This window comes from Coenobita brevimanus, chromosome 76, assembly GCF_032717465.1.
Source record: "Coenobita brevimanus isolate Jiangsu-jjx chromosome 76, ASM3271746v2, whole genome shotgun sequence".
NCBI lineage: Eukaryota > Metazoa > Arthropoda > Malacostraca > Decapoda > Coenobitidae > Coenobita > Coenobita brevimanus.
Window position 1 is genome coordinate 29,214,956 of NC_137029.1, and position 144,179 is coordinate 29,359,134.

General features: G+C 41.4%; 3 protein-coding genes across 4 annotated transcripts in view; all 3 read right to left on the bottom strand.

Moving 5' to 3' along the window:
• Positions 1-13,601: 13,601 nt before the first annotated feature.
• On the bottom strand, positions 13,602-46,501 carry Acyp2 (Acylphosphatase 2). Of its 2 annotated transcripts, none has more exons than XM_080279013.1 (4): positions 46,429-46,501; positions 41,615-41,631; positions 34,384-34,493; positions 13,602-15,684 (listed from the first exon to the last, which is right to left on the bottom strand). In XM_080279013.1, exons 1-4 carry the CDS (start codon positions 46,481-46,483, stop codon positions 15,570-15,572), a joined length of 297 nt encoding a protein of 98 aa, XP_080135139.1. In that variant the 5' UTR covers positions 46,484-46,501; the 3' UTR covers positions 13,602-15,569. The 2 variants fall into 2 exon arrangements, with proteins under 2 accessions (XP_080135139.1, XP_080135138.1); XM_080279012.1 differs by lacking the exon at positions 34,384-34,493 and adding an exon at positions 28,988-29,097 and having other exon boundaries at positions 46,429-46,490.
• A 33,073-nt stretch (positions 46,502-79,574) lies between these two features.
• Positions 79,575-121,572, bottom strand: Adss (adenylosuccinate synthetase). The gene is made up of 11 exons (XM_080279002.1): positions 121,408-121,572; positions 102,134-102,236; positions 99,249-99,379; positions 97,652-97,856; positions 96,764-96,928; positions 95,677-95,831; positions 94,176-94,341; positions 91,137-91,225; positions 83,201-83,321; positions 82,615-82,688; positions 79,575-79,942 (listed from the first exon to the last, which is right to left on the bottom strand). Exons 1-10 carry the CDS (start codon positions 121,570-121,572, stop codon positions 82,636-82,638), a joined length of 1,353 nt encoding a protein of 450 aa, XP_080135128.1. The 3' UTR covers positions 79,575-79,942; positions 82,615-82,635.
• Positions 121,573-125,496: 3,924 nt separating this feature from the next.
• Positions 125,497-144,179, bottom strand: part of LOC145408206 (uncharacterized) — a 25,224-nt gene continuing 6,541 nt past the window's right edge. The window contains exons 3-7 of the mRNA XM_080278962.1: positions 143,428-143,518; positions 137,224-137,359; positions 133,854-133,993; positions 131,851-132,315; positions 125,497-125,562 (exon numbers count right to left, since the gene is read on the bottom strand). Coding sequence (XP_080135088.1) covers positions 125,497-125,562; positions 131,851-132,315; positions 133,854-133,993; positions 137,224-137,359; positions 143,428-143,518 — 898 coding nt within the window. The remainder of the gene's footprint in view (positions 125,563-131,850; positions 132,316-133,853; positions 133,994-137,223; positions 137,360-143,427; positions 143,519-144,179) is intronic.

Sequence of the window (144,179 nt, forward strand, 5' to 3'; positions counted from 1 at the left end):
GCAGTGAACGTCATGACAGTGCCTCACCACCATGAACAGTGTAATAGTGCCTTTGCCCTCTTGAACCAGACTTACGCCCGTAGTCTTGAAACTGAGGGCAGGGGTTACCTTTCCCAAACCCTGCTCGAGGTGGAAGCTCACACCTTCAACGTAAGAGGTGATCTTGAAAGCAGGAGAGCGCACACCTTCGTATGGGTAGGCGCGGCAAAGAGTTGGTAACACTGATTAGTTTTAAAATTCAAAATCTTAAAATGAAAACAATACATATGACAGTTTCTAAGTTTCAATCACAGTACAATCTATTGATGTTTGCAATCCTTACCTCTTCTGTTATTAAAGACCGGCAATTGTTCTCAAATACTCTGGATAAGAGTATGCATACAGGATTTTGAGGAACTGTACTGCAGGATCATTCAGTGTCAGACATAGCTTCAAAAAGGTTCATGCGGTCAGTAATAACCCTATGAATACACCTTTGCTGGTAATGCCAATTTAGACTACATTTCTGCCCCAAATGCTTGTTTTTGCCATTCTTTCCACCCAGAACCCTGAAATCCCACCCCTAAGAAAGGAGGGGGGGGGAGTACTAATTTGAAAACCAATCACGAACACCGAAAAAATAAAAGCCAAATTCGTTCAGATCACACCAAAATATACCAGAAAAATATATAGCCAAGCCAAAACAAAATAATGCAGACTTGCAAAAGCTCACTGAACGCAAACATGAGACTTCGTAATTCAGACTAACTGACTGTACACCACTCGTCTGTTTGGGTAGTACTGCGCCATTCTTTACTGTAGGAATTAGTTCACATACTAATCAGACTAATTTTAAAAGTATCATGCACCATATCTGGTAAACAGCTTAGTAGAAATACTGAGAAATAAAATGGAAGTGGATACAGTATCTCATCTTTGTTTTCGTCTCGTCGTAAATTAACCATATCCAGAGAATCAGTGAAGTCTTTTAAAATGATAAAAATATTGAACATTTATTTTTTTCTTAACACGATGTTTTTATCCATCCATCCATCCATTGCCAGACGCCACGTATCCCAAATGGGGTGGTCAAGGGCTTAGAGTTAATTGTTTTACAGGGAGGGGCACTAATCCTCCACCAACCCCACTTGACACGTAGGGATGCCAACAGCATCTGGTGTTCCCAGGCGGTCACCCATCCGAGTACTAACCAGACCCAACGATGTTTTTATCACTAAATTAAAATTCCCATCACACGCACCATAGCGTCCTTCAAATTCTACATAGTTTTCTTTGCACAAGGCTGCTCTAATGTTACAAAGGGGCATGCGAAGGAGTGCTATAAAACTCCCCGCAGATTCCAGTACTACGCTGTGGTAATCCTCTCCCGTTCACCGGAGAATGCTCTTCCTTTCGTGCGTTAAGACTACCAAAAGATACGAATAGGGCAAAGTGAACGCCTGCCCACAGTTTAAGACTACGGCCGTTAGACTCCTGTGTATACAGTATCCTGTGCGATACTAGACCCATTAATGCCAGCCTGTGTATCAGTTGTTGTCTATCAAACTGTATCAGATTGTCTACTCGTTCCACATCAGTTGAATTTGTCAATATACGTGTAAGGTTGTTGTCCTGTGTTTTTATGCCCTGGCCCTCTCTTGTCTGTCGAAGCTCCGGTCTAGAAAGAGAACCCAACTGCACTCTACGCGTTCTAGGGACAGGAAGCCGCCCCGTAAACACCTAGCATAACACTTTTTCTCTATACTTTTCACACGTGATTGTTTAATTATGTAATTTTATCTTAGTTTGTATGCTAAATAATTTAGAGTGTTATGCAAAGTAAGAAAACTCTGGTATATACTGGATGTCTCTGAGTTGGTAACTGTTGTATCTGTTGCTCCCTCAACAATGCACTAGAACTTAGTAGAAGTAGGAGATCACTCTAGAATATGGGAACCTTATATAAGGATAAGGAGGGGACTAAAGCAGTTTCAGTCAGTATTCAGTTCAGTCTGAGTTTAGTTCAGGATCAGTGCAGTTAGTGAAGTTGTATATCTTCAGTACTTGTGAAAATAGTGAATTGTTGTTGGCAAGCATTAAGTGTAATTGCAGCTAGTGAAGTTTGTATATCTATGGTACTTGTGACAACAGTGAAGTGTTGTTGGCAAGCATTAAGTGATATTATCTGGAAAATAAACAGTGAACTTAAGCCATGGAGTGTTTATTTATGACACCTGAGCTGATCTTGTGTACTGTACACCGAAAGGCTGACCAGAGAAAGAACAACTCACTTGACAATGTCCTTCCCATACTGAACTACTGCTGTTGGAGCCTGTGGCAGTGTGAGATGGGGATGTAACAAGTGGTGTCAGGAGTGTGGAGCATTAGAAAGTGCTGTAGTGAGTCAAACCTTCGGCATGGAGGCAGAAGGTGTACAGACAAGAGGCCAAGCTAGACAAGAAGAGGCATCACTGGCTGCAATTATGAAGCTATTACAAGCACAGAATGAAGGACAGAAAGAAAGAACAAATGCAGGCACAAAGTGTACAACTACATACACAGAATGAAGGACAGAAAGAACTCAAAAAACAATTACAAAATTAAGAAATCAAAGAACACAGCTGGAGGTACAAAGTGAAGAACAGAAAGAATTATACAAACAGCTTCAAGAGGCATTACAGGAGCAACAGAGGGAATTATGACTGAGGATGCAAGGACAGCTAGATGCTTTCATGGGGGAAGTGAAGGAAGAGCAGAAGCAGTTGGAAGAGGAAGTATACACAGAGTTACAGCAACAGAAGTATGAGGTAAGCAATAATGTGACGGAGTGCAAATAGCATGTAGACGACCAGTTGAAGACAATTAGTGAAGGAATTGTGATGGAGTGCAGACAGCATGTAGATAACCAGTTGAAGCATGTAGTCGACCCTGTGAAGATAAAGAGAAAACTGAGGCTGTAAAGAAATATTGCACTGCTGAGCCTCAGGCTAGTGAATGATGCATACCCCTTGCCAAGAATTTGATAACACCCTGGATGCTCTGTCTGCTGCCAAGTGGTTCTCCACTCTAAACATGATGGCAGGATATCATCAGGTAAAGGTTGCAGAGAAGGACAAGGAGAAAACGGCCTTTCATACGGGTGGGGTTTATGGCAGTTTAAAGTGATGCCATTTGACACTGCAATGCCCCAGCTGCTTTGAAGCATCTTATGGATCGTGTACTGGAGGGCCTGCACTGGCAGACGTGTTCACTTCCTGGTACTTTTTAGCCTTTATTAATGGTTTGCTTGTGCTGCATTTGGATGCAATAACACTGATGGACCTTCTATGCGACTTTTTCGACTCACTTGTGATCCACCAAGAAGGATATTACAAGATATTAAGGTGAAGAGAGCATGCTGGTCTGCGAGTGAGTGTCATTGGCTTTGCTAGGCAAGTTTCCCATACAGTATTTGGCCCACATCCGCACAAGGAGGTAAGCCGATATAATATCTCGATGGAAACCAGTTTACCACAATTGTAGATATCAAGAAGAATGAGTGTTTAAATTCAACCAAAATTCCATCAAACTTAAAAACCCTGGGTCAAATAAGTAAACAATGCTGGAGTTAATCATTCTAGCATCGTCTGGCAACGTGTCCCAGATATTAACATGCTTCAAACTTGCCTACCTGAAACAAAGAGGAAAATCTAATTTTCATACAGCTTTACTTAGCCCGCCGCGTCCTGGCAGATTTTTCACCAATGACTTCCTCCAATCCCAACAGATTTTTTTTTTTTTTTTTTTTTTTTTTTTTTTTTTTTTGCTAAAACCTCTACTTTTTATGCGAAACATCAAAAATTCAGAGAGAAAGTGCTCACCTGAGCTTAGAAATGCCAGTACAGGTGACTCTACCCTCACCTGGTGCCATGTTCTCTCAAGCCAGGCTCCAGAGAAGATGTTTTCTATGGGAGAGGTAACGATTCCAAACTGCTCAGAATAGGTAGATATTTATTTATTTGGTACGAATTTATGTGTAGTACAAGGGTATGTTGGTTTTCACACAGTAATATAGGCTATATAAGCACTGTTTCACCCACCAGACACATCAACATACCGCACCCTCTGAGGTGACATTACTTCCTCATCACTTCTGCACGTTTCTTCCTCTAACGCCACGTAAACTTTGTCCTCCACATTGTCATCGATTGGGAAATCACTCTTGCCTAAAATTTCATACCGTGGCATGACATGTCTTTACTGGCCAGGTCACTGGTAACAGGTGAGTTGCTGAGACAGTGGTGTGTGTTGGGGGGGAGGTCACGCGGGGTAAGGCATTGTCCCCACCTGCCCTCTGTAAAGGAAGGTGTCCCACGTATATGTACCAAAACTCACGCACGAAATTTGAAAAATGTACAAACCACGGACCTTGCAATTGCAGCATGTTTATAAACGTCAACGAGAGTCACAGCAACAAAATGTTCGGGCGCATACGTACGTCAACGGGATGCGGCAGGTTAATAAAAAAACACCATTTGTGCCAAAACAGCATAACAGTTGTTCAAAACCGAATCGGAAAACCTTCACTTTTGAGGCTGCAATCATGAATTTCGTATAATTTCCACGAATGACTGATACCACAAACTGTTCCATGATGTTGCCAAGTATTATAAATTCACTGTTTAGAAATGTGCGATTTAGGAGATTTCAAGGAACATATGTAGATATATATATATATATATATATATATATATATATACAGTATATATATATATATATATATATATATATATATATATATACAGTATATATATATATATATATATATATATATATATATGAGGCCTTGCGTGCAAAAGTATACCCATGCGCCACTTTGTTGAAAATTGAGATAATGCTATCCCACAGTCCCTCAGAGTATGTACTTTCATGTGGACTTGGTGGATGTGATGTATGACCCAAGACATAAGGGCTGGGTTTATATCGCCAACCTTTATCAAATACTTTTCGCCACTATGTTGGAGCAAGACTATACCCATGTGCCATCCTCACGGAGAATGGCTTCTCAGCGCACCATTTTATGCGTGCAGTAGTGTTAACAATCACCAAGGTGATGAGGATAGTCTCATCCCAAGCCTTTTTGCTGTGCTGTAGTAATACTAACGTTCTCGTCCCAAACTTTTTCTGGCTGACCAAGCAGTGTGCACGCTCTGTTGTGTGTCATAACCTACGTAATTTTGGTGGTTATAACACCACAGCAGGACACAGTGTGAGTTTTGACTTTGTTTTTTCAGTAAAAAGAAATAATAACCTTTCATAACTTCCCATGGCTTTGTGTTCATTAACTCTTTCAGTGAGGTTAGTTCTTTTATTGAACCATTGTATTTTTTACTGCAGCAGCCACTGTATTCATTAATAAGATTATTTATGTAAAACATCATTATTCCTAGTATAATTGGGGTTATTTTGTTTGTTATTGCATTTCATTAATGTAAAGTGTCTATTGTTCACATAAAAACACAGAACAACAAGGACCATGTGAAAAAGAAAATGCTGCATATTGATAATTTTTTGAAAAACTTATAACTTACTTTTTATAACAATAACCAGGCATATTCATAACCAACCATTCTACAGACATTCAACTTCATCTTTCAACATAAAGGAACTCACTAGCTATTGTCCTGCAGTACTAGTTTATGCATAAAAGTAGCAGCATTGTATGCTAATATGTTGATTTTTTTTTTCGGGTAAAAACAATAGTACCTTTACTAAAAAGTTTTGGGATAAGTAGAGACAATCAGTTTTAAGATAATGTAAACGCTATTATCCTAGGTATAATAGTTTTTGCGGTATCATTCTTCAAAGTTGTAAAAACTTTAAACACGATTTCTGCAACTTTTAAAAAATGAAGCATGGGTATACTCTTGCACGTGGGGCCTCATATATATATATATATATATGTACATAAACTGTATATGGCGTATATATATATATATATATATATATAAACTGTATCTGGCGTATATATATATATATATATATATATATTTACATAAACTCTATCGTGCTTATATATATATATATATATATATATATATATATATATATATATATATATATATATATGTACATAAACTGTATATGGCGTATATATATATATATATATATATATATATATATATATATATGTACAAAAACAGTATATGGCGTATATATATATATATATATATATATATATATATATATATATAAACTGTATATGGAGTATATATATATATATATATATATATATATATATATATATATATAATTATAATACAGTAGAACCTCTCTCATTCGGACTATATGGGGGGAAGGGTTGTCCGAATTAGCAGATTGTCCGGACCATCAGGGTAATCTCCAGTTCATACCAAACTCTATCTACATATGGTATGTTTGTTAATTATTAACATATGTGGCATATGTCAACCCTATGTAACTGCAAAAGATGAAAGGATACTAAAATAACAAAACTAATCATGTACGACAGTTTTGTATTGCATAATTTACAGGTAAGGCCATGACAAGAAACTAGCCTACATTTTAAATTGTAATAAGTGACTAAGGCCCATGTAAGCAAAAAAATAAATTAATTAATTAACTGTAATATTTGGAATAAAAATAAAACTTATGTAGGCAAAAAATACATTGTCATCTTTGGCATATTGATAACACCCATATGGGCAAGAAGCTAATGTTTGATGTACAAGTAAAGCACATTTAAGTACAAAAAATAACCTACAGTAATCACTAAACACTGCAGAATATTCTGACCCATTTTTGTGTAAGCAAACTCCTCCTTTTAACACCTTTATTCATTACAGAAGCTACACTTGCATTAAGGGGCATTGTAAGGAGGATTAACTTTTGAAATACAGAATAAAAATATAAATGGTTGGTGAACTAGTTGATGGAACGAATGCTAGCGTGTGTTTAAACAGGCACCCATGCTGCGACCTAGCGTGATCCGAGACTAAACGAATGACGATTGCTTTCCGCGCCGATACTGAAAATGACTTTAGAATTACTTTCAACATATTTTTGGAGCTTATTATTTTTAAATTTTGTCCGGATTAACAGAAATCCAGATTAAAGGGGTCCGGACCAAAGAGGTTCTACTGTATATATATATATATATATATATATATATATATATATATATATATATATATATATATAATAAATAGTTATAATATATATATATATATTGTGGTACGTGGTGGCACTCACCATTCACTCACTCGACGTAGTGCTGCTCTCAGGTGACTGCCCTTTCCTCTCTTCCTTCTTTTTTCCGTCAACTTCTTTCTTTCCTCTTCCTTATGCCTACAGGTGACTCTACACTCCCTCTTCTGTCTTTTCATTCTTTCCTCTTCCACCTGCCTATGGGTGACTCCACTCTGGTTGACAAGCCAAATGGTTTCCTGTACACTAGGAAACCATTTACAACACTGGGTGGCAACCATATAACCGATTATGGCACCTGGTGGTTTACTGGGTAATTAAGGGGCTCCAATCGGATTAAGCCTGTGCAGGTTTATATCCAAGGGATGGTTGAGGTTTGATGCTCACATGACACCACTAAGGGATGAGTGAGGCTGGTCACTCTCATCCTGAATGTCAGGACCAACTTGCCTAACCCTGGGTTTCTACACTCCTTATGAGGTGACATATGACTGGATGATGGATGGATGGATATATACAGTGCTCGTCAGACGTATCGAGCGCCTATGGCAGGGCGCGCAATACTTATGGCCAAAAAAGAATCACCCATTTTTGGTATTAAAAATTGAGCCACAAAATTGCGGCGCTAGCATGACGTCACGGTACCCTGAGGCCTTCCTACGTGCTGGTTGGTTCCTGCCTCAGTTGCCTCCGGGCTGCCTGAGAGAGATGAACTCCGCCGCGTCTCCCTCTCTTTTTGCGCCTTTTTTTACCGAGTGTCCTGCAGTGTTTTGGCTTTCGCCACTTTGTTATGGCACCTACCCGTGAACTATTGAGTGAAATCATATCCCAGATCATTGCTCTAAAGGAGGCAGGCCACCAAACGAAGGAAATTAGTGAACTGGTTGGCGTGGCTCGATCGACAGTGCATAGGTGGTGCGCGTGTTTTCGAGTGGAAAACAATGGTGACGTTCCCACAAAGAAACCGAGGTCTGGTAGGCCTAAGAAAACTTCCCCAAGGTCTGTTAATGTTTTAAAATGTGCAGTGGAGTCCAATCCTCGTGTGAGTGCAAGGAAAATAAAGGAGAGCAACCCTGAAGTGTTTGGTGAGGTTTCTGTGCGCACAGTGTCTCGAAAGGTCCATGAACTTGGTTACACAAGTCACAGGCCTGTGAGAAAGTCTCTTCTCTCTAGCAACCAGTGACTTCGTAGGCTTGCCTTTGCTAACAAATACCTTAATTGGGGTGAGGAGCAATGGTTGTCAGTGTTGTGGTCTGATGAGGCAACGTTTAGTGTAACCTGTAACAGAAGAGCACGTGTGTACCGGCGCAAAGGTAGTGACCCACTTGACCCACGGTATGTTGAAAGCACAGTTAAACATCCTGATTCACTCATGGTATGGGGTTGTTTTTCTGGTAAAGGTTTGGGGAAGCTTGTTGTGCTTCCCATGAATTGCAGAGTGAATCAGGATGTTTATCTGGAGCTTCTGTGTGATCATTTACCTGAGTCATTCGAGCTAACAAGTGCACGAGTGTCTCAGCAGGACGGTGCACCTGCTCATAAGGCCAAATCGGTCACCAATTAGCTTTGTGACTGCGAGGTATCATTCATGAAAGACTGGCCAGGAAATAGCCCAGACCTCAACCCGACTGAAAACATCTGGTACCTCGTAAAGAAGAATCTCCAAGGGAAGGACGTGAGCTCTGCCTAAGCTGGAAGCCGCCATTCGTGACTCCTGGGACAAAATACCCCTCCAGCACCTCAGCAACCTCGTCCTTTCACTTCCAAGACGTCTCAGGTCCGTGAAGATGCGTAAAGAATACCCTACGAAGCATTAAAGGTAAATAAAATGCATTATTTATGTTTTTTCAATGTTGAAAGGTTTGTTTTGTAGGAGGGACGCAGGGCGCTCGATATTTCTGACAAGCACTATACATATATATATATATATATATATATATATATATATACTATATCATCATCATCAGCCGTTAAGGTCCACTGTAGGACCGCCCTATCCCTACCGAAGCAGGGACGATACAGCCAATGTATCTCTACCCAGTGGCTTAGGCTGTCTGGTAGAGACTGTATGTAGGGTGAGAAGTGCTTGTGAGTGTAACTGCAGTGTTGTAGTGGCTTTGAATGTGTGTGTAGTCTGTGAACCAAGTGTAATCGGCCCACCTTAAGCTGACTGGGTGCAAGCATACTAGTACGCGACACTGGTTCAACCACAGCACCCCTGATGTCCGCCAAAGTGGTCAGTGGCTCAGTAAACGCTTCCTAAAGTTTTTACAACTCTGGCGGGAGGCAAACCCGTGTCCACCAGTATGCGAAACGCACACTCTACCACAGAGGCTCCATATGCTATATATATATATATATATATATATATATATACATACATACAGTATATATATATATCACCACCACCATCAGCCGTTTGAGTATCCACCGCAGGACCGGCCTATCCCGACCGAAGTAGGGACGATACAGCCAATGTATCTCTACCAAGTGGCTTGGGCTGTCTGGTAGAGATTGTATGTAGGGTGAGAAGTGCTTGTAAGTGTAATTTAGTGTTGTAGTGGCTTTGGATGTGTGTGTAGACTGTGAACCATGTGTAATCGGCCCGTGCATGCCGACTGGGTGCAAGCATACTTTATAGTAAGCGACACTAGTTCAACCACAGCACCCCTTGTGTCCGCCAATGCAGTACGTGGCCGGGTGAACACTCCCAAAGTTTATTACCCTGGCGGAGCGCGAACCCTGGTTCACCCGTGTATGAAACGCACACTCTACCACGGTACCACAGAGGCTCCATATATATATATATATATATATATATATATATATATATATATATATATATATGTTGCCAGACGCCTTAATCCCGTAAGGGGTGGCCACAAACAAATTGCCTCCACGTCGCCATGTCCCCCGATATTTCACTACCCTGCTTCCAGATCACACCTCCCTTTTATATACCTCTCTACTCCATCCCTCCATCTTATCCTTGGCCTCCTCCTCCCCCCCCCGCTCCACCTCACTCACATTACACTCTCTTCATCAGCCTCTTGCTCTCCATCCACTCCACGTGGCCAAACCACCTCAATATGTTTCTCCTAATGTTTCCTATCACATCCACACCACAATGCTCCTTCACTTCCTTATGTGCCAGTCTGTCTTTCCATGTGACTCTACATGCTTCTGTCAAATAACTCATTTCCACAGCTCTCATTCTTTTCTTGTGCCCCTCCAACAACGTCCAAGCTTCACTTCCATACATCAGAGTTGGTATCACAATACTGTCATGCAGTTACTTTTTCACTTCCATGCTCACTTCCCTGTTTTTTATCACTGCTTTCAAAGACCCAGCAACCTTTCTTCCTTGCTGTACTCTTTCAAGCACTTCACTCTCTAAACTTCCATTCTTATTCATCACACTACCCAAGTACTTAAATGCGCACACATTTTCCATTTCCTCCTCATCCAACCTCACTGTACATTCAGTGACTTTATTTCTCTCGAAGACCATAACTTTACTCTCCCCTACATTCACCTTTAGATTCCATTTCTTACACACTATCCCAAACTCATCCACCAAGCCTTGCAGCGCCCCTTCGTCTTCACTTAACACAGTGTCATCTGCAAACAACAGTACAGGGAGAGTCCAAACACTGCCCTCTCTCATTAGGGCTGCTCCAACATCCACTGCTCTACCATGTATCTCTTTTATAACCCCATCCATACACAGATTGAACAACCATGGAGACATGACATCCCTGTTTCAATCCTATCTTGAAATAGAAAAATTCACTCCGTTCACTGTCCACACGCACTGCAGCCTTAGCCCTCATACATACTTTACACAGCATTCAGCAACTTCCCATCTACTCCATATATTCATAATATTTTCCACAACCCTTGTCTATCCACCCTATCATATGCTTTCTCCAAATCCATGAAGGCCGCATACTACTACTTTCCCATCTCTAGAAACTTTTCCACTAAAGACCTAAGAAAGAATATCTGATCTACACAACCTCTTCCCTTCCTAAAACCTCCCTGTTCTTCTCCAACTAATTCCTCTGTTATTTCCCTAACTCTGTCAGTAAGTATCCTACCACATACTTTTCTTATTATACTAAGAAGACAAATGCCCCTACGATTACCACACACTTCTTTTTCCCCTTTCCCATTGTACAAGGGAATAATTAAACCTGACTTCCAATCCTCCAGAGCTCTACCTTCCTCCCAGGTCAATCTGCACATCTGCCACATCTTACTATCTCTCCACCAAGCTTCAGCATTTCACCACACACTCCATCAATTCCTGGGGCTTTCCCCATTTTGAGTTTCTTCATTGCTTCCACAATTTCCTCCCTTTCCTTGGGGGAAGCAGCCTAGGTATATAGATAGATAGATTCTCACATCCTTCCTTCTCCCAGCCATTCCCCAGCCACTTATACTCGCATTACTTTCATTCTCTGTGTTCAACAATTCTGTAAAGTGTTCTCTCCATCTGCTCACTTTTTCTCCCTTCTCAACTAATAATCTACTATTTTTATCTTTCACTCCCTAACTAGCTTCTTTATCAACCTGTCTAACTCTCTTTACCTCTTTCCAAATCATTTTCTTACATTCCCTCCACTTTACATTCAAATTCCTTCTATCTCCTCATCCACTTTCTTCTAACTCTGCCTTACTAATCTTTTCACCTCTCTCTTCCTCTCTACATATAACTCTCTCTTCTGTCTCTCAACTTCCTCCACACCCCTGTTTCTCATCCACTCAGTATATGCTTTCTTCTTTTGTGCCACAGCCTCTCTCACCTCTTCATTCCACCGTGGTGTTCGTTGCACCCCCTTCCGTCTTCTCTTCACCCCACACACCACCTCACATGCTGCACAGATTTCTTTTGTGAATATCTTGCACACATCTTCCATGTCCCCCATCTGCTCTAAATCATATTTACCCAATCACTCCTCTGCTCCTCTTTTATATTCTGTCTTTTTTCCATCCCCTTGTAACCTTTTCTGCTCCTTGTAAAAACTACTTCCTCCTGTCCTTCCCTTCTTCAATTCCTCCATTTCATATCAACCTTGACTTTCACCACCAATTGGTCCACTTCCCAAACCTCTATATGCTCTTGCATCCATTACACACCTGTATATGCTCTTGCATCCACACACACATAATGTCACTGCCTTCTGTTCATTTAGTTCACCACCCACCCTTCTCATCACTCGCCATGTACATCTGTGGATCATATTGTCTCTGAAGAGGGTATTAGCTATCACCAACCCCCTCCTGACACAAATGTCCACTAGAGCACTGCCATTCTCATCCACTTCTGCAGGCATGCCATTCTCATCCACTTCTGCAGGCATGCCATTCTCATCCACTTCTGCAGGCATACCTCACTCACCCACTACTGCATCCACCTTCACATTCCCTACTTTTCCATTCATATCTCCAATCAAAAACTCTCTCTCATTCCTTTCAAACTTTTCTATGCATGCTTTCACATTTGTCCGGAACTCTTCTTTCACTCTGCTTGCACGATCTTGCGTTGATGCATATGCACACAATCTCCCACATTTGTAGTCCAACTTTTAATCTTACCCACACAGTTCTTGAGCCAACTGATCCATACTCTCTTGTATTCTCCTTTCCATCTCTTGCATACAACACTACACACTCCTTTTGCCCTGTCATTCTCGCCCACTTCCATCCATATACCTCATCCATACTCTCATTCTCTCACACTCTCACCACTCCATTTAGTTTCAGTTAATCCACATATAACCACTTTTGCACCTTCAAGCACCTGGACAATCTCTCTCTTTCACTATTATTTGCATCCCTTACATTCTATGTCACAATCCATACCATGTCCTTTGTTCAGTCCTTAGTTGTCACCTGTTGGTCAGTCCTGGTCTGAGGCTTCTTGTTCAATTTTCAGTTAGTTGTTTTCTGGTGAGGGGCACTAACCCTCCACCAACCCACTTGTTGTCACATAGGAAACACATGTTAGTTAGTTATAAGGTTACCACCCAGCGTTGTAAATGATTTCCTAGTTTACAGGAAATCATTTGGCTTGCCCTCCAGTGTAAAGCTACCCTAAAAACAGAATACCGCTACACTAGGCGGGTGGATATACTGTATATAAAATATATATATATATATATATATATATATATATATATATATATATATATGTAAATGTATGTACAGTATATATATATATATATATATATATATATATATATATATATATATATATATATAAATGTATGTACAGTATATATATATATATATATATGTACTGTACTGTACATAATTATAGAAAGGATAATGCTGGATCCAATGGGTTACAGTGTTGTCGTTACCTCCATTACCTCTTGAATTCAAGATCAGAGGTTATGGAAAAATCAGTCTTAAGTGTTATTGTAACTGATATTTGATGCATTCATAACTTATAAATCACTGGCATCATCAATGATAGAATACATATAAACCATATATTTCAAGATCACATAAATCAAAAAATAATCTTCAAATTGAACAAGTATTGACCAGATTTCCTAAACTGACACTACATTCTTTTTTGTTATCATAGTAGGAAAACTGAGAAAAAGAAGTTTAGGTACAATTACAATGTTAATTTTAGGTATCCTAAAACTCCTTTGTGATCAGGAAAGAATCATCATCATCATCTTGACCCTTTATGTATGCTAAAATATTGGTATCAATAATATGAATGATCGATCAATGATGCAAGTTAACCCCTAAAGACCGCATTTTTCTGAGGTTGTTCCACTCGTCGCAATTCGGGGTTGAGTTTCCAACTTTTATCGAGGTAAAATTTTTTTTTTACATATTTGAAGGATTTGCATTTACACACCTGAAAATGCCAATCTCAGTCACCTAGGCCTGATGGTTACCGCAAAACTGCCTGTCAAAGATGACAAAAGTCCCCCCTCACAGTAAGAGAGGAAACCAGAAAAAATTGACGGAAACCTAATTTTCGCTAGAGAACCTTTCAATGCAAAATATGTTCCTATTGATGGAACTAGGTGTAACAGTCAGCATGGTTAAAAAAAAAGAAATCTAAACTTGAAAAACTCAGCAAAAAACAAATTTTTACTTAAGAACCTTACCAAATTCATTGAAATCAACGTAAAATATGTTTCTATTGATGAAACTAGGTGCAGGAATCAGCATGAGGGCAAATAACCTTACAAAAATTACCTTACTAAAAACTTAAAATAAACCTTTCTAGACATCAATCAAAGCCATCTGGTAAGGACTGGAAGTGGATCACACAAAGGAAATTACCATGTCATATTCTGGACACAGACTAGCGAGGGAGTGAGGTGAAGGTGGGGTGGGGGGTCTCACACGGGGAATGAGACATACCCCCACTGCGGGGGAGAGGTGGTGTGAGGGTAATTTTGGTGAAAGTAGACAGACACAGGCTGATCATGGCAGAGAAATTACCGCATCATATTCAAGACAAGAGGATAGGGAGGGAGGGAGATGGAGGTAGGGTGGGAGGACTGAGGCGGGGGTCGGACATACCCCCAGTGCGGGGACAGGTGATGCCACGGGTTATTTTGGTGAGAGTAGAGACACAAGCAGCTCATGGCAGGGAAATTACTGTGCCATATTCAGAACAAAAGATAGGGAGGGAAGAAAATGGAGGTGGGGTGGAGACCCTCGTGTGGGGGTGCAGGGGGATAAGACACCCCCCCAATGCAAGGGAGGTGGTGTGGGGGGTATTATGGTGGGAGGAAACACACACAAAGCATCACAGCGGGGAAATATCCATGTCATTCGATATAAAGGGAGGGGAGAGGGGAGGGAGGTGGAGGTGAGGAGGGTTCAGGGTGGAAGGAGGGGGGCACGAGACACCCCCCTATACGATATTGTGGTACTGGTAGGTAGTTTGGGCAGGAGGGGACAGAGCGGGCTGTATCCAATCAGCCAGAGGGAGGTGGATAAGTGGCTATGGGGGGTCCCCCCACATACCTGGAGAGGGGATGAGATCTTCATTCCCACCAACTCATCCCCTAGTTCTGATTGGGAAGGAACCATTTATGTCATAAAAGGGGCTGGCTTAGTGCTTGGCAGTTTTTGACGGACCTTCTATGATCGTCAGCCATAGGACTCTACGTGGCAAATTTGCAAACTGACGATCGTCAGTCATAGTACTTTAGGGGCTAACTATACTGTGCAACAAGAGGAATAAATATGTATTACATATACAGTATTAAATAAATTTTGATACTGTACATAAACATGATCTCTGGATAACAGATATGTACTGTATGCAAGACTATACAGTACTAATACAACACAGATGACTTCACATTACATATACAATTAATCACAGATCTGCTATTCTAGTGTTTAATTGAAAAAGATTTGAATGTGTATTCTTTAATTTCCTTTTCATTCTTGAATTCCGCCTTATCAATACGTGAACTTGGGCTTCCAGTAGTTCGCAGCCAATCTTTCCTGAAAAAAATACACCTATTAATTTGATGGAACATACCTGTACATCAAAATATTATGCACACACAAAGTACCAACCACTTATTTATTCCAGCAAAGTATCAGACTACTATTACAGGTATACCTCGATATACGGTACCCCTAGATGCAATACCCTGGCTTAACGATGGGGACAGAAATACCATCATACCCCACCTTACGATGGCCAAACCCCAGTTTAATGATGAGTTTTTATTCTTTTCTTTTTTTACTGATTTTGATATTTTAGACTAAAATTCTGTGTTTAGGCTGATTTATGAACTGTTTTTAGACTTAGATTAATGTGTTTTAGCCATAGGTGGGGGTGAACTTTGTCATTTTGGGGTACAGTTTACTAAGCTTGATTTTTTCCAGACTTATATTTGATGATTTTCAGATTTTATTTGTTGGTTTTGGTGAGTTATTTACAGGTGTTAGGCTTAGGTTAGTTTTTTTTTTACAGCTGTTAGGCCATTTAGAATGGCTTTAAACTTGTTTTTGGACTCATTTGTGTGCATTTAGGACTTGGTTGGGGGGGGGAACTCAAGGCTCAAAAATGCATCGCTATATTTTACATGTTAAATCTACCCCAATATACAATACCCCACCTAACGATGGGTTTTTACTTAACCAATTACATCATTAAACCGGGGTATACCTGTACTCAGAGCTGGATAACTACTTCCATTAACTGCGATGGTCGAAACATTACCTGGTCAGTATAGTGTACTACCTATCATCATCAGCAGAAGCGGCATCATGAATACAGTCACTGTGGTCTAAAGGGTCACAGCCAGCACACGCCATCAACTTAAGTGTTGAGCATTCACTGCCATCTAAGATCCATTGGTTGATGTCAGGAATGGCAAATGATCACAAATTCTTCTAAATAGGGCTCAAAGAATTGAATGCAAACCAAAGAACTGCATTACTATCATCATATCATCATGAGCAGCTCATGATGACCTCACTGCTGAATATCTCCACTAGGGAAGGGTCATCAGTACACATATTTCGCCAGACTAGCTTAGGACAGTATGGCAAGAACATTGGTGGTGTCTGGACACCAACTCTTTAATGCAGTTACCCCACAGCAACTCAATGCAGACCTTACCATCTTGACAATGTACAGTATAAAGCAAATGCTTGACAAACTGAGCTGCCACAGAGCAAATAATGCTCAAAGTCTGTTATGGCATCAACACAACTCTGCACCCAGTACAGTACTGAACTGTACTGCATGCGGTGTTACAGAAGCTGTTAACCTGTGGGTTGCGAGCCACAGCTCATGCTGGGATGCACTGCATTGCGAGCCACAGCCCAGGCTGTGCTAACCTTCCAGTGGCCGTGCATCACTGCTCACTACTCCACCCCTACACTTACACATGGCGCTACACAAAGACAGAGAGAGAGATTTTTTTTTTTTTTTTTTCACCAGATGATGCCTGGATGTTTATCTTCAAGTTTAAAATAAAAACTATTTTATTTATTTATTTATTTTTTTCATTTTTTCACTACTCCACCCCTATGCAAACTTACACATGGTGCTATGCAATGACAGACATAGAGAAATTTCTTTTCACCAGATGATGCCCTTGATGTTTTTCTTCAAGTTTAAACTTTTTTTTCATTTTTTTTTTCATTTTTTGCACACCACGGAGTGGTATAAAAAAAGGTAACTGTACAATCCATCGGTTAATTGGTATATGGAGTACTAACTTCCACTTGATGCAGATCTTGATTGAAATACAGAATACATTTTTTCATACACTGTACATATATACTCTTTCAAATTCACTTACTGTAAGATCCACAGACATCCCAAAATTCATATACAAAACCAATGTAACAGAAAAATCAGTACTAGTAAAAACAATACCTTTGCTTAGCTGAGTTAGCATGGTCAAGGTATGATAAATAAAGCTCTGTGGCTAGAGTGAGGAGTGGTTGGAAGAGGTTCAGGGAGCTGTTGGCTCTCCTGACACTGAGAGGGCTCTCTCTACATGCTGAGGGATCTTTGCATGCATAATGTGTTAGAAGTGTAATGCTGTATGGTAGTAAGACCTGGGCAGTAAAGGAAGAGGATATTCACAGGCTCAAAAGTACAGAAATGACAATGATTAGGTGGATGTGCAGCGTGTCCCATATGCAAGGCCTGGGGGGCACTAGTTTAAAATGGAAGAGCTAAGAGGTAGGATGGGACAGGAATGTATTACTGTTGTGATGAAGAGAGATAGATTAAGATGGTCTGGGCATGTGGAAAAGATGGGGGGATGATAATTGAGTGCAGAAAGTGAAAAGTGTTAATGTTAGGGGTTGGGTTGCGGGGTATCTGGACAACTGCCCCCTGGACAAGTGCGCCCCGGACAACTGCCTCCTGGACAATCGCCCCTGTAGGACAACCGCCCCCCCGAAACAACTGCCCCACCGGGCAATTACCTCCCATTAAAGATTAGGTTAGGTTAGACACTTGCGACCATTTGTACAGTGAATCGAGTGATATTTTGCGGAGACAATTGTCCGGGGGGCGGTTGTCCTATGGGGGCGATTGTCCAAGCGGCAGTTGTCTGGGGGCAGTTGTCTGGGGGCAGTTGTCTGGGGGGCAATTGTCCAGGGGGCAGTTGTCCTAGAACCGGTTGCGAGAGGTAGACCGAAAAAAAGACCTGGGACGAGGTCACTGAATGTGACCTAAGGGTTAAGAGGCTGAATGGAGAAGCTGCCAGAGATTGAGAAACATGGACAGACACCATTAAGTGACAAAGGCCAACACATGCCAGCATGTTGGAGCCTTCAAAAATGAAACTAAACAAACGACTGGCATATTGTTTTTTTGAACACATACATACTTTAGCTATTTCCTTCACAGTACTCCCCTCCTGCATTCATATACTTCTTCCAAAGCTTGTGCCATCAGCTGATGCATTATTGGAACTCTTCATTCCTGATGAGGGGCATAGGAACCCTGGACTAGGAAAGCTGATCTTGACATTTAAGGTGAGAGTAACCAGCCTCATTCATCCCTGAGTGGCGTTACTTTAGCAATAAACCTCGACCATCCCTTGGAAATAAACCTTCACCAGCTCAATCTGACTGGAGTGCCATAATTACCCACTAAACAATCGGGCACCATAATTTGGTTATATGGATACCACCCAGCATAGTAAATGGTTTCCTGGTGTACAGGAAACCATTTGGTCTGTCACTTGGTGTAGAGTCACCCACAGGCAAAAGGAAGAGGAAAGAATGAAGGAAAGAAAGACTGAAGAGGATGGAAGGAAAGATGGAGAAGAGGAAAGGGCAGACACCAGAGAGCAGCACTACATCAAGTGAGTGGATGGTGAGTGCCACCACCTACCACAATGAATGAATGAATGATTTCCTGATCATCTTCAAGATGCTAGTAATTCAAACTAAATGTCTTCAATCAAGTTAAAACAGCGTCCTTTCAACATGAGCTTCAGTGTGGAAAACAACCACATATTGATTGTGCTGAGTCTGGTAAATAAAGGTACCATGAAAATTTCTTGCTTGGCCAAGAACTGCTGGGTAATAAGTATTATGTAGGCAAGCATATTGCAATGGTGAAGCAACCACCTGCCATTCCACTTCTCATATAGTTTGCATTTTACAGCTTCACATAAACACTTGGTACTGGAAGGGATGTCATCATGTGGTGGCACTCATATAACTGGACAGCTCAAATGCCTAGTTATCCAAATGTCCCTCAATTCCCTCTCCATTCCCAAGTGGAGGATGGTGGACTGCAGCAGAAGGGCAATTTATACCTGCAGTCCACTGAGTTCACACTTCAGATGAACCTGGAGCCACAACTACTACTTTCACAGAAATATATCAAAACTTCCAGAAAGAAACCTGTATTAATAGCTGCATACTGTATCTGAGGAGAAATTCTGTGATAACAATTCCTTCCATGTCAAAAATCTGAGCAGCATGACCTTCACTTGTCTGAAATTATGAGCTTTTTTAAGCCTTAGTGCTACTGATGGCTTACAGGCAGCTCTGTAGTTTGGTCTCTGTGTTATAACCATAAACTCAGATTTCCTTCCCCGTTATGACCTTGGATACAAATGTTGGATAAGATGCACAATCATCAATCAGGCTGGTCGTGTGAGGATGTGTGGAACAAACTTAAGTGACAAGGCATATAGTTTGCAAATCATATATGCTAATATGGCTTGATCTGAATCAAATAGATTGGCTCCTTCTTCCATTTCATGGGCTGTCACATGGGTCTACAGTGATGAGAGCCTTGATTTGAAAAATGCTATCATTTTTTTTTTCTTTTTAATGCTGACTTTTAATGGATGACTACTCCATGCCTCATACATCAGCAATTCATTGTCCTTCCAAAACCAATCAAATTACAGTATTCAAAAACAGTAATCTTGCTCACTGCTTCATCTCCAAACATTCTTAAAATCAAAAGTTTGGACTGTCGACATGCCAAACTCAAAAGGAAGGTTTTATGTTTGCATATTGTTCCAACTGTAACACCTTCCCATGTGCTATGAAAAATTGACTGTGGGTAGGCCAAATAACCCAACTCCCACCCTTGCTGTGGTACAGTCGCACATGGTACTGACTTCTGCAATATGGCAATTATGTAAGGGGGCAGCCCTGCAGGAGTGGCTGCTTGCCTGCAGTTGATGGGCCTGTCCAGCCAGACAGATTGGGGTTGATCAGCAACAATGGTGGCTGATTTATGACAAGCAATTCTAATTTATCCTCTTTAAGGATAAACTGGTTATGCTACCACAGTCTGGCTATCTAATGGCAGATGACCTGCTTACTTCTTCATCTATCTACCTATTTATTGCCAGACGCCTCAATCCCGTTCAGGGTGGCCACAAACAAATCGCCTCCACGTTGCCCTGTTCCCCACCATTTCACTGCCCTGCTCCCAACTCACACCCCCCTCTCTCATATGATAGCATTAAAAAAAAAAAAAAAAAAAAATGTACACCGTGAAGCCATTTACCACGCTGGGTGGTAACCACATAACCAAATACTGTAATGGTGCATGGCAGTTTAGTGGGTAATTAGGGCGCTACAATTGCACTGACCCTGTGTAGGTTTATATCCAAGGGATGGTTGGGGCTATTGCTCATGTAATGCCACTCTGTGATGAGTGAAGCTGGTCACTCTCATCTTAAATGTCAGGACCAACTTGCCTAGCCCTGGGCTTCTATGCTCCTCACAGAGCAACACAATTAGGTTATGTATATATAGATGTGCAGTATGTAAAAAAAAAAAAAAAAAAAAAAAAAAAAAAATGAGGACCACAACTATACTAGGCCATCACTCTAACTGGGGTATTCTAACAACTGGCTTGAAAAGGATAAAGAAATAACTACTGTAGATGGTTTCCTCACTATAAACTATGGTGTGGCTCATGTATTTATGTGGATGCCTAATGGATTGACAGAAAAAAAAAATGCAAGTGATGGAAAACTAAGGTCCCAATGAACACTAACTGAATAATTAAACATAAAAAAAAAAAAAAAAGGCTAAAAAGCTAAAACACAAATCCAGTCAGGCACACTCTCACACTTCTCTACAGATTACACACATCTTTATAAAGATTAATCATCATCATCACCTTGACCTCTAAATCCCACCTAAGGATGCACTTCACATTAACTGCCAAGGAGTCAATCTGTTAACTATCAAGCAAAAAAAAAAAAAGAGGGGAGGGGGAACTAGACCCATGTCACATACTCCTCCATACAATATTCATACAACCAATCAGTCCTCTGTCAGTTCCCTTGCCTTATCAACTTCATAATCTCACTTTCTTGCACATTCACTGACCAGATCCATCCACCTTCTTTTTGACCTAATATGCTTCTTTCCACCTTCAAAGTAACTCACATATACCTTTTACACTATTTTATCTACATCCATTCTCTCCATATGACTGAACCATCCAAGCACTCTCTTCAACCCAATCACAACACGGTATTAGGATGCTACACTCCACAAACACTCTTCTTACAGACCTTACACAGAGAGTTTTTGATGGTATCAATTTAGTTAGGCCACCACACAGAACACTCCTAGTCACACTGGACATTAGTAAAGCTTTTGATGCCATCCCCCCCCCCCCACAACCTCACAAACAAAATATTCAACACAAACATGCACAATAAGGCAAAAAGATGGCTTGCAAACTATTTAGCAGGCAGATGTGCACATGTAACATTTGCCGGTCGGTCATCGAACATCAGGAAGTTTACAAATGGCGTCCCTCAAGGACCTGTTTTGTTCCCTACATTCATTAACCTATAAACACATGACATACCCACACCCCACAAATACACATAGCTTCCTATGCAGATGACATAGCACAAACATGTACACACCAAAATGCAAACACAGTTGCACACATCCTCCAACCTTACCTCAACACACTACATGAATGTTTCACCACAAACAGACTCAAAATAGCCCCAGCCAAATCTATAGTGACCCTTCTCACATACTAGACAGCAGAACATAGTCACACTCCACACCTTACCATAAACAACACCTCCCTACCACACACACACACACAAAATCCATCTTGTCTATCTTTTGCCAGACGCCTTAATCCCATAAGGGGTGGCCACAAACAAAACGCCTCCATGTCATACTGTTCCCCGCCATTTCATTGCCCTGCTCCTAGGTCATATCCCACTCTCTCATATGCCTCTCCACTCCATCCCTCCATCTCATCCTTGGTCCCCCCCCCCTCCCTTTCCCCCTATCCACTTCACTCACATTCTTTTTGTCAGTCTCTAACTCTCCATCCTCTCCACATGGCCAAACCACCTCAATGTGTTTCTCTTAAAGCTTCCTATCACATCTACATCCACACCACAATGCTCCTTCACTTCCTCATTTGTCAGTCTGTTTCTCCATGTGACTCCACATGCTCCTCTCAAATAACTCATTTCCACTGCTCTCACTCTTGACTTCTGTCCCTCCAACAAGGTCCAAGCTTCACTTCCATACGTTAAGAGTTAGTATCACAATAATGTCATGTAGTAGCTTTTTCACTTCCATGCTCTCTTCCCTGTTTCTTATCACTGCTTTCAAGGAACCAGCAACTTTTCTTCCTTGTTGTATCCTTTCAAGCACTTCACCCTCTAAACTTCTATCCTTACTTATCACGCTATCCAAGTACTTAAATGCACTCACATTTTCCAAATCCCCCTCATCCAACCTCACTGTACATTCCCTGACTTCAGTTCTCTCGAAGACCACGACTTTACTCTTCCTTACATTCACCTTTAGATTCCATTTCTTACACACTGTCCCAAACTCATCCATCAAGCCTTGCAGCTCCCCTTCGTCTTCACTTAACAACACAGTATCATCTGCAAACAACAGGACAAGGAGTTTCCAAACACTGCCCTCTCTCACTAAGGCTGCTCCAACATCCACTGCCCTACCTTGTTTCTCTTTTATTATCCCATCCATATACAGACTGAAAAACCATGGAGACATGACACATCCTTGTTTCAATCCAACCTTCAAATAGAAAAATTCACTCAGTTCACTGTCCACACGCATTGCAGCCTTAGCACCCTCATATATACTCTTCATGGCCTTCAACAATTTCCCATCTACTCCACATATTCTTTATACTTTCCACAATCCTTGTCTATCCACCCTGTAATATGCTTTCTCCAAATCCATGAAGGCCATATATGACTTCTTTCCCTTCTCTGGAAACTTTTCCACGAAAGACCTAAGAATGAATATCTGACCTACACAAACTCTTCCCTTCCTAAAACCTCCCTGCTCTCCTCCAACTAATTCCTCTTTTATTTCCCTAACTCTGTCAATAAGTATCCTACCGTAAACTTATCCTATTACACTAAGAAGACAAATGCCCCTGTGATTACCACACACTTCTTTTTCCCCTTTTCCTTTGTACAGGGGAATAATTATACATGAATTCCAATCCTTTGGGACTTTACCTTCCTCCCAGGCCAATCTGCACATCTTCCACATCCATTTTACTACTCTCCCCCAAGCTTCAGCATTTTGCCACACACTCCATCAATTCCTGGGGCCTTCCCCATTTTGACTTTCTTCATTGCTTCCACAACTTCCATCCTACTGATTTCTTCCTCTCTTCTCACATCCCTCCTTCTCCCAGCCACTTATACTTGCATTACTTTCATTCTCTATGTTCATCAATTCCTTAAAGTGTTCTCTCCATCTGCTCACTTTTCCTCCCTTTTCCATTAGTAATCTACCATTTTTATCTTCACTCCCCAGCTAACTTCTTTGGCACCCTGTCTACCTCTCTGTACCTCTTTCCAACACATTTTCTTACATTCCCTCCACTTCACAGTCAAGTTCCTTCCAAATTCCTCATCCACTCTCTTCTTACTCTCACTTACTAATCTTTTCACCTCTCTCTTCCTCTCTACACATAACTCTTTCGTCTCTCAACTTCTTCCATGCCCCTGTTTCTCATCCACTCACTATATGCTTTCTTCTTTTATGCCACAGCCTCTTTCACCTCTTCATGCCACCAAGCTGTTTCCTGCACCCCATTTCTTCTTCTCTTCACCAGACATGGGGTAATCGTAATCGATTGTAATCGATTACAGACTTTTGTGTAATCATAATCGATTACTGTACTTAGGCATTTTTTCAAAGTAATCGCAATCGTAATCAATTACTCTCATGTTGTAATCATTATCATGGCCACTTTTATGATTACAAGGGCCCAGATAAGTTATCCTTCCATAAATACTCGTCAAGAATAAAATACTGTAGTTCAGTGTCAGTCAAATATACACCATAAAAGTCCATAAGTAATATGAAAACAACAGTGAATTGTAGGTTATCACTTAGGAGCTTCCATATAATATCCTAAGCTAGAGTAATATCACCTGGAGAGATCTCTGTTTGTAGAAAAGTTAATAGAATGAAAGGGCCAAGGACAAAGTAAAGAAAAGTCTCGGTGCTTGAATTATTATAATACATTTGTAATGCAAATTGGCAAAAAAATAAAGGAACAACTTACTGGACATAGCACTGTACAGTATATTTTTATCCAGACTAACAGTCGCCATTGGTTCTGCAGAGCTTAACCCTATGTTTTTCCTTACGCAGGAAATTCTTATTAAAATTATTTGCATATAAGATATATATCCCCAGGAAATATCAGTTTTATATTACTGGACGATGTTTTTGCTTTTAAAAACTACAGTAACTTGAGCTATTAGCTTAATCAATGTCAGGTATAAAAGAAACGTGCTCATCATTATGTAGTGCATGACAGTACGTGTAATCATGATTGTAATCATGATTACTTCTTATGTAATTGTAATCGATTACTCTTACTTTTACTGTAATCATAATCGTAATCTGAAGTTTGCAAAGTAACTGTAATCGTAATCAATTACAATACCCCTGTAATCGCCACACGCCTGCTCTTCACCCCACACACCACCTCACATGCAGCACAAATTTCTTCTGTGAATATTTTGCACACAACTTCCACATCCCCCATCTGCTTCAATCCATATTTACCCAATTGCTCTTCCACTTCCCTCTCATATTCTGCTTTTTCTTCCATCCTATTGTAACCTTTCCACCCTCCTTGTATGCACTACTTCCTCCTGTTGTAACATACAATAAATCAATGTCATTTAAACAACACATCACAAATATTATAAATAAACACCAAGACTCAATGCCCAAAGGTCACATGCCCATACAACACTCGGACACAACAAAGAAAAACACTACCACAGTATTCAAACAATATATACGTTCAGTGATGAACTATGCAAGCCCTATTTGGGCTTCTAACCTCACTGAAACATGCTACAACACCCTACAGACCTTACAGAACATGGCCCTAAAAATTATCACAGGCTGCACAGCTACTACACCTACAGAGCACCTACACCAAGAAACCAAAGTCCTCAAACTCAAGGATCATCTAGACATGAGAGAGACAAAAATTCTTGCTGCAGCCTCCACAAACCCACACCATCCACTACACTACATGGCACCACATCCACACATACCAAAGAACATCAAAACAACACCCAGCACACAATATCATACACAAATACTGACATCTCTCCCCCCTCGCCTGCCTCAAACCAGCCTCCAAAACCATATCCATGCTCAAATCAGCCACTGCTCCATTCAGTCACTCAAAGACAACACACAGCTACATGCATGGCCGCCTGATATCCACCCTTCTGAATTCTCCCTCCCTCGTGAGGACAGGGTCCAACTGGCCAGGATGAGATATGGACATCATCTAGCCCTCTTGAGTTATCAGAAGAGGCTGGATGACTCTGTTGCTGATGCCTGTACAGGATGCAACACAGCACCCCATTCTATTAAGCACATTATGGAAGACTACATTCCACACAATCACCTGCGCCAACAACACAATATACACTCCTTGAGAGCTCTGTGGGAAAGCTCGGTCTCGGCCGTCGCCTTCCTTAGGGACTTGGGGCTGTTTGGCCAGACTGTCTAGGGAACAACTACTACTACTACTACTACCCAATTATCAACAAATTTCCTTACTCTACTTCTTTAACAAAAGACATTATTTCTTATTCTATTCAGTCTGCACTCCATACACATTCTTCATCAATCCTAGTTTCACCATTCTTCCTCTTGACTTTTTGCTCTTATGCATAACAAAGTCCCACACCCATACATTAATGTGAGAACTTTCATGCAATCTTAATGCAACTTCAACACTCACACTTCTGTTTAGTTTGGCCTTCATAGCACTAGCCACTTTCCTTCCTTGTGTCACTCTTCTGTCCACTTCCTTTGTACATTTACATCTCTTCTGTATTACAGTACTGCACTAAGCTACTTCAACTCCCTTATCAATTCTAGTCTCTCCATTCACCAGCACATTACATTCATACTTAGCTTCTCTCTCAAGAGCCATCACCATACTCTTTATTACATCAACTTTCAATACACAATGCTTGACCATGTGGAGAGGATGGAGAGTGAGAGACTGACAAGCAGAGTGTATGTGTGTGAGGTAGAGGGGGGGGGGGAGTGAGGGGGAGGCCAAGGATGAGATGGAGGGATGGAGTGGAGAGGTTTATGAGAGAGGGGGGTGTGAGTTGGCAGCAGGGCAGTGAAAAGGCAGGGGACAGGGGGACATGGAGGCAATTTGTTTGTGGCCACTCCTTACGGGATGAGGGTGTCTGGCAATGAATAGATAGACACAACACTGACAGACACAAGATTCTGCAACACTCAGCAAAGCTCATTCACAATTGGCAAGCAACACAACATCAGCCTAAGATTTGAGGTACTCCACCCTTCATCATTCGTAAGCATCGTCATCCCTCTCTCCAGAACTTGAGTTTTAACCTCTCTCAAAACTCCATCTATGATAACAGTCCATATGCTAAACAGCAATGGGAACATCACAAACTCTTAGTCTCAACCACTTGTTCACAGTCAGCTACCAACACAGTAACATCTGCATACATCAGTGTTTAAATACTTAACCTGTTACCACTCATTACCATCCTCACCCCTTCTCCACCTGAGTGTTAACTTTCATTGTAACCTAAATATACTGAATTGCCATGAGGATATCACATACCCCTGTCTCACTCCAGCACTGATACAGAACCACTCACTCAGACATCCATCTAATCATACAAATGTTAAACTAACATCAAAACTTAAGAAAAATGAGTAATAACTAAGGGTCCATTATACTCCTGTGCTTGAATACTTAAATGTTGACATAACAAGCACGGAATATCTAATAAGCAAACCAAATCAAATACAAACCCATCCTTGTTTTCTACAGCTTAAATATACTGTAGTAAACAGTACATTAAAAGCCTAAGTACAGTATCTCAACCTAATCACTCTGGGTTAATGCTTCTGATTAAAGACAGAAGGAACAAATAATGCAGTAAAGAGAACAAGCAACACCGAAAATAGAGAAGGTTATCATTAGAGAACTCAGGCTTGAATAACTCAGGTTATGGCATATGGAGATGTGGACGATGGTGACAATGTCCACAATAATTTTTCATTTACCAATATACAAAAATACCAACTAGTTTTAAAGGGAGACTACTCCAATCTTTTTTCTTTCTTTCTTTCCTTTTTTTTTTTCCCGTTATTTGCTGGTTCTTACATATCTTTCAATACTCTTTTCAGTGCCCACAGATGGGTGGCTACAATCAACCCTGCGAGGTACTACCATGAATGATATGTGGTTTCAGGCTTGGTAACTGGCCACACAATCATCACTCTTCGGCAGGAAATATTCCGCCAAAAGTACAGTCACATATAGTCAAGTCCAAGCTGAGACACACTGTTTCAACTCTTTATTCCATATCTCAAATTTCTTTTTTCCCAACACCTACCAGCAACTGTTAGGAAGTACTGTAATTAGCTGGCTTTGGCACTTGGTTTTGCTTCCAGTACATAAAAAAAACGTAAGCTGTACCATGGCCGACCCCTAAATAGGGACTACTTAAGAGGAAATATGGCATCATGTTTAGATTAGATTAGATAGATTTTTCAGTGCATTGTCACTTGTTCTGACAAAGCCAGTACTAAGGACAATGCCAAAACCTCACCAATGCCATTCATGAGTCAACAGAGAAAAGTGAGTCATGCTATGAAGGTGCTGTAGTGGGCATTTGGAAGTTAAATTAGAACTCTGATAACAATTATGAATACTTCTGCACACAGATCACATGCTTAGTATAACACCTTTACTCATCAAACTCCTTATTAAAAATTTGTCAAAAGTCTTTCTGTTGTGAGTTAACTGCAACCATTCTGCATGTAAGTGCACACTGAATTAATGGTATCAGATCATTCAGGGTTACAAAGTGTCCACCTTAACTTGACAGAGATTTCACTCTTTTGCAGCTTATTCCCTAAAGCTCAATAGCACAGACAATACTACACCTCTCCATCCAATCTATAAGTTTTTCACAACCAGCACTGTATTTTATTATCCATTTTTTGCTACATGTTAGCATTCACAACAGAGAGATGCCAATTATAGGCAAAGTTAAAGTGGACAGAATATTGTGCCTTAACATTTTTAATCCTATGACATAGCTTTTATTTTATTGTTGCCATCTCCAGATAATTTCTATTCAGTTCTACAGTGACTTCAATAACCCATTCACCATGAGGGTGTCTCCAAAGTTGAACAAAACTGTCTGGTGGCAGCAAGAATAAAACAAAAAATACATCACCGGGGTGAAGGCCTTAACTCTTGCCGTACATTTGCTGAACTTTGTGGGAAGGACCCTCTATTTGCCCAGCCACAGTGCCATGGTAAGTATTCCGACACCAACCCACTACACCTAGCTTCAACCCTTGATCCTGGGTGTACTGTTGGGGTAGGAAATTATAACTGTGAGGGTAAGAAATAATAAATACTGGGAAGGAAACTGATATTTGATGGAGTAAGGAATAACAAGATTACTGACTTACTAGGCTTGGCAAAAAACCAATATCAGTTTGACATGCAATTACTCACAGATATAATATAAAGGAGGATTTGGCCGGCTTTTATTTTCATTACAATACATAAAAATGAGAAAATAATATGGTCAAGCAATTACTGATAATCATCTTCTTGCACATTTGTTGGATCCCTATTTCCAAGAGGACTTGGAAAGCATTACGGAAGAGGAATAAGGTACAGCAATGTCCCTAGCAGAAGAGGAATATCCAGCTGTACTGTCCACTACACTTAAGATGAAAGCTAAAGCATATCGCCTTCAATAAAACCTACTTGTTTGAACCATCCGCCATTTCTCATCTTACACCCTGTTCCTGGTGGAGTGCATTAAAAGGAATGGTTGATGGCAATGCAATAGTGGATATTTGTGGGTTGCATTCTGCAGCTGCTTGAAGTGTAAGAGAGAGAATATTTTCCTCATTTGGACTGGTACACTCAAAACTTAGACTGGCAGTGGAGAAGGCTGGAAAACTGGTATTTCTTCACAAAATTTTGAACAAAGATTATAAGTTGGATGAATCAGTTGACCAAAAGGTTTTCTGTAGGCCTATTAGTTTGTTGAAAGATTTTTTTTTTTAAATTTTTCATTTTCTAAAATACAGTATTAAGATATCTCTCAGTGATTGTTCTCAGTATACTGTAAATTTGCTCTCTTAATTATGTGTTGCATTCCATTATAATGTATACCAGTACTTTTTTCTGTTAACATGGCTACAAAGAATTTCTTTAGGAACAAATTAACTATAGTGAAATTTGTCCACTTATGTACCCTGCTGTACCATAAACATGTTTTTGATTGGAACATTTATTTAAAATTTTCAGTTCACCTTACTATTTTTAATCATGGTATTAGGAATACAGCTGTACATATTAAAAAAAGTAATTAATAAAAAATAGCAAAATATATGTACACAACAGGAAGAAATGGTCTATCTGTCTATATACTGCCAGACGCCTTAATCCCAAAAGGGGTGGCCACAAACTCCATATATTCTTAATACCTTCCACATACTTTGCCTATCTATTCTGTCATAAGCTTTCTCCAAGTCCACGAAGGCAGCATACACTTTCCTTCTCTTCTCTAGATACTTCTCCACTAAACATCTTAGAACAAATATCTGATCTACACACCCTTTTCCCTTCCTAAATCCCACTTGTTCTTCTCCAACTAGCTCCTCTGTCATATGCCTAACCCTATCAATGAGTATTCTACCATATATTTTACCAGTCACACTAAGTAGGCAAATACCCCTATGGTTACCACATACTTCTCTCTCTCCTTTTCCTTTGTATTAAGGAACAATTATACCTGATTTCCAGTCCTCTAGAACCCTTCCCTCTTCCCAAGCCAATCTACACAACTTCCATATCCACTCCACAACAATCTCACCCCCATACCTAAGCATTTCACCACACACTCCATCAATTCCTGGGGCCTTTCCCAACTTAATAGTCTTCATTGCTTCCACTACTTCCGCCCTACTGATCTCTTCCTCCCTCCTCTCATCTCTTCTTCTCCCAGCCATTCCCCAACCACTTATACTCGCACTGCTCTCACTCTCCACATTCAACAAATCCTCAAAGTGCTCCTTCCATCTCCTCAGTTTCTCTCTCTTCTCCACCAACAATCTATTATTCCTATCTTTCACTCCCCTACTATTTCCCCTTTCACACTGCCTTACTTTCTTTACCTCCTTCCAAAACAATTTCTTACTCTCCCTCCATTTCACACTCAGATTCCTCCCAAACTCCTCATCCACTTTCTTTTTACTCTCCTTCATCAGTCTCTTAACCTCCCTTCTCCTGCTCACATATACCTCTCTCTTCTCTCTCTCATCTTCTCCCCTACCTCTACTCGTTAACCATTCACTATATGCCTTCTTCTTTTGTTCCACAGCTCGTTTTACCTCATCATTCCACCATGCTGTCCCTTGTACACCCTTGCATCTCCTCCTCACTCCACAAACCGCCTCATACGCTGCGCCTATCTCTTCCGTGAATATCTTACATACGTCTTCCACCCCTTCCATCTGCTCTAGCTTATACCTTCCCAGTCTTTCTTCCACTATGCTCTTATACTCTGTCATTTTCTCACTATCTTGCAATTTCTCCACTCTTCTTACAGGAGTTGCTTCCTCCTGTCTTCCCCTTCGTCTCCTCAACCACTTTCTTTGCAGCTCTACCTTGGCCATCACTAAGTGATGGTCCGAGACTCCATTCCCCCACCCTCTCCACACTCTTGCATCCAACACTTGTCTTCTCATTCGCTCATCCACACACACGTAGTCTATCATTGCCTTTCGTTCAACAAGTTCACCATCCAACCTCCTCATTACTCTCCATGTATACCGGTGGATCATCTTATGCCGAAAGTAGGTGTTGGCTATTGCCAACCCCTTACAAGCACAGATGTCCACCAAAGCACTTCCATTCCCATCTACGTCAGCTGGCACACCCCACTGACCAACCACTCCATCCACTCGTACATTCCCAACTTTTGCCATTCATGTCTCCAATCAACAGCACTCTCTCGCTCCTCTCAAACTTGTCCATACACGCTTCTACACTCGCCCAAAACTCATCTTTCACTCTTGCCACTCGATCCTCTGTCGGGGCATACACACATACAATCGCCCACGCTTGTATACCTACTTTCATCCTCACCCATACAATCCTTGCACCCACTGTTCCATACTCTCTTATATTCTCCTTCCACTTCTTGCTTTTCATCAGACATACTCCCTCTCTTGCCCTCTCATTTTCATTGACTCCCGCACATATACCTAAACCATAATTCCCATTCTCTCACCCTTTCACCCTCCATTTAGTTTCAGTCAATCCACATATATCCACTTTTGCATCCTCAAGCACCTGAACAATCTCTCTCTCTTTCACTTCATCATTCACTCCTCTCACATTCCACATTTCTATTTTATTTACACTGTGTTATGCACTGTCACTTGAAGTAACTTATAAAACTATTTTCCACTGTTCACTTATATTTACATTCATTGCTTCACTTGCTGTTTACACATTATTTACAATTCCACTTGCACTGTTTTACTCAACAGAAAGATCATAGTCACTCTCTTTCAATTGTCAGCCCTTTACCTCTTTCCACACGAGGTTTAGTAGGGGGTAAAAGTCACAGGGCCCTTTGCATGGGGCCAAAAAGCAGCCGAAGTTAGCAGAAGCGAACTGACATACCTTCACCTTGGAAGATGACAGTGAACTGATAGGGGTGGGCCGGGGTGGCCTACCTAGGGAAATGCATTACTGCAAACGTCAGTCTCTTGAAGGCTGCTAATATATAGCAGTGAAATGATTGGCAGGAAATCTAGACAGTACATTATAAATTAGGTAGTTCCTGGGGAACGTAAATATCACTTAGGCTTCTCCCTTCCCTCCTTATATATATTATTAGTACGAGATTAGATTATACGGCATATTTCAAGGGGAAATAAACAGCGAAAATTAGCGAACGAGTGCACATGAGGTGTTCTCAGGTGATAATTAGCCAATTCCAGGCGTATGGCACTCTCACTTACCTTATTTCTTTTTGGTATAAATTATTTGGTATAAGAATAGGGCATAGGGCTTATTTCAATGGATGAAATCAGTGGAAAATTCCAGGGAAGATTTACTTAGCATAGCACGGCCGGGCAGGCGAGAGGAGGGGGTAATGGAGGGAAGGTAGGGAGGGGAGTCAAGAAGGGGAAGAAATGGCTAAATTGTCAACAATGGATGGGAGTATTGATGAGATTAGGAGTGCTGACTAGTGTTGGACATTGGCAGTACTGACAGATGATACAAGCTACCACTTGAAAACCCGGGCGAATTCAAAATAACACAGAATCACAAAAGTGACGCCCCGTGGTATGATCCCTTGCTCCCAAGCGTCACAAAAGTGGCGCCCCGCGGTTAAGGGGTTAACACTCTTAGTCCCACTACTGATACAAACATAAAACACTAGGATACGTTAAACGTAAATATTATAACTATCAACACGCTACAGCAAGAAATTAATGCATTATGACGTTGACAGTAAAACAAAAATGTTAACAACAGCCACCTCAGGCCTCGTGTGTTGGGTGCACTGCTTTGCACACACACACACACACACACACACACACACACACACACACACACACACACACACACACACACACACAAGCACCCGACGCATAAGGCCTTGGAAGGCCATTGTTAACGTTTTTGTTTTACTGTCAATGTTATAGTGCATTAATTACTTGCTGCAGCGTGTTCATAGTTATATTAGATACTTTTTACATATCTTAGTGTTTAATGTTTGTGTATTAGTAATGTGACTATGAATGTAAAGTACGAGGTTAGCTTGATATGTAATTGCCAGTTAAGAATGACGAGTGGGTGGGTGTAAGGGTATGGGGGAGGGTTGGAAGCTCAGGAAGAGGCGGGTGGAGCTCATTTCATCCCCCCCTCCCATCTTTCCTGGGTATATAGGAGTACGAAGGGGGCACCCCTGAGCAGAAATTAGTGATCGTGTGTATATGATCATTAAATAAACACTTAAATGATACGGGTTATTGTTTTACTCACTGGAAATGCATAGAGGTGTAGATGAATAGTTGCATGCAGGTACATCCAAGTCCAAGAGCAAGTGCAAGCCAGATAAATCCATATATAAAGGCCAGAAAAAATAAAAAAATTTCGCCATGAATAATTTGGAGTACTGGTATTTTTTAATTATTGGTGGCCGGATTTGAGGACTTTTACTGTATGTATTTAGTGGATCTAAATGGTTGTAAATGGGAAATTTAGGTTTACAAGTGGGGTGCCCAATACAAATTAAGATATATCACACTGGTTCTGTACTTTGTTAAGCAATTTCGTTTCCATGCACTCATTGTGGTACCAAGTATGTGGGATAACCAAGGGATCATTGTATATGTATATAAAATACTACCTGTAGACATATGGGTAAAATATATAAAAGTGCAATAAACTACTGTATTGTATACAGTATATCTACTGATCAGTGATTGTGTTACCTAGAAGCCTGAAAAGTCTGCCAGCACTTCTCTTAATATTTCTAAAAATCCTACAGCCTAAACAAGTACAGTACTGTAAAATACAGTACAGAACTCCTGAACATAGAGAACAAGTGATCCTACATGATGGCTATTTTATCAGCTGTGCCCTCCAGCTGGCCGACGACAGTCCCGTCTTCTGTGTTCTTACACCAGCCTCGCACTGACTCCTCTTTGGCCTTCCTCTGAGTGTACTTTGGTGGGGAGAGAAAACTTGGTTGGTATCTAATAGCACAAAGGTGTACACAATGCCTTGTCAGATATTATAAAGCAATCTGGATATTAATTACTACCTTCCTAAAATTCTATTAAGTACAGTTGCCATTTTCAGTATATGGACTCATCAATATCGAACACTGCACAGCAAGCCTTCCTTATTCCCACTTTCTAATGCAATTATACCTTAAAACTTACAGTTTCAGTCATCTACTGTTTTTTTTGTGGTAGCCAAATTTTTTCACTTTAGTGCCTTGAGAGAGGATTGGTGTACCAACCCACCCAGAGTGACCTACAATTTTTAACAAAAAATTCACACTTAAACCAATTCATTTTTAATTAAGAATATGCATTAACACTATGAAGCCACAATAATGTAACTACAGCACTCAGTACTACACAGTAGTAATCAATACATTTTGTCTCAAGTTGGTAAGAAAAATGGCATATTACCAATACATTCTCTAAATCAACTTGAAATGCCAAAGAAAATTATACCTTTCTCTCAGTGTATTTCCTACAATAAGAACAGTGTGCATTGCACTGATATATAATACTGTATATGCTGTTAGTAAATCAATTACTGTACATATATCTGTCAGATTTAAATTGTTTTATGTGCATTATCTGCAGGAATTTGGTAAGGAAGATTGCTGGTCACCATACGTATCCTTCACTATATGACAAAGGAATTACTGAAAACCAGATCATAAAAGAGATCACAACATTGTTCATTATATAGAGAGGAGTTTACAGTGGATTTCATGAGTGGATAAATTTATGTCACAAAGTCTGGCCTAACTTTTCCATTTAACCAATGGAGTGTGTCATAGCTCCAGCTGTGTAAGGGGGAGTGACTGACACAACTCAGGCAGTGCCAAACAACCTGAACTTCAAATATGAACACTGGGAAAGCTCCTATAGCAGGTAACTGTGCACTCCATGGGTTAATATAAACACAAATACTGTAAGCTCAATCAGAGCTGAAATGTAACACCACTGTAATGCAATACTGACAGATCAATGCAAGGAAGAAGAAAAAAAAAAGGGTGGGGGGGGAGGGGATTTCATAGACAGCACAAGAATAAGAAATCCTCTTGCCTGTTCTTTCATTGCAAGAGAAAATGAGTCAAAATACACTAATCACTGACAATCACAGCTTTGAAGAATGCCACTGTATACAGTAGTAGGGTGTTTCATATTTGGAAATATTCTACAATTTGTTCATATCTCTTGTGGCTGTGATCCACTGTCCCCATAAATGATTCCTGCAAAATCTCTCAGAATTGAAGCAAATTTTGAGATTACACTCATTTGCCACATTTTTATGATGGAATATATCGACAATGTTCTCTGCGACCCTCATCCACGTGAGGACTATCAAGAGGTCCTAAGGCCGTCTGTACCTTGGGGGAGAGATACAGGAGTGAGTGAGTGTTAGATTTCGAGTCACAGGTGCATACAATCAAGATGGATGATCAAAGCTATCTATAATCTCAAGATTATGCTCTTCACAGGCCAGATTTATTTGAAGGCCACAGAATGATGAGAGTTGATAGGAGTGGTGAAATTTGCCTGCTTTATCTACATCAAATATTGGCATGATGCTATTATACCAGGCAGGGTCCCCAAGAACAATCTGGACTTTCTCAAGGCCCTCCTCAACTAATTGGACCAAGAGGTGGCATCAGTTGCGGAGAAGGCCCTTCAATGTCACCTCTGGTATCTCAGCAAGAAGGCCGTCTCCCTGGGCTTCTTCGACGAGAGATTTGAACTGAATACCAGGCAAAGGATGCTGGAAAATGTTCACCAGCCAGCCAGGAAATGTCTGAAAAGGCTGGAGGGAAAAAGATCTCAGCATTTCTATCAGACACCCTGGGCGGATATGTGACCAGCTGAACGAAGGAAAGGCTAGGGTGGCTGGCTGGTAAGGCTGGAGTTCAGCAAGAGGTCCGTCAGGGCATCTATGCCCCCAACCTTAATGACCTTATAAAAAATTTGAAAGTTGTAAATGATGCTGCAGAACAAAGAACCGCAATGCTCCAGAGGCTCAATGCACAATGCTAGGATGAAGAGCAGAAACAGTTCCTTTCAAAACTCGTGCAAAATGACAGAAAAACGGTTTGGAGAACAAAGGCGGAGTAGCTCAAAAGTCTACCTAACTCCACTGGAGTCCATGTTGAGACTGTCATTTCTGCATAAACTTCACTAATAAAGTTTCACTTTTTGTCACTGTTTCTCTGTTCCTGTAAAAGTGTGCCAACAAGCGCGACCCTTAAATAAACAACCATTGCTAAAAACAAATTAGGAAGCTTTTTCTTTTCAAATGGAATAAGGAACCAATCAATGAGGCACTACCACGCTTTTCATATCCGTGCTATATATTTATGACACAACACCCTTCTGTATAACAAACAGACAGTGCTTCAAAAGAAGCAACTGTATCTCTAAAAGACTGCAAAATAAACTGATCAACTGGTTTGGGATACCTGTACACCCAAACTCTCTCACCACCTTGTCTTTCTCCATTCACCAGCAAAGCACACCAGGTCACCTCCCCTCTCAACAACCATCACCTCAAACCTCTCAAAGCACAACACTATGATACCAATGAAACTCTGCATCAATCTGTAAAGCTCTTGTTCATTATTAAGAAGCAACACAGCATCATCTGCACACACCAGATTAACCACCCTTCACCACTCATCACCAATCCCATCCTACTCTCCACATACCAAGTTTCTACCTCTCTCATAATCCCCATCCGAATATATAAATAAAAGAGAAATTTCGTCTGTCTGACCTCTATGGAAATGAAGGGGGATGCATATAGAACTCTCTAAACAGCTTTAACAGATGTAACTTTTTCGGATGATTTTAGATGTGTACATTACAGTTGCTTAGGTGGTGCCTCTGATGGCCAAGATCAGAATTTATGTAAGTGGGGGGGGGAAGAAGGAGGGGGAGGCCAAGGATAAGATGGAGGGATGGAGTGGAGAGGTATATGAGAGAAAGGGGTGTGAGCTGGAAGCAGGGCACTGAAATTGCAGGGGACAGGGCAACATGGAGGCAATTTGTTACTGGCTACCCCTTACAGGATTAAGGCATCTGGCAATAAACAGACAGATACTGTAGATAGAAATAATTGTCAAGCCAATTACCGGTACCGTACAATTTCCTACTTATATGACCTTACCATTATTAACCCACAGCGTGCCATTGCAGTTTTAAAAAGGTCTGACATAATTCCACGGCCAGTGCCAGTGCTGTTTTTAAACGGTTTAAAATAAAAAAACTTCATTGTGACCACGTTTTTCAAGATTCGAGGGTAAAAATTGGCAGGCATGTAACATAACCATTCCTCTACCATCCCCCAGGCTGTCAAGGCCATACACTCACTTGCTCCCCCCCTCACACTCGCTCTGCCCCACTCTGCCTGTGTGCCTCACCCAGTGTTGTACATAGTGAAGGCATTTTGTAAATATTTTCATGTAAGTTATAAATATTTTCTTGTACGTGTAAGGACTATATAGTGAAGTCAAGTTGTAAATACCTTCTTGTAAGTGCCAGGACTGTTCGTAATGAAGTCAGGTTGTACCTATCTTCAAGTAAGAGCAAGATAATGCATTCACAGTGAGAAAGACACGCAAACTGATTCGTGCTGAAGTACAGTAATAAGTAATCAGAAAGTATGCTGAACATTGCCATACCTTCCCAGCATAAATACCTGAGTATACCATACATAGAAAATGGCTTTCTCTCACATACGTGGTGAGTGTGAGAGAGCGGCTATACCCATACACGAGTATGCAGGACTCAGTAAAACTGATTTCCAAACCTCAGTGAGCATTTTAATGACGAAATTTGTTGTTTTCACATCAAAATGTATCATTTTAGCAAAAAAAAAAAAAAAAAAAAAAAAAAAAAAAAAAAGGGCATGCACTGGGGTGGCCCATAGGGCTAAAAATAGCCGGCATGCGTCGGGTTAACTACAACTGGTCGGAAGGGTAGATGAATTGGTGGGGTGGGAATGGTTGGAGGGTGGAAGGATTGTGGGAAAATAGGTCCATGGAGAATATGTCCCAGGGGAAACAGGCCCAAGGCGGAGCAATAGTTTAAATTGGGGCACCAAGAGTCTTTTCCCATAGGGGTAGTGCCCGTCTAGGGTCCCAGGCAATGTCTGGTTCTCCTGCTAGTCCTTACTGCCGTATACGAGTATATACTGTATAATGAACAGCCTTGAAGGTATGTCCCTATTATACCATGAGTTTAGAAAAAAGAAAACCTATCAAAGTTACTGCTGGTGAGTAGTGAACGCTGATTACTTAAAAATTAATGTCAATTTTATTTTTCCTTCTATTTTTTTGTTTTTTTCTTATTTCTCACTCTACAGTATACTCCCTCTTTGGTGGTACCCTGAGAAAAATGCTTTCAGCTATCTTATGATACCACTGAGGCATTCAAAACAGTGATGGTAGAAACAATCCCACACATGTCTATCTATTTATAGCCAGATGCCACAATCCCACGAGGGTTGGCTGTTTGTCTTTTAAATGTTTTATAGGAAAGGACACCAACCCTCCACACACCCACCTGTTGACATATAGAGAACACATATGGGCTGGTTATACTGTTATCACCCAGCACTACAAATGGTTTCCTGGCTTACAGGAAACCATTACATATGTCATTCAATATAAAGCCACCTGAAATGGAAAGGAGAGCAATAAGAAGTAACAGGAAAGATGAGAGCAATAGTAAGAGAGGAGGGCAGGCATAGAAAAAAAAAAATAAAGGTGAAAGAAGTAGTACGCAGTACTACATCAAATGAGTGAACGATGGTCGCCACCACCTACCACATAAAAAACTGCTTCTTATCTCCAGTCAAAATACTCCACAAGATATTGCAATCTTTCCCATGTCTGGTTCCACTCCAGTACAGTACAATAATTCTGATACATGGCATTCCAATACACCTGGTTGAGTCCCACTACTAGTGCATCCAGCATGTGGCACTGAAGGTGGACGCAAGCAACCACAATCAATGAAGACTTCAAGAACAACTTCAAGCTCACAATGGCTCACTGTGTGATACTGCCACAAAAATTTACAATTCTGCCATCATGGGAAGACTGAACAACTCCTTTGTTGCTTCTCAGTGTCAACAGATTTGCTTTGTATAGTATTCGGGAGGCACCTTCTGGTAGGGCACAAGGCACTTCCCACAACCTTCTGCAGTGGGACAACCAGAAAAATCGCCTAGTTCATCACCCTGATGCCTTGGACAAAACATGACACCACTGTGACCCTCCTGTGTTTCATGTAAAATGATCCTAACCTGTCTCTTTGATGGAAGGAACAGGGCATGAGGAACATATCACCATCCTCCTGCATCCAGACACACAGTGATTGCTTTACCCTTCATTGCAGAAAGTTAGGCAGGACCTGAATCATCGAAGTCAGACCCACCCCTATTCTGGGTATATATTAAACAACCCCTTCATTGAGACCCAGCAGTTCTCATGCATGCTACATACATTCACATCACCCCTTAAGCACGTAATAAACACTGTCCATACTGAATAAATGGGCCATCTCATCCAAAGCTGGTGTAATTGTTTTAACATGTACCTGTATGTTTTTAGATCAGTAAACTCTGTTTTGGAAACAGTAAGAACAATTAAATCATCAAAACATACTCAGCCCTAGTCTGGGATTGAACTTGAATTTGTTCAAACAGCAAAACACCTTTTTTCTAGCTACCTGACTTGCCGTATGTGCTACCTTCACAGCCCGGACAGGCATGGAGCACCCCAGCGCTACTCTACTACATGAGAATGTGTAGAGCATGTAGTTTCAGCCAATAAATAAAGAGGTAACCTTGTATAAAGTTGTGAGTGTTTGTCAGTTTGTATATACAGCACTTGCAATAAGCCATGCATGTGTTCCTAAACACTGTGCCAGTAATACAACTTTTTTCATATGACTGATACTGTAGACTTGTGAGAAAATGGTAACTTGGCTTCAAAAGTAGCTCTCTAATGATTAATTTTTCTGTATTGTACTGTGGACTACAAAGAAAAAATTATAAAACTGACTCATAGTGACAACTTACTATATGAATGTATTTCTGAACTATAGTATTCATAATAAAACCTATATTACACTGTCAACTTATGTTGGCAGTCTGCCCCACTGCATAGTACTATACTGTAATTTTCATAAGAAGAGTGGAGCAACGTTGGCTCTGGTTAGTACTTGGATGGGTGACCACCTGGGAACACCAGATGCTGTTGGCATAATGTTCTCCCTACGTGTCAAGTGGGGTTGGTGGAGGATTAGTGCCCCTCCCTGTAAAACAATTAACTCTAAGCCCTTGGCCACCCCGTTTGGGATACATGGTGTCTGGCAATGAATGATGAATGATGAAGAGTGGAGCACCTCTCATACTGACTAATGTGAGATGGTTCCCTCACCCCACAGTTCCATATGGTACCTTGTGGAAGTTTTAATGAAACAATCTTCCTAGGTTTCATTAACCCTTGAAAGACAGGTGTCCTCATATGCAGTCCAGAAGTACTAGTGGAAAGGGGACGAGTGTCCACATATGCAATACTGCCATTTTTCAGAGTATAGCAGGCATTGAGGCACACTCCCATGATCTACTGAGGAGTAGGACCCTCCCCAACACCCCCCCCCCACAATATCGCACCTGCAAAACCAGCAACACACTCAGTCTTTGTCCAGCATTGTGACCGAGAATACCAGTATGTCGCACTCTACACCCATCTTTAGGGAGTTAAAGTCAAATAAAAGATTGAAAAACTGAATGAAGAAGCCAAGCAGCTGTAAGTGAGCTGGGAGAACATTATTAGTTGGATTCAGTTTTCTTTTAACTTAGCTTACAGAAGCATAACACATGCCAGTACATATGCACAGCACTGAACATCATACAGTACAGGACTAGTTATACTTTTATACTTGAGTGTAACCAGATGAAACATACACTACCCTACTTCATTAGCCTGTTATAATATACATACCATTTACAGGTATAAGCAAGACCTCAGACTACAGTACAGTACAATAAATATCTTACCTTCCGAAAGAAAACACCTGCAAGAAAGAGTACAATAAAGCATTAGTTCTTTATTCTAAATAATAGGAAGCTAACTTAAAAAGTCACATCATGAACGAAAGGATATAGTCAGACAGTATTGTGGCTGTTGTGCACAATACCATACAAGGTAAATAAAATATCCCAATTCAGGAGCCACTTTGTAATTTAGAAAGAGAATACATTTAAGGACATTATTCAGCCAATACTATGCTAGGAAGGAGATACGGTACTGAAGCTTTTATACTGTCACATCTTTGTACAGGTAGGTACAATTCTAATATGGAGGACAGCACTTGCATTCAGAGGGGAAATGTGCAGTTAAACCTGGTGCAAAATATAACCTAAAATGACACTGTAAATAACAGCATAATTTCAAATTACTTACCAATAAGTTAGGTCTGTTTAATTTTGGATGATAAATGCTTGGGGGAGAAGAGAGGAGTGAGAAGATGAGATGGGTTGGGATGGGACTGGGTAGGTTAGGTTAGGGCTGGCCAGGATGTTAGCTTGGGACAGATTAGATTAGGTTTATTAAGTTAGGACTATGGTTTGGATCTGTTCTGATAGGTATTTGGAGGTTTTCAATGTTAAGTGGCAATCCTAGGTGGTTAAAATCACAGGGGGTAATGCCCCCCTATTAGGTTAAGCTAAATTACATTACCCTGGAGGAGGGGAGAGGGAGGGGGAGTCTGAGGATGAGATGGAGTAGAGAAGTCTATGAGAGAGGGGGGTCTGAACTGGGGGGAGGTCAGTGAAGTGGCGGTGGGCAGGGTGACATGGAGGCAATTTGTTTGTGGCCACCCCTTACAGGATTAAGGTGTCTGGCAATAGACAGATAGACAGATAGGACTGTTAGGTTTCCTACAGTGTTGAATATTCAATGCACTGAAGCATCCCACTAGCAAGATCATCAAGGATTATCAGGTCTCCTAGAGTTCTGAATGTACAATGCACTGAAACCTCCCACTGGCAAGATCATCAGTAAACAATAACAAGTTCACTCTGGGAGATGGTTGGTAGACACTCTGTCGCAGGTGAACTGGCAGCTTCCTTAAATACTGTAGTCACAATCTGGCATACAATCATCTGATACATAATTGATCGCTGTAACAACTGATATACCCAGTTATGGGTTAACAATAGTGAAAACCTCTTATGATATATGATTATTGCTCAAGAAATCATTTGAAAAGCTGTTTTGGCATTACCGGTAAATCAACCTAAAGCCACATTACCAAACCTTAACCTAACCATACTGCCATTTCCCCCCCCCCCCCAAAGGAACAGGGGACAATGAACGCCTACAAGTACGATGGTGCAATATCCTGCATAAACAAACCCAAATATTCTGAAATAATTTTCCCTGGAGTACATTTAAACAAGAAAAGTTGCATAGAATTGCAGTATACAGTACGATTCAGCTGAAGTTAGTGATTTTTCCCAGCTTAAGGCTGGTATTAAGGTGATAAATGAAAAAAATTAAAATCCTAACTACAAGACAAGGACATTCAAAATACCAGAACTTTCTCTCACAGGTGGCAAATTTGGGGAAATGGCAAATCAGCTGTGGTGGTGGCAATGTAAAATCTATCTATCCATCTATTACCAGATGCCATAATCCCGTAAGGGGTGGCCATTTGACTCTGAGTTATTTGTTTTACAAGGAGGGGCACTAACCCTCCACCAACCCACTTGTTGACATGTAGGGAGCACATATGGTTTGGTTATATGGTTACCACCCAACATTGTAAATGGTTTCTTGGCTTACAGGAAACCATTTGGCTTGTCACTCAATGTAAAGCCACCTGTAATGGAAAGAAAAGCAATAAGAAGTGACAAGAAAGATGGGAGAAATAGGAAGAGAGGAGGGCAGGCACAGAAAAAGAATGATAAAGGCTAAGGAAGAAGTAGGCAGCACTACATCAAGTGAGTGGATCAATGAGCATTTATTAATTCTATACCAAACAGGCATGGCCCTTCCATATTTTCTATTGAAATGAGTCATTCATGGGCTACTTGTTATTTTTCTTGGATTACCACAGTGACTGGAGATTTTAATAAACTTACCTCTGAAAGTTATAAATAAGGATTTAGAATGTGTAAATATTCCGCTGGTGTCTACAAGCAGCTGGCCATATTTTATATTCCTAACAAGCATATATATATATTTTTTTGAAAGATGGCTGCCTAATGCAAGTTAGGTTAGGTTGGATTAGGTTTGGTTAAATCACTAAGTTCCCCATAGTTTTGACACAGGACACACTGACATGTCCAGTTGGGGCAGTGGTTGGTAAACAATGTGGGAGAGATCATCAACAAACATTGCCGCAGGTGACCTGCCTGCTTCCGTCAATGCCCAAAAATATGTATATTTGGTTTTCCCAGATACAGTAGAAGTCCGATTTTTTGGCATCTATGGGACCAGGCAAGTGCCGAAATATCAAAATTGCCGAATTAACAAAAACCCTACCCACACAGTACCTTATATGTTTCGGTGAACACTATCATCACTACTCATATCATTACAAATGTATTTGGAGAGAGTACTGTATACTGTTTGATACTGTACAATACTGTAATGAATACACTACTATACATGAATATGAAAAATAAAGAAATTAGTGAACATACTGTATATAAATGTAATGATACAGTAGGCCTACAAGTTCATATGCACTTACCTAAACTTATAGTAGGTTCCTTATTTACATATGTACAATAGAAGGGGTTGATTGGAGTCTGTTACTGCTGGAAGAAGTCCCCAGCAGTAGAGGGGACGAAAAAAATCAGAAAATCTGCCGAACGATCAGAGATTTTCGTAAATGGGACTATTTCTCAAAACTGCCGAAATGTCAGATTTGCCGGGGAATTGGATGCCGAAGAATTGGACTTTTACTGTAGTTCTTGTAGTCAGAATTCAACAGTTAACTGTCCTGCATATGTACTAAAATTACTTACCTTGAGATTGTGTGTTTGTTATAATACAGGTGAAATTGCTGTGCCTGTTTGGTAAAGAAATACAGAGCATTTTTTCTGTGCTTCTGTCAAAATTATGTGAAAGATGCAACAAGGTCTTAATGCATTCTCCTTACCCTTCTTCACAATGTTCCCTCAATGTAGCAGTCAGTCTAGTAAAGTTTTGGGATTGCCTTTGCTACAGCTCCCTTGCGTTGTCGTCATTTCCTTAGTCTTCTTTTTCTTTATTTCACTTCTTTTCTTCCATAATTGAACCATAAACCTTTTCTTTTCTTCTATATCTTGATTTTTTGCTGTTAATAATAGTAGTTCTGCCATTTTCTCTTGTTCATGTCGATATGTCCTTTGCACGAAAGTGTATTTTCTTCTGATGGTTTCGTATGCGGGACATTTAGGTTAAGTATAAAGTGTTCTTGCATTCCTTCTAGTTCTCCACATGCTGGGCATGTTGTGTCCTCGTCCTGGTGTCCCTTCCTCCAGTTTAGTTTTAATGTGTTTGTTCTGGCTCTTACTAAGAGACTTGATCCTTCAGTATTATTGAATCATGTTACTTCTTTTATGTTGTGTTTATATTGTCTGTAGAGGGTTAGGGTAGATTTAGTGTTTATTTCCTTTTCCATTTTAGGGTATCCCAGTCTCTGACCTTCTTTTTTAGTTCATTTGCTGTCTTATCTTTAATTTCAGTTCGGCTAATGTTTACAGTTTTTAGGTAGGTCTTTAGTTGTTTTATCCACTTAGTTTTTCCATCTTCATATTGTTTGATAAATATTTCTTTTAAGAGTTTGTTTCCTTCATTTTCTATTATATGTTTTGTGAAGAGTATTTTTGATGTTATGACTCTTGTTGTGCAGGATGAGGCTCCTATTTCTCCTCTGATGGTGCTAGTTGCTGCAAATGATGGTGCTTGTAGTATTCCCCTATATACCTGTACTTGATATTCTATTTTTTGTAAAGTATATACTGTCTATCTATCTATCTATTGCCAGACGCCTCAGTCCCGTTTGGGGTGGCCACTGTATTTCTTCTTTAATGAAGCATACTACTTCTGTTGCATAGAGAATTGAGGGTATTGCCAGCCCTTTCCAAATGATATTTCCAATCATCATCCTGTTACAACATCTTGCAGTGACAGAATAGGTGGTGTTGGACAGTTTTCTTGCCTTCTCAATGCACTTACTTTTGTGCTTATCGAAACAACTTCTTCTGTTATTGATGATAACTCCTAAATATTTTATTTCTTCTATTATTTTAATTCCTTCTATCTCTTGCGGTGGATAGAAGGAATTGTAGATTATGATGTTGCTTTTTTCGCGGTTTAGTTTCAGTCCGCATTCTTTTGCTGCTACTTCTAAGTTTTTTATTGCAATTTCTGCTTCTTCATGTGACTAGGCAAATACAAGGCCGTCGTCTGCATAAAATAGTCCATATATATAAAAGCTGTCATCTTTGTATCCTATTTTTCCATCTTCCAGTTTTTTAATAATATAGTAGGTAACCAAAAGAAAAAGCAGAGCCATTGCATCCAGGTTGTGGCCCTGCCCAACAGGGCCAATTTATTTCACAGAAAAATCTCAAATAAATATGAATTACAAAGGCTCATCCTATACTAACTAACTACATTAGTACTCAGGCTTTTACCGTCCACGCTCGTATGCAGAAATTATTGTAGAACTAAAGAGCAATGTGATTCTCCAATTATAGGACTCCAATAACCTGGTTATGTTACAAAGCCTTTTAACACAGATGTCCTTTAAGGCACTGGCAATTACATGACTGCTTGTTGCAACTCACACCAAAAAATGACATCACTAACTTACCTTGAACAATGCCAAAAACTTCGAAGTCGACTGAAATAAGCTTGGATTCAGCCATTGTTGCTGGTGCGTTCGGCTTTAGTTACTATCGGTTCAAAAAAAAAAAAAATCGGAATGGCTAACTTTTCCCTTATTACGCATAAGAAAGTACCTGAGTGTTAAACGAAACAAGACAACTACATTCAACTTCAATTCGTACTTTATACCAATACATTTCATTCTATTCCGAATTTTTATAGACCGGAGGCCCACTTGACATGACGTAATGCATGAACATGCGAAGAACGTTTATACGGAAACACACAAACGAACTTAAATCTACATGAAATGCAAGAATCGTGTTAGGTTCGCCCAAGGAAGATACACAGGAAAAACTGGAAAGACATGACATGTACAGCCAGGGTCAAAAGTTCGCCTACTATTCCATAGCATAATTTCACAAATAGGACATACTCAACTCCTTGATGTACCATGTAAAGGAAAAGGATCCATGGGCAGAGGAACACTCTGGGTTTTTCCCAGCCTAGGAATAACAGCCATCAGAGGAATGGAAGACTCATGAAAGGGGAAATATTACTCCAGCTTTTGTTCCCGACTGTACATATGATTAATCTATATATATCTATCTATAGCCCGACGCCCTAATCCCGCAAAGGGTGGCCGCAGACAAAACGCCTCCAAGTCGCTGTCACCCACCATTTGACTACCCTCCCCCCAACCCATCCCCCCCTCCCTCATATACCTCTCAACTCCATCCCTCCACCTCATCCTCGGTCTACCCCTCCCTCTCCCTCCCTCCACCTCACCTACATTCACCCTCTTAGTCAGTTTTTCATTCTCCATTCTCTCCACATGTCCAAACCACCTCAGTGTATTTCTCCTAATCTCAACCAAGTCCACATCCACCCCACAACGTTCCTTCACTTCTTCATTCGTCAACCTGTCCCTCCACGTCACTCCACATGCTCCTCTCAAGTAACTCATTTCCACTGCTCTCACTCTTGACTTGTTCCCCTCTTGCAAGGTCCACGCCTCGCTTCCATACGTCAGGGTAGGGATCACAATACTATCATGCAGTGACTTCTTAACTTCCATACTCACCTCCCTATTTCTCATCACTGCTTTCAGTGAACCAACAACCTTCCTTCCCTGCTGTACCCTTTCACGCACTTCATCCCCCAAAGTTCCATCCTTACTCATCACACTACCCAAGTACTTGAATGCACTCACACTCTCCATATCCTCACCATCCAACCTCACTGTACATTCTATGACTTCATTCCTCTCAAACACCATAACTTTACTTTTGTTCACAGTAACTTTCAGCTTCTTCCTCCTACACACTGTCCCAAATTCATTCACCAAACCTTGCAACTCCCATTCATCTTCACTCAACAATAGCCTACTGTATCATCAGCAAACAGCAACACCGGAATCTTCCAAATCTCGCCCTCATTCATTAGAGCCACCCCCACATCCACTGCCCTACCTTGCACCTCCTTTACAACCCCGTCCATGTATATATTAAACAGCCATGGAGACATCACATAACCCTGTTTCAGTCCCACAGCATTGAGATCAAAGAACTCAGCTCACCATCCACTCGCACCGTAGCCCTAGCCCCGTACATACTCTTCACAGCATTCAACAATTTCCCCTCCACTCCATATATTCTTAATACCTTCCACATACCTTGCCTATCTATTCTGTCATAAGCTTTCTCCAAGTCTATGAAGGCAGCATACACTTTCTTTCCCTTCTCTAGATACTTCTCCACTAAACATCTTAGGACAAATATCTGATCTGCACACCCTTTTCCCTTCCTAAATCCCCCTTGTTCTTCTCCAACTAGCTCCTCTGTCATATGCCTAACCCTATCAATGAGTATTCTACCATATATTTTACCAGTCACACTAAGAAGGCAAATACCCCTATGGTTACAACATACTTCTCTCTCCCCTTTTCCTTTATATAAAGTGTAATGCTGAGTAGAATTTGGCTCGACTTCTCGTCCCAAATCAACTCAACACTGAGCGGGGTCCTCTTTCGAGACCGGAGCTAGTGCAATGAAGAGAGGCAGGACATAAAAACTTTCGGCAACACCATACACGTGTATTATTTCAGTTAGACACAAGACATTTCAGTAGACATTACATCACAATATAGAGCAATACAAAACCTTATCTAAAATATTGTGTATCTCGCAGGATACTAGCCTCCTAGATATTAATGACAATACAACAAATCTTAGTACTTAAGAGTACAGTAAATACCCGTGCGCGCGGAGCGCGTGAGGGGAGAGGGGGGGGGTTTGTGATCTACCAGGAAGGGGGGAGAGGTAGGGAGACACGGAGAATGACTTAGAACGGGGAGGGGGAAGTTATGGTAATATTTAATGAGGCCCGATATTAACAAGGGAGTTTAGGTGTTTTCTGTTGGTAAGAATTCTTTGACAATTAACTCTGGTTCTTACTTGGACTTTAAGAGCGGGGGTGAGGAGTGGAGAGAGTTTTTAGGGATAGCGTACGGAACAGGGGAATATAGTTATTACTCGCTGTCCTCGTTGTTTTGGTGACACTAGATTTCTGTCGGCACAACTTATATATTACACATCTCCCCAGTAAGTTATATAGACTTGCACTTCCCAACGCGTAACAAAGTCGGAACCCTCGTAAATTCTATTCCACTATATTACTCAGAGCTTAGCCAATAGCACTCCAATAATGTGTTATTCTTTCTTTGGGCTCTAGAGAGAAGTCCTTAGTAAACTCGGGATGGCACTCGCACGTATCTTCACTTGAGGTCTCTACCCATATTCTCGCCCGTTAATGTGGCATTATGTCCTGGGTTACCCCAATGGAAATTACATGAAATCACTGCACTAGTCTTATTCTAAGAGAAAAGGAGTCACACTTAACCTACTTCACAATTACAGGATCACTCGTATCTCTCGTGGAGAGAAACACGGTTACCTCAGTGATGATCCGGTCGGACTGAGGGCGTCGTCAGGGTAGGGCGAGCCGGGAGGGCACGGGGCGACTCACTAGGGCGTCCTCTCACGTCCGGGGGTTTCCAGACTGGGCTCCGGACTGGGGCCGAAGAGGGCTAGGAACCTCTGGGTCAGGTCCCGGCGTCGCGGGGGCGTGGTGAGGTCTCGCCCGGGTGTCCTGGGGCGGGCCGGAAGAGGCGACGGACTGCGGTCTCCTATGGGCAGGGGCGCCGGCAGGGAAGGACTGCGGCAGCGGCTGTCACGGGGGCCCGACAGGTGGGTCTTCTCAAGGGCCTCGCGCAGGAAACAGAGGCCGGGGGAGACAGGGAGGTCTTTCCTTCTCACTATACCCTGGGAGCGACCATCGATCGTCTCCACCGGGGTGCTGAGGGAGCGACCGTGGATCGTCTCTACCTGAGCTTTCAGGGAGCGACCATTGATCGTCTCTTCCTGATTTTTATGTGAGCGACCATAGATCGTCTCTATCTTTTTTTTATGGGAGCGACCATTGATCGTCTCTACCGGTGTGCTGAGGGAGCGACCGTTGATCGTCTCTACCTGAGCTTTCAGGGAGCGACCATTGATCGTCTCTTCCTGATTTTTATGTGAGCGACCATAGATCGTCTCTATCTTTTTTTTTTATGGGAGCGACCATTGATCGTCTCTACCAGTGTGCTGAGGGAGCGACCGTTGATCGTCTCTACCTGAGCTTTCAGGGAGCGACCATTGATCGTCTCTTCCTGATTTTTATGTGAGCGACCATAGATCGTCTCTATCTTTTTTTTATGGGAGCGACCATTGATCGTCTCTACCAGTGTGCTGAGGGAGCGACCGTTGATCGTCTCTACCTGAGCTTTCAGGGAGCGACCATTGATCGTCTCTTCCTGATTTTTATGTGAGCGACCATAGATCGTCTCTATCTTTTTTTTATGGGAGCGACCATTGATCGTCTCTACCTGGTTTTGAAGGGAGCGACCGTTGATCGTCTCTACCTTGTCACTATTAGAGCGACCATAGATCGTCTCTACCTTAGGGGCGCTGTCTGGAGTACAGTTTCTGACTCCACCCCTAGCTAACTCAGTGATTCTGCCACACGAAGGTAGTGTCTTTCGCCTACGGTGGCGGCGGCGTGGTGGTTGAGTGTCACAAGGGAGCACAGCCCGGGCTGACGTACGCCGCTGTTGCCCGGAGTGGTAGTGGCTGGCGGCGGCTACCCCGGGGGGTCCGAGTGGGGGTGTCGGCATTCTTGAGGGCAGACTCCACTGCTCCTGGTCCGCCTCGATGCCGGGGATACTGCGGTATTCTCCGGAATATTCCGGAGAATCGTATCGGTCAAAGCCACGCATTTCATAAAGGAACAATTATTCCCGATTTCCAGTCCTCTGGAACCCTTCCCTCTTCCCAAGCCAATCTACACAACTTCCATATCCACTCCACAACAATCTCACCCCCACACCTCAGCATTCCACCACACACTCCATCAATTCCTGGGGCCTTTCCCAACTTGATCTTCTCCATTGCTTCCACTACTTCCGTCCTACTGATCTCTTCCTCCCTCCTCTCATCTCTTCTTCTCCCAGCCATTCCCCAACCACTTATACTCGCACTGCTCTCACTCTGCACATTCAACAAATCCTCAAAGTGCTCCTTCCATCTCCTCAATTTCTCTCTCTTCTCCACCAACAATCTATTATTCCTATCTTTCACTCCCCTACTATTTCCCCTTTCACACTGCCTTACTTTCTTTATCTCCTTCCAAAACAATTTCTTACTCTCCCTCCATTTCACACTCAGATTCCTCCCAAACTCTTCATCCACTTTCTTCTTACTCTCCTTCACCAGTTCTTCACCTCCTTTCTCTTACTCACATATACCCCTCTCTTCTCTCTCTCTGATCTTCTCCCCTACCTCTACTCGCTAACCATTCACTATATGCCTTCTTTTGTTCCACAGCTCGTTTCACCTCATCATTCCACCATGCTGTCCCTTGCATCTCCTCCTCACTCCACAAACCACCTCATACGCTGCGCCTATCTCTTCCGTAAATATCTTACATAAGTCTACCACCCCTTCCATCTGCTCTAGCTCATACCTTCCCAATCTTTCTTCCACTATGCTTATACTCTGCCATTTTCTCACTATCTTGCAACTGCACTCTTCTCACAGGAGCTGTTTCCTCCTGTATTCCCCTTCGTCTCCTCAAACATTTTCTTTGCAGCTTTACCATGGCCATCACTAAGTGATGGTCCGAGACTCCATTCCCCCACCCTCTCCACACTCTTGCATCCAACACTTGTCTTCTCATTCGCTCATCCACACACACGTAGTCTATCATTGCTTTTCGTTTAATAAGTTCACCATCCATCCTCCTCATTATTCTCCATGTATAGCCTACCGGTGGATCATCTTATGTCGAAAGTAGGTGTTGGCTACTGCCAACCCCTTACCAACACAGATATCCACCAAAGCACTACCATTCCCATCTACGTCAGCTGGCACACCCCATTGACCAACCACTCCATCCACTCGTACATTCCCAACTTTCCCATTCATGTCTCCAATCAAAAGAACTCTCTCGCTCCTCTCAAATTTGTCCATACATGTTTCTACTCTCGCCCAAAACTCATCTTTCACTCTTGCCACTCGGTCCTCTGTCGGAGCATACACACATACAATCGCCCACGCTTGTATACCTACTTTCATCCTCACCCATACAATCCTTGCATCCACTGTTCCATACTCTCTTATATTCTCCTTCCACTTCTTGCTTATCATCAGACATACTCCCTCTCTTGCCCTCTCATTCTCATTAACTCCCGCACATATACCTAAACCATATTCCCATTCTCTCACCCTTTCACCTTTCCATTTAGTTTCAGTCAATCCACATATATCCACTCTTGCATCCTCAAGCAAAATAATTACAAAATCTGCAAGGTTTCAGAAATATGGGTGAAATATCAAATGTGGCGAGGGAGCACCAACGGCACAGAGGAACACCCCCCTCCCAGGAGGTGACCACGGAGGGGTTCCAAGGGCACGCGTGAGGTCAAGGCTATACAGCCGTATGTCCCCAACTACCTTGCGCCCCTATTCTCTGGAACAGACCCAGCGGGAGTGCCGCAGTCCGCACGCACTACCCTTCGACCAGACTAGCCCTCGACAGGTTCGTGGTGGGGCTGAAAGCACAGTCCCCAGCAGCACCTGTGACAGCCTCCAGCCGCACAAACCAAGAGATGGCCTCTAGCCGCTCCCATAAAAGTGACGGCCTCAACCGCACACCAAACGTGGTGTCCTCCAGCCGCACACCAAAACATGACGACCTCAGCCGGACAACCATAGAAACGGCCTACAGCCACTCAGGTGCTGCTCGACCCCCCCCCCCTCTCCTGCAGAAACCAGCGACAGCCTCCAGCCGCGTCTGAGGAGAAACAGGCATGCCCCCTCTCCTCCTGCAGCTGCCTGTGGGAGTATGACACAGGTGATGGCCTCCAGGCACAAGCAGGCAGGTGACAGCCTCCACCCACACCTCGACTGCACATTACTTCCCCTGCAGGACACAGGTGATGGCCTCCACTGCACCCGTGGACAGGTTACGGCCTCTGCCTGCACCTCACCCACGGTCCTGCTCAGAAGTCGGACCTCAGTGATGGACTCAGCCGCACCAGCAGGGAAGAGACAGCATCTAGCTTCCCTCCCCATTGCCTACAGGACCTCAGCAACGGCCTCCAGGGAGAGGCATCACCACCAAAGCCTCTCACCCCCTGTGACTTCCCCAACGAAGGACTGCCCTTGCTCGGCTCGCCCCTCCTGTAGCCGAGCAGGACATTCCTCCGCCCCTCCCCACCAACATAGCCCCCAGGAGGAACCTCCCTGCCTGGAGGAAGTGTGGCGAGGTCCTTCCCCGAGAGTGTGTGCCATACAGCTGGCGCCCGTAGGAGACAACCACCTGACGGACTCCTGCTGGAGGCAACGCTTCAGTTTGAACCTGATGGCGGCCCGACGGAAGGGAGACCGCAGACACTGGACTCCCCGAGGCACCCCTACAACCGCAGGGCGCGCCCTCTCTAGCCCCAGGCAACGGCAACCTTCTCCCCAGAACAGGTGCAGACAAGCGTGCCTGCTTGCACTGTTTGGTCCAAGCCCTAAGGACCAGACCACTTCGCCAGGCCCTACAAGTAGAGGGCCCCCCACCACGTCTGACCACAGCTCCCAGCAGACGACATCACCCTTGAGGGTCGTCCCATGGCCTTTGAAAGAAAGGACACCAGATGAGATCCCTCCAACACCTGGCCAGCACCTGGAGATCACCCGGCCCCTGCAGCCTAGCCGGAGTTCCTCAGCCTGCCCAGTGTAATAGTGACTGCCCCAAACCTGTAGTGACTGTAGTGCTTGTGATACCTATATGTACAGTGCCGAACTAGTGCCCTAGTGACTAGGTAGTGTGCCTACGTGCCTATGTATGCATACTGTGTTATACTTGTGCTTTACCACTGTGTGATTATATGGTCAGACATTTATGTTCAGATTGATGTCAGAGCCCAAGTAACAAACTCTGTGAGGATTAATATCCTTCATTGTGCTGTGTCCAACCAGCGTCCTCTGACTGGCTAGCATCCTGCGTGATACCCGCCAACCAGTCGGGACCCTCTAGTTTATCCAGCAAAGTTGATAGTAAATAATGTGTCGCGTGTGACTCACATCCATATTGTACGAAGGTTGTAATTTGGATAATATACATGTAAGGTTGTTGCCTAGAGTTTTTATGTCCTGTTCTTCTCATTGTGTAATCTAGCTGGGTCTTGAAAGAGGACCCCGGCTATAATGCAGATGTTTCTAGGATGAGAAGCCACCCTTGAAACACCTAGCATAACATTGGGAAAAACATGGCACAGATCATAATGAAGGAAATAAGCAAAGCTGTCATGGAAGAAGTTGCAGAGATGTTAGAAATTGAAAAAAGTTACCTTGCCATCCACAGCCTTCCATAACCAAACCAAACTTTGCCAGCTGAGGTGATACAGAAAAGCGACATTCTGACTAAAATGGGTCGCAGAAAAGACTCTAGGAATTAAGAATGTACAGATCAGTCAGGCAATCACTCAAACAAATTTTAAAGGCGCCTTTGGTGTGCCTTTCCGCGGAAGGCAACTTTCCCTCAGAGGGCGCCTTTTGATACAGTAGCTTTAGGAAAGTACACTTAGGAAGTGTTTGCCAATCACAAAACAGCATTTCCTATCAGATGACAGAGATAAACAAAACATGAGCTGAGGCCGCAACACAGCAGTCATGACATAATTCCGTTTTCGTAGTGATATTTTGTGGGAATGGGGAATAAACATAAGCTGGGATTCAGTCCCACTATCTTCAAAGCTATATGCCAGACCCATAACTCACTGCACAAAATAAAAATACGGTCTCTTCATGCATCCCTTCAGCAACACCTTCCTTAAATATTTTAGTACGCACGCAAACACACATTTTATATATACAGTATATATATATACACATATACAAGACTTTGTGGAGGGCCCCTCGCATTTGCTCCTGCACAGGGCTCTCACATTTATGTGCTGTTCTAGTGTAATGTTGTCACTTAGATTTTTTGCAGCTAACCAATTGATCGTGTTATTTGCAGCTTCGGGAATGGAACCCAAGTTGTCCAAACGCAAGTCTGAAATACTTTTGTTGTACCTGTGGACAAAAAATTCTACGGAGATCCTATGCCGGGCGCCAGGAGTGGTGTTTTTTGGTCAAAATGTGATCGCTCATTAAATATACTAAAAGTTTTTCAATCGTGATGGGACCAAGTTTTTTCACATCAATGAATTTTTTGCAATTTCTGTGACAATTTTGGCGTGATTTGAATGTGTAGTTTCAGCTGCCCAAAATACACCCACACACACAGACACATGGCTACTGCTAGAGTATATTAGATATATATACGTATGTGTGTGTATATACAGTATATATATATATATATATATATATATATATATATATACAGTAGTCCCTCCAATATCCGATGTAATAGAACCAAAGGCATGTCCGGATAGTGGTCCTGTCCGGATATTGGGCCCCAGCCTCCTGGACTTGTACTTATGGACCCTAACTCAGAAAAACTCCTATACAACTCCCTCTGGACATGCACTGCACCTATTTAAGACCCAAATCACACCAATAAGGGACATAAAAGACTGAAATAAATGCAAAAGAACCATAAAATGAGGTTTTAGAGGTGAGTTTATACAATATTAAACATTCTGGGTACTTACAACAAGTCCCTGGCTCTGGGACTGGTTTGAACTGCCAGTTTGCAGTAATCCTTTGCACTCAAAATTCTAATATCTTTACACTGCACAACACTGTAAATTCCCGTGTGTTCTAGTGGCGAGGTATTGCAGTTAATTCACAGTTTATTCACAAAAAACGAGCATGTGTGGCTTGCACTGCTATAAGCATCTGCTCTCGATCGGAGTTAGGCTGTGACTGTTGATGATGGCGGGGTAACAGAGTTGCCAGATCGCAATGGCCACAATACCAAACTCCTCAATTTTCATTACCATTTTTAACTTTCATTACCAAATTCGTAAAGCTAGCATCTATTCTTCACTAATTATATACACAAGTGGAAATACATGTAATCACTCTTCTTATGATTAACAGAATGTTGATTATTATCACGCTATATAGGCTACCAAATTAGTCAGAGAGAGCAAACAATCCACCATCTCCATCCTGTGTATCCTCATACATGTGAAAAATCCGTTTGGTATTGTATTATTCTGATTCATTACCACACGAATTTTTCATTACCAAATTGGCCCACATTTGGTAATGAAAAATACCAAATGGCAACCCTGACAGGGGAGGGGGGAGGGGGGAGGGGGGAGGAAGGAAGGGGTGAAGGGACCATGGCGTAACAGCTATTCGGCGCCATGCGGCAATTTCAAATTACTGGTGGGAAAAAAGTCGGATTTTTTTCTAATTTTTTGCGGTTTTTGGTCCATTTTGGGAATATTGGATCCCGGGACGAAAATGTCCGGTTATTGGGGATGTCTGGAAATTGGGTGTCCGGATATTACAGGGATTACTGTATATATATATATATATATATATACAGTATATATATATATATATATATATATATCTATATATATATGTGGTAGGTGGTGGCGACCATCATCCACTCACTGGATGTAGTACTGCCTACTTCTTCCTTAGCCTTTATCATTCTTTTTCTGTGCCTCCCCTCCCCTCTTCCTATTTCTCCCATCTTTCCTGTCACTTCTTATTGCTTTTCCTTCCTTTACAGGTGGCTTTACACTGAGTGACAAGCCAAATGGTTTCCTGTAAGCCAAGAAACCATTTACAATGCTGGGTGGTAACCATATAACCAAACCATACGTGCTCCCTACGTGTCAACAAGTGGGTTGGCGGAGGGTTAGTGCCCCTCCCTGTAAAACAAATAACTCAAAGTCAAATGGCCACCCCTTGCGGAATTATGGCGTTTGGCAATAGATAGACAGATATATATATATATATATATATATATATATATATATATATATATACACACAGTACCCTCGTGTCCAACACAGTGCAAATAATTAGTAAGATTTAATACGATATAAGTACTATAACGGGTGCGATAGCATAACACAAACGGAGCTCCGAGACGTGGGCGAAATCCACGGAGTTTGCCTCTAGCACGATGACCCCCGGTCCAACACGGTCATACTGGACGTTCCCGTGACGTTGACAGCCAATCAAAACTTCCGATCAAGTGGCCTCCCCTGCCCGCTATCGTGACGTGATCATGATGTCGCCCAATTAAAAACGCTTCTGCTCTCACGTGATGTTTTGTTTAAATTTCTCCCGCCACAGAGCCACTCAGTCGCATAATTCGCATTGGAAGGTGCTTTTTTCTCGCTGCATTTTCTGCCCTTGCTACTGCATTTTACCCTGCTCACGATGCCTACGAAGCCTTTTGAGAACCCGAAGAAGCGGCGGCACCTCCCTCAGGCCACCAAGCTAGAATTCATCAAGAGGAAGAAGAAAGGGTAGAGGAATTTCAAAGGATTTATGAGGGAGGTTGAGGAGGAGCAGCAGCCATTATCCGCTAGTGACACCAGCAGCCATCCTCCAAGGACCCAGTAGGACTACCTACAGCCTCGGATATTATCTTCCACTCCCAGCAAGCCCACCAACACACTTCTAAAAGGTTAGTTATCATTCATAGTACAGTACCATTTATTATAATGTCTCCATGGCTGTTTAATATATATATGGATGGGGTTGTAAAGGAGGTACAAGGTAGGGCAGTAGATGTGGGGGTGGCCCTAATGAATGAGGGTGAGATGTGGAAGCTTCCGGTGTTGCTGTTTGCTGATGATACAGTATTGTTGAGTGAAGATGAATGGGAGTTGCAAGGTTTGGTGAATGAATCTGGGACAGTGTGTAGGAGGAGGAAGCTGAAAGTTAATGTAAACAAAAGTAAAGTTATGGTGTTTGAGAGGAATGAAGTCACAGAGTGTGCAGTGAGGTTGGATGGTGAGGATATGGAGAATGTGAGTGCATTCAAGTACTTGGGTAGTGTGATGAGTAAGGATGGAACTTTGGGGGATGAAGTACGTGAAAGGGCACAGCAGGGAAGGAAGGTTGTTGGCACACTGAAAGCAGTGATGAGAAATAGGGAGGTAAGTATGGAAGTTAAGAAGTCACTGCATGATGGTATTGTGATCCCTACCCTGACGTATGGAAGCGAGGCGTGGACCTTGCAAGAGGGGAACAAGTCAAGAGTGAGAGCAGTGGAAATGAGTTACTTGAGAGGAGCATGTGGAGTGACGTGGAGGGACAGGTTGACGAATGAAGAAGTGAAGGAACGTTGTGGGGTAGATGTGGATGTGGTTGAAAAGATTAGGAGAAATACACTGAGGTGGTTAGGACATGTGGAGCGGATGGAGAATGAAAGACTGACTAAGAGGGTGTATGTAGGTGAGGTGGAGGGAGGGAGAGGGAGGGGTAGACCGAGGATGAGGTGGAGGGATGGAGTTGAGAGGTATATGAGGGAGGGGGGGGTGAGCTGGGGGGAGGGGAGTCAAATGGTGGGTGACAGAGTGACTTGGAGGCGTTTTGTCTGCGGCCACCCTTTGCGGGATTAGGGCGTCGGGCTATAGATAGATAGATAGACCAATATATGTATAGGTATATGGTAGGTTTTTAGGGTGACTTCTCCTAGGGTTGCTGACATAATTCATTTTTCCCCATAAGCTCTGGTGTTTGTCCAACACGTTTTTGGTCCAACACGGGACCCATGCATGACGGTATTACCGTGTTGGATGCAAGAGTATTGAGTATATATATATATATATATATATATATATATATTTATATATGTATATATATATATATTCCGTAAAACAAATAACTCAAAGTCAATGGCCACCCCTTACGGGATTGTGGCATCTGGCACTATATCTATCTATCTATCTATATATATATGGAGTCTAGCGGAAGAGTGACGTATGTGCCAAAAATGGCCGATGGCGAGTTATTCCTGCCAATACGTAGGTGGAGCCTTCCAGATCCTCCCTGTATAATGCTACACACAAAAAGGACCATTATGGCTGGCTGGCAGATGGGCAAGCGTCGCGTGTTTTAGGCCTTGAAAACCCATAGAGGAAGTCTGGTCCCACATGGCAGAAGGATGTGCACGCCACGAGTGGCTAGCCATTGAGAGGCCGTGTCTCAGTACTGGCCCCCAGCCTCAGCCAGTCCCCTACCTGCAGTGTTACCATATCTAGCATTATTTTATTCTCTTGGCATAATTTTGATCAAATTTTCAAGTCTGGAATATTTTTTAGCATATTAGAAGTTTTAGCATAATTCTAGCATAATTTACACTGGAATAGAATGATTTTGGAATAATTTTATAAAAGCTATAAATCAGAGAGAGAGAGAGTTGGGCAGGTAGCTGATTGGCGAATGAATGAGTGTTGCCATACTGATACTTTAAGAACGGTATTGAGTACTTCCTCGATGAGTAACCTCCATCCCCCCCACATAATATCAACATGTACAACACATCAGAAATGGATTGGTGAATACTGAAATTATAATATTAAGCACTCAGAATCACTCTATAGATAACTCTTGCAATAATCCAGAAAAATAGATTTAATTAAAAATTTACAATAAAAAAATAAAAAAATTGCATTATTAATATAAAACTTTCACAATTTATTAATTTTTGTTAATTTTTATTAGGATCACATAATTATAACCCATGTTAATATTTTGTGTATGACCCCCAATGGGGGGGGTGCATTTCTGTTTAGTTTTGGTTTTTGTTTATTATTTTTTCTAAACAATTGATTAGTTAAATTGCATTTTTTGAGAGCATTACATTGATATAAAACAACATTAGTTTTTTCTTTATAACTTTTATTTACACATTCTTCAAATTTAAGCTTTACTTACTCAAAGGTAACCCCCTGGTGCATACGTCACTCTGCCACTAGATGCCTCATATATACACACACACATATGAGGTGCTGTCTAAAAGTTCCAATAATTTGAACAGAAGGAGCCAACTGTTTACAGTTTTGCCTTTTGCCACTAGGAGTCAGCAGCACCCCGTGTGCATCAGTGTGGCCCCGGCCATCTAAGAGCAGACGTGTTGTTAAGCTACGTTTACTATTGTAACGTGGTGTGCAGGTTTCTTTTTTTTGCAATGGCAGACCAATGGTGCAGCAATGTCAAGTTGATGTTGATTGTTTTCTTCGATATCCAAGGGATTGTTCACAGGAATTCGTCCCACCCAGTCAATCTGTCAGTGGGAAGTTGTACTGTGAAATTTTGCAGCATCTGAGGGAGAACATCTGCCACAACGTCCAGAACAGTGGAAGAGCAAGGACTGGGTCCTGCATCATGACAATGCCCCTGCCCACACATCAACTGTTGTCCGGCAGTTCCTGGCTTCCACTAACATGGTAGTCACTCCCCACCCACTCCATTCACCTGACCTTGCCCCCTGCAAGCATTTCCTGTTTCCCAAGTTGAAATTACGACTGAAAGGGCGTCGATTTGACTCAACTGAGGAGATCCATAAAGAATTGCAGGAGGTGCTGAAGACCATCACGCCTGAAGCCTTCCAGGGATGCATGGACTCATGGAAAAAATGGTGAAACCACTGTATACATGCCCAAGAGGACTACTTCGAAGGTGACAGAGAGAACTAGGAGGTAAGGTATTTTCCTACAATATTCAAATTACTGGAACTTTTGGGAGAGGATGGAGGGTGAAAGACTGACGAAGAGAGTGTATGTGAGTGAGGTGGAGGGGGGAAGAGGGAGGGGGAGGCCGAGGATGAGATGGAAGGATGGGGTGGAGAGGTATATGAGAGAGGGGGGTGTGAGTTGGGAGCAGGGCAGTGAAATGGCGGGGGACAGGGCGACTTGGAGGCGATTTGTTTGTGGCCACCCCAAACGGGATTGAGGCGTCTGGCAATAGATAGATAGATAGATATATATATATATATATATATATATATCTATCTATCTATCTATCGATCTATTGCCAGACGCCATAATCCCGTATGGGGTGGCCATTTGACTCTGAGTTATTTGTTTTACAGGGAGGGGCACTAACCCTCCACCAACCCACTTGACACGTAGGGAGCACGTATGGTTTGGTTATATGGTTACCACCCAGCGTTGTAAATGGTTTCTTGGTTTACAGGAAACCATTTAGCTTGTCACTCAATGTAAAGCCACCTGTAACGGAAAGAAAAGCAATAAGTAGTGACAGGAAAGATGGGAGAAATAGGAGGAGAGGAGGGCAGGCACAGAAAAAGAATGATAAAGGCTAAGGAACAAGTAGGCAGCACTACATCAAGTGAGTGGATGATGGTCGCCACCACCTACAACTATAGATATATATATATGTGTGTGTGTGTGTGTGTGTGTGTGTGTGTGTGTGTGTGTGTGTGTGTTATGCTCTGCGCTCAGAGCTCAACTTCTCGCTCCCTGAGTACGAGCGACTGAACTGGGGTTCTCTTCAAGACCGGGTCTAGAGCATGCAGCTAGAGGAACAGGGCTCAAAAACACAGGTCAACCAACCTTACACATATATTGACACAAAGATATACAGTGCTGGACACAATACAGCATAACAAATTAATTACACTAGAATGGATACAGAGGACCTGAGTTGGGCTACAGGTGACTGGGTAGCTTCACGTGTCGTCCAGGTGTGGGAGGGGTCCCGTCAGGTGTGTGCTCTCTCAGGCAGCATGGGACCACTGTCGGGGGACAGGTCGTCTGGTGTGGGCTGCTGCCTGGTGTAGAGGGAGGCCTTTCCCTGGTGGGGCCTCGGTGGGTGCGTCAGCCCTCAAGACTGGGGCCGAACAGGGCAAGCAGGTGCGCTTCTTTGCGCCTGCTCTTGGAGAAGGACTGCTTGTCGGCTGGGCTAGGAAGGTCTCGGCCGGGAGCCCTGGGGGCGCCCCTGGATGGCTGGGGGCTGTGGCCTTGCCCTGGTCAAGATGCCGTCAGGGGCTGCCTGCAGCATCTCTTCCTCTGTGAGTCCGGCAGTGAGGGACGACATAGGGGTGCTGGCTGCAGTGAGCGTATCCCCAGGCTGACTATGGGGCCACTACAGATCCTCTCCAGCTGCAACTCCACTGGGGGGCTAGCTCTGTGGGGAGTGAGAGAGACGTCCCATTCAGCCTCTGAAGGGGTGAGGCAAGCGAGGGGCATTGTAGGGGTAGTGGATGAAGGAAGGACAGTGACCGTTCCCTCCCTGACAGGCACAGTGGGCGCCGCCCCGGTTCCGATGGAACCTGGGATTGCAGGCGAGAGGAGGACAGTGGCCGTCCTCTCCCGGTGAGCACAGTGGGTGTCACCGCGGTCCTGCTCCCAGTGGGGGCAACAGACAAGGGAAAGACAGTGGACGCCGCTGCGGTTCTGCTTGGCCCTGGGAAGACAGGTGAGAGGAGGACAGTGGCCGTACTCTCCCCAATGAATACAGTGCACGTCGCCGCAGTCCTGCTCCCTGTGCGGGCGGCAGATGGAAGGACAGTGGCTGTTCCCACCCTGATGGGTACAGTGGACGCCGCCACGGTCTTGCAGGGGGTAGAAGGTGAGAGGAGTACAGTGACCGTCCTCTCCCCGACGAGTACAGTGGATGTCGTTGCGGTCCTTCTTGAGACTGTTGTGAAACAAGTTCCACCCCAATTCTGGCGAGTGCTGGTCTGGCTCGAGAGTAGTGTGGTGGGGTGGCGTACCTCCCACAGCCTCCGTTGAGGGGAAGAGGGGTGCATGGTGGTGAGGGACGTATGCCTGTCTCACTCAGGCCCTTTCCGTGCCCGCCTGTAGGCTCTCCTTGGTGCTGGTATTTCGATATACAATATATATATATATATATATATATATATATATATATATATACATATATATATATATATATATATATATATATATATATATATATATATATATATATATATATATATATATATATATATATATATATATATATATATATATATATATATATATATATATATATATATATATATATATCTATATATATATATGTCTATATATATATATGTCTATATATATATATATATATATATATATATATATATCCACCATCCAATCCTACATTGCCCCACGAGGAGCATAGAAGCCCAGTACGAAGCAGTTGGTCCCGACATTTAAGATGAGAGTGACCAGCCTCACTCATCCCTGAGTGGCATTACATAAGCAATCAACCCCAACCACCCCTTGGATATAAACCTTCACAGGCTCAATCTGATAGGAGCGCAATAATTACTCACTAAACCACCAGGCGCCAAAATTTGGTTATAGAGTTACCACCCAGCGTAGTAAATGGCTTCCTGGTGTACAGGAAATAATTTGGCTTGTCACTCAGTGTAGAGTCACCCACAGGCAGAAGGAAGAGGAAAGAATGAAGGAAAGAAAGACAGAAGAGGAAGTGTAAAGTTACCCGTAGGCAGAAGGACAAGAAAAGAATGAAGTAAAGGAAGACGGAAGAGGATTGGAGGAATGGAGAGAGAAGAGGAAAGGGCAGACACCTGACAGCAGCACTACATTGAGTGAGTGGATGGTGAGCACCCCCACCTACCACATATATATATATATATATATATATATATATATATATGAGTGTCCGTCAAACCTGTGTTAAATTTTGAAGCTGATAATTTTTGATGTGGTACCCTCTCAAACTGTTTCGCCTGAAGAATGAAATATACACAGTATGCAAAATTTCAGCAACTTATGTCAATATTTACTGGTTGCTCAATGAGGGTAAGATTTTCGATATTGCTCAATTATTTTTATCTGGGCTTTTCATCCTTTCGCTCATGATAAGTTCCAATAAGTTTCTCGGTCCACAACTCAAAGGCTTTCTCCCCTACCCCCTGCCCGCCACGTGCTCAAAAAGAGTGTATTCTCGGCTTATTGTTGCCAACCAAACATATTTATTTTGTCACAAAACCTAAATATGCCTATTCGTCAATGTTTGTTCTATACAATAAAAAAAAAAAAACTATACATACATTTGGACGGTGTGAATAAACATTCAGGAATATTCATCTCAATTCCCAACATTATAGCTCAAATGTTTACTAACATATCCCTACATGTTATACAATCATTTGAATAGAGAATTTTAATAGATTTCGAATGGTGCAGTCAGCATTTTGATAAGAGGTTTGGTTTTTGATTAATAAGCGAAAAAGTACAAACTTTTTCTGACACACGAGTTTTTATCCGAAGAGCTCTAGTGAAAAAACTTTTCTCAGCAGTGTTATATTTTTATTTCATCTTCTTATGCAGAAGTTCATGGGCTTTCTCATAATGTAATCTGATTTCTCCTACGCCTCATAGTTTTCAAGAAAAATGCAAAAAACTACAGTATACCCACCAGCGCACAGAACAGCTATCAGCAGCAGTCGACGTTATTTTCCCATAGCGAACAATCATTTTTATGCTTGCTAGGTATGCTTTTTTTGGTTTTATTCCAATTACTATTATAAAATTACATCTGGTTTTCTTTATAGTCCTCTCAGAAACCACACATGAACACTACACCTGTTGCTAGCAACTGAAATGAAGCTGTACTTATTTCCCTGCCATTTATGTAAATAAGAATATGTTTAAATATACTGACATAAAGACAGGTAAAAAAAAAAATAAAAAAAAAAAAAAAAAAATCACTCCAGTGACAATGCTGTTCCTGCAGGACCAGATGAGTTTGGAGGTGAGGAGTTTTGCACACTAGGTATTGCACACTATATTCACATAATTCACTATCACTGTTTTTATAGTTGAATACTCACATTTGGTGCAGGGTCGAGGTAGTTTGGTTCTGGGGCCAGGGTTAAAAACAGTAGCACAATCTTCGTTGGCCCAACGGCTGATAACAGCCACAAATGCTTCACAAACACCTAATTTCCTAATGCAAACACCAAATGTAATGACAATAGTGTCCCAAAACTATACGTAAGCACTACTGGTATAGTGAAATATATCACGCGGATGGGACAGGGGTAATAGAGGAGTTTAAAGGGACGAGGGACCGCACGCTACCTTCCCTGTTGACCGCTCGTGTGGTACTGAAAAACCTGTATGCGCTGTCGCGGGTATCGGGGCCTGCTGTTGCCAACTCATTATTTTTGACGTGTCGGGTGAGCTATAATGCCACAAAAAATCACGCTAATTGACCGAACTTTGGGGGGGGGGGGCAATTTTTTTTTTTTTTATGGTTTTATGATGTGAAAGTTGTCATCATGCATTAACAAAGAAAGACCCAAATGATGACAAACGCGTCATCGTGTACTAAAGGGTTCATTATGACAGGGCTCTTCTGGTTGGATGATACGATGAAACTTCTTGATAGTCTTCTTCCATGTGTGGCTTACGACTAGCAGACAGTAAATTTATTATTTTCAGTAATTAATTTTGGATGAACTTTGGACAACTTTGACCAGTTTAACAAATAAACTTTCAATCATCTAGCAACACTGCTACTTTAGGTGCCATCACTGTCACATTGTAACAACTGCTTGTAAAACAGTCAAATATCTGTCCAGCTTTATAATGCTGCTCAATGCTCAGCTTTATAATACTGCTCATTGCTCACCTGCGCTGTTGTTTGCATTTATGATTAGTCAGTAATAGTCCATTTCTCAAGAGAAAGTATGGCAGAAGCAGCTCCTTCAGGCATTGTAACACATAGTGCCATCCAAATTTGGATGATTGATCCAGCATCAGAAAAGTTACAAGGAATGAAACTTCTGACTTATCGTCAGGTGCTCTCCGTCTTTTTCCATCAACAAAGTCCAGATTTGGTGAGTGGCTCGTGTCCCAACGACAGTTGAGAAGAATGCCATTGAGAAGCTTGAAAAATATTTTTAACTAACTGCAGAAACTGAAGAACATTAATTGCAAAAACTCAGATCCAGATAGCTAATGAAACTTCTTTGCCTAAGGATTTGGAAAAACTGTTTGATGTAGCACATGCGAATGCTATGAAAATGATAACTTACTGAAGACAGGGCATCCTTAGAAGACCAATGCGGGCCATGCATAGGCTATACGGGTAGTGGGGACACTACATTAGTTGCAAAAGAGGACAGGAAGGTAAAAAACTGAAGCAAGAGGAATATCTCAGAAGTAAAGAAGAGGGAAGGTAAGAGAATTTCACAGCTGAGGAACATGAACTGAATTCAGATGACGATTTGCCCACACAAGCTGATGATGACTTTGAGGCTAATTTTGAACCCTCTTGCACATCAAGAAATATCAATTAGTGGCTTGTGTCTATTGTTACAACAGAATTAAGTGCACTTGATAGAGCCAATGCCAGCAACTGTAATGCAACTTTTTTCCTGACTGAGACTGCAAGAATCCTTGGACATGATATCTCTAGCTTAGCTGTCAATCCTGAGTAAATCAGAAGAGCAAGACTGAAATTTCGTGAACAGACAGCCCAAGCTGGAAAACTCAATTTTGATGCACCTGTATCCCTAGTAGTGCACTGGGACGGTAAAATGTTGCTGGATATTACAGGCAGGGATAAAGCTGACAGGTTGCCAGTATCAGGATTTCAAGTGGAGCAGCTTCTCGGCATCCCAAAACTTCCTAACGGTATGGGCGAAGCAACTAACAATGCTGTTGTTAAAATGTTGAGAGAGTGGGATGTAGAAGCTCAGGTGAAAGCCAAATGCTTTGACACCACACCCTCAAATAATGGCAGACTATGTGGGGCTTGTGGTGCGATAGAGAACAGCCTTAGCAAAAAACCTGTTGTACCTGGCATATTGACATCATGTACAAGAAGTAGTAATTGAATATGTATTGAAATGCTGTTTTGGTCCATCAAATAGCCCTAATATTAGCTTTTTCAAGCATTTTCATCAATTTTGGCCACAAATTGACAAGACTCGGTGTCAGACAGCAAATGATGATCCAGCCTGCATTGAAGTCCTGAAGAAATGTAGGCTACTGGCTTAAAAAACGATTTTTTTTTTAAATAACAGAACAGAGGAAGGAAAAATGAATTAAAAATAACCCATACGCCAGATTACTGGTGCCCTCCATTCATAAAATATCTGTAACAGTTGGACTTGAACAGCTGTAAGTTGAAGTCTGGAGGGAAACAACTCTAGGGAAGCGAGTTCCAGAGAGATGCAGTTCGGGGAATGAATGAATTCTGATAGGCAGAAGTTCTGCAATATGGCTGAGTGAAGTTCCAGTCATGATCGCTACCAGATGCCCATGTAGCACGAGGGAAGGCATGGAGAGGTGGCACAAGGGATGCAACTTTGTCTGAGCATATGCCATAATCCGTAAAATAATGCAAGGGAGGCAACATTCCTTCTTACTTGTAGGGGAGGTGGTTTATTTATAATAGCAGGGTTATTAATAATTCCAACAGCTTTGTTCTGAATTTTGTCTAGTCGTTTTACTGCAACCTCTCCACTTCCATTCCACAAGGGTGAGCAATATTCAAGCTGAGAGCGCACATGACTCATAAATTACAGCTAACTGCTAGTCAGTGAAGAAGTTACGGACCCTGTACAATAATCCAATTTTCTTTGAGGTGGTTTTAGCAAGTCATTTAACATGAAAGGTCCAGCTGAGGGCACTGTTAAGTGAGACGCCGCAAATTTCAATACTTTTGGAGAAGGGAATAATGTATTAGTAGTACTGGAGGTAATATACGAATCTGGCAACATCTGTCTATTAGTAAACTGTATATATTTGGTTTTACTAGCATTATATGAAACAAGGTTATTTTGTCCTCATTCATTGATCGTAGATAAGTCTTGATTTATGGAGATGGCTGTGCTGAGTTGAGAGTTTGAGATATTAGGCTTTGTAAATGGGTGTCTCAGTATGAACGAACTATGAAGTGTTGAGTCATCTGCATATGAATGGATGGGATTGTGGGTGACAGATAAGAGATCATTAATATGAACCAGGAACAGGGTTGGCGCCAGAACTGATCCCTGTGGCATGCCGGCATTATATGAGTGGAAAATGGAATACACATCATCTACTTTTACTCTTATTTTTCTGTCGCTGAGATATTAGGAGAGCAGAGGAACAAAAGACGTTAGTTCATAACAAGGGAGATTGGACAGCAGGGAACAGTGCCATACTCTGTCGAAAGCTTTAGAAACATCAAGGGCTATGGCACAAGTTTCTCCATGTAGGTCAATTGATTGATGGATGGTATGAGTTAAGAGATAAGTATGTCAATGGTGGATCTTTTTAGACAAAAACCATATTCTCCATCACTAATTAAGTTGTTGGATTCAAGGTGTTTAACTATGTGCTTATTAATTAAAATTTCAAATACTTTACCAGGAGAAGATGTGACAGCTATTGGTCTGTAATCAGAGGGGTCAGAGGAACTTCCTTCCAATGTTATGCTTTCCACAAAGCAAACACTTTTGTCTGGTCAGCAGGTTTGTGATGACAACTGTGAATTGTAGTAATTAATGGTACTTTTTCAAGGCAATACTCCACCAGGAGGTATAAGATTCATGGCCCCTGGAGTGATGCATAGAGCTAGATGGATGGCCAAGTTGCCATACTGCGTAAAAATCTGGATATTCAAACAGCAGTTCAAGTTAAAGGCAAGTGAAGAAACCGCGCTGAGGGAAATGAACCTCTTTGGATGCCTGCTGTACACAATGGCATGGACAATGTGCCTAATTCTAGCATCTGCCCCAGCCAATAATCTTGCCTTTCTGAAGCTGGTGAAAAATTTCAAGGATATCAACAAAGGCATTTCATTTGCTGTAGTTAAGGCACCTCAGACACCTATGGTACCTGAGTGAGGAGCTAATTGCCCTTGCATTTTCTGATGATGCTCTAGACAGCAACATTAAAAGAAAGATGATCAGCACTTTTGTGAACCCCCAAACGAATTCAGATGGAGCCAAGAAGAATTTCTGAAAAGGAATTTCATGCCATTGTCACAAGTAGTAACATGTCATTCTTTGGCACACTTGGGTTGAATGCAGACTTCTTCACACAAGTGGATCCAGACAGTTGGCAGTCACTTTAGATTTTCAGCTAAATCTGGCGGTGATGAATGCCTGGGTAAAGACAGCTGTGAAACTGATGGAGGACTTCAATACCTCCACCACAAGTGAAGAACAGAAGCAATACCTGCTGCAGGTTGTTTCAAGTCACTGAGTCTGGAAAGTTGTTACTATATCTGGGATAATATTCCACAGCAGTGTTTTCAAGGCAGCTATGTTTACTGTTTTGATTGTTGAAACTATGCTGTGATACAGCTCCAACGCTTGACAGAATTGTATTGACTTGGTCTGAGAAACATTTGAGTAACGAAGTGCGAGAATAACCTGCCATCGGATAAAAACCTTACTACAAACCTCTTAAGCAACCTTTAAATATGCACCAAAAATTCCAAAAAAATCACTGTGAACTACTGCCATTAAAGACAACAAAATGGGAGGGTATCACAGAAGAAATTCAGAAATTCATTTTTGATCGACACCCTATTTTAGAGAGAGAGAGAGAGAGAGAGAGAGAGAGAGAGAGAGAGAGGTGCAGGGAATTTGTGTAACCAGTGATTTCATTAAATCCCTTGGGAATTCATGAAATGAGTTTCAATTACAATGGGTTAATTAAGGTTAGGTTTAGGTCGTGGTTAGGTTACGCAGGGATAATATAGGTTAAATTTAGGTTAAGTTAAGCTAATTACAATGAACACTTAACATAACTTAGTATCAAAATTAACTGAGCTTAACCTAAAAAAAAAAAAAAAAAAAAAAAAAAAAAAAAAAAAAAAAATCCCAGCCTAAATTAACCTAAACTTAATTAACCCATCCTAATATAAACTCATTTCATGAATTCCCTAGTGGTTTCTTGGAATCACTAGTTACACAAATTCCCTGTAACATTTATATATATCAAGGTATTTGTCTGGCCACTATTCCTCTTTTCTAAACAAGAAAAGTAGTTGCTATTTCATTTCCTAGTCCTACTGGTGGATCAGCAGCTGCTATCGTAGGGAGATTTACAAGCATTACTTCATTTCAGTCTGAGGCCAAATTTTCCTTGATCCTGTTTGTCTTGTAGCTTATAGGACCAATTGTAAAAGCAGACATGTCTCATCACATGCACAACATTTTCCTAATGCTTTATCTTTTCTGTCATACATGATTTAGAATAATTAGGTTAAGTTAGATTAGGGTGACTTCAGTCGCTTTAACACAGGAGGAAATCTGGGGGATAAATTTGTAGTTTTGGACAACAAATCTTAACATAACCTACCAGTATCCTCAAATGACCTATCATAACCTTCGTTATCAAACTCTAACATACCGTATGCAAAGTGTTATTGTGGGGAAACCCATCATGGATGGATTTTCCACTTCAGCATGTTACTGTAGTGGGCCTTTGCACCTCCAGGTTAGATGCCATGCCCTGAACACAATGAGCATTTGGTTTAATGCTCAAGGGATACTACGGGAGAAAAGTGACTGACCAAACAAAAAATGACCTATGCTAGCCAAACCAAAGTTAGATTGCCATACTCTTCATTCCTGACCACATATTTTACAGTACGGTACTCATTTGGCAGCCACAGCAACAAGGAAAAGTAGGTTATAACCCAAATAATGTTACAAGAAATCTGTGAAAATAGTAATTTTGTGAAATCACTAGTCAAACTGTGAAATGGATTTTTATGGCAGGATGATTATGGTTAGATTTCAGTTAAAGTCAGGTTAAGTTTTGTTAAATATGGCTAGGTTTGATTAGATTACATTAATTTAGATTATGCTCTGTTCAACTTACCAAAACCTAGCCATAACTTTTATTTAAAAAGAAAAAAAAAAAAAACTATACTAGCTAGACCTAACATTACTCAAACGTTACCTAACCTAACCCAACCCTTCTTAATATTGTATATTAACCACACCTTACTACATGCATCCATATCCAACCCTATGTTACCCTATAAAGAGCACAGGAGCCCGGGACTAGACAAGTTGGTCCTGACATTTAAGATGAGTGACCAGCCTCACTCATCCCTGAGTGGCATTACATGAGCAGTAAATCTTAACCACCCCTTGGATATAAACCTACGCAGGTTCAATCCGATTGCAGCACCTTAATTACCCACTAAAACCACCAGGCCCCAGAACTTGGTTATATGGTTATCAAACAGCACAGTAAATGGTTTCCTGGTGTACAGGCTGCAAACTGCATTTATACTACTATAACCAAGACTAACCCATCATCATCATCCAGACCTCCTTTCCCACCCTAGGTCAGGGTGAGGAATGGCGGCATCCAGACAGCCCAAGTTTGCCCAGTCCAATGGGCCATGCTTCCATTCACTCATCATTCAAGCCCCCAAAATTCTGGCTCAATCTGATATGCCAAAAACATTCACCACATTCTGTAGCTTCACACAAATGTACCCGATACAGTCAATCCGGATGCTGTCACGTTAAAAAGGGGTGCCAAATCCCTGATCATGTACTTCTTCTCACAACATTCATCCACCCAGCTTGATCTCTTGTCGGTCCCCTAGCCTCACCAACTTCCATACCTCTCTTCCTCATACACTCATCCACCATATCCCTCTACCTTCTCCTTGGCCTACCTCGCCTCTTTCCTCATACAAATTCACTCAGTTATACCTTTTTTACCACTCTATTGTTATCCATTCTTTCCACATACCATCTCAGTACATTCTCTTCAATTCTGGTGTCTACAGACTTCCTCACTCCATATCTTTCATGAATTACATTATTTTGTATCCTACCCACCCTCTGTACTCCACATACATTCCTCAGCAGTCCCATCTCCACTGCTCTTACTCTTGACTTTTCATTTTCATGCCACACCATAGTCTCACATCCTTATGTTAAAGCTGGCATTAACACTCCTTCATGTACGCCTTGTGCAGCTGCAACACTCAAGCCTCGATTTCTTATCAAGGCCTTCATAGCACCAACTACTTTCCTACTTTGTGTCACTCTACTTTCAACTTCTTTTGCACATTTTCCTAACTTTTCTATTGCTGTACCCAGGTATTTGAACTCTCTCACCAATTCCAGTCTCTCTCTATTCACTGTAACATTACACTGGGAGTCACCTTCTCACTCAATAACCATCACTACTCTTTTCTACATTTACTCTCAAGGCACAACACTCACAGACATCAGCAAAACTGCACTATTCTACCAAGTTCTTGTTTGGTATTTCCAAGTAGTACTGCATCATCAGCACACAACAAATTTGAGATATGCCATCCATCACTATTCATTACCTACACCATCCCTCTCTCCATTACTCGTGTTTTTACTTCTGATTACCCCATCCATATACATACTGAACAACCATGGGGACATCACACAACTTTGTTGCATGCCCACATCGATCGTGAACCATTCACTTAGATGCCCTTTCACCCTTACATATGCTTCACTATCATCATAAAAACTCTTGATGGCACTAGCAGCTTACCATCTACACCACACATGAACAAAACCTTCCACAAGCCTTCTCTTTCTACTTTGTCGTATACTTTTTCCAGATCCATGAATACCATAAACAACCCAACTCAACCCAAGTAAAATAATATCCATTTCACAAACTGACTAGGGTTTTCATAAAATTACATTTTCCAAACATTCCCTGGAATATGAAATTTACCTGCATATAGGAAACCTAACACACTTAAGATCAGTAACCATTAGGGTTAAAACTGAGTATATCCAAATACTGTACTATTAACTGAAGTACTGCAATACCTCTAGCTGAAGCTGGTAGGTTAACTGGGAGTGACTGACCCAACAGAAATCACAATGATTCGTTCATATATTACTGAATATAATACCTATATGCATTGAGTAAACAACTGTAACATTAGACACACGCTGGTGCTGCATGAATTATCATATTACAGTATGGCTAAATGTATTGAAGCAGCAGCAATCAACAGTATGTGCCTCTACTGCCAAGTTGACTCTATCCACATACCACACATACTCCTCATTTACGTCATTATTACTAAAATATGGTAGATTGCTACCCAATAACTACTTTTATGCACACCATTCCACTCCAAATAAGGTAATGAGGCAGTAATTCAAATAAACAGGAGCGAGGAGCACCACAATCATCATCCACAACTTATTGTTGTCCAGCAAAGGCACCTTTCGATCGCCAGAGCTCCCTCAACCCTGCCGGTCCCATGAGGCGCTAACAAGGAATGTTTTCCAATGATTCTTCCTTTCACTCATTTTTCAAAATTTCGAAGTCTTAGATTTTATCCTTTAAATCAAATTTTATTTTGGTTTTTTGTTTCTGTAGTTGTTTTATTGACTTGAACTGGGGCTCATCCTGTTGAGGATCCTTATATTACTACAGGTCAGGTTTTAACAATTTCTTATTTTAGGTTCTATTTGATTATGCCTTTAACAGCAATGTGATGGGATAAAACGTTAGATTGATTGCTTAGTTAAAAAAAAACAAGTGTTTTGAAAGCATTAGATAAGATCAGTTCTTAGTAATCTTGGGGAGAAGGTGTTTACCTTGTCTTTAATTCCCAAAACTAAAATTTTTATTACACTACTCCCTTGTTAGATTATTAAAGAAAAGCAAAATAATAATAATGACTCCTATGAAAAAAAATTAGATAATGACTCCTATGAAAAAAAATGAGTTAATTAAGGGAAACTGGGAGGAATCTTTTTCAGTCCAAATATATTAGTTTATCGTATCGTAGACGTGGTAGAGTTCCTCGAACTCAAATAAAAACAAAAGCAATTTAAAAAATTAAAAACAAAATATATGAAAACCAATAACTCTTAGCAAATAATCCCGTAGTAATTGAAATTAAAACTGTTTGAATTAGTAGTACAAGACTTGTTGACAAAGGATGAATCAAACGTATAAAAATTAAAGAAAACAAAACAATAAAAGGAAGACCATACATGATATGGCTGCATGCAGTGGAGCTTTTGAGTATGTGCCTTTCATGGAATGGCAATGTGTAGAGGGGCCTTTGGCACAAAAGGCGTCCTTAAATGTTTTGAGTATCTGGCCTCAGGCTCCTACATTCCACATGGGGCAACACAGGATTAGCTGATGAATGAATGATCACATTCTAATGTTAATCTATTGTTACAACTTCCTATTCAAGATGGAGATGGCAATTTTAGGCCAAGTCCAAGGAAAATAGGTATAATACTGGTATGAACTCTACCTTCCAATGTAAAAGAACACAAAGTGCAGCAGAGTGATAGAGTGAGGTTAGGGTGATAGCTGTAGTAGGTGCATTCAGTAATGACTAATGAAATGGTGACAAGCTATTCCAGGTTAGAAGAGATCATGGAATTTCACACACATGTCTACATCACGTTTTGTATCGGCATATACTGTTGGAAGGAAAAACATGTTCAAAGCAAGGGCAAACTTCTCTGACTGAAACAAAAACACTCACAATCTTATATTATTTCAACATTTGATCTTTTCACAAGAGTAACAAATATGAAAATCCAAACCAAAACAATTGAGGAAAGTCTTGCTGCTGAAAAAAAAAAAAATAAATAAATAAAAAAAATAAAAAAAAAATAAAAACTCTACTACCAAACTACTTTATACATTATATACACCATTACCAAAAACATCTTTACATATTATACTACCATGCAATACTCTGCACACTGACTATGAACACGTTACCTTTCACTACTTTAGAATGGTGCAAATCTGAGAATACTGTATATAAAAAAAGGTAATTTTTTTTTCAACAGCAGTTAAACAGCACTAAGGCATGTAAAATTCAACTCCGAGTAATATCGAATCTGATACCGTAAGAAACAGCTTATTGCAGAAAAGTACATACATTACAAGTATTTTTGCCTTAAAAAAAAAAAAAAAGAAAAAAAAAAAAAAAAAAAAAAAAAATCCATAGCATTTACAATCTGATAGGTTTTAAACCTTGAAAATCTTAAATTAGGTATCAAGTGCCCAATTAAAGATATGGACTGGTTCTCTTGCTCATTAAGAAACATCTCTAAATTATCCTACAAAACTGTATAATTCCCAAGCACTATCATTCTACAAATAAAGTCAAAACTATAATCTCTAACCTCAGTACATAATGCATCCAGCAGTGTGTCTATGATATGGCCTATAAATTACACACCAGCAAAAGATGAAACCAAGGAATGACAAATTGCTACAATGCATCACCAGCCAATAGGACATCAATAAAAGAAAAATGTGCTTAATATTATATGGACTGACAATGCTGTCTCACCAGGAATTTGACCTAGGCAAAATTTTAGTTAAGAGCCTTCTGCAAAGTACTTAAGTTTTCTTTGAAGAAAGAATCAATAATACAATGTTAACAGGGTTGACAGAAACAGTATTCATTGTTTCATATTCACAGGCAAATTATTGGTGGACATTGTCTCTTTGTACGTATGCAGCATTAGCAAATGCTTATATCGATTCTGCTTCACACTGTGATTTCTGAAAGTACTGTGTCAAGCCAAACAAAGTACAGTACCTACATTGTATATTAACTCTGTTCAAGCAATTAAACATTTCCCTCAGACTGGGTAACCACAATTTGGTCATTTAGCCACTTAATACCATGACAAGAAGACTACACAAAGAGACAATGTGTACTCAGGGCAAAGCTAAGTAGCTGTGGTGTCCACATTGTAGCCAAACCTCCTCATATTTCCCCACACTTTGCCATGTGAAAGGACCCTATCTAAATCTGGTAATGTGCTCTCTACCACAGGGAGATACCAGTTCCCTGTATGGTGTACAAAACGTATTGGACCTTCAGGACAGCCGCACAGAAGCAACTGCATACCTTTACAGTATTTGATAGGTTTCCTTGGACAGACAGACTGGGGTTGAGCAACATCAACAACTCTCTTGATGTATTTTACATTTTAGTCTTGCTAATTTTAAAGACTTTTATTCAGCATAGGAGAGACTTTTCAAAGCAGAGGAATTACATAAAGTCTTCATTAATGCTATCAATAAAAGAAGCCTCCCCTTGGTTCAATATAATCTTCAGGTAGCATTAAGGGAAAAATAAAAAAAATCCAGATTGAATGGATTAAAATAAATACAGTATAACAATATGCTCAAAACAAGCTGCTTTAACATCGGGGCTTCAACACATGGGTGAAAAATAACTACACAAAGAGCAAACATCTTGTACATTTTCACCCTCTTTGTGAATAGTTGTTGGGAAGCTGCAAAATTCCTGATGGCAGCTTTATTCTGGTATGAAGTTAAATAACACTGGATTACACTGCTTGTGCCAAATCCCCCAACTTCACACCCATGAATAACTGGGGAATTAACATGATTATGATTTTTATATTATTCTTATTACTATTACTGTGGTGGAAGGTGGGGGCACTCACCATCCACTCACTCACTGAAGTGCTGCTTTGGGTGTCTGCCCTTCCCTCTCGTCCTTCTTTCCTCCTCTGTCTTTATTTCCTTCATTCTTTCCTCCTCCTCCTTCCTCCGGGTGACTTTACACTCCTTCTTCTGTCTTTCTTTCCTTCATTCTTTCCTATTCCTTCTGCCTGTGGGTGACTCTACACTGAGTGACAAGCCAAATGGTTTCCTGTTCACCAGGAAACCATTTACTATGTTGGGTGGTAACCATATAACCAAATTAAGGTGCCTGGTGGTTTAGTGGGTAATTAAGGCGCTGCAATAGGATTAAGCTGGTGCAGGTTTATATCCAAGGGATGGTTGGGGTTTATTGCTCATGTAATGCCACTCAGGGAAGAGTGAGGCTGATCACTCTCAACCTAAATGTCAGGACCACACTTACCTCGCCCCAGGCTCCTATGCTCCTAATGGGGCGTCATAGGATTGGATGATGGATGGATTATTACTGTGGACCAGTTTACACTATGAATATACCATACTTGTGCACTGGTACAAAAATTTCTGATGCTACACTTAACCCCTAGACACCAGGCTATTTATACCGCAGTTGTTCTCTCAGTGCGACCAATTTTCCCAAAATTGCTTGTTTTCAAACCTTAATATCTCGGAAGGTATAGCAGTTAGAGAAACAACTTAAAAACCATACTACTCACCAACTCTATTTCTTGTGAATAAAAGCATCCCCATGCCTGTAAATGGTGCCTCAAGAGTAGGAATGTGAAAAAATGTTATTTATGGCACGCAAGACAGGATGTGTTCGTGCGTGTGTGTGCGGACCCGACTTTGGTTTTGCTCTCAACATGATAACTTTTCCATTACTAAACTAGATGCAGTTGCATCCAAGGCACACCGTATGGCACTATCACTGAGCCCTTTCCTAGTATCCTTGGAAAGAGGCTTGGCAGGGGTGGATAAGACAAGGGGTCCACGTGATGCACAAACAGAATTGGACGAGAGGTTTAAGAAAACATCCTACATTTGGCAAAGTCACAGATGACCGAAGTGTGCTTGCCTCGTGTGTTGGGAGTCTATCCTGACCCTTTGGTGATGAGATTAAGTGATGGCCACTTCAAACTCTGGTGTGAAAACACTTGTGTTTATATCTGACACTCAGCTTCCCAAGCCCACCAATTTCACATCGGATATAACCATTCCCTGACAGCTAGGGGTTAATGAAATGTTATTACCATAAACTACCTTAAATATGCACACCAAAGTTGCACACCAAAAATTTACATAAACTTTCGTCTCAACTGAATTTTCCCGGGCAAACTGAATTTCTTTTAAAATGACAAAAATTACCCTACTATACAGTAAGACTGTCTGGACCTTGTGGGTTATTAGTTATTAATGTATGGTCAACTTACTCCTTCACAATCTGCAGCAACATCTTTCCTTATTGTCTAAATATTCATTACCACCATCATCAACTCTAAAATCTTGTTTCCTCCTGGGAACCCCCAACAGGTGATGGCCATGACAGAATAACCTCCAAATTATTTTCCTGCAGTACTGGAAACAGAGACTTTAGGATTCTTTACAACAAATTTTTAAACAATTATCTGACACTAGACACCCCAGCACTGCAACCCACCTTGAATAACAGGTTTAAATTTATAAAACTTATTGACCCAGTGAAGTCTTACAACGCCCTTTACAGTCAAGACACCCAATGTACCGACATCTGATACAGGTTCATATATCCACATAAAAATGGATGACTATGTTTCTTCCAGTATTAGTATGGTAATATTGTATCAAACAAAAGTAAACTGAAAAATAACTATAATACAAAAAATGACTTCCTTGTACTAGCTGTCAGGAATATAAGCCACATTCATGATGTCTCACCCAGAGCAGTACTATTGTATTTATTCCTTCATTCATACCTACTGTATGGTTATCCATCATCTGCTCTTAACTGTACAGCAGGAATTAAAGAAGAACTAATGCATTTTAGTTATAAAATGGGATGAAACAAAGCTTTAAATTTTAAGTAATGGATGAAAAGACCAGGTCCTACCACAACTACTGTTTACCTGTAATTAAGGTTCCTATTACCTTAAACTCCACTTTATACAATGAAATTGTTTAGTTCTAAGTTTTCACTTGAAAATTACAGTAAAACATGTTACTACAGTATTTCAATTGATGAATAATGCTTGCATACTATGTATTTCCTACAAACAGAATGTGGAAAAGTAGCATATTCAGTCTGAAACTGAAGTATGACTAAAACTTAAATAAATCTGACAAGGAAATTCAGTCCAACTAATATCAAACATTAATAATTTCATATACAACCACTTTTGGGGGGCATAACTTCCAGTTTAAATGAATTTCACATTATAATAAAAACAATAACAGCCAATCCAATTACACAATAGGTAATTCACTTGCACCACCTTTACTGCCACATGTCATTATAAAACAAAATTTGTAAATAAGGAAATCATCACTGTCATCATCCCAGACTCTTTTCTCTGAGGAAGCATGCCAATAATTACTACTAAGCACAAAATGTAAGCTGAACGTGTGTGTGTGTGTGTGTGTGTGTGTGTGTGTGTGTGTGTGTGTGTGTGTGTGTGTGTGTCTTTTAACCTCTTTAATCAGTTTATGTATCTTGGTGGTTTATTCCTGCTGGTGCTGGAGAGGGATTCCTTCACATGGTGAAACTGATAAGACTGAGTGGCTCTGCTATCTGGTCAAACATCCCTCAATTCCCTCCCTATCCCCCAAAAGGAGGAGGATGGACTGCAGAAGGATAACTTAAGCCTGCAGTCCATTGGATTCACAATCAGATGAGATTGGCATTACTACAATTACTACTACTAATAATAATTTCTGCTTTCAAATGATTTTATTCAGCTCGGGAAATCTCTTGTGCTGAAGGGGTTCAAGAAGGCTGCATTTAACCTCACCAGTTCAAAATCTTGAAGATGAATAAAATCATGTGGAGACTGTAAGAATAACAAAAACTGCATCACCTGACTGAAGGGGTTAAATGGAGGGAGGGGCACAGGAGAAGAGCTAGATAAACAAGAGCCTAGATGAACTATGTCCAGTACAATATCACCCTCATCCTCCTCATCATCATCACCCTGATCCTTATTCCCTACTAGCTCTCTCATGGTCATGACATGTTAAATAATTTATTCCAGCTAATGGAAGATGATTTTATGCTTCAGAGTATGAGTCATTACAACCTTAGAGTTAATACTGTCACCATTAACTCCTATGATTGGGATAACTCTCTATATTATTCCAGCTCCTGTCAGATGATTTTATTCAACTGAGAGTCATTAAAAACCTGAGATTGTTAAGGAGTGATGTTACACTGGCAAAGAGGGAGAGAATGAAGGGAGCTGGTGAGAAGAAGGAAGCAGATGAGATGAAAGCCTTTGACTTCACCATTTCAGAGGAGCCATATGTGGTGAGTCTCCCCACACACAAGAGCTGTATTTCACACAGGTGAAGAAGGCCCCCCATACGAAGTCACCAACTGTCCAGGGTTAGAAAAGGTACCGTATGGGTCAGCTCAATACATCCAACTGCTGAGAAGCTGACTGCACAAGAGAAATAATATTATGCAGGGTATCTCTATAAAACACCAAAATAAATACATACTACGAGTATGGTACAGTCACCCCAAAAAGTGATGGCAGAGTTTCAGATTGCTTCAGACGCTCTGCACTGCCATGCGTTCAATCAAAACTTAATGAACTCAAGGTAAAAATTCTGTATTTCACACGTCATATTGGGGGGAAAAAAAAAAAAAAAAGGCAGTATATCACGCTCAGAAATATGAGAAATGAATAACATGAGGCAATGTTATATTAGAAGCTAACCTGTAACATATGTTTTCTCAATCTAAATGTGTAATTATTACTCCGTGCGTGGTGCACAGTATTAACCCCGCGCTCATGTTTACATCCCAGGACTTCAAAAACTGATTATCTAGTTTCGAAGGCCAACCTAGGAAAATTCTAGTGAATGCAATACACTACTTGCTTTACAAATGCTATGGTGATGATATAGGAACAATAAGGATGCTGCAAAAATTATATTATTCTTAGTAAGGATACACCAAAGGCCATAGTTATTATATAGACTTTGGGATACCCTACCCGAAGCCGCAGCAAGACTTTTTCTGCCTCTTATTCCTTGCCTCCCCCTAGCATATAATAAATTTAATTATCTACTTTATTTCTTATTAATGCAAAATTACTAGGTGTGACAGATTATATCTTTTACACTAGGCAGTAAAAATGACAAAAGCATGGGCTTACAAACTTGTGCAATGCGAAAGCACATACTTGTTCGAGCTTTTAATCTGGAATATCTTTCTTTTAATATACACCACTGTCCTGTCTAACTGAAAATGCTGATTTGGAAGTTTTGAACTCATTGATATGTTTATTGCATTTTATTATTCTTGCCAGTCATTCACGCACCTAGGATAATAGACCATGACACAAGTTTGCATTCTCCATGGAGCTCCGACTCATGGCAAATTTGCGAGGTTCTTTTATATTTCATTCACTGATAGTTCTCAGGCTTATACTAAGTCTTACACAGATTTTTCTTAAGTGGAAAAATGGCCAAATGCTGTGTAACAGCTTCATGACTGTGAGTAAAGGTTGTCTTCATTCGTGCTTGTTGGTTGAACCATTTAAAATTGCCTACTAACTTACGCCGCATTACCACTTTCTGTCGTCATCCATGGAGAAAACAGAAATGGAAATAAATGAATTTTTAACTATTCGCTAGCAGTGTAAAAGTAAATAGCTTATAAAAACGACAGATTTTCATTGTGTACTGAAGGCCTTTTCTTTTCAGTCTTACGCAACCAAAAATAATTGCTTACTACCACACTAGAATTAAACTCTGCAACTTATTCCTGACTGTCGTTGAGCGATAGTTCTGAAATTTCAATTAGTTCCGTTTAGGATTCTTATCATCGTAACTAACAGTTTCCTACAATTTTGAAATGTGTAGGTACTATGCCATTTACTTATTGTTTTCTATTACAATTTTACATAATAGATGTCATCTTGCACAGATATAAGGAAGAGTATTATGCATTATCACTGACCGAAACCCTCTGGGTACTCCACCGTCACTTCTTAGGCCAACTGTACCAAATGATATTGATAAACTGAGTCAAGTGTCACTGAATGTGAAGATAGCTCTCCTAAAGACTGTGGCAAGTACAGTACTAAGCTTGACAAAAGGAGTTTCTGAAGTACCAGTATTAAATACCAAAGAACTTCCATTCTACCCACCAGAAATGGCAGGTTTTAGAATAAAATCCTCCACTTACTTGTCTTCAGAGCACAATGAATGAGTCAATAAATCTATTTATCTATAACCAGACCCCATAATCCCAAAAGGGGTGGCCACTTGTCTTTGAGTTAACGGTTTTATGGGGAGGGACACTAACCCTCTGACAACCCACTTGTTGAAAAGTAGGGAACACATGTGGCTTATAAGTTACCACCCAGCATTATAATGGTTTCCTGGCTTACAAGACACCATTAGGCTTGTTACTCAATGTAAAACCACCTGAGGATGAAAGAAGCGTAATAAAATGTGACGGGAAAAAAAAAGAAAAAAAAAAGTGATAATTGCGAAGGAAGAAGTAGGCAACATTACGTCAAGTGTGTGGATGATGGTTGCCACCAGCTACCACCTAGTAACTATGTACAGCACTGTATTTGAAACCAGCCCACACTAGGCTTTCTTATTACCTATAATAATGGAAGAAAGCACGCAGGCATTGTTGCATATCTTATTCGCCAACAGTTTTCAGCAACTTTTCAGAAGGAATTAGCTGATTTGGCATACATTATTTGCTTTTCAGTCCAAAGAAAACATTAGCTGTACTGTTGCCAACTTCAAAGAGGAGGCGATGACTTCACTAATCTGAATAAAGGGAATTTTTTTTTTAATGCAATATAAATTAATCTATCACTGTATGTAACATTGCTGTATTTCTCAAGGACAAGCAATAAATGAGATTCAAGCTGGAGATAAAAATTATGAAAATATAACTTAGGATTTATGTATTTATACTGAATACCTGTATTATCGTTTGCCCCCATGGTATGTGCTCCATAAATCATGTATGGTGCTCTGTGAAATTCTGCCTTACTAGGATTTATTTATACTTACCGTCAATCCAGTCTGTCGATTCTAAAACACTGTAATCATGGAGGCTCGTGACTTCCCCACCCCAATCCACTTAACTGCAATGGAAAAGAATACAATAAAAGTCAAGGTACAACACAAACAAACAAACAAATAGACACACACACACACACACTCTGCATACTGTTAACATAATCTATCCATCCAATCCTTTATTATCCGATCAGGAACATAGGGGTCCAGGGCTGGGCTACTGAGTCCAGACATTTAAGGTATGAATGACCATCGGACTGCCCTGTGTGGGATTATTAGAGTAATGCTCTCCACCCATCCTAGAATGTAAACCATCATGGACCACATTCAGTAGGAGTGCCTATTCTCACTAGACCACCAGACATCCATTTGGTGATGAGGTTTACCATCCAACACGGTGAATAGCTTCCTGACTCCAAGAAATAATTTGACTTGTCATTCCATGTCCAGTCGCCTGAAAGTTGCCTTACACAGAATAAAGGGATGCTAGGCACTCTTAACTACCACACACCAAGGTTCCACTGTATTAATGACTAAAATATACCCTTGATGAAAGAACTTCTACAGATCTACATACCTGGTACAGTAATAAGTTCTTCAATCTTTTCAACATAATTGCGGGCCTTTTCAGGAAGCTCTTTGTATGTGCGGCACTGCGAAGTGTCCTGCTCCCACCCAGGCATTGTAATATACTCCACCTGAAACAAAATATAGCACGATCACAATACACCATACTCCATTTGAAACAAGGTATAACACATTTATGGTGCAGCATAGTACACTTGAGGAAAAATAACACATTCAAGGTACAGCACACTACACCTGAAGGAAAATAAAACACATTCAAGGTACAGCACACTCCACCTGAAACAAAATATAACACATTCACGGTACTGTACAGCACACTCGTTATACAACTGCTTGGTACACAATTTTTCACTTACACAATTAATAAGAATTTAGAACCTACAGTACTTTTCAGATTGCTTTTTCATCCATATGACCACTGTTATGTATGATTTCTCATACTGTAATACAATATATATTTTTTTTCTTGATCATACAACTGCCACAAAGCTAAATTTATTATACAATCGACAGTTATGTGATCAGTTTTCAAAAATGAAGCCCAATCATAAAACAAGGGAATGCTGTGGCTAGGAACATTATACTATACACTGCTGTACAAGTACATAAGTGACAGGAGTTATGAATGCTAAAACTGTGTGAGCTGTTGCAATGGCGTTCAGATGAAAGTTTAATGGATCTCGACGATAAAGGAGCAGTGGATGGAAAAAAGGCAAAGTACTTGGGTTCTAATGAAAGAAAGCACAAGGATATTCACCATAATTACCTCTAACACCTTGCTCCCTCCTGGAAATCCTTGGAGGGGATGGTCATGAGTCATGACATAACTGCCTCCACATTACTTTACCCTCATACATCTCTCACTCTCTAAAACACTCCTCTTCCTCTTCCTTTTCTTTCACCAGTGTAATGTGCCACTCTCTTCTTTCATACCACATGGTTATTCTTCTTTATTACCATCATCTTCACCATTACCACCACCATCATTATGATCATGGATGTGGAGAGGTTGTACTAAAACAACCAGACAAAATTCAGAACAAAGCTGTTGGAATTATTAATCACAATGCTATTATAAATAAACTACCTCCTCGACAAGTATGAAGGAATGTTGCTTCCCTTGCATTATTTTACAGATACTTTCATGGCATAAGCTCAGACGAAGTTGCGTCCATTGTGCCACCTCTCCATGCCTTCCCTCGTGCTACACAGGCATCTGGAAGCGCTCATGACTGGAATGTCACACAGTCATATTGAAGAAATTCTGCCTATCAGAATTCTTTTATTCCCCGAACTGCATCTCCCTGAAACTCACCTCCCCAGAGTTGTTTCCCTCCAAACTTCAACCTGCAGCTGTTCAAGTCCAACTATTACAGATTTTTTAAGAATGGAGGATGCCAGTAATCTGGTGCATGGATTACTTTTTTTTTTTTATTCATTGTTTTTCCTGCCTCTGTTAAAAAAAAAAAAAAATCATCCTGAACCTATTTTCCACTTATATATGGGGATAAGTCTGCTGACAGCTGAGGGAGATACTGCATATGATATGAATAATAATGCAGCAGAGAGTAAAGAAGACAAAACAGGCATATCCCAGTTTAACAATGCAACTGGTTAAGCAAAAACCCATTGCTAGGAGGGGTATCGTACCTCCGGGTAGATTTAACATGTAAAGTACTGTACAAGCAACCTTCACACAACGAACACTCATACAACGAAAATTTGGTTTAACGAAAATTGTGTTTTACTACCCTTCGTTTGCACAACGAATGCCTAGACTCGGTTTAACAATTTTTTTTTTACCAATGATCAGCTGTACCGTCCATCAAAGAAGCCAGTTGTGCATACAGTAGTGACTAGCAGCTGTTGACGGCATCGCCTCTAGCAACACAACGCTCGTACTTGTATTAAAAACAAAACACCTCCAGCCCTCCCAAGCTCGCATGTGCATTACTGCATTACCTTCACTCACCATGCCTAAACGAACTGCAACTAGCCCTTGTCAACAAGCAGCCAAGGCTTCCAGGAAGAGGCTTACCCTCGAGGCTAAGCTGGATATAGTAAGGCGGCAGGAACATGGTGTTTTCATACTCTGTAGCTCACCTCCATGACCTGGCTCCGTCGTAAATATTTTATTCTCCACTTCTGTGCCGTATGAATTTGTAGAATGTAGATGTCTGTATGTATAATAGTTGTAGAATATGGATTGTGGAGTGATAAGATACACAAACATTTATTCATAATGGGCAAAGAAGGGTGAATTCTAATGGATGGGGGGAAAATTGGAAGTCTGGAACCAAACCCCATTGAACCCATGTTATAATGGGCTCGTGCAACAAAAATTTATGTAATGAACGGTTTTCCAGGAACCTAACCCATTCGTTAAATGGGGGAGTACTGTACAGTATAGGAATGCATTTCTGAGCCTTGGGTTCCCTCCCCAGCCAAGACCAAAGCCTATCCAAATGAGTCCACAAAAAAGTATAAAGCCAATCTAAATGGCCTAACAACTGTAAAAGAAGCTAACCTAAGCCCAAAAACAATGCCCATCTTGCTTGTACCCAGTCAAGGTCACTGAAGAATGCAATCTCCGACTTGTATTCAAACTTGGTAGAGATGTAACAGCACTGTACAGTCATAAGAAAAAGTATTGTTACCCCCAGGAATGCTCGATATAAAATGAATGTTAGCTGGGCTATGTGGGCGGGTCCTTGTTGTTCGTCCCTCCCCTACCTAGTGTTGCCATATCACAATCCTATTGCAAGAGTTGGAATAATGAGCAAGAAGCAGCCATATGGCACAGAAATATGTAGGATGTATTTGCGTTACCCTGAGCGCCCCGCCGGGGATTCATAATGAAACTCGGCATGTTAATTATTTTCCTACTATTCAACACTTGTTATCTATATAATACAACAAATAAATTATATGAAGGTTATTAAATCTATAGGCATCGACAGTGTTTTTTGTGATAGTCTAGCAGGGGTTCACGAGTTCATTTGTTTGCTTTAGACGGGTGGTTAAATGCTTCAGATGGATGCTTCGAGTTAATATGGATGGGACGTAGTATATCCACATTATGCATTATGGAGACGTCACAGAGTGCACAAGGGGCTATAATTGCTCTGCATGCTCAGGGACTAAGCAATGGAGAAATGTCCAAGCCAACAGTGGCGAGGTGGATAAAGAGACACGAGGACACTGGTGCCACAAACAACCTGCCACAGAGTGGTCATCCTCGCTGCAGGACCGAGGAGGAAGACCAGGTGTGTAATGCATCGTGTGATAAGCCTCATGTTTGTATAATTTACAGAATCTATTGATACCTTAAATCATATAACATGCTAATACTGGGATTTCTATATTGCTGATCCAGGCAATATCATGTGCCATAGAAGCAGATCCATTCTCCTCTGCCGGCGACATACAAGCAGACCTAGGATTGACCTGCAGTGCATCAACCATCCTCAACAGGCACCAAGTAATGGGTCTGCACGCGTGCACTCCAGCCCACAAGCCCAAGTTCACAGATCATAACATGGAGGCCAGAATGGAGTATGCTCTTCAGTATGCTGACAAGAGCACTTAATTCTGGGAAAGGGTTGTGTTCTGTGATGAGAAAAAGTTTTCTTCTGAAGGTATTTGGAAGATACAATATGTCTGGTGCATGCCAAACACCAGGTAAGCCACTTGTAACCCTGCCCCTTTGTCCCAGTTTGGGCTCATGTCACACTGAGCACCTACTGTATGCAAAACAAAGTTGTTTTAATACTCACTGGTATATAACTAATACAATGTGAAATATCTATATTATTCATATTCCTATCCAACAGATATAAGGCTGAATGTGACGAGGAGTGGGCATGTTACTGCTCGACTGTTTGGGTGGATGTGCTCGAGTGGGGTAGTGGAGCTGGCCGATGTGGAACCTAGTTAGTTCACGAGCGCCAGCTATGTTGACCTCCTCGAAAACGTGTTGCTATCCGCAGTCAGAGCAATGGTCTTCCCCGAACCAGAGCCTTTTTATCTTGTCCAGGACAATAGTCACATACATACATCTAATGTGGTGAAGGACTGGTTCAGGCAACATCCCAAGATCGAAGTTCTGCCACATCCGCCCAGATCACCAGATCTGAATCCAACTGAGCATATTTGGGTGGATATGAGCAAGCACATCATTACAGTCATGTTTGTCTGTCTCTGAAAAAAATATATACACACAATGTTCCCCTTTCATTCCTCTTTTTGTAGGTATTTTGCCTTTTGTCTTACATTCAAAACTAATGGAGTTATATCACTCCAAATGACCGCAAGTTTAGTTCCAAGATATCACTTGTTTTCTGTTGACTTGCAGTGTCTGTATGATTAGAAACAACTTAGGTACTTTTTTTTTTTTTTTTTTTATGAGTTAGGATCAGGGATGGTTATGAAGAGGTAGAGGATGTTGGAGAAGACAAAGTTGGAGAAAAAGACGCAGAAGGTTGGGGGTCATCAGGTGAGGTGGCGCTGTGGGGCCAGGTGAGAGGGGAGGTGGCCATGGTGGAGAAAGAATTGCTGCTTCCAACACGTTTTACTCCCACTGAAATGGCGTCAAATTCTTCTCTGCCGCTTTCTGACACTGCAGTAGCTTCTTAGATGGTTGCCCCATCTTCAACAAGTGTGCAAAAATGATGAGAAATGGCCAAAACTAGCACAGACTGAGAACAGGTTGAGGCCAAGGCTGGCATATCTCACCTCTCCCAGTGTCATATCATCTCTGGCGTTTCCCCGCCTCATTGCCACTCTCCACACACTCACACTCCTATTGCCAGACGTATGACATAATTTTTGCAGAAAAAAAAAAAGGGAAAAAAAAAGTGGTCATATTATATATTGCACAGAATATGGAGATTGCTGCAGGGAAGTGACCTCAAAATTGGAATTACAAAATAATTTTTTTGAAGGGGAAAGAATTGTCGTACGGCTGACAAATTTTTACAGAGAATGAGTGATACTCGGAGCTATTTTACTGGGTAACTTTCACAAAATGCCTTTTTGTTAGTTGAAAATCGGTCCCTGCTGGCGTCCACTCCCCTTAACCCATCAGCTTCGAAACACCCATATCTGGACATTCCTGAGTGCATGCGATACACCCACATTTGGCCTGGACCTACTTCTCAAAGTGGAACAGATTGTAGGTCACAGCGACACCTGTTAACCCTTTCTCACTGTCTCCCTGGTCAGTCACCTGCCAGTAATGATGGAGGGTGGATGTAGCAAGCAGTGACGGAAGTATTCTACCTCCAACCATACTGTTGCAATACATGCTATGTTCTATGTTATATTCTTATGGCTAGGAGAGTCTGAGTGTATAAAAAATAAATAAATAACAAAGAAATTATATTAAAACATTCCAGGTTCTTCAAACTCATGTAATTTTCCCGAGGAAAATGAACTCATGTCATTTTCCTCAGGTAAATGACACGAGTTTGTAAAAAAAAATATCAATCATAAATCAAAATGATAAAAAACCCTTGATGCAATTCCATACCCAACCACCTCTCTTTGTCATCATTCAGTCGTTTACCACTGAGCTACCACGGCCCTTGGAAATGAAAGACATTCAAACCACAGTTTCCCATATGCCCTTCAGTGGAAAAAAAAAAAAAAAAAAGTACAATGAGATTCTTCAATCATTTCACAATTTACAGGTAGCTATTATCCCATGTACAGTTACGTGTCTATATGACTTGACCACAACCCTGAACTTTGACCCCGCTTTATTTAAACCACCTTTATATAAGCCACCACAGTATAATAATGACAGCATTTTAGCCAGCTGTTATCCCATCCATATGTGTGTGTGCCTATATGACTTGAACAAAACTCTTTCATCCATATCCATGTCTTCTGTACTATACAATGTCAAAGGAATGGGAGGAATGCAGGAAATCTGAAACTTAACCCCGCAAAAGTGACGACCCCAATATATCACCCACAATATTTAAACATTAGGCTTCCTCAACCTCATCTGACAAAAGATTGTTAGTCATCTTCTATAATCACATCTCATGAGTTTGGAAACAGATTTATTAGACAAAGGAAATAGGTGCAATTCACTCTGCACACTTGAATTCTGGCAGCCCCGCCTTCGTCCGTTTATCCCTTACCCTCACCTGCCCTGTGGTGACCTGAGCAAGCCCCGTCTTTGTCTCCTATCTCCCACATGTGTTCTCTCTCTCTCTCTCTCCATCAGTACACCCCTTTTTTCCCCCTATGATTTGTTTCCATACCCATATCCACGTATTTTTCTTGTGTGTGTGTGTGTGTGTGTGTGTGTGTGTGTGTGTGTGTGTGTGTGTGTGTGTGTGTGTGTGTGTGTGTGTGTCAGCAAGGGCGTCTTGCATGAGGGGAGTAATGTAGCCAGTAGGCTTTTTTTTTGTTTTTCACAGTACACATGAGCTTTTTCATCAGTACTCCCCCTTTTCCCCCGATGGTTTGTGTTTGACCGACTTACACACTTTAAAGGCTGGTCAGGACACACACACACACACACACAAACACACACAGCAAATTCTTAGTGTCACTAACTAGCTAACTTGTGAACATACCAGGGCATTTTAGCGAGCTATTATCAGGTGTACAGTTATGCAGATGTGTCGGTGTGACTAGAACATCACCCTATCACTCATATCCATATCCACATATTGTTCTTATATTCCACGGTCCACATCAGCCATGTATTTTATCAGTACACCCATTTCCCGATGTGGTTTACATTTGTATCGGTGTATTCAGTTTATTTTAGGGTCCTCTCTGATGCTCCATTTTCCCTCACACTCGGTAAATGTAGGATGCTTTATGTCACCAACTTCTCTAACTTCTGTTCACAACTTCGCCTTTACCACCGCGTTTTAGAAAAAAAATGTTTACCAGAGGATACACAGATATATGGCGAGTACAATGATATATATTTCATGTTGTTTTGCGAGAGTTTTGGTGAGATAGCCGCACAGGCAAAGGGTCCCTTTCAACTAAATACCGCAGCCAACGGGTTAAACCAGGGTATACCTGTATTCCATGACAGGTTAGATGACAGTTTGATGGTCAAACACGAAATATTCTTTGTTGAGTTGTCTAGTTGTCCACACTGTTTTGTACCTCAACCGATGGGCAAGAATATGTACCTCAAATGACAGTGCTCTCTCCATCTATGACTAAAACACATTAATCTGTCTAAAAACAGTTTATAAATCAACCTAAACAAAATTTAAGTCTAAAATATAATCAAAATCATTAAAAAAAAAAAAATCCATCGCAAAGCTGGGGGAAGGCCTACAACAGGCAGGGTAGGGTGGTATATCTACCACATCACTATTCCAGGGTATCACATCTACGAGTATCATAAATTGGGTTTCCCTGCACTACTACTACTACTACTACTATTACTACTACTAATAATCATCATCATTCATCATCATCATCATCATCCGGACCTCCTTTCTCACTCTAGGGAAGGGTGAGGAGTAGCAACGCCCAGACAGCCCAAGTTTGCCCATTCCAATGGGCCAAGCTTTCATTCACTCATCATACGAGCCCACCCGAATGGTTTCCTGTACACCAGGAAACCATTTACTATGCTGGGTGGTAACCATATAACCAAATTATGGCGCCTGGTGGTTTAGTGGGTAACTGCAGCGCTCCAATTGGATTGAGCCAGTGAAGGTTTATATCCAAGGAGTGGTAGGGGTTATATCTCACGTAATGCCACTCGGGAATGAGTGAGGCTGGTCACTCTCATCTTGAATGTCAGGACCACCTTGCCTAGCCCATGGCTCCTACGCTCCTCATGGGGCAACGTAGGATTGGATGATGGATGGATGGATGGATATAATAATAATAATAATAACAATATTAACAATCACACAAACGGAACAGAAACTTACCTTTATATCTGCAAGTTCATCCATGTTGGCTGGGAAATGTTCAATCCTTTCTCCACTCTTTCTGAAGTACCCAACACCAATTTTAATTTCTGTAAATAAAAAATTCGGTTAAAAATACCCAATTCACTTGCGTTTTGCCTCACAAAAAGGCTCTACATTGGAGGAAATAATACCTAAACTGAACTACTAATGACCACTTCATATAATAGCACATGATACAAAGCGTAAAAGTAAATTTTGTGTTTCTGTGCTAGGATCTTCCTTTAACAATCATATCAGTAACAGTGCTATGTAAGAGTCAAAACCATCATGAAATACATTTCCTGAGTGCTACAGGAAAGGTGCATGGAAGAAAAGAGAATGAACATGGAAGATGAATCAGATTTTCAGGTGAGTGAAAAATAAGTTTGTTTGTGGAGTGGTATGGAATGTGTGCAGTCAGAGTGTACAGATATGAGATATATCTCATTTATGAATGAGCAGAGACACTTGGTGGACTGCTGGTGGAACTCCTTGGTTGGAACAGGCTGTAGCTTAAGTGCTACAGTTCAGGGTCCTACAGATAACCAGAGGTGTTTCTCTTCGTTTCTGTTTATAAAGGCTCCAACATGCTTGCATGTGTCGGCCTTGGTCAAATAATGGCGGCTCTCCACACTGCACGATCCATTGCAGCCTCCCTGTTCAGTCCCTTAACCCTGAGGTCACACTTAATGACCTCGTCCCATGTCTTTCTCGGTCTACCCCTCATAACCCCACCCCCAATATTAACACTTCTCACCTTCTTCACCCAATTATCATCCCCCATCCTCTCCACATGTCCAAACCATCTCAATCTACCCCTCCTAATCACAACACCACTACACTCCAGTCCCATCCTACCTCTCAATTCTTCCATCGTAAACCCAGCCCCTCCAGGCCTTGGACGCAGGGACGCACTGCACATCCACCTAATCATTGTCATTTCTGTACGTCTGAGCCCACGAATATCTTCCTCCTTCACTGCCCAAGTCTCACTACCATACAGCATTACACTCCTAACACATGCTGCATACAAAGACCCCTTAGCACATAGGGAGAGTCCTCTCAATGTCAGGAGTGGCAAGAGCTCCCTGAACTTCTTCCAACCACTTCTCACCCTAGCCACAGAGCTGGCTCCAGCCCCACCTCCAGCACACAACATGTCTCCCAAATAACAAAACTCTTCCACACACTCAAGAGATTCACCAGCAAGTTCAATCCTTTCACGGCTGACAATCTCCACCTGCTCACCCCGACACACCGTACACATAAAATCAGCATTATCTCGCAGTTTACCTCTGATACCACTACATCTCTTATGCACCCATTTATCACACACACCGCACAAGATGGAATTACTTCCCATGCCCTTGTGGCAAACTGCACATGGCCACTCTCTCTCGTCTTTGACAGTACCGCCACCAACCCTAGATATCATCACTTTTGTTTTATCTGCATTTACTCTTAAACCCTTGTGCCCCATACCATCTCTGCACTTCCTAAACCTTTCCTCCGCCTCCCTTTCGTTCTCTGCAATCAACACCAAATCATCAGCATACAACAACTTCCACGGGAGTCCGTTTCTAAAGTCACGTGAAAGGGCTTCAAGTACCATGATAAACAACATGGGACTCAAGACTGACCCCTGATGCACGCCAACATTCACGGAAAACTCATCACTCAAATTTCCATTCACTCTTACCTGGGTGTGAGCACCCACATACATAGCCATAACCACCCTAACCAGCCACTCCTCCAAGCCAAGCTTTCTCATTGCCCACTTCACCACCTCTCTAGGGACTCTGTCAAAGGCCTTTTCCAAATCAACAAAAACAAAATAAAGATCCCTTCTCCTACCAATATATTTTTCCTGAAGCTGTTGAACAATGAATATAGCATCAGTGGTCCCCCTACCTGGCATAAACCCAAACTGCATCTCATCAATATTCACTCTTTCTCTAATCATTCCATCTAAAACTCTCTCCATTACCTTCATTATCTGATCTAAAAGCTTTATACCTCTATAAGTTCCTCTTTCCAGGGCATCACCCTTCCCTTTGTACACATTTACAATTACACTCTTCAGCCAATCATCTGGGACAACAAACTCATAAATAATCCTAGTAATCAGGTCAGTGACTAAACTCACCCCTATATCGCCTGAGGCCTTCAACATTTCGGCAGTCAACCCAGACACACCTGCTGCCTTCCCCATCTTCATCCTGCCTCTTGCCTCACTCACAGTAGCAGCATCAATCAAAGGCCAAGGGCCAGACACTGGATCTGCTGGCTCCAAACCTTCCCTGTCCCAGTCAAACTCCTCATTCAACAACCGGCTATAATGCTCTCTCCATGCATCTTTAATATCCTCACTGTTCACCACTACCCTTCCTTCATCATTCTTTACACACTGCTCACCTATAATATCCCGATTATCCCTCTTCACTTGACCTGCCACCCTAAATATCATATTTTTCCTTTCCCCATGATTTAGGTTATCAAGTAATAGTCCCTGTGACTCAGACTTTGCCCTGTATACCTCTCTTCTAGCCCTACGCTTGGCAGCCAAATATTCCTCTTTGCTATCACCCTTCTTCCATTCCCGGAAAATCCTTCTTTTCTCCTTAGCTGCAGCTTCTACACCCTCATCCCACCACCAAGTTACTTTATGTCTTGGTGGTCCTCTTGTCCAACCGCATGTTACACCAGTAACTCTCAAGAAATTGTTCGTGAGGGCTCTGTACTATTCATTAACGCCTTTGTCTACAGCTCCCTGTTCAGCCACCACTCTCCTCAACTCGCTATAGAAGGCATCCCTTACTACTTGGTTTTCAGCTTCCATATTTTCCTCCTGGTGTCCGTCAAAGCAGTATATGGCCGGGAAGACGCTTCCAAAGTTTATTACCCTGGCGGGGCGCGAACCCTCGCTTTCCAGTGTGCAAAAACGCACACTTTACCACTGTACCACAGAGGCTCATTTATATATATATATATTGTACTGTATAAATTTATAAAACATACCACTAAGGGTGTCAAGGATGTCCATCTTAGTAAGAGCAATGGCGGTGTATCCATTGATCATGTTAGTATGCCTGAGTAGCACCACATCCAGCCACCCACATCGCCGTGGTCGCCCTGTTGTCACCCCATACTCGCCACCTCGCGTCCTCAACAGTGTACCAATGTCCTTCACAAGAAAATAAAAACACATACATTACTCAAGTACTGTACTGATACATTTCACAACAGAGTAATTTTACTTAGGTACCATCCCTCCACTTAAAATAGTGTAAATCACTGCCTTGAGTTATCAGAGGTTTACCAATATTCTTTGGAGGAAAGTAAAATACAGTAATCCTCATGGTATTTAACCTCGTTAATCCAAACTTCGGCTATATCAACCTTCAAATACAGTAAACCTTTGATATACTAAACCCTCTTTTGATGAATTTTGGTTTTAATGACCACCTTGAGCTGGCTAAACAAATATTGTTTGGTAAATGAATGGATGCACGGGAAATACCGACCAGCATTGCATCCCCCCCACACACACACACACACACACATCCACATCCCACAGAACACTGTATTGGTCTCTGGACAACCAGCATCATGAGGGGAGCCATTAACAGAGCATTTATTGAGTAAAAGAGCCATTCAGACCCAGCTGTATGTTATTATGTACGACCATACAGCCAAACGATGTTCTATATTTAACAATCTTTGTTCGGTAAAAGTCACGCCTGGGAAATAACCTAACAGCATGGTGTTCGGCGTTAATGTCAAGGGTTTGGTATCAACTACTGTATTTTGTTATACTGTGGGTGTACTGTACATGAAACTGGTAATTTATCGAAGTAATGAGGCCACCATACTAAATGAAAGTTAAATGAACAGTAATTATTGTCGTCTTTGTTTTGCTTTTTATTTCCAAGTGATAATACACCTGGCCCTCCACATCTGCGGGGGTTAGGGGACACAGACCTCCACGAAAGTGGAATTTCCACAAATGTTTGGCGTGTCCCCCCCCCCCTCCCAAAATGCCTCTACAGCCATAAATCACCCCCTGTGAGCAAATGTGCACATTCTGTACCTAATAAACTATATCTGGGACCTGAAAGCAGCATAAAATATCACAAATAGTAAAAGACCAACACAACTGGTGACTTTTCCCCTTTCTTTATGCACACTCATATAGATTTTCATGCCTGGGCATATGTTTCATATTGATTTGGGTAATTTTTGTAAGGTTATGTGGCAAAAAATAGGTATATGCCAAAATTTTCCTATTTTCATTCAGATGTGATGGGTAACTATTATAATATTTGACAGTCGATTGTGCGGTAACCATTAGGCTTATGGGACTGAGATTGCCATTTTCAGGTAAATTCAAGCTCTCGAAATCAGTAACAGAAAATTTTCCCTTTGCAACTGGGGTGCAGTTGGGCCTGGAGATTTGTGGACTTTATGGGTTAACTTGTATATGCAATCACACTGTACTATGTGCCATTTTACTACATACATCATCAAGCTCAGTGGGGAATGCACCAACCCCAACCCTAGTTGTGTAGGCCTTCACCACTCCGTACACATCCCCGATGTATTGTGGTGCTATTCCCAAGCCAGTGCACACTCCACCAATGCTGCAATTGCTTGAAGTCACATATGGGTATGTTCCTGTAACAGAGGTAAAGCACATTATAGTATCATCATCATTGCCTCAACTTCTATTTCCAACCCACTGGCTGAATAAGACAAACATCAGAAACCTCACATACAGAATACAGCATAAGGCTCCTGGTCTGCCACTGTACATTACATACATTTTGCATGGCCAGCTATCACTCACCTGAGTTAATACTTCCATTGCACTGGTTCCTATGCCTTGTAAATGTTCATTTTTGCTATTTATCACTATCATCTTATTTATGAATGCAAACTTCCAGGAGGCAATGTTATTATGAATCTTTAACAGCTAACAGAAATACAGTAGTCACACCTCTCCAGCACAAGCTCACGTATATATGACTGCTTATTTTTGCTTATCTGATACAATTCAGTTTATCATTAATCTGTGATCTAAATCATTTTTAGATAAACAAATCAGTCAACCACAAGGTTGAGAGCAGCACTGCTATATTCACACAAATTCCCATCACTTGGGATCATATATACCTCCAAAGACAGTGGCCCAAATGGCCCTTTATCCCATTTTCCTTATAACATGTGAATTAACATCCCAAACATCTATTTCTGCCTTGGTGAAAAAGCAATTTCTCAGTTCTGCAACTACAAATATTTCTCATAACTTTAACTAAACTGCCCCAAGATAATTCTTGCAACAACCCCTTCATTAAAATGATGTCCTTTATTGTATTCTGGCTACTGCAATTTGTTCAGCTTAAAGATCTCTTACAGAGAAAGGATTAATGTAACTACTCCTGTATCATTATATATGGCCTACATAGAAAGTTACAGACAAATACATATGCAATGTTTAGCCTACACAGAAAGATACACAAATATGCATATCTAGTACTGCAGATACATCAACAGAGAGACATAAGGAATGAAAAATACCATTTAAAATTATGACGTAAAATACTAACCAAAGTCAATGTCCAGCATGGTGGCATTGGCTCCTTCCACTAGCACTTTTTTGTCCCCTTGAAGGCACTTGTGGAGGAATGCAATTGTGTTGGTAACTAAGGGTTGCATTCGCTCTGCATACTTTTTGTACTTCTTCACTTCCTCTTCAACATCTACTTTCAGTTCTGGAGAGAGAGAGAGAAAAAAAAAGTTATATTTATCAAACTACTGTAAATTAAGTCATCATTTTCATCGCCTTACGGGGTGCATAAGATCCAGTAACAATAAAACGAAAGCATAAAGAACTATCACAGAATGCCCCGTGAACTAGGTCATAAATTTATCCAGTCACTTTTCATGCCTTTAAAATTCTCAGCTAAACCTTCAGGCATATGCCTTCAACATTATATATGAGTACTTCATTAACCTGTTCTTGTAATATTTTTGTGATAGACGATCTCACTAACTGTCAAAAAGAAAAAATAAATACACAATTAAATAAAAGTTCAACCTCTGTCATGTGCATTTCTCTCTTTCTATCTTCCAGCAAAACTTCTGCCTCCCCTACTTCTGTACTTTATTTTTTCACATTCATTTATCACATTAAATTATACTAAAGACTGGGAACTGGGTTAGTATAATTATTACAGTACAAATGTGCTATTTCACTTGTTTATTTATCCAATCAAATTCTGAGAACTAGGTCAGCATAATTACAAATTACTTATGACAAACAGAAGTGGCAATCCCAAATGCTAAGAATGACAGATTAACTATAGAATCTATGGCCACACTAAGTTCAAATCAAAACGCAACTGAATTAACTACGTCATGATATGATCGACAATCTTGATATTTAGAAGATGTAAAACTTCTAGCATAGCTTCAATGATTTTTCCATTTCTTACCTGGAAACATTCTTTTGTGAGAATCAACCAGATTTCTTAATCTTTGCTCAAATACACTGAAATCACCCAACAAATCTGCCATGCGCAGTCCATGTCTCCCTGCCTTACTGGAGTAGCATGGTCCAATGCCCTTCTTGGTAGTGCCTAGGGTTTTGGTACCAGAATTATCTTTTGAACGTTCTTGTTCTTGTAGCCCATCCACACTCTGTGATGACATATTTAATATAAGTTAAAAAATACTGTCCACTATACTACAAAAATAAGCAATAAATAATTCTGCATGAAAATTAATGGAAAACAGATAACAATCATAAATACACGTACTGAATGTGTTATACAAAAAGTACCTGGTAGGACAGAATGTGTTCACTAAGAATTATATATCGGCATCCACTATACATATAAGTAGTACCACAATTTATTACTTTTGTCAAGTAACAGGCATTGACAAGGAGCATCCACATGGTGGTGCTGTGTACTCTGTGAGAACCTGAGAAGCTGCAGCATCCACCTAGGTGCCAAACAGTCTCACATTTCACTGCACCTCACCGTGGAGATGGATCCAGGTCCAACCATGGTGAGGTGCAGTCTACCAAGATGGGGTGCCTATTCCCTGCACAGTGTATGTACAGGGTGCTGTAGTGTAGTATATTATACCTATAGAATGACCCCACAAGAGTAGTTGCTTACCTGCGGTTGGCAGGTTTGCTTGGTCAGACAGCCAGGGTTAAGCAACAACTACTTTTGTCATAAAATGTCCGTTGTTGTTGTCGAGTAACCCTAGTCTGTTTGGGCGAGCAGAAACGTCAACCACAGGTACGTAACTGCCCTTCCAGAGTCATCCCATGCAGTGAACTGATGTTCCTTTATGGCAGATTGCCTCACCACAGTGGGATGGAACAAACTGTGGAGGTTTGGTTCCTGGATGGATGCCACATTTGCATCTCTCCACCTTGTTAACAGGGGCACCACAGTAGGCTCCACAACACCTAAGTTATTCTATTATAGGGTTACCACCCAGAGTTGTAAATGGTTTCCTGGGTTACAGGAAATGATTAGGCTTGTCACTCAGTGTAGAGCCACCGGAAGTGGAAAGAAGAGTAATAAAAATTAACAGGAAGGATAGGAGAACTTGGTAGAATGGAGGACACACAAAAAATGAATGATAAAGGAGATGGAAGCAGTAGGTAGCACTACATCATGTGAGTGGATGATGGTCACCACCACCTACCACTCCAATGTCCCTGTGAACAGGTGTAAAAAAAACAACCTTGTTGCCATGGGAAAAATTACTGATGAAGACTGAACTCATCAACACTCAGTTTAGGTTCACACTCAGCTGAATAAAGTCATCAGACATTAGGTGGAACTACTGTAAATATAGTACTATATTTGTTCTGATCATGAGAGAGTTAATGGTGACAGTATTAATGCACTAAGGCTCCTATGACTCACTCTCAGCCGAATAAAGTCATCTGGTGTTAGCTGGAAGTCTGATTATGAAAGCTGTGGTAAACAGACATAGGATATCCATAACACAAGAAGCTCCATTATAAATTTATAATACTCTGACTGCCAAACTGAATTTCAATCTAACCTGGTGGAAGTCAAACACAATGTGAGCTCTGTCAGATATCAACAGTCGCTTCTCCCAGTCAACAAGTCCTTTGGCTTCATTCTTTGAAAGCTCCTCAAACATCTGACCCAAATGTACCACAACACCATTACCTGAAAACCTTTAAAAATTACAATTCTCATATACAAAGGGTTAAGTGTATGCTATACCTATTGGCTAATAACTTTTTTATAATGATAAATAACGTGTTCAGCTTTCAAATTTATCTACGTGTACATCGACTGCAGTTCCCACAAATTATGCAAGATGACCATTTTTTACATTTACATCACTTATGAATCCAACGTGCTAATTTGCAATAATCATTAGCTACAAAAAACATACAAAGATATACACTATATATACAACACATGTTTGGCAAAGAAAAAACAAAGAGCAAGTTATCTGTCCTGCTGCTCAATAGGCATTTACTACTTTCAGTAGCCTCTTGTTGATACAGGACAGTACAGCAGAGTGATCTTATACTTTAACACTGTGCATGTGAATATCAGTGATGAGCAAGTACAGGATGGAACACACAGCTGATATGAAGAAATAATAATTCAAAATGAGGCAACTCCCTCTGCAGACTGCAGTGTGAATACTGAGTCATAACAGCTGAGAGAATATTTTGTCAGAATCAGTCTGCTGGAATCACCGTATGGGGGATCAAAAGGCTAATTCCAAATTGTTTCAGCTTTATTTCACTTAAAATATTATCAAGAATCTCATTTACAACAGCTGTTTTTTCTTCTATTGCCAGACACCTTAATCCCGTAAAGGGTGGCCACAATCAAATCGCTTCCATGACGCCCTGTCCACTGCCATTTAACTGCCCTGCTCCCAGCTCACACACCCCTCTCTCATATACCTCTCTGCTCCATCCCTCCACCTCATCCTTGGTCTCCCCCTCCCTCTTCCCCCTTCCACCTCATTCATATACACTCTCCTCATCAGTCTCTCACTCTCCATCCTCTCTATGTGACCAAACCACCTGAATGTATTTCTCCTAATGCTTTCTATCACATCCTCATTTATTTAACGATTCAACTAAACCAATACCCTGGGTCTCAAATAGCTCTGGGAAGAATTTCTCCAGCTGACTGATTTATTCTTTGGACAATAGCTTGTTATGATTGTAGCTGCTGGAACCAGAATCAATTATATTTCTGGAAAAATCAATGTGCAATATTAGAGCCTGAATGGACTGTATTATTACTAAAATTAGATTACAAGTCATGTACAGTATAATGAAATTATAATCAATATTCTTGAAGCCCTCTCATGTGGCTTCAGAAATGGACTCCTGTGGGAGATGTTGTATGCCGATGATTTGATGTTGACTGAAAGATTGGAAGTGCAAGTACGGGGCACAAGGCCTTAGATTTTTTTTTATTTTTTTTTCCCCCATCATCCAATCCTATGTTGCCCCATGAGGAGCATACAGGGCCCAGGGCTTGGCAAGTTGGTCCTGACATTTAAGATTAGAGTGACCAGCCTCACTCATCCCTGAGTGGCATTATGTGAGCAATAAACCCCAACCATCCCTTCGATATAAACATTCACCGGCTCATTTCGATTGGAGCGCCATAATTACCCACTAAACCACCAGGCGCCCAAATTTGGTTATATGGATACCACTCAGCATAGTAAATGGTTTCCATGTACAGGAAACCATTTGCCTTGTCACTCAATGTGATGGGGAAAGAATGACAGAAAGAAACACAGAGGAGGGAATGTAGAGTCACCCATTGGCAGAAAGACGAGGAAAGAATGAAGGAAAGAAAGATAGAAGAGGATGGATGGAAAAAGTGAAGGCATCCAGGGCTGGTGGAAGTATTGTGAAAGAAGAGGGAGAGTGGTCATGTGCACTTTTGTTACAAGGGCATGGGAAGTAATTCCATCTTGTGCAGTGTTTGTGATGAATGGATGCATCTGAGATGTAATGGTATTAGAGGTAGACTGTGAGATAATGCTGATTTCATCTGTGCGGTGTGTCGGGGAGAGCAGGCAGAGATTGGCAGGCATGAAAGGATTGATCTTGCTGCTGGGTCTCATGAGTGTGTGGGAGAGTTTTGTTATTTGGGAGACATGTTAAGTGCTGTAGGTGGGGCTGGAGCTAGCTCTGTGGCTAGAGTGTGCAGTAGTTGGAGGAAGTTCAGGGAGTCATTGCCTCTCCTGACACTGAGAGGGCTCTCCCCTCATGCTAAGAGATCTATGTATGCGGCATGCTTTAGAAATACAGTGCTGCATGGTAGTGAAACCTAGCAGTTAAGGAAGAGGATATTTGCAGGCTTAAACATACAGAAATGACATTAATTAGGTGGATGTGCAGTGCGTCCTTGAGTGCGAGGCCTCGGGGAGCTAGGTTTATGGTGGAAGAGTTGTGAGGTAGGATGGGACTGAAATGATTGGTGTTGTGATGAGGAGAGGAGGTAGATTCAGATGGTTTGGGCACGTGGAGAAGATGGGGGGTGATAACTGGGTGCAGAAAATGAGAAGTGTTAATGTTGGGGGTAGGGTTGTGAGAGGCTGACTGAAAAAAACCTGGGACGAGGTCAATGAGTGTGACCTCAGGGATAAGGGGCTAAATAGATAAGCTGCCAGAGATTGAGCAGTATGGAGAGCCACCATTAAGTGACGAAGGCCGAGACATGCAAGCATGCTGGAGTCTTTTAAAAACAAAAATGATTCTTGTTTATTTTATTTATTTTGTCTTTTTTCTGACAAACATATGGGTGCTTGTACAAGTCCCTCCCATCTACATCAGTTTAGCTGCATATAAACTTATGCTCAAATAAGTTTTGGCTAAAAATATCTCCTTTTTGCCACAAAAATAAAAAATAAGTACCGTTTGTAGTAATTACCTATCACAGAGATGGCATCAGGGTTGATAATGCCAGATGGAAGGATGTGAAAGTCGTACTCTGCTTCACCAACCACAACTGTGTGCCCTGCATTGTTTCCACCCTGGTTAAAATGAAAGCAAAGTAAGCAACTGTAATTACAATCATAAGTTCATAACAACAAAAAATACTAATGTAGTAATACAGGTACTACGGTAACAAGTTTGCTCGTGCTTCCCTGTCAAACTTGACAATGGAAACTACTACTGTTCATGATAACAATATGATGCACACAACAAAACAGCATGAGTAGGAAGGATACTATCTGGCATTCAGGAATGAATGAGAAATATGGAGGGCACACCATTATATTTGTAGGAGATTGCTGGCAAACATTTGATCATGACAGTGCCAGAAAAATAACTAACACTATAACATGCTTTATTTTGTAATTAAGCTACAATACTGTACCAGAATTGTACCTGACATCTGAATGAAGAGTATGACTGATGAAAAACTGGACTGTCATCATTCTACTATAACTTTCCAAAACTGTTTCGAGTGGAACTGCTCTAAAGTTTGTCCTCTTCAAGTACATAAACTGAAGGAGAAAGGAAACCAAAGGAATTATCTCCTTCCCACCTTGAATATCAGCCCATGACAGTCAATTTCACTACTGTACATAACTTTACAGTATATTATTATTAAAAAAAAAAAAAAAAAAAAAACAGGGTGGTTTGGTTTTCAGGATACATGTACTAGTACATGTGAAACATTTAGGAATACCAGAACAATATAGTATATCATTAACCACTTCACTCTGTGAAGCTGCTAACTGACAGATAAACCTAAGGGTGCAATGAAATACCGAATCAAATGTTCATTTACCAAACTGGCACTTTTAATTGGAAAATATTATAACTTTTATCACCATATATGTTCATACACACCAAATTACCTGAAATCCAGTAAAAAATGTTTAATTTACATATTACAGTAAGACCTCACTATAACAGACTAATTGGGGCCCAAGCCATTCCGAAAAATGAGAAATTCCGATAAAAGCGACATCTGGACTTCCCCCTGCTAATCTGGACCTTTTCCAATATATCAGACATTAGTCCGGATCGCATGAACGGTTTTCAAACTGTTTTGACTACCATTGCAGTACTGTACTGTGTTATAACTCCACTACATTAACCCTTTGAGATTCCGATGACTATTTTGATCATCATTTCAAATCCAACCTCAGAGATTCCGATGACACTTTTAATTGTCATTTTAAGAAATTTTCATAAAATATTCACCATAAATCGCGTTTACACGTCATAACAAAGAAATCTGAGCATGACATCACAGAATGGTTGCTCTGTGTGTAGCGGGTACTGCACAGCTGGTCTGACTCATGGCTTTCTTTCTTTATCACTTTATTCTTGCCAAATATTTTTCTGCAGCAACGTATAACATTTTCGGGTTTTGCCTAATTTCAACTCGTCACTTTGACTTTTTATTTTCTTTGTTTTCCCTTTTTGAACATACTATGATAAAGTACAACTATTCAGCTTCAAAATAACATCACAACCAGCATCCTATCATAAAAAGTGTATTTACACTGACTGATCAAAGAAAAAGATTGCAAATTGAATATGCAGCCAAGACTAAACTAAAATTGTGCATCTCTTTCCTTTCGCTTTACCGCACTATAAAATGCAAAAATTACAATAATTTATCTGTGGAGTCACATGGAGAGACAGGCTGACAAATGAGGATATAAAGGAGCATTGTGGTGTGGATGTGGATGTGACAGGAAGCGTTAGGAGGAATACACTGAGGTGGTTTGGCCATGTGGAGAGGATGGAGGGTGAAAGACTGACGAAGAGAGTGTATGTGAGTGAGGTGGAGGGGGGAAGAGGGAGGGGGACGCCGAGGATGAGATGAAGGGACGGGGTGGAGAGGCACATGAGAGAGGGGGGTGTGAGTTGGGAGCAGGGCAGTGAAATGGCAGGAGACAGAGCGACGTGGAGGCGATTTGTTTGTGGCCACCCTGAACAGGATTGAGGCGTCTGGCAATAGATAGATAGACAGATAGATAGATATCATTGTAAAGGTAATTTATTATAGTTTTGCACTGTTTAAACCAGATTTACATATCTTTATTAGTTGTTTTTGCCGAATATTTTTCTACGCCAAGGTATAAAATTTTTGTTTTTCACCTAACTTCAACTCGTCATTTTGACATTTTATTTTCTTTGTTCTCTTTTTTTGAACATACTACGATAAACTACAACTATTCACCTTTAAAATGGCCAACATTCTATCATGAAAAGTGAGTTTACACTGAGCGATCAAAGAAAAATATCGGGCCGCGAAGATGTGGGTCAGCGTGAGTGGCAGACTCTAGCACAGACATAATCTGCCCAGCCCAGAAACCTGATAGGGTTAATCAAATGGTACAATATATATAATACTGTACTGTACACTGATAAACATGTCTTTTATTTACCTTATTGTGGTGAACATAGCTGAAGTGGTCAGGCAGTCAGACTGTTTCTGGCTTTATTGGACTTTTTCCGATATATAGGAATTTAGTCTAGTAGCTCCTCGAGTCCAATAAAAGCGAATTCCAGTCTATTGAACTCCATTATATCGAGGTTTTACTGTAGTAAAAAATCATGATTCAGTGAGAAAACCTGCTAAAGTTAGTGGACACGTTTCGTCTCTTGCTTAACAACTCGCCGTGACTGATTTCTATTTTGTATAAATAATTATCTCCAATGCAAATTCATTTATTTGCACTTTAAATCAATATTTACTCAAAATAAAAGTATGTCAAGGCATGCTGGCAATCTAAGGGGAAATACTTGCTAACTTTAGCACATTTTAGCTCCAAAACCTGATTATTTATTAATAGTAATATTAAGTACAACTTTTTCACTGGATTTAAGATACAGTAATTAGGCATGTATGAACCTACATGGTGATAAAAATTAATACATTTACCAACTGAAGGTGTCGTTTCAGTAAATGAAGCTGATTCAACATTTCATGGCACCATAAACCTAATTTTTATACAGATGCAACAGTAAACAGATCTACAAGCTGAAGAAATAGCCTCCCCCCTCTCTAATTTCTAAGAATTAAATGAAGCACTTGCAACCTTCAAGCCATTGAGAAGATAATTCACTAACACAATAATACCTGATGGCAGGAAAAATTGAAATACCTGTAATACCATAATGACACACAGGCAGTCCTATATATTCGATGAGAGATTACACAGTATGCACAAATAAAATGAGTAGGTGGGTCCAGGGATATAATCATGACTATACAAGGGGAGATGCAGTGGGGGTTTCCAAATCCATGACCCATGATGTTAAAAGGGAGGAGAGGGAAAGAAAAAAAAAATACAATACAGTACTGTATACTGTACAGTAAACCCTTGATATACCGAACCCTCTTTTAACGATTTTAAGTTCCAACAACCACCTTGAGCTGGATGAACCTTATGTTCATTTAACGAATTTTGCTCGATAAAAGAATGGAAGCTCAGGTAACACCGACCTGCGTGACGTCCTTACACACACACACACACACACACACACACACACACACACACACACACACACACACACACATATGCACACGGGCTCCTCCGCATTCTGCAGAATGCCACATCGGTCTCTGGGTGACCAGCATCATGAGAGGACCTCCCTACATCACTGCAAATTCACCAAATACTGTACTATTGTACCTCTACTACTTGAAGTCATGGCATCACGACCTTCAAGAGCTTTTCCCCCAACAACCAAGGCCAAAAGAAAACTATTATCTTTAAAGGAGAAGCTTACTGTCAACAAGAATAGCGAGAGAGGCCTGTCTCGTTCCAAACTGATGACAAAATACGAGCTTAAAATGACAACTGTCCACGACATCCTCAAGAGTAAAGACAAGATTCTGTGCTGTTTGCATTGCCAGTCTTTAATATGTAATATTTACTGTAATGCAACAGTTAATGTACAGTGTGAGTTTTCTTTACCCACACTTTCCTCGTAATTACTAATCAACGAACGAACACAGATTCATCCAAGGCCTACTTGCGGTCTTTATTTGCAGTGCAATCACTTCCTGAAAGGTAAGAATAAACATATAAGTTAGTAAATAGCATATTCAATGAGAAAAAGAGCCATTTATACCTTGCTGTATGTTACTGTGTATGTGTACGGCTGAACGATGCTCTGTATTTAATGATCTCTGTTCAGTAAATGCCACGACATCTGGGAGAATACTGGACAGCACAGAGTTCGGCTTTAATGAACTTTCAGCTCTAATGTCAACCGTCTGGTACCAATTAATTTGTTATATCGAGGGAGAACTGTATTGTGTATATGATTATGATTTTGCAGGGGTCTTCTAAAAATAATAAATAAATAAATCATTATTTTCAACAATGTCAGTACGGTATGTATATACCATACCTGTACGGCAGCTACTATTATGTGTGTGTGTGTGTGTGTGTGTGTGTGTTCTTACCTAATTGTATCTTTACAGGAATGAGTCAAGCTTGCACTGTCCCGTGTCTTAAACCATATTTATCGTACATATCCTTAAAACTGTGAATTGTTTTGGCACACACTATTTCATTCGGTAGTGCATTCCACTGATCAATTGCTCTATCTGGGAAACTAAATTTCCTTACGTCTTTATCACCTCTCTTCTTCTGCAGTTTTTTGCAATGTCCTCTTGCTGATGCTTCCCCAAAGGTTAAGTAATCATCTATGTCTATTTTTCTCCTTCCCTGATATGCATTTATATAGCATAATCATGTCACCTCTTTTCCTTCTCTCCTGTAGTGTTGGTAGATTCAGTTTATTTAGTCTTTCTTCGTAGCTTAGATCCCTTAAGCTTGGTACCCATCTTGTAGCGGCCCTTTGAACTTTTTCAATCTTGTCTATGTGTTTTTTGAGATGAGGACTCCCGACTACTGATGCATACTCCAGGGTTGGTCTGATGAATGATGTTATTATCTTTCTTAGCATATCTTCATTTATGTATGTGAATGTTGTTCTCATATTTGCAAGCAGTATATACATGTTCCGTACCTTCTCACTGATGTGGTCAGCCAGAGATAGTCTGTTACTGATAATCACACCTACGTCCTTCTCTCTTTCTGATGTGTGTAGGGTTTTATTTCCTAACGTACAATCCCAATCAGGTCTTTTTCCACTTTTACCAAACTTGATTACATGACACTTGTCCACACTGAATTCCAATTGCCATGTATTACTCCATTCATGAAGTTTATTTAATTCTTCTTGTAGCTCTTTACAAGAGTCTGTGTTAATAATTCTCCTTTGTATTTTTGCATCATCTGCAAACATATTTTTATAGCTTTCATTTCCAGTGTTACTGTCTATATCATTTATATACACTAAAAACATGATTGGTCCCAGCACTGAGCCTTGTGGTACTCCACTAGTGACTTCTTTCCATGATGAGTAATTTCCCCTTAGTACTGTTCTCATTTCTCTTCTGATGAGAAAATCTTGCATTCAACAATACAGTTTGCCTCAAATTCCTCCTTGATGGTACAGATTCCATAAAAGTCTTTGGTGTGGTACTGTGTCAAATACTTTCTTGAAATCTAAATAGATACTGTCCACCCATCCTTCTCTTTCCTGTAATGTGTCTGTTACTCTGTCATAGTAGCTCAACAGATTAGTAACACATGATTTTCCTTTTCTGAAACCAAACTGTCTTTCAGTTATCATAATGTGTTCTTCTAGATGATTTACCCATGCTTTTCTTATAAGCTTTTCTAATACCTTGCTTACAACACTGGTTAGAGATACTGGTTGGTAGTTGAGTGGATTTTGTCTATTCTCTTTCTTGAATATGGGAACAATGTTTGCTTTCTTCCAAATATCAAGTAGTTTACCTTGACTCATGGATTTCTTGAAAATTAAAAATAATGGTTTACTTAACTCCTTTGCACATTCACGTAGTACCCAACATGAAATTTCATCAGGACCATTTGCTTTTCCTTTGTCTAATTTACTTAGCTCCTCCTGTATTACTTTTTCTGATGTTTGTATATCTGGTGGAATGTGTGGGCATGCATGTTCCCAATATTCCTTCTCAAAATCTTTTTCCTCTGTAAAAACTGATTGGAATTTCTTGTTTAGTGCTTCACAAATATCCTTCTCTTGTGTATAAGTGATTCCCTTGTCTGTAATGGATTGTATTTTATCTTTTACTTTGGCTTTGCTTCTGATGTAGCTGTAAAATAGCTTCCGTTGATCACTACTTTTATTTATGATATCCTCCTCAAGCTGTTTTTGGGCTTCCCTCCTTATTCTTGTATAATCGTTTCTTGCCTGTTTGTAATTAAACAATTTGCCCTTTCACTATTGTGTCTTCTGTATCTATTCCACAACAAATCTCTTTTTTCTTTTGATTTTTTAGTCTGTATTGAACCATTTCTTGATATTCTTTTCTGCTTCTTTGTGCTGTGGGATGTACTGCTGGACTCCTATTTCATAAAGTTCACAGAATTTTTTATATATAGCATTTAAATCTAGTCTTCTAAGCTCCTTTCCCCAATCAATTTCTAAGAAGTACTTCTTTAGGTCATGATAGTTTCCCTTTTTATAGTTTAGGCTCTCTTTGTAACTTTCATTGCTGTTAACTATGTCATATGCTATCCTGAAGTTGCAATTTAGTACTGCATGGTCGCTTTTGCCGAATGGAGGTTGGTATATTAAATTGTCAATATCGTTTTCTTGCCTAGTAAATATGAGATCTAGCATTGAGGGTACATCGAGTCTTTTTTTTCTGGTGCTTTCCCTTACATGTTGCGTTAGGAAGAACTCTTGCACGAGATCCAAGAGCTTTTGGTCCCAACAGCTTTCTTGGCTTATTATATCTAGAGTATTCAAATTTATATTTGTATTAAAATCTCCAGTTAGTACAATTCTTTCCGATTTCTCTTCCACTTTATGTAGTAATGCTCTTAAACTCTGAACTGTACTCTCTGCCAGGTCCTCATATTCGTCTCTTTCCCATGTGTTTGACTTGGGTGGCATGTACAAATTGGCTACAATTACTTTCCCTTCAGATGTATTGATTTCTACTGCAATCAGTTCTACTTGTCAGGGTATATCTAGTTCTATTTCTTTGACTTTTAGATTTTTCTTAGTTAATATTATAATTCCTTCTCTTTTTTTTAAGTTCCTATCTCTTCTCCATATATTATATTCCTCAAAGTTTAGGATGTCATTTGATATCCTTGGTGTTAATTTTGTGCCAGTTAGGCATATTTTATGTGGTTCATTTTCTGACATAATCATTCATCTCTAATAATTCAGATACCATTCCATCCACATTTCAGTACATCAACTTAATCATCTTGTTTATATACTTGTCATGACTTGGTTCTACTACCTTCCTCCTTTTTAGTCCCTCCTGTTTATGTACCACTTTCGTATCTGCAGTCCTATTACTTTGTAAAAAAATGTATTCTTCTCCTCCTCTGACCTTCTCTCATTTTTTGTTTTTGCTTCCTCCCTCTTCTCTTTCAGTAATTCCAGTTCCTCTTGTGTTAGGCATCTTTTTATCCATACATTTTTGTACTCTTTTCCCATAAGATTCTTTGCATTTTTAGTATCTCCTCCACAGTGTTTACACTCTGGAAGGTTACCTTTAGGGGTCTTGACTTGCTTCTCTAGTATTTCCCTAAACTTTTGTGTTCCTCTATGTCTTTACTACAGATTTCCTCTGATACTTCTTTCAATATGCTCATTACATTTGCCATCTCCTTTTTGTCTCTTGAGATCTTGTTTTTTACTTCTTCCTCTTCTATACCAGTGATTACTATAGATTTCTTGATATCTACTGAATCTCTGACTAACTTAGGATTGTTTTGGATTATTCTTTTCACTTCCTTTTTAATGCTTTTTTTCTTCCACCCTCGTTTCTAAGTCTTCCTTTACTTTCACCATTTCACCATAAGTGGTTTCCACATCATTTTTGTAGCTTTGCACAGCTTCATTCACCTGTGTTATCTTCTCCTCAATATCACTGCTCTGGTCTATCAGACTGCTTACTTGCCTAATTGTCTCTGTATCATTTTTGAACTCTTCTATAATACTCTCGTGGTTGACTACTGTACTTGCCATTTCACTAATTTTTCTCCTAAGTGAATCCAATTCTACTGTCAGCTCATCTATGGTTGTGTCTTTCTTGTTGACTTCCTTTCCTAATTTTTCTATTTCTTCCTTTTGCAAGTGCATCTGTTTCTTAATTTCATCAATCTCATTTTGAAAAGCCATCTCTAGCCTGTGTACTCGTTTCACCAGTTTATTGTGTGTCTCCATTTCAATCAGTTCTTGGTAGAAATCATCGTCCTGCTTCCTACCTTTATCCCTTTTCTTTTCCAAATTTGCTTTACTAAAGTATGTAGTCATTTTGCAGTACTAAAAGCACATATGGTACTTACATTCCCTGGGGCAGTTGTAGACTAAACAAACGATCAGCGCATTCTTACTCTAATTTGTTTTCTTTTCTGTTTGAGCAAGTCTTGCTTAAAACTTCTTCTTCTTTTTTTTATATTACAACATCATTTAAGTCTAACCTGGTACAGAGCTTGACTCTATATATAAAGATACTAATTTAGGTAATGCCACTGGCCAAGTTGGCCGTGTATGGAGCGGTGGTGGTGTGCATCTGGTCTCCTCGGTGCCTCGTGTGTGTGTGTGTGTGTGTGTGTGTGTGTGTGTGTGTGTGTGTGTGTGTGTACATACACATACATACAGTGGGCTTGCACAGTACGTGAGTGGATGGATGGTCCATGACCTCGTGCATTGTGAATACATGATCTTATGGGAAAAATAACATATGGGTGGGATCCCCTCAAATCTTGGTATTTTTTTAACCTTACAGACATAATAAAGGGAAAATTTTTAAGACACTACAGATATAGCTAAAATAAGAATATGGTCAGTCACCTTAAAAACAGTAGACGACAGGCCTCATGGACTTAAATAGTAGGGGTTCCAAGGTGCGGCAACACAGAGTGCCCCCACCACACCAGCTGCTGCACCAACACTTTCCTCCTCATAACTAGACTCCTCTTGAGCTCCTTCCCCATGAGCCTCAAACTCAGTCATTTCAGCTAAGAACCCTTGGAAGTCCAAAGCTGACACAACTGACATTGCATCTACGTCATAAATGATGTCACGATGGGCGCGTTGTGTGTGTGGGGGGTTATTCTGGGGAAACAGCAGTTTTGGGCCACTCCTTGCCTCTGCCTTGCGTATTGTGGGCTAAACTCGCACATTCAAAGTTTTATGATTATGATTTTGGTCATTCGTGTACTAAGTGATTAGCGCACTGTGATCAGGTGTACTGTGCAAGCCCACTCTCTCTCTCTATACAGTATATATACACACATACACACACACACACATAGCCTCTGTGATGCAGTGGTAGAGTGTGAATTTTCGTACACGGGAGAACAAGGGTTCACGCCCCGCCAGGGTAATACACTTTGGGAGTGTTCTTCCAGCCATGTACTGCTTTGGTGGACATATGGGGTGTTCTGGTTGAACCGGTCGCGTACTATAAAGTGTGTTCACACCTAGCTGGCTTGCGCGGGCTGATTACACTTGGTTCACAGACTACACACACATCCAAAGCCACTCCAACACTACAATAACACACAACCACTTCTCACCCAACATACAATCTCTACCAGACAGGCTAAGCCACTTGGTCGAGATACATAGGCTGTATTGTCCCCACTTCGATTGGGATAGGCCAGTCCTGCAGTGGACACTCAAACAGCTGATGATGATGATGATGATATCAATACACACACCCACACAGCAAACTCTCATGTAACAGGTGAATATTGTCCCCGGAAGATCCTGCTTTATGAGATTTTCATGTTAAAGGGCCAAATGTTTACATGTTAAAGGGTTCATGGTACCCAAGCCAGCCACAAGTTCATGTTTTGGGGCAATTTTCTGGGATTTTTCCCAGGACATGTACCTGCCTAATAATGACTTCAGTACATACAAACACTGGAGGATTCTTCACCTTGAACTGAAGAGATTGTGGGTTTGCTGGGGGGAGGAAGAGTGGTGTTCCAAGGCAGGGCAGAGGACTCCTACTAATCCCCAGGTGGCCGAAAAAAGAAGAGCAAAGATAACACACAGCATGTGTGGAGCCACAGTGCAGGAAGATGGTAGGCTCAAGTGGGTAAAGAATGATCAGCGGACCGTGATGACACCCTGTGCAGACACGTGACAGTCATAAGTCACTGGCTGATGCAACCTGCGCTATGACTATCGCTGCAAGTGTTATGTCTGCTCCCACAGCATTACGGCCAATTTTTTTGTGTAATGACTGTTTAAACCATAATTTGTGGCCTCAGCCGCGTAATCCTTTTCGTCGCAGCGTAGTACAGTTAAAAAAAAATGAGTTGACTTTATTCACCAGCATCATATGTCATTTTCACGTTCTGACCATTTCCTGGCCTCAAAAATTGCCTTCCATGTTATGTGAGGTTCCCGCACTCTGATCGCGCATTGACAGCTGGCTGTATACAGTATATATATATATATATATGTGTGTGTGTGTGTGTAAATATATATATACTGTTTATATACATCCATTCATCATCCAATCCTAATTGCCCCGTGAGGAACGAAGTAGCCTGGGGCTAGGCAGTTGGTCCCGACAATTAAGATGAGAGTGACCAGCCTCACTCATCTCTGAGTGGCATTACATGAGCAATCAACCCCAACCACCCCTTGGATATAAATCTTCACCAGCTCAATCTGACTGGAGCGCAATAATTACCTGCTACACCACCGGGTGCCAAAGTTTGGTTATATGGCTACCACCCACTGTAGTAAATGGTTTCCTGGTGTACAGGAAAACATGTGGCATGTCACAAAGTGTAGAGTCACTCACAAGCAGAAGCAAGAGGAAAGAATGAAGGAAAGATAGAAGAGGATGGAAAGAAGGATGGAGGAGAGGAAAGGGCAGACACCTGAGAGCAGCACTACATCGAGTGAATGGATGGTGAGCGCCCCCACCTACCACAAGTATATGTATATATATATATATATATATATATATATATATTGGTTGGGGTTTATTGCTCATATAATGCCACTCAGGGATGAGTGAGGCTGGTCACTCTTATCTTAAATGTCAGGACCAACTTGCCTAGCCCCGAGCTCCTACGCTCCTCACAGGGCAACGTAGGATTGGATGATGAATGGATGCAATATATATATATATATATATAGGTATATATATATATATACAGTATATACATACACCCAATTCTCGTAAATCGCGGCAATTTGGGTCTGGAACACTGCCGTGATTTACAAATTCCGTGATTTATGAATAATAACTCTTATGTGAAAAATTAATTTGGGTCTGGACTTTGCCCAACCCGCCCCCACAGCACCCTAACTACACCTATCTAGGCACCATCAAACACAAACATACAAATTTAGGAATATTCAGTGCATGTATTAAATAGAAATAAGCCATGTTAAGGGATCTCATCTTAATCCTATGATGAAATTGCTTAAGTGAATGGAGTGGAGTGATGTTGGGAAGAACTTAGAAACACTCAGCACTTGTTCTTCCCAAACTCTTTCACCAGCTTTGAAAACTTCTCTCCCCTCTCAACACAACGAATGAGCTCCAAACGTTGACTTTACAACAACTGCGGCAGCTCCTTGACGCCATACTACTTAGAGCGCTTCATCGGGGGGTCGGGAGGGACCATGGCAGGTAGGAGGAGGGGGGGAAGTTGCACAAAAAAAGGCAGGTAACTCTTGTACTCCACGGCGACGGTCTGTAGTGTACGGACTGGCAGGACAAGAACAACAACAACATGGCGGTGTTAGTATGCACATATGCCACCAGGGACGCAGGGTGATTGGTTGTTGGGTCGCGATTTTCAGTTTGAATGCCGCAGTTTACGGTTCTCCTCGGAAAAAGCCCACCTGGGTGCCTAGATTCGCGATTTTCGTGACTTAACAGTGATTTAAGGTTGCCGGCAGTCTGACGGCCACCTAGACGTGATTTACGAATCCGTGACTTATGAACACCGATTTACGAGGATTGAGTGTACAGTAATCCCTCTAATATCCGAACGCCCAATATCCGAACATCCCCACTAACCGGACATAATCATCCTGGGATCCAGTATTCCCAAAGTGGGCCAAAAACCGCAAAAAATTTGAAAAAAATCTGACTTTTTTCCCACCCGTAATTTGAAATTGCCGCCTGGCGCCAAACAGCTGTTACACCATGGTCCCTTCACCCCTTCCTTCCTCCCCTCTCCCCCCTCCCATGTCAGGGTTGCCATTTGGTATTTTTCATTTCCAAGTGTGGGCCAATTTGGTAATGAAAAATTCGTGTGGTAATGAATCAGAATAATGCATTACCAAATGGATTTTTCACATGTATGAGGATACATAGGATGGAGATGGTGGATTGTTTGCTCTCTCTGATTAATCTGCTACCCTACATAGCGTGAAAATAATCAACATGGTGTTAATTATAAGGAGAGTGATTACATGTATTTCCACTTGTATATATAATTAGTGAAGAATAAATGCTAGCTTTAAGAATTTGGTAATAAAAAGTTAAATTTGGTAATGAAAGTTGAGGAGATTGGTAATGTGGCCATTGCGATCTGGCAACTCTGTTACCCCGCCATCATCAACATTCACAGCTTAACTCCGATCGAGAGCAGATGCTCATTGCAGTGCAAGCCACAGATGCTTGTTTTTTGTGAATAAACAGTGAATAAACTGCAATACCTCGCCACTAGAACACACAGGAATTTACAGTGTTGTACAGTGTTAAGAAATTAGAATTTAGAGTGCAGAGGATTAACCGTGGACTGCAAACTGGTGGTTCACACTTGTCCAGGAGTCAGGGACTTGTAAGTACCCAGAATGTTTAATATTGAATAAACTCACCTCTAAAACCTCATTTTATGGTTCTTTTGCATTTATATCAGTCTTTTATGTCCCTTATTGGTGTGATTTGGGTCTTACATAGGTGCTATGCATGTCCAGAGGGAGTTGTATAGGTGTTTCTCTGAGTTAGGGACCATAAGTACAAGTCCATAAGCTGGGGCCCAATATCCGGACAGGACCACTATCTGGACCTGCCTATGGCCCTATTACGTCGGATATTGGAGGGATTACTGTATATATATCTCGTATATATATATACTGTATATACTATATATAAATATATACATATATACAGTAATCCCCATACTATCCAGACGCCCACTTTCCGGACATTATCGTCCCGGGATCCAATATTCCCAAAATGGTCCAAAAACCACAAAAAATTCTTTAAAAATCCGACTTTTTCCCGCCCGTAATTTGAATTTGGTGCGCGCAGCGCGAAACAGCTTTGTTATGGTGCGTTATTCCTCCAACGTCCGCTAAAGCGCCCTTGCATCCTCCCCACTTACCGCCCGTCTCTTGTCGTGAGTGCACACTTGTCGTCATGGCTGCCCACATGCTAGCTTTTGTGGTAGTGCCTTACCTGCTGTAGGCTCTCCTGCTGCTCTCGTGGCTCTTCTTCATGTGTGTGATGATGGCCCCGCCACCTGAGAAGAGGAAGAGAGTGGTTCTGACTCTGGAGATGAAGTGGGAGATATTGGAGAAAGTGGATGCGGGATGGTCTTCGTAACGCATCCTTCGTGAGTTCAACCTGGCCTGATCTACTTTGTTTGATATCAAGAGATCCCGAGACAAACTCATGCAGTACACGGCTGACTTCTCGTCGAAAACAAACACAACGTGGAGAGGATGATGATGTTTACTCCCAAGTATGATGAAGTCGACCGCTCCACGTTGATTTGGTATCGACAGCAACGCGCTGCTGGTGTGATGGTGTGTGGCACGGAGCTGAAGGCTGCTGCTGAGAAGTTCACAAGGTTTCACGACGTCCTAGACTTCAAGGCATCTGAGGGTTGGCTCTTCACGTTCAAGTTACGACATGGACTTACCAACTGTAAGTCTCATGGTGAAGCTTTGGACGCTAACGAGGATGGAGTAGAGGAGTTTCGGCACAAGATGAAGGGTTTGATCGACAGGGAGGGCCTCACTCTCGGTCAAGTTTACAACACTGACGAAACTGGTTTATTCTATCGCTCTTTGCCTACGAATACTCTAGCCGAGGAGACGGAGAAGCGTGTACCTGGCCGCAAGCTCTCCAAGCAAAGGATATCTGCTCTGTGTTGTGCTAATGCTAACGGCATGCACCGGCTTAAGCCAGTTATTGTTGGCTGTGCAAAGCAGCCTCGGTGTCTTCGTGGGGTGATGGATGTCCTTCCTGTCGTTTGGTACCATTCCTTGAAGGCATGGTTCACAGCCCACATCCTCAAAAACTGCTTCCACTGCCATTTTGTCAAGGAGGTCATACATTACCAGACGAAGAAACTGGGAATCCCATGCGACCAGGTAAAGGCCCTCCTTCTCCTCGACAATGTACCTGCCCACCCGTGCGACAAGGACTTGGTGGCTGAGAATGGCCGCAATCGGTGCATGTTTCTGCCACTTAATACTATTGATCTCATCCAACCAATGGACCAAGGAGTGATCATGGCAACGAAGCACCTATACCGACGGAAGTTCCTGGACGAGGTGATGGTTGTTCTCGAGGACGAGGACGAGTGCAGGGAGGGACAGGACACGCGAGGCCAGTCGTCTCTGGAAAACCTTCGCCGCTACATCAAGACTGCCATTTACAACTGGGCCAGTGCATGGAAGGAAGTCCCTGTCAAGACTAGAAAATGGTTGGTCTCGTCTCGTCTGCTTCTCGGAACGGATGTGGAGCACGAATTCCTAGGTTTCGACGTGGATGACTTCCATGCATGTCTACGTGCGCATGGGGACGTTGTTGATGTGGACAAAGTGCGTGAGTGGTTGGATGACGACGAGGGCAATCCTGGGTATCAGACCCTGTCTGATATCGAGATCGCATCTTCAGTTGCAGGTGTCAGTACCCAGCTTGAAGATTCCAACGAGGACAGCGACGATGATGCGGACTCCTCTCAGCATGACACTACTCCAGCCATCCCCAAGCTGAATGCACTCTGGGAACACCTAGAGTTCGTTCTGGACTACCTGAAACTCCCGGACTGCGCCAGGGAGATGGGGCCCTTGGGACTTGTGGAGTGCATGCTTGCAGGCAGTGGATGAGGAATTTGGAAGGAATCAGAGTGAAAGATAAAAATGGTACAGTGCTAGTGGAGAAAGGAGAAAATGTGAGCAGATGGACAGAACACTTTCAGGAACTGTCAAACATAGAGAATGAAAATGATATGAGGATAAGTAGCTGGGGAATGGCTGGGAGAAGGAGGGAGGTGAGAAGAAAAGGAAGAAATCAGAAGGATGAAAGTAGTGGAAGCAATGAAGAAAGTCAAAATGGGGAAAGCCCCAGTAAATGATTTTTTTTTTTTTTTTTTTTTTTTTAACATGTCTGACTTCAAGCAAAGGCTTCAGGGCCTATTCCCAAGTCCCAGTAGTCCTCCTTGGGGCCCAGTAGTCCTCCTACATCTCCACATGTCACCACTTTGGTGCTAACACCCACTGCCCATATTGAATACATGCTAGGGCTGTCTCATACAGGACTGGTGTACTGGTATTAGCGGGGGTACTTTTATGACATGTCGGCGGGTCATCTGGTAGATTAGAAAAGTCTACTTTTTAAGAAATTCAAATCCTTAAACTGCTCCCTGCCCCAGCCAGGATTCGAACCTTGGTCCATTAGGACTGCAGGCCACCTCCCTACCGATTCTGCCACCGCTGAAACATGGGGAAGATAGTGGTAGAATGGATATTGAAGATATACAGATTGGCATGGGAGGAAGGTAGAGTCCATGAGGATTGGAAGTCAGGTATAATTATTCTCCTCTACAAAGGAAAAGGGGGGAAAAGAAGTGTGTGGTAATTATAGGGACATTTGATTTCTTAGTGTAACAGGAAAAGTGTATGGTTGGATTCTTATTGACAGAGTTAAGGAAATACCATAACATAAGTATTAAGTTGGTGAAAAACAGGGAGGTTTTAGAAGGGGAAAATGTTGTGTAGATCAGTTACTCATTCTGAGGTCTTTAGTGGAAAAGTTTCTAGAGAAGGGAAAGAAGTTGTATGCAGCCTTCATGGATTTGGAGAAAGCATATGACAGAGTGGATAAACAAAGAATGTGGAAAATGTTACGAATATATGGAGTAAATGGGAAGTTGCTGAATGCTGTAAAGTGTATGTATGAGGGCGCTAAGGCTGAAGTGCATGTGGATGGTGAACTGAGTGAATTTTTCTATGTGAATTTTGGACTGAAAGAGGGATATGTCATGTCTCCATGGTTCTTCAATCTGTATATGGATGGGGTTATAAATGAGATACAAGGTAGGGCAGTGGACACTGGAGAGGCCCTAATGAGAGAAGGCACTGTTTGGAAACTCCTTGCACTGTTGTTTGCATTGGATACTGCACTGTTAAGTGAAGATGAAGGGGAACTGCAAGGATTGGTGAATGTGTCTGGAACAGTGTGTGCGAAACAGAAACTAAAGGTGAAAGTAGAGGAGAGTAAAGTTAAGGCTTTTGAGAGAAATGAAGTCACTAAATGTACCTTACAGTGGGGCAGGATGATAAGGAAATGGAAAATGTTTGTGCACTTAAGTACTTGAGTAGTGCAATGAGTAAGGATGGAAGTTTGAAGGATGGAGTGCTTGAAAGGGTCCAACAAGGAAGAAAGGTTGCTGGTTCTTTAAAAGCAGTGATAAGAAACAGGGAAGTTAAAAAGTCACTGCATGACAGTATTGTGACAACAACTCTAATGTATGGAAGTGAAGCTTGGACCTTGTTAGAAGGACACAAGTCAAGGGTAAGACCAGTGGAAATGAGTTACCTGAGAGGAGCATGTGGAGTTACAGGGAGAGACAGACTGGCAAATGAGGAAGTGAAGCAGTGTTGTGGTGATGTGGATGTGGATGAGACAGAAAGCACATGGAGAAATATACTGAGGTGGTTTGGCCATGTGGAAAGGATGGAGAGCAAGAGACTATCGAGGAAAGTGTATGTGAGAGAGGTGGAGGGGGAGAGAGGGAGAGGGAGGCCAAGGATGAGGTGGTGGGATGGAGTGGAGAGGTATATGAGAGAGGGGGGGTGTAAGCTGGAAGCAGGGCAATGAAATGGCGGAGGATGGGGTGACATGGAGGCGAATTGTTTGTGGCCATCCCTTATGGGATTAAGGCGTCTGGCAACAGAGATAGATAGATAGATAAAAGATGTGGGAAGTTGACCATCCCACATCAATCTTACCCAGGATCTCCCGCTTCTTCTCCAGAGTCAGAACTACCCGCTTCCTTTTCCCTGGTGGAGGGACACACTCTTGGATGAGGCATGCACGGAATAACAAGCCTAAACCAGGTAGGGAACAACTACAAAAGCCATCATGTGTGCCGCCATAACAACTGTCCAAGAGGAGATGTTCACTGCACGGTCACCCTGCGGGAACTGGGAACGACCGAGGGGGTCTCTAACGGAAGCTGGATGAGCTACTGAGCCAGACGGTGTGGCGACACCAGGCTATTCCTGCCTGGGTGGGCAAAAATGTTAGTGTGGCCATAATTCCACCCAGACGCAAAAATTTTGGCTGGATAAAATGTTAAATGTACATATAATGGTTTAATATTGCCAGATCACAGCATCTGGTTAATAGATTGTTCGGATAATGGATGCCAGGATAATCGAGGGATTACTGTATTATAACAAACTCATGATCTCAATATAAGTAATTTTGGTACCGTACATAAGCAACACAGATAGTTAACTGCTGAATTGTGACAGCAAGAAGTGACTGGAAAACAAGGACATCGCAGGATTTTTTGTAAGGGGGGGCAAATTAAAAGAAACTATACATATATGTGTGGTTATATAAAAAAAAACACACCTCAAATAGGCATACGCATATACTTACATGAGTTACATGACATACAGTACATCAAATGCATAAAGTGACAGAATGCATGAATCGACTCAAATCACTCAAACATCCTTGAACAAGAACTGAAGCACTTTGGAATTCCAAGGCAAGCAACTGCCCCCCCCCCCTCTGGACGCTAATGTTGGAAAACGACAAAATATACCTATGTTAGGGTATTCAGGAAGCGGCCAGGTCGAGCAGCAATGTTGACCTACGGTACACTCTCACCGATTGGCGGCATTGTCTATCAACCATCATTCCGACTGGATGCGTCAATGTATCCTGTGTCAAAGCTATGGGAAACTTAATGATTTAACCAAACCAAACCAAACCTAATCCAATCAAACCTCACTTGCATTTGACAGCCAGCTTTCATATTTAAAAATGCGCATTAGGAACGTTAAATATGGCCGGCTACTGTCAGTCATCGGAAGAATATTTACGCATCGTAAATCCTCATTTATAGCTTTCATAGGTAAGTTCATAAAAATGCCCAGTAGCTGTGGTAATCCAGAAATAATAACAAGTAACCTCTGAAAGACTCACTTCAATAGGAAATAAGGAATGGCCATGCTTGTTTGGTGAAGAATTAATGTAATGTTTTTAGTCCTGCTACCGTATCTGCTGATTATTTAAATAAGCTTTTGATAAATTTTTAGAATTGGAAAAGTCAGCTTTAGCCTTCACTAATCCTACCACAACTGACACTCTCAAAAGATGCATGAAATCAGTTCAGAAACAAGAATAAACTGTAAATTACCGTATGTACTCTGGCAGAAGAGCTAATCTGGAGGACACTAGCAGGCACTGTCAGTTTCATCATGAGATTTGCTAATACGGCACTCAATCTAAGGGAAGACAGGGATAAATGACCTGCATCTTCACTTGAAACTTAATTGATACAATACTCTTCACATTTCATGATGGAATGTAGGCATTACTCACTGGCACTGTTATGGTTAGGAAATGTTATCAACAGTATCCTTAATTATAAAGAGACAATTATCTTAAGGTATTAACTATCCAGTAGAATACACTGGCTAATTTCTTGAGAAATAATACAAAGTTCTTAGTATTCCTTGATACTGAAACAAGTATCTACAACCAATGGCATATGTACGGCGTGCTGAATCCACTGAACCCAAGCACTAAAGAAAAAATGCCAGTGGTGCATCTATGGGAAGTTGCGTGATACCCTCGTTTGGCGGGAGTATTGAGGTGGCACCGGGCCCCATCCTGAGCCTCACCTGGCACCTGCACACCACATCCGACGACCCTGCCAGCATGTCCACCACCTTCCCTTTCCCTTCATCACCCCATTGCGCCCCCAGTACAACCGTCACTCGATTTGTGGGCTCATTCTTCAGGCGCTTCCTGGGCCCCCAGTGCGGCACTCCATTGACGTCAACCATTGCAAAGGGCAGTCAGTGTTAAACTGACCTTGCGAGCAACTTTGGCAATACACACACGGCAAAACTCCCGTCTGGCAACTCACCCAATGATGTTAGTACCGTCTTATCAAGTGTTGGTCGTCAGTTTCAAAATCTATCAATTTCGAATAGGTGCAGCAGCTCTGCACACAAATTATACAACGTAGTGAGAAAAATAATCAAAATTAAGTTAGAAACCGGGTGCTGACTACCATATCACTAAATGTGATATCTCGAGTTCTCTGTTTTGCTCTTAAAATGTCCAGTGAAGTGCTTCCTTGCAAGCTTCCTTGCTGAAAAGTGGAAGTTAATTAGGGATGTAGACGTAGTTCAGTACCTCATTACCATACATCAAAGCGGGAGATTCAAGTAATGTCAGGATCGCTTAAGGGTTGTTAGCCATGACATTTCAGATGTAACCTCCATCTCGTGCTAATGTTTATGTATGCCGAAGGTGGAGGTCAGAGGATTATCCTTTTGTAGGCATTGTTTTTGTCAATAGTGGTAGTTGGTGGCGACCATCATCCACACACTTGATGTAGTGCTACTACTTCTTCCTTAGCCTTTATCATTCTTTTCCTGTGTCTGACCTCCTCTCTTCCTATTTCTCCCATCTTTCCTGTCACTTCTTATTGCTTTTCTTTCCTTTACAGGTGGCTTTACATTGGGTGACAAGCCAAATGGTTTCCTGTAAGCCAAGAAACCATTTACAACGCTGGCTGGTAACCATATAACCAGACCATATGTGCTCCCTACGTGTCAACAAGTGGGTTTGTGAAGGGTTAGTGCCCCTCCCCGTAAAACAAATAACACAGTGTCAAATGGCCACCCCTTATGGGATTATGGCGTCTGGCAATAGATTACAGTAGATAGTTTTTGTCAAGCAGTTCTAACCTACTCAACTGCTCTCAAATCAATACCCACAGAACGAAAGAATATCCCCACTTGTGATCTGAGGTCTATTTTGGCCGGGGAGCAAGTCTGGCTTAGTTCTCTGAAGTTAGAGGTTGAAGTGTGTGTGTGTGTGTGTGTGTGCTGCAGCGTCCTCTATAGTAGGAAGAGGCATTATGTAGCCGCCGCCAGGAAGGCGCTGGTGTAGCGGCAGCCATGTTACACCAGGCGCCTGATGACCGCGTTTTTTTGTACTGCGCTGCTCTGTGGGTTTTTGAAAGCAGCTGATGATTCCGGAAAATATAGTGCCATGGTCCACTGTGCAGCTTATGGATACAAAAATGGGCACAGGAATTCATCGAAGAGAGACGGCGTTATATTTCACAAGAAAGATATCTTGTTAATTTTGTAACATTACTGCCCCCTGGGGTGGGGCGGGAAGATTCTTCCCCAGTATCCCTACATGAATGAGGCCACTAAAAGGGGCCCATTTATCTCCAGTTTTTCCATGTCCTCTTCTCTGCTGTTCACACTCTCTTAAAGATATTTTCATGCTTCTTCTGGCCTTTATCAATCTGGACATTCGGTCTCATGACATGGATAGTTTATTAAGGACTTCTCACATCATTTCAGCAACATTGACGTAAAACAGCTTCAACATCACTATCATTTCAACGTTAATACCACACACTATCTTTTCCCTTTCAGCCATTATCTTTCTCTGCCTTAGTGCTGTAAAGGGTAAATTCTGCACTGCAGCAACCAATGGCGCTGTTTTATACTCATTGACTAAATGTACTCCATATAATTCGTTGAACTAGGCCCAAAAAAGTCACAATCCATACATGTTTTTGTATTATAAGCGACGATTGTAGGGTTTTCAATATTGCGGCCAAAATCACACGCTCACGGCGGAGATAGCCTCTTCATACTATAGAACTCAGTGATTCAGCTTGTATCAATATGAGGCATTTGCATTACGCATTATTTTATGCCGAAGGACACCACGTTACTTACAGATAGCCTTGGCAACTCAGATGGCCCGTGAATGAGTTAATTCCATTAAGCTCATTGTCTCTCACTGAAGTATGGTCAGTAAGATGATAACGGTGCGGCTTTTTCGTGATCCCCCCCCCCCCTCCCACTTTGATTTCATTTTATATCCACTGACGTAGTGTAACTAGATACATTATTCCACTGATGTCAAGGAAAAAGACGTTGACCCCGACTTCGTTGGAGATTCCATACTGCACTACTAGGATCATTAAGGATTTTTTTTTTTTTTTTTTTGTCCCAGATATGTAGCCTAATACACCACGCAACCGTCAATGATGTAGTTACCAATGGACGTTGTCTGGAAGTTTGGTCGTGACAGCCCAGAGTAGAGAGGCAGGACAATGGAAATTACGCAGCTGCAGATTTACAAAATTAAATAAATAAATAAATAAATCGCGAATATTTTTAAACCTATGAGGCATTCTGATACACAGGCCACCCTGTGACGTCATTACAAGTTGTTCGTAGTGTTTATTAGTATTTTCAACATATATAAAACGGCACAATAAAAGTTATATATAGTTTGGGACACCCAGGTAATACATCCATGTGTCTGGCGAATCTTCCTTTCCATAATCACGAACACCGGTGGCACGATAGGCTATATATATAGCCTATATATATATATATATATATATATATATATATATATATATATATATATATATATATACTGGGGAGGACGGATGTACCGACAAACGTTTTTAATTCTGACTACAATAAACGACTGACGTCGTATTTTCATTCAGACAAGAGAACCCTACCGAGGCAGAGGTAACAATTAATAATCTGATATTTCACTTCAGCTAGCATAAGACGATTTTACTCAGAGAAACCAAAAGTGGCTACACAGTTAACATGGGAAAATAAGGAGGGATAAAATTAAGAAAAGAAAGAAAAAAAAAGAAAAGGGGGAAATGGCAACGAGGGGACAACGGACAAACTGGGGAAATTAGACAGGAAACAGGGCAAAGGAGGAAACTGGGCAGAGGAAAAAACTGAACAAAGAAAGGAATTCAGCAGAGGAAACTGGACATATAGGGAAAATTGGGTAGAGGGGAGCTCAACAGAAGTGAAAACTTGTCAGAGGGGAACGTAGTAAAGAAAGGAATTTGGACGGATGGAAACTGGACAGAGATGGAAATGTAAAGGGGAAATCAGGACACAGACGAACTGGACAGAAGAGGAAACACCACGAAGAGGGGAGATGTCACAGTGGGGAACTGAGCAGTGGGTGAACTGGACAAACAGGGAAAACTGGACTAAGGGAACCTGAACAGAGGGGAAACCTGGAGGGGAGGAGGGAACTGGACAGAGGGAAACTGGACGAAAGGGGGAACTGAGCAGAGGGAAAATTGGAGAGGAAAACTGGACAAAGAGGGGAAACTGGACGGGAACTGGACTACGTATAAAGGGGAATTATGACTTGCCTTGTCCTCCACACCTCCCATATCGCCGGTTAACTCGCCACTCCTTGTTCGTCCAGCGGTGACATCAAGGTAATGAATCTCTTAACCATGCATGCCGTAGGTCAAAATCGAGGTCAAGGGGATGATGACTGCTCCTTATGACCCCCAGGTGTGTGTAGTGATGGTGTCTTGGTGGCTACTTTCTGTTCTGCGTACTATTTTTGCATTTATTTATATTTCTTATCTTTGAAATTCTTGGTTAGGTTAAGTTTGTTTTCTAAGTAGCAGGTTAAGTTAGTTTGTGAGGTTTGTTAATCTGTTTGGTTAGGTTAGGTTGTTAGGTTTGTTAGTACCAGATTAGGTTAAGTTAGGTTTGTTTTCTTCGTATCAGGTAGGTTCGTTTGTTAGTTTGGATAATCTGTTGGGTTAGGTTAGATCTGGTTTGTTAGTATCAGGTTAGGTTGTTAGGTTTGTTTGCTGAATGGTTAATCTCTCAGGTTAGGTTAGGTTTTTCATGGTATTAGGGTATGTAAGTTTGTTGATTACTCTGTTAAGTCAGGTTCGTATGAGAGAGAGAAAGAGAGAGAGAGAGAGAGAGAGAAACGGGAGAAATAGTGTTCCCTCGAGCTAGACCCTGTATTAGATCATATAGCCCCGCTAGGTTACAGGAGCGCGCTACCACTCACGTGGCAGTCCCGGGCGAGGCTGGAACTCGCAATCCCCTGATTACGAGCTTGATGCTCTACCGCTGGGCCACCGTGCCCCCCGAGAGAGAGAGAGATGGAAGAATGATCATCTCTGGAAAATCAAACTTAGCGTGCAGTGTAAAAGTCGTATACAGAACGGAAATCTGTGACCACGTAAAAATACCTAAAATCTTAGGGCCAAGGTGACGAACTGATCACCTGCTGGGCACGCCAGTTACCTTGTGGCCATTTATGGTCACCTGCTGGGCACGCCAGTTAACTTGTGGCCAGTTATGGTCACCTGCTGGGCACGCCAGTTACCTTGTGGCCGTTTATGGTCGCTTCGTTTTCACCTGAGAGAACTGGGCACCTCTCACAATTACTGAAATACTAAATTTATTGTGGCTGCAATTTGATGAACCAATAATTCTGAGGTAGGAATGAATATCCCTGGTTACTAGTCATATTCGTCTTCCAGTCTGATCACACCTAGCTATAAACTAAGCTAAAAAGGGTTGTGGATCTTTCTCAGATAAAATAAAACCACCTATAGTTTTCACAAGAATAGTGTAAGGGGCCTGTAGGAATATATCATAGCATTTCCAAACAATTACTGATTATCATCCTCGGGCTGAGAATAATTTAAACCTCTCATATGTTGGTAAAAAAAAATGACGGTAGATTTTTACAGTACTGTGTACTACAAACGTGATTTCTCTGCGATATATCTATAAAATCTAAACATATTAAGCGGACTTATGAACGATTACTGTAAATTTTTCTTAATTATGTAATGGAATATTCTTATCTAGCTTAATGGCAGCTTCTGATATATGAAAAAGGATGAATAACAGCATAGCGAGTTCAACAAACAAACTGTATTACTATAACTATACGGCATTTTTTTTTTTTTCATGCAGGATGACAATCGGTTACGCGACGGTGAGCAGTGAATTACGAGAAGGTTTTACAGTACTACAGATTGTGCAACATCCTACAGCAAAGTACCCCTTCAGTCCGGAAGTGGTTTGTATTTTATCCTCCCAGACGATTTTTATTCTACTTTTCACACCTCTCGTAGTGAAGGGGCTAATAAAGGCTATCTATAACCCCTTCTTCAGTTCAAAAACTCTCTAGGATTTCTGATGTACTCTGTCTGCATTAAGAATATAAAAATATGACACCTGATTGATGGGCCAAAACATTCCCGACATTTTCCTGCCAGCTGTGGAGATGCAAGATGTTCCTCGAAATAGTTGCATTCGAGATGGATAGCAATATGAAGTAGCAAGAGAAAAGATACCGACAGAAAAAATACCACTGGAAAAGACAGTAACAGAAAAGCGCAATGAAGGATACTCACTTTCCTTTCGGGATGAATGACAAAACTTTAGTGAACACAGTGCTGGTGGAGGGTATCAGTGAACTTTTGCTCGCCATGGTACATAATTTCTCCCACTGGGCTACTGACTTATTGCTGTACCGTGGTCAAGTGGGCAACGATAAGGGCCGCGTAATGAGGTGGCCTGGATTCGATCTCATGTCAGATAATGTCAGCAGTGCCAAGATGCGTGACTTGCTCAGTTCGAGTACACTTAGACCCTTATCGCTGACCACTTAACCACAACAGCCATCAACAAAAGCATGGAACACCTAACTCCCGGGAAGCTTTCCCCTGATTCCAAGCATTCCTCCCACAATTAATATTTATCTATTTATTCATTATTTAATTATTTATTTTGATATTTTTTTGCGAGGGAACAGTTGAGCACTACAGGGTGTGGTTGCAAGGGTTAAATATATAATGAGGGGAAAAGGACTGCCAGGGTCAGCATTTATCATTACCAGACATATGTTGGCAAGTTATAAGGGCACAAGCTTTGTAGCAAAGTGATTTATTTGCTTATAACACCCTAACATTTTTCTTGGTTTATATTATCGACACAGTTTTCATCAGTAACATACAAGTGAAGTGCTATATTATCGACAAGTCTGCATCAAGAAAACATCAAAGTATAATATGTAGAATAAATCGCAAAGGAAAAGGTGTTTCGAAATCTCCACAACCACTCAAAATGCTACCCTATATTTGTATGCGTAAAAGAAAACTTCCCACGACACAACTTATGAATACTGCTATCTCTACGAAAGTATGGATTATTCTACTCAAAAAATAAGGCTCACTAAACTCTTTTCACGTTAACTTGGTCTAAAACTGCCACAACTCCATTTTGACTGCCGAGCCGTAACTATATTAATACTGTACTGGATTATTAAGAGGCACAAAAAAGAGCTGTGGAAAGAATGTAGACTCGTAGCAGTCTTTTCCTGACAGTGAGGTGCATCAAATAAGCTGTAAAAGGACGAAAATCTAGGCCAAGCTAAGGTGAAAGAACTATGAACTCTACAAATAATGGAACAACAATACAGGCTCGTATTCTCGGCGATTAAGGAAGCTCCCTAGCACCTCTTCCTTACCGGTTTATTTCTGCATATGACTCGTACATTACTCTCTATGATCAATCACTTCTATCTATTGCCAGACGCCTTAATCCCGTACGGGGTGGCCACAAACAAATCGCCTCCACGTCGCCCTGCCCCCCACCATTTCACTGCCCTGCTCCCAACTCACACACCCCCTCTCTCATATACCTCTCCACTCCATCCCTCCATCTCATCCTCGGCCTCCCCCTCCCTCTCCCCCCTCCATCTCACTCACATACACTCTCCTCGTCAGTCTCTCACCCTCCATCCTCTCCACATGGCCAAACCACCTCAGTGTGTTCCTCATAACGCTTCCTATCACATCCACATCCACACCACAATGCTCCTTTATATCCTCATTTGTGAGCCTGTCTCTCCATGTGACTCCACAGGCTCCTCTTAAATAACTCATTTCCACTGCTCTCACTCTTGACTTGTGTCCTTCCAACAACGTCCAAGCTTCACTTTCATACGTTAGAGTTGGTATCACAATACTGTCATGCAGTAACTTTTTCACTTCCATGCTCACTTCCCTGTTTCTTATCACTGCTTTCAAGGAACCAGCAACCTTTCTTCCTTGTTGTACCCTTTCAAGCACGTCACCCTCCAAACTTCCATCCTTACTCATCACACTCCCCAAGTACTTAAACGTACTCACATTTTCCATCTCCTCACCATCCAACATCACTGTACATTCACTGGCTTCCCCTCTCTCAAAGACCATCACTTTACTCTTCCCTACATTCACCTTTATATTCCGCGTCTTACACACTCTTCCAAACTCATCCACCAATCCTTGCAGCTCTCCTTCCTCTTCACTTAACAACACAGTATCATCTGCAAACAACAGTACAGGCAGTTTCTCTATGATGTTTATGAAAATTATGCCATATCGAACATTAAGGCGCCATAAGCAAAACAAATCGTTAAGGAAGTGGCGTTGGTAACCCTTTTTAGTCGATAAGAATACGGGACATACGGGTTGCAGTACACTAAACTTAAATACCATCACACACACACACACACACACACACACACACACACACACACACACACACACACACACACACAGTCAATGGCCAATTGCTGGACTGAAACTATTATCCTATTTCCGACTCCTCCCCCCACCCCAAGAAAATATTACCGTATATATATTACTCCGAATATATATATATATATATATATATATATATATATATATATATATATATATATATATATATATATATGTATGTATGTATCAAGAAAATGATTCTCATCACCAAAATGGAATTCTTCTCTAGGGATGGTCAAAATAACTTTTTTTTTTTGCGGGGGGGGAGGGAGGGGTCAGAAGAAGGGGGAAGAGGGTTGGCATTATCTTTAACCACTTTAGTCCAATTACGTTATTTTAATTTTATTCTAGGTACCTCCAGACGATTCTCTTTAGACCAGGAGAAACTTTTTGTGCTGGCGGGGTAAACGAGGGCGATATTTAACCTCTCCGGTTGGAAGAAAGCTCTCCCAAGCCGAAAAGAATCATCTGATGGCAAAAGGAGTTAAATCAGATGCAGCCACGTCATCGCAGTGAGGGTAAAAATCAACAGATAATTTCATCCACGTTTCGAAGGATGATAATTTACCCAAGGCGAACTTTCGTAGCTATGCAGTTTGTGGTAGCTCTCTCTCTCTCTCTCTCGCTCAGTAATCAGGGTCGTGTTAACCTTCTCATGGTCGGATCAATTCTAGTCGTGTATTCCAGCTCGTCATCCAATCATGTTCAAGTGAGAGTGAGTCATTGGAGCCTGAGTGAGTTAACAAGATCCCACGGCCACAGCAAAATCACCACCGCTGCCACCAGTCGAAATGAAGAGAGCGGCTGCCACCCTGAAGAACAGAAAAAACGGATTATGTTACGTATTATAGGTATAAGTGTAGAATATTATTAAAGTTACAAAATTCAGTCATTATTATAATCTTAAGTCCCCATTTCTAGGTCATTCTCTCATCATATAACTGTTTATGTGCATGTTTTGAATTCGGACTCAGTCACTACATCGTCGCCCCTGGCAGACAGTTTCTCTCCTGCAACATCATCACCTCATCCAGTCACTCTTCGCAGTTAATTTCTCTCATGCATCATCATCATTACGTCCAGACGCTCGCCGCCGTCAGTTTCTCCCGTGCATCATCATCATCATCATCCTCTCCCACTCTAGGGTCGCCTGCCAATACATTCAACTCTTAAAAGTACCCTTATTAAACCCTTCAGCCAGAGAACGTATTTTTCTGCTTATTTTTCTAATCCCCAGACGATTCCGTTCAACTCTGGGAAGACATCTAGCGACGAAATGAGGTTAATGAAGACTACAGTATATACTGGGTATTCCGTGAGGTTTCTTTTTTAGGTTTTTTCTTTTCTTTGTATTTATTTATTTACTTATTTAACGTGGATCCACTACTCAACGGTTTCGAGGATACAATCACTGATGGCCTTTTGGGTTAATTACGAGGAAGAACTTTTTCTCCCATAAGGCCATCAGTAACTGTATCTCTGTGACGGGTGAGAACAGGACCGCCATCAGTAACTGTATCTCTGTAACGGGTGAGAACAGGACCGCCATCAGTAACTGTAGCTCTGCAACGGGTGAGAATTGGACTCCTGTTGATATAGCATTTCTTGTTTAAAAATACTTCGAGAACAATCCGAAGGCGGACATAATTATGAATGCATTCTAGTCGAAAGATAAGGCTCACTAAAATTTTTTTTCACGTTAGCTTGGCCTAAAATTGCCATTTCTCCATTTTCATTCCCGAGTTGTAACAATAAATTAACAATGCAATAACAAGGAAGAGCTGTGGAAAGGATGTAGAGCCGTAGCATTGTCGGTTTCTGCCACTGAGCTACATGAAATAAGCTGTAAAAGGATGAAAATCTCCACATTTCATGGGTCACACTCGAAAAGTCTCTGAGCTGAATAAAATCGTCTCGAGATGGCACGAATAACATACAGTATACAGTATATATGACGTTCTCGGGTTGAAGGAGTTCTCTTCAACCCTTTTTAATACAGTAATGTGTTTTTAATTCCTTTCGTACTACCTCCAGACGATTTTATTCTATTTATAAAAAAAACTCGTAATGAAGGGGTTATTGAAAAAAAAATCATAACCCTTCATTTTTTTTTAACCTGTCCAAATATAAATAGAATCGTCTGGAGACAGCAAGACTAGGACAAAAACACGTCATCGGAATGAAGTTCACTACCTGGGTCTTGCACACATAACCTTGCATGTATTGGGACAGTACTGGGGATGACTGACGTTCAAAACAATATCAGTGTCAGTAAATACAGTGATAAAAGAAAGCAATAAATTCAAAATGGAGGTGTGTGTGTGTGTGTGTGTGTGTGTGTGTGTGTAATTCACCGGGTCGGTCAGGATCACTTGATGGTCGTGATCGTCAGCTTTTACCCTCCCGGAAGGGAGCTGAGAGCTCATATAGTCCGATCTAAGGGCAAGGCTGTGACCTTCACACACGCACACACCCGTCCCCTTGCTCAAGGGGGACAGTAACCACCCACTTCGTCAGTGAAACTTTTCGCAACCTGAGCGAGGCGCGAACTCCCGTCCACCAGTTGGCAAGACGATTCTATGTGTGTGTGTGTGTGTGTGTGTGTGTGTGTGTGTGTGTGTGTGTGTGTGTGTGTGTGTGTGTGTGTGTGTGTGTCTCACAGAACTAAACAATAACTTATACCTGCATTTCCCTCCAATTTAGATACAGCATTCGGACGTCGCCTTGTAGGGAAAGAGACGATTGTCCACGTAGATGTCTCGTAGCTAAGGGACGAAACTTTAGCCACGCACGTGAGATTGAGCCTTCGAGTGCGGGACGAAATCCGAGATGGTCCTCGTCGCCTGGCAGCAGCTGATGATGATGACGAAGGTGGGGGCTGTGTTCGCCTGAATTTATTTTTATTTACCCTTGACACGGAGAGGTTGGCCGCCGGGGAACGTGATAGGTGTGAATGGCCTGCAGTTTGGTATTTTACTGAGCCGATTTCCTCCCCGTGAATGGAGTTTATGTAAATGTCGGAATCCGGGAGAAGCGTTTTGATGTTTGCGTCGGACAGAGGGATGGACAGAGTGGCGGACGAGTTCCATACGGATTCTTCCGTCTTCTCTGTTGGGGTGTTCTTGATGATCCACTCATGATCTTCCTGGAGAAAGATGTAACGACAACAATAATAACAAGAACATACAACAACAGCATTTCAGCTAAGACCTATTTCGGTTAATTTAGGGCATATCAAGTCTGTAGGTCCATCAAAAGCATTCAGGTGTCTTAAGATCCAGTTATGTCAAGCCTATAACAGGAAGTGCAAAAATCAGACCCACTGATGCTGTCACGATCAGAAAGTCCACTGTGGTGATGGAAGGTGTTACGTGAAATACTGTATACTGTATTTTAATAAGTGATAACAATACGAAGCACGCAACCAAAGAGTATGAGAAGGAAGGATACTATGATAGCAACACGAAGCACGCAACAAAAAGGTGTGAGAAGTATGATACTGTAACAATATGAAACAGGTAACAAAAGAGTATGAGAAGGATACTTTGATAGCAATATGAAGCATGCAAAAAGGAGTATGAGAAGTACGATAGCAATACAAAGTATGCAACGTGACTGTTTGAAGGAAGGATACTTTGGTAGCAACATAAAACGCGCAACAAAAGAGCATAAGAAGTATGAGAGGAATATGAGAAGTATGATAACAAAAGGAAGCACGCAACAACTGAGTGTGCGAATTTTGACAGCATTATGATGAGAAGGAAGGACACCACCGCATTCTCGAAGCACTTCCTCTGCTGAAACCTCTGACAACACCACCGTACCTCAAACTCTAGAGTGATCCTCCGGAAACACGATCAACAAGCCCTTATAAGTCCTCCCTAGCAATTTATTTTTTTATATGGCTGACTGTAATCTTTTCGTATGTTATTTATCCAGAGTAATGGCGATATTGGAGAAATTTACATAGCACAGAAGAGGAGAGTAAGGTGTAATAAACAAAATAAATCGCTTAGGAAACGGTGTCAGGGAGTTTCCTTACCCGACAAGTATACGGGCCTAGGTAACAGCGCTGCTCAACATTGTCGCATATCTGACTGTCTTTGCTACCGTCAACTTTGCTAATTGAAGCTGGCATCAAACTATTTTTTTTTTTTTATAGCAACGAAACATTAGACAACGTAAAGATGTAAGACGCTAATCCCATGCTCCCTGTGTAGACGGAGAGTGACAGGTGACTCACCATGACAAGCGGTGGTACTGACGTGGATGATGACGTTGCTGAACATAAATATATACTCGTATACTCTCTCTCTCTCTCTCTCTCTCTCTCTCTCTCTCTCTCTCTCTCTCTCTCTCTATATATATATATATATATATATATATATATATATATATATATTATATATATATAAGCAATATTATAAATAATTTACATCACTAGGGTATACAAATACGGCCTCATGGGAAAAAAATTAATTACGAATGTGGGTGATGGTTTTGTTGACCTTACTGAAGATAAAAGTTCTCGTATAAACAAAAGCTCGAAAAGGTTTATACCAGTAATTACGACCGCAGGTAAAAACAAAAGAAAAAAGAATGGGAAAAACCAGTACTAACGAGTATGAGGGCGAAAAAATGAGAGAGAGAAAAAAGAAAAGATCGAAAATATTTAGCACTAACGTGGATCATGATGTTGTTGACGATGAATGAGAAGGTGGCTGGTGGGCGCGACCTTAGAACAACACAGTGGGCCTTCAGGGGCTGGCCGGGGGGGTACACGCTCCCCACACCCCTCCATCTGGGACCCGCTGCAGGCAACACTGGGAAGTGGGACATAAATATAATCATCACCATGCCATCAATATCACCATGTCACCAATATCATCATCATGCCATCAATATCATCATGTCATCAATATCATCATGTCATCAATATCACCATGTCATCAATATCATCATGCCATCAATATCATCATGTCATCAATATCATCATGAAATCAGTATCATTATCATGTCATTAATATCATCATCGTCGCTGTCGTCATCAATAGCATCCGTGACTTTTCCCGCCCTAGGAGGGGGTGAGGTTAGTGTCCAGAGAGAGAGAGAGGGAGAGAGAGAGAGAGAGAAAGAGAGAGAGAGACTAGTCAACGTCTGCATAAATGAATAACTCAGTCTCACATGAATGCACAGCCACACGCGCTTCATACAAGAATGTAATATAACAAAAAAAAAAAAATGATATATTAAAAGGACTCATTGCTCTGGGGAAAGCACTCTAATAGGAAGGAGTGACTGAATGCTATACCTAACCCTTCCAGTTCGAACAGTCTTTCCAAAGGTGAATAAAATATGGTAGTAAGAGTATAAGTGAAAGTAAAGGGGTGGGGGGGACATAAGGAAAGAACAGTGGGCCAGGAGGGAGAAGGGTGGTGGATACATTCGGTATTGTTATTTTAATATTACTATTATTATTATTATTATTAACATCATCATCATCATCATAAATAGTAGTAGTAGTAGTAGTAGTAGTAGTAGCAGCAGTATCATCATCATCATCATCATCAATACTACTACTAGTACCACCATTATTATTATTATTATTATTATTATTATTATTATTATACATCCGATTCAGGGCTACATGCACACCACCCCCAACCCCATCAGGGACACGCTACTGGCAATATATATATATATATATATATATATATATATATATATATATATATATATATATATATATATATATATATATATATATATATTTTTTTTTTTTTTATGTGGGGAAGAAGGAACCAAAGGCCATGAACCCGCAATAACAGTTCCCTCCAAGAGAAAAACAAAATACAAGAGAGAGCCAAATTCAAGATCCGATCATTTCGAGATGCCTGGACACACTGCGTTTGAAAGACTGGAGATCATAGGAAGCAGAAAATACAGACAGAGGGAGACAGTTCCAGAGCTGACCTGTTGCATAAATGAAGGACTGGGAGTAACGGTTAACTCTTGCATTAGAGAGTTGGACAGAAAAGGGATGAGAGTTTGCTGCTAGACGGGTGCTACGCGCCCGTCGTAGAGGTGGAGGAATGCATGCAGACAGTTCAGAGGAGCAGTGACCATTGAAGTAGCGATAGAAAAGAGATAAAGATGCAACAGTGCGGCAAAGAGACAAAGGTTGAAGGGAGTCAGTAAGAGGAGGAGAATTAATGAGACGAAAAGCCTTTGACTCCACCCTATTGAGAAGAGCTGTATGTGGGGAGCCTCCCCACACATGAGAGATGTACTCCACACAGGGGCGGATAAAACCCCTGTATAGAGTCAACAATTGTGCAGGGGTAAAGAAGGAACGGAGTCAGCTTAGCACACCTAATCTCTTGGAAGCAGATTTTACAAGAGATGTAATATGATCTTTCCAAGTTATGGGTTTATACATACCAAAGTGAATAAATTGTCAGAGGATGGATGAATAAAAATGAAAATACATTCTCTGACAATGGCTTAACCTCTTCAAGCCGATGACGTGTTTTATGCTGTGATCTTGTTACCTGCAGACGATTAACATTTGGTGTGTGAGAGCGCCCTTGTAGTGTGTGTGTGTGTGTGTGTGTGTGTGTGTGTGTGTGTGTGTGTATGAGAGAGAGAGAGAGAGAGAGAGAGAGAGAATGGAGGCTATATCTCACTATAAGTCGCTCCTAAAATGAAGAGAAAAAAATCGTCAGGATGCAATAACAATAAAATAAATAAACCCCTAAGCTGGCCATCCCCCCCCCCCTTCCCGCCTGGCGCTCGCAGTTGGCGATACTGGTGGGGGATTATTTATAGCAAGAGTAACGCACACACATACGTACACGCTGGTCAGTGATGCACACACACACACACACAACTAAATATAAAATGAAACAGTAAGAGAAGACGGAACAGGAGCCTGATTGTCCTGCAGCAGTACAATTAGGTAAGGAAAATTAGGTAAGCGCTCGCGTGTACACACACACACACACACACACACACACACACACACACACACACACACACAAACATCGTTGTGAAGTCGTAAACACAAAAATGATCTAAGCATGCGACGTAGCGGTAAAGATCAATTACAGGTACTGTTATGAGGAATGGGGAGAAGGGGGGGGTTCAATTATCCTTTCTCCCCTTCCTCCCCCATTGCATGTGCAGCTGCTTTATGCTGTGTGGGCTGAGTTAACTGATAATGGATGGTCGTGTGTTTGTTCGTGTGTTTATGATGTGGCATGTTTACAATCCCAATAACAGAGCTGCATTCTCGTTGACACGGAAACGCCGTGGCATCTCTTCCTTTGCGGTGTATTTTGCATATAACGCCTCGGCCCCTACACTTTCATGACGTATTTGTACCTTATTCTTTCTACCTCTAGACGATTTTATTCATCCTAGGAGAGCCTCATGCTAGAGAAGGGGTTAATGAAGGCCATACCGAACCCCTCCAGTTTGAAAGTTCTCTCCCAGAGTAAATATAATCATCTGGGGGTGCCAAGAAAATATAATAAAAAAATATATGCCTGGGTGTATTCATGGGGTTAGTATTTGACTGTATATAATATATATATATATATATATATATATATATATATATATATATATATATATATATATATATATAATACACACACACACACACACACCATCTCAGGTCACCACTTCGACGCTAGAACCCACCATCCACACTGAATACATGCTAAGTATGTCATATTCAGGAGTGGCGTGAAGGTATCGGCGGGATGTTTATATAACATATTAACGTAGTTTAAATCCTTTAACTGTTCCCTTCCCTAAGTCTGGGATCGAACTTGCGTCCTTTTAAACATCAGATAACTTTTCTAACCACCTAACCACCAACGCATGAAATATTATTGGGCGATGGCAATAGGAAGTACAATACACAACAAAAGCTATATGAGAAAGAGGGATACACTGACGTCGGTGAGGACTGAGAAGTTAATACGGTAGTCAGGAGGCAACGCTGGCAAGGGAATGTCGGAAACTTTTGATGGTGACTGTGCCATACCTGTGACGGTCAGGTTGAGGGAAAGGGCTGATGAGAGGAAGTCCGGGAGGTCACTCATGGCCTCACAGGTGTAGGTCCCCGCCGTGAGACTGGACACGTTGCTTAGACTGATGCCATGCTCGTCTGACGCACTTGTCTACCAAGTAACACAGGAAAACAAAGGATAACGAAAGATAACAGGATAACAGAGGATAGCGAAAGATAACATGATAACAGAGGATAACAAAAGATAACAGAATAACAAAGGATAACAATAACAAAAGAACAATAGGATAACAAAGGTCTAAACATAAACAGAAAATAAGGGATAACAATGGAAAACAAAATAATAAAGGTGTAAAAATTGTATTATTATAACTTAGACTATGAAAGTGTATGCAAAGGTCTATTTTTCGACGGTCATCTCTGGAACACGTGTGGTTGTCAGTTCTAATAAACTTGCATCTCACATTATATAGTGTAGTCAGGAACGATGTAACAAGGCCAGACGTGTTCTATCGTCATGACATGCTTTGGAAATTCTCGTTTGAAATTGGAGGCCAGGTCGCACGTGTGTGTGTGTGTGTCTCAGTCTTACCACAGTACATGGCATTAGATTGTATCAGTCCCGCCTGTGTGTGTGTGTGTGTGTGTGTGTGTGTGTGTGTGTGTGTGTGTGTGTGTGTGTGTGTGTGTGTGTGTGTGTGCTAAAAGAGACGCACTCCCTTAATCTTCTCACTACTGCAGGAATCGTCATTGCCTCTAATCTAGGCTAAATGAAAATTAAACTGGATTACGATACAAAGATACTGTATTAATAAAGCAGGAGGAGGAGGAGGAAGAGGAAGAGGAGGAGGAGGAGGAGGAGGAGGAGGAGGAGGATTAAATGAACACCTGTCAGCTACACGAGGATAATTAAGGCAATCACATCTGGCTGTCTCAATCTTCCCTTAGAACACGACCCGGGATAGTCGACGTTAAAGCCAGGTCCCTAATTAAACTAATGGGTGAGCAGGGACGTGGGGGATACCGTAAGAACTCCCCATGATCCTTCCTGAATAAGGCTGAGCATCCTTGACACGAGATATAGAGTACGCAATTATCCAGGTCACCTTTCAATCCTGCCAAGCCTCTGATCAAAAGGTCTATGATAAGCTGAATAATTTACCACAAGTAGAGAGACAGAAAACTGCTGGTTTGCTTCCTCTTATTGAACTGTATATGATCGTAAGACATAGCTAAGATCGTTTATAAATCGGGCTGAGCATCCCCAGCACGAGATCATAAAGCGAGGAACTGGGTCACCTGCCAGTCCTACTAACACCTTGTATTGATCCGCGTCACCTTTCGGCCAGTGATTAATATATACACTTTGTTATGAATTCTTTGTTATGAAGCCTCGTGTAGTAACAGGGAATTGGGTGGCACTGCCGGAGATACAAACCCGCCAAAAATTAACTCCGGCCTTAACTATGGCTACAGATTTTTTTTATACTATGTATCTCCTAAGCTGAATTAAATCGTCTGAAGTCTGCAAGAAAAGGGCCAACAGAGAACATCAGCTTATTCAAGGGATTTTAGAACGCGGTCATAGATGTCAGGTAAGGCTTGAAGTCTCGGCAGGAAAATTATATCTATGTCAAAAGGTTTTCCTTCTTTGATAAGCTTGATAAACTGAATAAGGGAGAAAAGACCCCCCCCACACAAACACACATTTTCTCTCTCTCTCTCTCTCTCTCTCTCTCTCTCTCTCTCTCTCTCTCTCACACACACACACACACACACACACACGAGTAGAGCAAGAAATGAATGTAGACAGTGTGAAGTTTTACTTACAGTACATCGCAAAGGCAGAAACAGTCAAACAAATTGGCAAAAATCGCTCAGCTCCGATTTCAGCTAAAGTATGTGTAATCGAGACCAGTGTTGTTGGCTGTATGCTGTGCTGTGTGTGTGTGTGTGTGTGTGTGTGTGTGTGTGTGTGTGTGTGTGTGTGTGTGTGTGTGTGTGTGTGTGTGAGAGAGAGAGAGAGAGAGAGAGAGAAAGAGGAATATATGATTGTGTGAATGACGTATTTTCACCATTCTTGTTACCTCCAGACAATTTTATTCGGCTCAGGAATAAGTTTTCGAATTCAAGGTGTTAAGATATTACCCTCATTACCCCTAGACTACATAAGGTAGTCCCCATGCTGAATAAAACCCTCTGTAGGTAGGAAAAAAGCAGCTACTATACTACTTTTACTACTGCTACCACCACCATCACCACCACCACCACCGACACTGCAACTACCACTACTACTACTACTACTACTACCATCACCACTATTATTATTATTATTATTATTACAGACTGCTCCGAATTAATGATGTTGCTGTACTTTCCACATTTAAATACCTCCTTGCACACTTGTGATTCTCTCTCTCTCTCTCTCTCTCTCTCTCTCTGTGCTGACTGGTGCTGGGCTAATCATACCTCAGGGATATTCATTCTCACTCACTTCCTCACATTTATCCATCATTTTCCTCGTTAACCTCCTCTCTCTCTCTCTCTCTCTCTCTCTCTCTCTCTCTCTCTCTCTCACACACACACACACACACACACACACACACACACACACAACTCTACGCACCTCAAGAAATACGTCTATGATTAGATACTGCCAATCAAGATGTACCCATAACTACCCTTGAGTATCTATGGCTGAGAGAGAGAGAGAGAGAGAGAGAGAGAGAGAGTGAAATTACCACCATTTCGAGGTGTAGGGATGATTAATATTAGATGGACAGTCCTCTTCTTATTCTTCATTATTACTCTCAAAAGTTTAAGTTAAACAATATTATCCATTTACTAAAGCCTTTTCTCCCCATATACAAATAAATAAAAACTGATACACACGCCTGGTCAAGAATGGGACAATACGTCCCAACATAAAGTCCTTCAAGTCCCAAGAATGTGAATAAAACTGTAATGATAATATACCTACCACGACAAGGGATAGTCACACTGCATTTATAACAATATTAATAATAATAATAGTACAACTACTAATAGTAACAACAATGGTAATAACAGTAATAAAAACAAGGTAGCTCACCATCCACTCACTCGACGTAGTGCTGCTTTGGGTGTTTGCCCTTTCCTCTCTTCTTTCCTTCCTCTTCTGTCTTTCTTTACTTCTTTCCTCTTACTCCTGCCTACGGGTGACATGACATTCCCTCTTCTGTCCTTCCTTCAGCCTATGGGTGGCTCTACACTGAGTGACAAGCCAAATGGTTTCCTGTACTCCAGGAAACCATTTACTACGCTGGATGGTAACCATATAACCAAATTATGGCGCCTGGTGGTTTAGTGGGTAATCAAGGCGCTCCAATCGGACTGAGCCTGTGCAGTTTATTTCCAAGGGGTGGTTGGGGTTTATTGTTCATGTAATGCCACTCAGGGATGAGTGAGGCTGGTCCCTCTCATCTTAAATGTCGGGACCAACATACCTAGCCACGGGTTCCTACGCTCCTTAGGACTCGATGATGGATGGATGGATAATAACAGTAACAACGATAATGACAGTAATAAAAACAATAATAATGATACTGCTACTTACTACCATGACTCCTACTATTACTACTACTACTACCACTAGTGCTACTAATACCACTAATACTACTACTAATAAACATTACTTTTTTTTTCTTTTTTTTTAGGATCTACGGCGGTTTCTTCAGTCAGTTTTCATGGGTAGTAGGATCATATGTTAAAAATTAGTAAGGTAAAAAAAACAGCACATCATTACCTTATAAAGCTCTATTATATATACTCTGCATGCTACATATTCATATTTACTGATTTTGTTGTTTTTCACATTCACACACACATTCACTCACACATTCTCACTCATTTACACCTGTGGGTTCGTCTTCATATCGCCGTGAGGTCACACATATATACACACACACACACACAACCACTCTCCCCAACTCATTCTCTCCCCCTAGCTCTATTTCTATGTCTATTTTCATCTCTATATCTCCAGCTTGCACCACACACCCTCCACTTCCCTTGTCAGCCTCGGACGAGATTCGATGAGAAGGAAGACTAGAATGTGGAGGAATATCGAGGTGGATGGAGAGACATAGAAACAGAGTCAGACGAGAGGGGAGGAAGGGGTGAGGGTGGAGCAGTCGGAGGTAACTGAGCAGACGAGGGTGAGGGTGGAGGACACGGTGAGGATTGAGGAAGGAGTGAGGAGAGAGGAGGGGGTGAGAGCAGAGGATGGGGTGAGGAGACAGGAAGGGGTAAGGATGGAGATTGAGGTAAGGATGGAGGGGGTGAGGGTGGAGGATGGGGTGAGGAGAGAGGAAGGGGTGAGGGTGGAGGATGGGGTGAGGAGAGAGGAAGGGGTGAGGGTGGAGGATAGGGTAAGGAGAGAGGGAGGGGTGAGGGTGAAAGTGGACTTCGGGTTGGGGACGAGGGCAATGAAGTAAATGGGACGAGGGGTGGAGTGGTTAAGGGTGATGGGGAGTGGGGATGACTACCCACCTGTCATCCCTCTGATCACACTCGACACCCACTTAATCCCACTCCAGATCCCCTTAATCCCGGTCCACATGCCCCTAACCCCATTTAATACCCATCCGATCGCACTCCACACCCCCCTCATTCCACCCCACACCCACCTGATCCCACCCCACATCCCCTTCATCCCACCCCACACCCTCTTCATCCCACCCCACATCCCGTTCATCCCACCCCACATCCCCTTCATCCCATTCCACATCCCCTTCATCCCACTCCACATAACCACAGACATTCCTTTCACGACATTCTTCCACACAAAACGAAATGATGTTCTTGCCCACGTTATTTTTCGTTCGCTGTAATTTTAATCGATACAAAAACTTTACATACAAATTTACAGCTGTGCACTAATAACGTGGACATTTTTTTATTTTAGGGAAGGAAAAAGGGTTGATTGGGTAAGGATGTTTCTGTTGTCGTCATCTCCCCCCCCCTCTCTATTTTGTAACAACTCTTTATCAGCAATTTATTCTGCGCATATAATGTCGAAATTAAATGAAAATAGTATACGGTACATGTGAATACTTACGTCTTATAATCATCATTATCATCATTATTATTATTATCATCATCATCTTTTTTTTCACGTAAGGGGATGATGATGATGATGATCACGATGATGATGATGATGACGCAGTAACGTTCTCTTAGGATAATAATAATAATGATGATGATGATGATGATTAAGGAAGGTGTAGGTGTAGGGGGGAGGGGGGAGACGGCAGGATTGGATGAGGGAGAAGTGTGTGTATGGGTGAAGGTGAGGAGGTGGTGAAGGATTGGAGGGGTTAGGGTTATGAAGTAAGGGATGAGAGTAGGGGTTGGGGGACAGTGAGAGAATGGAAAGAAAAGGGGGAGGGAAGGGAGGAAACTGATGGCTGGAGGTAAAACGATGAGAGGGAGAGAGGAGGTGTTGAACAGATGAGAGGAGAGGAGGTAGAGAAGGGGATATGATGGAGAGGGGAAGGGGATGGGGGAGAGGGGAAGTGTGATGGAGGTGAGGCTGAGGGGAAGGAAAGGAGAAGGGAGGGAGGAAGCTGAGGGTGGGAAAGGGATAAAGACAGAGGGGTGGGGAAGGAGGAAGGGGGGAGTTGAGGGGAAGGAGTAAATGGGGTGGGAGCTGGGGTTGGGAAGGGGAGAGGGCAGGGAAGTACAATGGAGTTATGGAGAGAAAAGAGTAAGGAGAAAGTGTAAGAATGGAGAGATATGAATGTGAGATGTGAGGGTGAGATGGAAGATTGGGTGGAGGGGTGTGAGAGTGAAGGGAATCAGACATGGTGGAGAGATGAGGGAAGGGAGGGGAAGAAGGGAAGTGTGGCTAGGGGTGGGTGAGAGACGAAGGGGAGGTGGAGGGGGGAAAGGGAATATAAAGGCAAGTTCAAATATTTTTAAAAATTCCTTGGACGCCTGGGCAAGTATTTTCATCATTTAAGATGGCTCCCTAGTATCTGCCCCTTAGCGATTTATTTTTTCAGGTACGGATGGTTAATACAAATTTTGTACTTTATTTATTGCAATAGTAGTGGCAGTAATAGTAGTAGTGGTAACAGTACCGGTGGTAGTACTGTAGTAGTAGTAGTAGTAGTAGTAGTAGTAGTAGTAGTAGTAATAATAATAATAATAATAATAATAAAAACAATAATGACTTACCAGAACCTTAACCCCGGGTAAAGGAATAACCACCTTGCGGGCAACTGGTCGAAGGGTTATTATGAAGAACTGGTGACCGTCCTTACACCATCTGTGGCATGGATAGATACACGGGCTGATGGATAGACTGGCAGGTAGATAGATGGGTGTTTAAGTAGGTAGGTACACATACAGATAGGTTGACTGACATACCCTACAGATAGACAGTTAGATAGACATAGAGAGAGAGAGATATGTAGGTAGGTAGGTAGGTTAGTCGGTAAGATGACACAGAGAAAGACAGACAGACAATCAAATATAAATAAACCCCTTTACAGGATTAAAGTTTCAGCCATTAGACAGATAAATACTGATCTGGAGGTTGGTAGACTAATATAAAAATAATATAATGAAGTGAAACAATACTGGACTTAGGAGTGTGTGTGTGTGTGTGTGTGTGTGTGTGTGTGTGTGTGTGTGTGGCGACATTAATGAGCATACATGTTGAGAGCAAAGCTAGATCTAACCCCTCCAGATCTAAAAATCTCCTAAACTCAGTAAATTCACATGGAGGGAGGTAGAATAAAATAAAAATGGCATCATCGGGCTGAAAGGGTTAATAATACGGCTGTTACGAGTAAACTTAACCCACAGCAGTTCTAGATGATAGTTTTTTTTTTTTTTTTTTTTTTTTATGGAGGATACCTATAGTCAGATGTATGGATTATTTTCCTGTATTCAATCTGCTTTTCTACATCTGTTCATCTTCTGCA

Coding starts and splice junctions, on each gene's coding strand:
- Adss (XM_080279002.1), bottom strand. CDS start 121,572: ATGGTTGACGTCAATGGAGTGCCGCACTGGGGGCCCAGGAAGCGCCTG. Junction 102,237..121,407: donor ATGTGGTGTGCAGGTGCCAG/GTGAGGCTCAGG, acceptor CATTTTAACCAG/GGTGGAAACAATGCAGGGCA. Junction 96,929..97,651: donor TCACAAAAGAATGTTTCCAG/GTAAGAAATGGA, acceptor CTCTCTCTCCAG/AACTGAAAGTAGATGTTGAA.
- Acyp2 (XM_080279013.1), bottom strand. CDS start 46,483: ATGGCTGAATCCAAGCTTATTTCAGTCGACTTCGAAGTTTTTGGCATT. Junction 15,685..34,383: donor GCTGATAAAATAGCCATCAT/GTAGGATCACTT, acceptor TATTTTTTTCAG/GAAAGATTGGCTGCGAACTA.